General features: G+C 38.5%; 8 protein-coding genes, 1 long non-coding RNA gene and 1 other non-coding gene across 22 annotated transcripts; 6 read left to right on the top strand and 4 right to left on the bottom strand.

Annotated features, from left to right (window-relative positions):
- Positions 1-5004: 5004 nt before the first annotated feature.
- On the top strand, positions 5005-9445 carry LOC116267674 (uncharacterized). The gene is made up of 2 exons (XR_004175649.2): positions 5005-5544; positions 7549-9445. It is a non-coding gene; the product is annotated as an uncharacterized LOC116267674 (long non-coding RNA).
- An 8017-nt stretch (positions 9446-17462) lies between these two features.
- LOC116267384 (protein POST-ILLUMINATION CHLOROPHYLL FLUORESCENCE INCREASE, chloroplastic) lies at positions 17463-24392 on the bottom strand. The gene is made up of 8 exons (XM_031649055.2): positions 24172-24392; positions 23661-23769; positions 22681-22765; positions 22523-22601; positions 22331-22444; positions 22088-22200; positions 17938-18048; positions 17463-17763 (listed from the first exon to the last, which is right to left on the bottom strand). The coding sequence occupies exons 1-8, from the start codon at positions 24254-24256 to the stop codon at positions 17641-17643; spliced, it is 819 nt and encodes a 272-aa protein (XP_031504915.1). The 5' UTR covers positions 24257-24392; the 3' UTR covers positions 17463-17640.
- A 1892-nt stretch (positions 24393-26284) lies between these two features.
- LOC116267459 (actin-related protein 6) lies at positions 26285-44071 on the top strand. Of its 6 annotated transcripts, none has more exons than XR_004175589.2 (8): positions 26286-27109; positions 41279-41501; positions 41577-41640; positions 41988-42072; positions 42157-42207; positions 42285-42347; positions 42428-42619; positions 43560-44071. XR_004175589.2 is itself a non-coding variant. In XM_031649191.2 (7 exons), the coding sequence occupies exons 1-7, from the start codon at positions 26385-26387 to the stop codon at positions 42555-42557; spliced, it is 1341 nt and encodes a 446-aa protein (XP_031505051.1). In that variant the 5' UTR covers positions 26287-26384; the 3' UTR covers positions 42558-42911. The 6 variants fall into 6 exon arrangements, 2 of the variants coding, with proteins under 2 accessions (XP_031505052.1, XP_031505051.1); XR_004175588.2 differs by having other exon boundaries at positions 26287-27109; positions 42428-42624; XM_031649191.2 differs by lacking the exon at positions 43560-44071 and having other exon boundaries at positions 26287-27109; positions 42428-42911.
- A 3491-nt stretch (positions 44072-47562) lies between these two features.
- Positions 47563-86471, bottom strand: LOC116267557 (uncharacterized). Its single transcript, XM_031649356.2, has 20 exons — positions 85175-86471; positions 83862-84339; positions 82812-82899; positions 82527-82708; positions 78177-78313; positions 73799-73865; positions 71597-71765; positions 71378-71492; positions 69210-69285; positions 68908-69090; positions 67208-67368; positions 66174-66279; positions 65685-65895; positions 65299-65594; positions 65022-65143; positions 55046-55190; positions 54845-54937; positions 54260-54333; positions 48586-48639; positions 47563-48513 (listed from the first exon to the last, which is right to left on the bottom strand). The coding sequence occupies exons 1-20, from the start codon at positions 86209-86211 to the stop codon at positions 48204-48206; spliced, it is 4104 nt and encodes a 1367-aa protein (XP_031505216.1). The 5' UTR covers positions 86212-86471; the 3' UTR covers positions 47563-48203.
- LOC126409224 (uncharacterized) lies at positions 49601-54247 on the top strand. Of its 2 annotated transcripts, XM_050075195.1 has the most exons (4): positions 49602-50091; positions 50184-52037; positions 52128-52332; positions 52430-54247. In XM_050075195.1, exons 2-4 carry the CDS (start codon positions 50186-50188, stop codon positions 52716-52718), a joined length of 2346 nt encoding a protein of 781 aa, XP_049931152.1. In that variant the 5' UTR covers positions 49602-50091; positions 50184-50185; the 3' UTR covers positions 52719-54247. The 2 variants fall into 2 exon arrangements, with proteins under 2 accessions (XP_049931153.1, XP_049931152.1); XM_050075196.1 differs by having other exon boundaries at positions 49601-52037.
- Positions 86472-88979: 2508 nt separating the features above from the next.
- Positions 88980-100362, bottom strand: LOC116267573 (probable NOT transcription complex subunit VIP2). Of its 3 annotated transcripts, none has more exons than XM_050075231.1 (13): positions 99905-100362; positions 98827-98938; positions 97625-97766; positions 96994-97158; positions 96044-96253; positions 95873-95974; positions 91348-91436; positions 90755-90958; positions 90111-90518; positions 89981-90033; positions 89853-89894; positions 89330-89474; positions 88980-89226 (listed from the first exon to the last, which is right to left on the bottom strand). In XM_050075231.1, the coding sequence occupies exons 2-13, from the start codon at positions 98926-98928 to the stop codon at positions 89164-89166; spliced, it is 1725 nt and encodes a 574-aa protein (XP_049931188.1). In that variant the 5' UTR covers positions 98929-98938; positions 99905-100362; the 3' UTR covers positions 88980-89163. The 3 variants fall into 3 exon arrangements, with proteins under 3 accessions (XP_049931188.1, XP_031505239.1, XP_031505240.1); XM_031649379.2 differs by having other exon boundaries at positions 96994-97369; positions 97588-97766; XM_031649380.2 differs by lacking the exon at positions 88980-89226 and having other exon boundaries at positions 89334-89474; positions 89981-90029; positions 96994-97369; positions 97588-97766.
- Positions 98827-98904, top strand: LOC116267821 (small nucleolar RNA snoR35). Its single transcript, XR_004175678.1, has one exon. It is a non-coding gene; the product is annotated as a small nucleolar RNA snoR35 (small nucleolar RNA).
- Positions 100363-108887: 8525 nt separating the features above from the next.
- Positions 108888-110537, top strand: LOC116267389 (protein MITOFERRINLIKE 1, chloroplastic). Its single transcript, XM_031649066.2, has one exon. The coding sequence runs from the start codon at positions 109148-109150 to the stop codon at positions 110357-110359; it is 1212 nt and encodes a 403-aa protein (XP_031504926.1). The 5' UTR covers positions 108888-109147; the 3' UTR covers positions 110360-110537.
- A 4556-nt stretch (positions 110538-115093) lies between these two features.
- LOC116267542 (phosphoglycerate kinase, cytosolic-like) lies at positions 115094-123554 on the top strand. 5 transcript variants are annotated; one of them, XM_050075175.1, is made up of 6 exons: positions 115094-115696; positions 115833-115910; positions 115995-116255; positions 116424-116741; positions 121907-122065; positions 122979-123554. In XM_050075175.1, the coding sequence occupies exons 1-6, from the start codon at positions 115502-115504 to the stop codon at positions 123186-123188; spliced, it is 1221 nt and encodes a 406-aa protein (XP_049931132.1). In that variant the 5' UTR covers positions 115094-115501; the 3' UTR covers positions 123189-123554. The 5 variants fall into 5 exon arrangements, with proteins under 5 accessions (XP_049931132.1, XP_049931134.1, XP_049931135.1 ...); XM_050075177.1 differs by lacking the exon at positions 116424-116741 and adding an exon at positions 121491-121808 and having other exon boundaries at positions 115096-115696; XM_050075178.1 differs by lacking the exons at positions 115995-116255; positions 116424-116741 and adding exons at positions 121062-121322; positions 121491-121808 and having other exon boundaries at positions 115096-115696.
- Positions 123555-123654: 100 nt separating this feature from the next.
- Positions 123655-132670, bottom strand: LOC116267540 (pentatricopeptide repeat-containing protein At2g35130). The gene is made up of 8 exons (XM_031649317.2): positions 132432-132670; positions 131355-131551; positions 129818-130053; positions 127736-127985; positions 127422-127567; positions 127120-127325; positions 126907-127031; positions 123655-124368 (listed from the first exon to the last, which is right to left on the bottom strand). Coding segments are annotated over exons 1-8 (1749 nt in total). The 5' UTR covers positions 132434-132670; the 3' UTR covers positions 123655-123781.
- Between the last annotated feature and the right edge of the window lie 11509 nt (positions 132671-144179).

The following is a 144179-nucleotide window of genomic DNA, read 5'->3' on the forward strand; positions in this document are numbered from 1 at the left end:
AGTCCGTTCAAAGTGAGATCTATAATGCGTCCGATTCATTTATATTCCTAACAACGAACCACTGTACTTCTTCCAAAGATTTGGTTTATGGATCCGACCCGTTCTTAAACTCAGTTGGATCTGTTTATCAATCAGATTTTGGGTCCATATACAGCTTCATAACCGACCCGTTTGCCTAAAAGCAAGATGTAAATCTGTCAAGGCTCAGATCTGAGTTTGGATTCGAAGCCAGATCTGATTGAAGTTCAAACCAGGAAAGCCTTATGGCACTCCAACCTGGGTAAAAAAGTTTTTGAGGCGTTTGGATGACATCTTCCTCTGACTCAGTTTTGTAAAAACTTGGTTTTATGAAACCTAAGTAATGAGTTTTTAAAACTTTGTTTTCTTTTAGTTTTTGAATAACTTAAAGAAGACCAAGTTTTTCACTTTGTTTTGCAAAATCCGGTTTATTCAAAATCGGGTTTTCTTCAAACTCAATTTTGATGGCACCCAAACACTTCAAAAATTAGATTTTAAAAGTAAAACTAGTTTTATTTTTGAAAACCTGTTTTTCAAGTCACCCAAATAGCCCTTTAGATTCATAAATATCTTATGCATTGTTTTTGTGATCAATCATTTTCAGTTAAATGCATTTAAAAAATCAAAGATGAATGGATCCCATACAGCCTAATTTGGACCACCTTGAAGTCACAAATCCTTTTTAAAAAAAAAAAATAGTCCTACTTTAACTAACGACCATCTTTTTATGTTTCCATAAAGTTAATCTACTTGTTTCTTAATATATATATATATATATATATATATATATATATATATATATATATATATATATATATATATATTACAACTTTTAAGTTCTAAACTTTTGACGTTCCTGATGTTGCCACGACAAAAATTACAAGTTAAAGAAACTTTGTGAAAAGAATGTGCATGGACACTGGCTTGTAAATACAAGAAAATAATAATAAAATTGAAAAGAAAAATGAAGAGGGAAAGGATGGGCCTAACGGGGTAACCGTAACATGGGATTTGCAGTTTAGAGGACACTAATCTGCAAAATGAGCAATAAATGGAGGGCTTTTGAAAATATTTTGAACCTTGTTGGGCAAAATTGTAATCTCATTTTGAAAACTACTGGTGCTAATAACGGTATGGTGTTGACCCCGTATCGGGACATTCTGTCCGACTTGGATATTAAAATATTAATTAAGCATTTCCGTTGCTGGTTAAATATTATAAAATATCTACTAAGTATTTTAAGAATTGAAAAAACAACTTGGTATCTTTTGAGTTAAATATATCAAAGTATTTTAAATTGTTTAAAAAGTTCAGGATATAAGGTACAGAAATCTGTATCGCCGATACGATCTATTTAAGGCGAGGGAATGACAACTTTTTAGAGAAGAATAAAAAAAAGTTTTCATTCATCTGAAGGCTTTATTTTTCGTTGTGGCCCTCTTGTTTTAAAGTTTCCTAATACAAGCCTGACTCTTGTTTAAATTAAATGAGGGCATAGTGGAAGATGTGAAATTTTTTTTTTTTAGAAAAACGTTTTGGAAGTTTGGGCCTTCCGCAAGACAGTTCCATGTTTAGCTTATTGCAGAAACGTACTTATTTCGTCAGGTTTCACCAAGAAAGCCTTTCCACGCTTGACGTTTTGTAAAAAGATTTTCATAAGAAATTTGTTAGACCAACCATCAACACGTGCTATGCAAGAGGGGAAACCACGTCTCTTTTGCTTCGAGACTTTGATGCATACACATTAGCAATTGAGATTTATTGTACTTAGTAGCCGAGCTAGAAAAATAATTTGCTAGAGGTTTACTTGTTTAAAAATATTCAAATTTAATCGGACACTTATTTATATATATATATATATATATATATATATATATATATATATATATATATAAAGATAAATATTTAAGATTTTTATTTAAAAATAAAAAACTTTTAAAAGACGTGTGGCCAACTGCCCACATTAATCACATCACAATGTTGCTACGCCACTAATAATACCCATAAAAATCAAACATCAAACTAAGTTGCACCCTCAAAACAACTAAGTATCAACAGAAATCAACAATTGAATAGATGCACCGTGAACAGTTATATTCCTTTCATAGTCATTTCAACCATTTTAATAGAAGCAATAAAACCTTTTGGGTTGTACTTCTCCCACCTTATGCTGTACATTTGTACTGCTTTACCATACCCAGCATTTACTCCAACTATGCCAATTTTTTTGGTCTTCAGAAAAGAAAAATAAAGGTCATTTTATAAAGCAAAACCTGTCATTTTCTTTAGATCGATTCAAAGTAAATAGAGGACCGTTAACCATAAGTAAGAATTGAAGTTGCATTCGAGATAGAGAGGGAAAATTTTCAGCCAACTTATGCTTCAATGACCCATTGTTTGCGGCATCAAATTCAGGGATTCAAAGGTCCTAACCATTGATATATATATATATATATATATATATAAAAGCAACATGTTATAATTATTCTTTGAGTTCCTGAGTGTTGTTCTTTGTGATATAAAAAGGAAGAGCAAAGATGTCTTTTCATTTGAATTAATTGTTCTTGTCATTTGATAGTCTTATTATCCACCAACTTGCTTGGCCATGGGAGACCACAAGATGGGTTTGAAGGGACATTTCAGAACTGCGGTAGCGTTAAGTGGTAAAATTTTTTCGGGAAATAAAATCCCAAGTAGTTGCCAAGTTGGTGGTGATGTCAATTATTAAAGGCGAAAGTCACTTTTAGGTGGGGGGAGTTTTGTCTCCTCAACCATCACCCATTGACTTGATTTGGGGCATCCCCCACCACACTTTTGCCTTCAACCTCAACCACATCCCTCTCAGATGAAACCAAGGAAAATTTGAAAATGAAGCCCTTGACTGTACCTTCCTTCTTAGTTTGGATCCAGTTTGTTCTTATGCTTTACCGGATCCGACTTGATTGGATTTGGATTCAAACTCGGATTCTCAACTCCAATCCTTTGAGACCAAATGCTGATCTAGCTAACATAAGATCTGATGGTAATGGGCTCGGATCTTCAATGGGTCTTAGTCAAGTATTGGACTTAAATATGAAACTGCACATTGTATTTGAATCTGGGTAGTAGTTGAATTCAAGTCTCTTTACCAGATCCGACCAAACATGAGTCAGGGTAGAGTAGGATCAATAATCTGATGCATTTAAGTTCTTACTACCACGGACCTCTCCCACCATTACAACCTTTCAAGAGTGTTTTGACTACTTCAAATCTGAGATCCTTGGATTTGATGTGACAAAAGGTCTAGGTAGTGTTTGATTGCGTGGTGCAACTGGTGAAACACTGTAGATGAAGGAAATTTGGTACGGGTTTTCGCTCCTCTATCAAACGCTAGAAATTTTCACCTTCTTTTTTGGGGTCATCCTGGTTGAAACTTACCACTGTAAAAAGTCGGACCTTGGGGTTAGGGAACCGCTCGTATGTGCACCAGTTTTTGTTAAAATTAGCTCTCGAATTGATTCCTCTGGAAAAAGGTTCAGGGAATATGCCGAGTCAAATGAGAATTCAGAGGTGCTTTCGAACCAGATTGAATTGGAGTTCTTGTTTTTAATTAAGAAACCAATGAGCAAACTTTTGGAAATTTAAGAAAAATTTTAGAAACCAAAACATACACTGCATGTCAGAAGTGAGTGAGACAGTGTGTTGAAGTGGTTCTGATTTTATTCATATTATCCGAATCACACACATTTTGACACCATTGATGTTGTGCATCCAAGGTTTTCCTACCATCTCCAGCGCCATAATTTGGATTCTAACAAAGTGTTTGTTGTAGAGAAACTGTCTTTGAAGTACAAAGAGACCATAGAAAAAGAACGAAGTTCATGGTGAACCTCACCTTCACACTTACACACTTATGTAAGTGTCAAAAGGAAAGGAGAATGAGTGACACAGTCAATGCCTTCTTGCAGCCTCTTGCGCCTCTTCCTGCACCTTAAATGAATTCACCAATCAGGGGCAATGATACATGAGGTAAAGTTGTGACAACCCGACTCATTTTTGGGCTCCGAACCCTAGTTCGGCAGATCTCTCACAATCTTCAATACGAGACTAAACTTTTGAGGTGTTACAATCCACCCTCTTAAGGCGCACACATTCGCATGTCTGTGACCTTAGGTTTGAGTGTTGAAATTGTTCTGACACTAAAGTGACAACCCAACCCACTCTTAAGCTTCGGCCTTAGTTCAAGGGATCCTAACCCGCCCACTAACAGTTTCGGCTCTAAAAGGCTAGAAATCAGAACCATCATTTCATTAAGGATCTCCTTTATAAGCTCTTAGATCTCTCACAATGTTTAATACGAGACTAGACTTTTGAGATGTTACAAGCATGTTACTGGTTGAATGAGTTCACGAAGGTGATTGTTAGCCATCATGAAATCCATGGTTTGTTGTACCCATTATTATAACCAACAATTGATTTTCTAACTACAAATTTTAGATTACTTTCATATGTTTAAATCATCAGAGATCTCATATCACCTTTGAGTCACAAACTTGAGGTAAGTAAACAGAAAGTTAAGGATGCATTCATTTTGATTATCTAAAATCACATTTTTTTTCTCAATGCAAAAAGGTAAAATAAGGATTTCAAGTAGGTAAGGTCCTCAACCATGAATTTTACTTTTAATGAAGTTTGTGGATATGAACATGAACGGTAAACCAGCGCGGATGACGCTCTGGCTCGACATTGATTTATCAACAAAAAGTTTTGCCCCAAGATAAGGGCTATGGTAGTCTGGTTGTTTGGACCAGTCCTGGCCAGACGTTTGGAATTTTGCTCTTTACTTTAACGCCCAAAGCTCAACCTTATTCGCCAAGTACCTGCAATCTTGATGGGCACCAGGCACATCAATTATCTTCTTCTTTTTAACAGATAAATATATATCAAATGTTCACGTGCATTCAGCCTAGCGATTTAGCAGTCTATTCAAGAGTGGTACCTTTTATGTTAGCCTGTGGGCGCAAGGAAGTACCACAGTCATGGCAGAAGAAAACTTGTGATGCATGAAGCAACACATGGAAGATAATTCTGGAGATTTTTTTTTTTTTGTGGAACCAGAACTACTGACTTAATTTCACTCATCTGGTCCCTGGGGAAATACTTGTCGTTATTTTGGTTTCATGAACCTTCTTGAAGAGGAAAAGGAATATCTTTTGTTTTGTGTTTTTATTTGGTTTGTGGGCGAACTGCCCTGAATTCCAGAAAAGGCGCCTCACTTTTGAGAAATTTTCTCACACGGGTCTTCGTGGAACTCACTACTCAGCTGGCCAAGGGAAGTTCATTCTGATCATTGAAAAGGCTACGAAGGTGGGTTCTGCTGCAAGAGTCGATCGCTTTAATGCCAATCACTTCCTTCTGCAACAGACAGCATAGCAGAGCCCGTGATTAAGAAGAAAATCTCACAACTAACGAGGATGGCGTGAAGAATGAGGTCCGGTTATCTCGGGGGGAGGCTGCCACAGTTTCAGGTCATGAACAATCACGCAGGTAAATAGAAACAGATTGGTGGCAATGACGGCAAATTGGTAGAAGATAAAATTTTAGTAGCAGATGTCTCTAGATGATAATTTCAGCGATTAATTTGCAAGAAAGCAGATCCCCTTTTGTTGCAACATTTCCTTTTCATGGTATCAGAGCTGAGGGATTCCGTGTATCGCATATCGCGGCTGTAACTCTTACAGGGAAAACCGGTATCATGTTGGCAACAAAATACTCTCTTGACAATGTCTTGGTTGTCTGACATAAAGGAAAAAAAGAACACAACAACTTGATTTCTGTAGGTCAGCTAGTTACCAGTGCGCTATATATGTTTGTCGCCTCTAGCTCTTTTATTATCAAGACAAAAACGACCAAGAATGTGCAAGCAACGACAAGCGGACATCGAGGACCAAATTCGAAGCAGTATTTTGCTAGGATTAGATTTAATTCCGCATGGCCAGCAGTTTGGCATGGTTGTCTGGGGCATCCTCATGCCCACACCATTGAGTTTTTGTCTAAGGAGAAAGCTGATTAGATTTTTTCGATGCCAAGAAGCTGATTACTTTATCAAACAATAAAACCAATGTCTCTGTTTGTCATATGGGAAAGGCCACTCATCGCCATCCTTCCAATAAATGACGATTGTCACCAATCTTTTGCAAAAGGGACTTATGGGGGGACCTGCTCCCATCTCTTCATGTCAAAATATCCATTTCTATGCATTGTTATTGAACAAAACATTCATGATTCCTGGTCTTTTCCTTTCAAAGGCAAGTTTGAATTCTTTATTAGCAAATTTATGGTGTTTCATACCTCAGTTTAGAGTTGCCATGAAAATTTTCCAAACCGATGAAGGATGAGCATTTAATGGCAGTGTTTTAGTCGAATATTAGCAGCATAGAATTCAGTACTTCAAAGTTTGTTCAAAAGCACTCTCGAAATATAGTCGTTGGGCAAAAACATGTCACTGAATTGGGCTTAACCATGATATTTCATAGTGGGCTTCCTATCAGCAATTGCAGTTTCTTTTAATCTTTTGCGCTGGCTTGTGATTGTCTTCTTGGACAATTCGATTTTAAAAATGCTTCTCCAAATAAATATTTGATTGAGATATTCTATAATCAACAACCTCTTGGTTTTAAATATCCGGCATATCTAAATCATATTTGTAAACTATGTCGGGCTTTATATGGTCTCAAGAAGGCATTTGTGCCTATGATTGTTTTGCACAGTTCTCTCTTGACAAAGGATTTCAAACCAGCTCAGAAATCTTGTCATTATTTGTTCATAATCAAGAGGATCTGCTACCCTGCTCCTACTTTATGTGGAGAATAACTTACTTAAGGGGACTTGCCAAATTTCTCTTTTTACCTACAGCAAGTACAGGCTGAATGTGCCATGAATGATATGGGAATCTCCATACTTTCATGGCTTTCAAGTCCATCAGACTCCTTCAGGTTTGTTTTTTTTATTCAACACAAATGTGCTAATGATATCATCGCCAGGGCAACTACATGAAATTGTAAACCCATAACAACTCCTATTGTTGCCATTGTGGGGCAGAAGTCCCATCTTCTCACGTTACTCGATACTGTAGCTTAGTTGGGGCATTACAGTATCCAACGTTTATTTTGCCAGATTTACATTATGCAGTTAATTATATGTGCCACTTCATGCATAGCGCTTCCTGGATATGGTTGATTTGCAGAATGAGTGTTCTGCAAATGAAGCACGCTCTTATGATTTAAGTCTTATGCTTTTATCCTCCTATGAGTCATGATCCATGACCACAATCTTGAATTAACAATTTGAAACCTTAGTGCTGATGTATGAGAACTTTGTATTTTTCTGGAAATTCTTTGACCAACGATTTATCAGGGTAAATAGTCTCTGTTGAAGATGATTAGATGATGTCACACATGTCTTCTCTATGTTACATCTAGTCAATGATATTTTATTCTTTATTTTCCTCTTTCAAGCTTAATTTTTTATGGGCACTATTTTGAAATACAGGATTAATTCTATGTTCTATCAAGAAGCTGTGTCTTTGATCATATTGCAGTAATTGCTGATTCTGCCAAAAAAACTGATCAAAGTCGACCTGTTGGAGAAAAGGCTAAACATGTTTGCTACTTACTGTCAAGAATATCACTTTCAAGACTATGATCTTTCTGCTTAAATTCATTATTATTTGTGGACAGAGATAGACAATGTGATGTGATGTCATGATGGATGCAGTTCAAGTGCTACTCAAATACCTTAGATGAACGTTTTGTGTAATCACATGCATTTATGTAATTTCCAAGAGTAGCATACCAGCAATCACTTGGACATGGATAGCTCCAGTTGGACATTGGTGCAATCTTCTACTGCACCACGACTTTTTAGCTTTGTGCTACTCGTCAGCCTGGTGTCAACTGATCTCAGATTACTGTAGCATCTGATTCTGCCCCTAGTAGTCATAGAGACAGCCTTATCTTTCCTGAGCGGTGATGGTGATGACAGTCTCTTTTGTGTCAAAACACTTTACCAAGCCTTTGGCTGCATTTGGTTGAGCATGAACATCAACTTTACTGCTGTTGAATTGGATAGACTTAGAAAAAAACCAGCTAGTTTCCATGTCAGCTCAGAAAAGATGATGCATATTTGGCTGCTTTATTCCCCCCTACCACCACCAGTGGAAATAAAGCAAGATCCTTCTTTTGGTTGGATACCTTTCACTCAAAATTCTATGCTGTTGGATACCACTATATGAAAAGGGCAGTAGTAGCCGGCCATGACACACCAAACCTAACCTATGATAACTTTACCTAAAGCAAATATTAGAGGGAGCCACATGGTCTTAGTATGATGCATTCCCTTGAAAGCTTTGCTTTTATAAAATAATTTGCAGTCTGACAATTTTGCAGTTCTTTAAGGACTGCACATGGTTATGAACGACAGACTGTGTCATCTTCTAGGAAGAAGGATGCCCACTAGAGCCTCTTGGGCCACCAGACGTGGCAGTCGTTCTTTATGACATGTCATGACCGTGACATGACGTGGAAACTTTTGACTGCAAGATAATATAAGGAGAGGGGCTTCCATGGCAGAGGAGGCAGTGGATGAGAGAAGATGGCGGTGAAGCAAGTAAGCAGCAAGCAAGAGGCAGTTGCTCTTGTGAGTGTCCATGCAAGGAAGACCATCAGTCCATGGCGTCGGCTGATGTGTTGGAGGAAGCTGGTGTGGAGGATAAAGGCACAATGGAGGCAAGCCACGAGGTTGCACAAGCAGAGGAAGAAGTTCAGCTATGACATCTATAGTTACTGTCAAAATTTTGATGATGGCATTCGATATGATCTGTAGACACAGTAGGTAAGATGTCTATAAGACAGGAGAAGGGGAATTCTGCTTCCTTTTCATGGAAACACAGATTTTACTTCAACTTTTTGTTTTTATCTTGTTTCTGTACATATCTTACTGTATAGTTCCTTGGAGGTGATTCAATCATCACTGCACTGAAGTTTGCTTTTGAACTGTGAATATCAGAAAGTCTTTCTTAAAAGTTCTTGTCACCGAGTTCATGACAACTTTCACCTTGGACTGATCCCCAGATAATGGAGATCTCAAAGTCTTTGTATCGTGGTCATCATTGTTTATATCCTTGACGAATGACTTCAGCTTCGGTGCTCAATTCCAACTTAGCGATTTTTTTTCTTCTTTTCTTAGGAGCAAGCACATTGTATCATGTGATAAAACTGGTTCGGTCACTTGTCATATGAGCAGGTCATTATATATGATTTGTAGGTGAGAATATCTTTTAATCAATGGTTTTGGTCTTTTAATCAATGGTTTTTTGTAGAAGGTCAGTGTTCATGTACTTAATCTTCTCCTCCGCAAGAGGTGGCAGCTTAAATTAGACTTGGAGTAATATATAGACGAAGATCTTTGAGACTCTCTTCCTTCTAGGAGACGTTTTGGATGACAACCGGTCCTACATGAGTAGGTGTAAATCAAACCCCAACTATGTAAGTCCAGCCTCGATTATCCATTTCTTCCATTCTCTTACCTGTATTTCCAGAAATGCCGTCTGTTAATGCGCGCGAGAGAGTAGAAGAAATTTCAATTTGGAAGAAAGCCTTTCGTATATAATTCAACAAAATCTTGTTAGAATCCGATACTTTTGGTTGAAATCTGTTGTATTCAAACAATAGTAGTTGAATGCCTAAAAGCTGCAATTTTATACTTGAAAAGCGTTTATTGAGTTTGGTTAATGACCATGTGTTTTTTCACTCAAAAATGACGGTAAAAAGACTTAAGTTGGACGGCAAAATGGAGATGCATTCCAAGACATTAGACCTTTCTCCCCTGAGATGAGGAGATCAGTCTACACATGAAAGAAACAAAAGAACATTTAGATTTAGATTGTGTGAAAGGGCCCATAAAGAAATCAGGTGATTAGACAAGCACAAAGCCTTTTTTTAATTTCAAAAAATCACCACCACCCTTTTATCCACTTTGCATAAGGATGACACAACCACTTAGTGTTTTTCCTAAGGTCTATATATATGTATATAAAGAAAACTGAACCTTCATGGAGATATCAAAACTAAACCGTTCATCAAAAGTGAGGGACGGTTTAGGTAAATCTTTTCTTTTATTATTTTTTTAACTTCCCTACTCTCCATCGTGAGGAAAAGGCAGGGGAGATTCGTCCCCCTGCCAACCGCCGGTGCCGCACATGCGGTCGGCCAGTGCCGCTTGATCGTGCTGCACTGGCCGACAGCACCGGCAGCAGGGGGGACAAACCCCCCCTCCCCTTTCCTCTGCCCATCGGGTGTGAAGGAAAACCTCTCCAAGCAGCTCCCCTCTACTGTTGGCTGTTGCCGGCGAGGCCAATGCGGCTCCCCCTGCTGTCGCCGACGAGGCTGACGCCGCCCCGCCCGGCGGCGTGGGCTTCGCCGCCTCCTGGTCTCTCCCATGCCTCTACCCATTGTGGGTAGAGGATCTCCTCTACCCATAGGAACGGGAGCCACTGGGTGGCTCCCCCCACGGGGTGGCGCCCCCCATCGGGCCATCACCGTCGGGTCCACCGGATGGTGTGGCCTCGACGCCGTACGGGGGACCCCCTTCCTTTCAAGAGGAGACAGAGAAAAAGGGAGAGGAAGGAAGAGGAGAGGGATCAAGGAGAGTGAAGGAAGGGAGAATTGAGACTGAAAATCTAGACCGTTCGATTTTAGATCGACGGTCTAGAGAAAGAGAGAAATTTAGACTTTTGACCTTTAAAATATTTCTTCCATCACAAAATCTGTCCGAAGGTTGAACACCAACATGCCGCCTGCGTTCTACCTGCTTTTGAGGGATTTCTCAAGCCAACTGTAATGTAATTTTATCAATTCAACGACCAGATAGGTGGTTGTCTTTAGTTCTTGATCGAATCTGATAATATGCGCCATATGTGCATGAGTTTTCACATGATTTTTCATGCATCCGTATGGTTAATGATTAAACTACTCTTATAAGAAAATTTTTTTGTATTGACAAAATTGAAAATGAAAAAAAGTAAAAAAGGACATTTCTTTTTAATAAATTACTTAAAGTACTCTCCCCTCCTTTGCTGCGCACGGTGCACCTTGAGCATGTAACTTCTTCTCATTCTTGATGGGTTGAAGACAAACTCTTGGAGCATTACGCGTCGCTGCTTTTCCCTTTACTATCCAACTACTAAAGTCAAAAGAGTAGGTGAAATATTTTGAGAGGTCAAGTAAGGAACCCTACCCATAAGCCCACTTAAATTAGCTTATAATGAAAGTTAAACAACTCAATCAGTTCAAGCTACACATGGGTGTTGCCAATCACATCAATATTTTTTGAGATTCAATGCATCCAAACATGGTTTTTACCAATTTCTTTCTCTCTCTCTCTCTCTCTCTCTCTCTCTCTCTCTCTCTCTATATATATATATATATATATATATATATAAAGTTTCACAAATAATATTCCACAAAAACATTCACAATTTTGACCAAAAAAATCTACAAAAAATATGCAAAAGGTCTGTCGCTGCACTGATATGACGGCTATTTAGTTGTATCCATGTGACTTAGAGAGAAAGTTGTGTGTGCCGTCCATATGGTACGTAGTAAAAGATGAAAGGATATTTTGCTAATTTGTTTAATAAAAAAAATTAATGTGAACTAAAGGTATTTTAATCATTAACAAAAATTCTTGCACCAATATAAACTGCCTTGTGAACCTTAATGCTCAATCAAGAGATTATCTGCTGCACACAGATTCACGAAGGTTGTCTTACAAAATGAAAATGAAGCAGGTGGTGGCTCATGAATGCAAAGCCTTTCAGCAGCAATGCGTATTGGAAAAGCAGGTAGGAAAAGTGTGTTAAAAACAATCAATTATCACTGCTTGGGGAGGATGAAGGAGAATATTTTTACCACATTCGTTGAATATGACACTGCCACACCATAATCTTTCCTCCACTTTATAGAGTTGGAGGGTCATTCGAGGTCCAATTTCCTGAAGTTTGTCCCCCTTTTTTTTATATATATAGATTCTCTGTTTACTCTGTCGAGATCATGCTGCTTCATCTTTTTCATCTTTCGCTTCACTTTCTGATCCATGTTCAGCCTTCACATGTGGGAGAAGGAAATGAGTTTCTGGTCCAAGTGAAGACTCTAGGTTGCATTTGATTCCCCCACAGATCTTAGATCCAAGGGACGATCGCTCAAATCCATAGTTGAATTGTAGATTTCAGCATCCACCCCTCAACGTGGATCTCAAATCCATGCTTCAGATTTAGGTGGGAATCATAGATTATGATTCGAAACCTTTTACGGTTCAGAAATAAAACGCATTGGACGTGACAGTGACCACTCCAAGAGTTCAACCCGAGTTTTTAAAAGAGCCGGACAACCTGGTCATCCACCCCACGAGATATTTTTTTAATGCTACTCAAGCCATCGACATTTAGTATGACATCTTGAATGAGAACTTCTGGCTCCACATCTTGGTGAAATAATGAAGTCAAGACCTTAGATCTAGTTCATTTCTTGGCTGAGATTATTTTATCACCTTCAATTTGTCTGGCGCAACTGAATCTGAATTGGAAATAGCATTCCGTAGAATTAGCAAATAAGCCACCCATGTGGAAGATCAAGAGTATAGTCACGAAAAATGTGTTTTTTTTCTAAAAAATGCATTAAAAACACAAACAAATAAGTCAACCAAATAACCGGCAAAAAAATGCCCCTTACAGGAAAACAAAAAAAAAAATGTGTTTTTCCCTTTATTTCATTTTAGGCTTCTCTTCACAGTTTTTCAATGCCAAACTGTTTGTTTCCATTTTTAAATTTTTATTTGCTGCTTTTTTTTAGTTTTTAAATGCCAAACGGCAAAAGATTATTTATGTTTAAAAAAAATTATAATATTTGCCCCTTTTTTCAAGCTGTCCAAGAAAAAGCTGATCATTTTAAACATGACAATGATATTTGATTCAAGAGTAATTGCCCTCCTCTGCACCACATGCCATAAAAAAGTGAAGGGGGGGCAGGACATGGAGGTAAAGAAAAACATTACCATCTATTTTTCAATGAAAAATTAAAAAAATACAATTTATCGAAAAACAAAACTAATCTGCAAAAAAGTGTAAAAACTACCAAGATGGTTCATTCTTTAATGGAACTAAAATGTGCAAACATTTAAATAACAAAAATGCAAATTGGCAAGGAAAGAAGCTCCTTCCCTTTGGCCTTAGGAACAACTATCCATGTGAGAAGGATAGTAAGTGTAGCATGGATCCACACTGCATAGGTATGAACTAACTACTCCTCAAAACAGGAAGACATGCATGATAACAAAGTCAGTGGCAACCTGAAGATTCCTTATATCAGGCTAGGACCCACATCCCTGTGTGGTCAGTCTGCCCACATGACCTGCAGAGCCCAGTTTCGGTGCCATGGGCAACATCATCCAGTTTCCGTACAAGCATTATTTCTCCATAAACCTAAGTTAGGACCATGCATGCATTTAAACTGAGCCCAATAGGCCCATGCCGAGCCTGAGCCGGCTTAAATTGAATTGAGTCAGCTTGGATGAGCCCGGATGAGCCTGCGCCTAGCCTAAGTCCAGGCCAAGTCCAAAACTGACACAAAAATGATGCCATACCATTCTATGCTACAGCGAGAACCATTCTTACCAATCCCTAATCACATTTTAGCCAACTCATAAGCAAAACAGATCAGTGCAACAGGTGTTGGTATGTGACACTTCAAATAAAACTATATCAAGAAGAAGATGACACCATCAGTATGGGAATTCAATCAACTATCAAAAACACCAATGGTCACAAGATGGCCATCAAAGCCATGAACAGCCAGCACCAAAAGATGAGATCACATACTTGGTTAATAAACAGAGATGAGTTAAGAAATGATTACTTTTGGACTACAGAAAACTGTTTAAAGGTTAACAAAAGCACTACAAGTTATGTGGAGGGTATGCTTATGGGAGGAATTACTGATGGCAATGTTGTCCAAATTCAAGATTGTAAAATTGAAGTCACAAGATATAATATTTAGGTTTCCGATACAACAGGATAAGGAAATTGAAACAGATGTAAAAGAAGATGCAGAAACTGAAGAAGATACCATCAACCAGGATTTCTATTGATAGAATATGTGATAAGACAGTAGTTTTAAGATTAAAGGAATGTATGCATATGTTAAGATGGATGTAAAAATGTAAAGAAGGAAGAGCGAATACTTGAGAACCAATCTACGCATTTTACTAGGGGTGAACAACGAGTCCAGCTCGAGCTTGACTCGTTAAATCTCGACTCGTGAACGAGTTTGAGCCGAGTCATTTGCTTAATGAGTTGAACTCGAGTTCATGAGTCAACTAGTTCAAATAATCGAGTTGAGTTCGAGCTCAACACGTAACTGCCGAGTTGACCTTGAGCCTTAATCGAGTTTGTCGAGCCTTAATTAAGTCGATATATTCAAATGAGTTTACGACTTTGTTGAGCCTTAATCGAGTCGAGCTCAAGTTCAACACAACGATGAATATCAATTGTATTCAAACGAGTTTGTCGAACCTTAATCGAGTCGAGCTCGACCTCAACACGTAACGATGAATGTCAATTCTATTCAAAAGAGTTTGTCGAGCCTTAATCGAGTCAAGCTCAAGCTCAACACGTAACTGCCGAGTCGAGCTCGAGCTATTTCTGTCGAGCTATTATGGAGCTCGAGTCAAGTTGAACTCGAGGTTTCATTAGTCAAACCGAGCTCAAGCTGCCTGAACTCGGGCTTGACTCAGCCCGTGTTCACCCCTACATTTACCAATGAAATGAATATAATAGAAGAGATTATCTATTTCATAAAGAGTGACAGAGCTAGAAATGTAAACTAGGCTGGGGCAGAATCCGCAGTAAAAGTAGCCGCTTGTCCAACCAAAAGTTGGAAGTTGGTTTACGCAAATACTAGTTCCTAAGTCTATCAAGGACAACACAATGAAAAAAGATGCCACAGGTTAATACATGAGATTAGCAAATATAGAACCAAAGTTCCATGCAAAATTGCAACAAAGATATCGATATCACCTCACTTGACATGAACCAACAAGAATGGTTATTATTACTCGAGCATATCACATCACAGGCCTACTTTTACCAAAGACAAAATAAGAAGCAAGTTGAAACCTACAAAACTTGACTTGATGGTTTACATAGAAATGTTAAACACTAGTAGGCTTGGCCACTAGGAAGTACTTTGATGTAGATAGATGCACAAGTGTGGACATATCTATGAAGTACTTTGATGTAGATACACAAATGTGGACATATTACATGGCTGTATGTAATATTGCTTGTTGGCATGACTGTGTATCTAAGTACTATTTTGCTGTAGTGTGTGAGTGGGTCTTGTGGCAGAAACATCTATGTAGAAAGAAGTTTAAAAATATTAAACAATATAAATATTATGAAGATCTAGCTCAGATATTTAGAAGTTCAAGCACCAATGGCAACAAGAAAAACACAACCAACAACTTGTTTGATAATGAAGGAAGTCAAAAATGTTAATTCAAACTTTTAGCCATGGCAGTTTGATGAGAACTAAACATTCATACAAATGTTAAATGCTGAAAGTCCCCAACCATCACCAACGCCTCACTCCCAAGCAGACCAAGTTCATTTCTCATAAAAAAAATATGAACGAATCCAATGACAAAAAAAAAAAAAAAATCTATCTGGATGATGATTTAGGGGAGAGAGAACCTTCTGGTAGGGTTTTTTTTATCGAGGGTTTGATCTCGAAGGGGCGGGTGTTCTCATCGGCGTGTTGGCCACCACCAGCCTTTAGATGGGCGGCCCATCAACCTATCCGAGTGCTAGGGAGTGCTAGGGAAGAAACTGGAGCCGTGCAAGGGCTCTCGTCAGGGTCTTGATGGTTGAATCAACCAGTGGCTAGTGGCGTAACCACATGGTGACTGGTGTGGGCAACTATCCATACCAGTCTCTTAAAAGTTCTTTATTTTTAAATGGGAATCTTAAATATTTATCCTTCTATATATATATATAAGTGTTCTACCAGTTTTGAGTATTTTTAATCAAGTGCCCCTCCAGCCAATTTTTTCTGGCTCTGTCACTGCTAGTGGCGAGCGGCTGGTGCTAGTTTTTTTAACAAAAAATGAATAGCTTTTATAACATCATTTTGATAGTAGAAAAGTTTTTTTTTTTTTTTTTTGCAAAAATGACTTAAACTAATACACAATTTATATTAAATTATTATTTATAAACATATTAGAAGGTTCACATTTTTTTAAAAAACACTTTTTAACAAGAATTTAAGGGGTCTGGTTTCTATCCCTTACCCAAGTAGTCTAGTATCTACCAATCTCTCTCTCTCTCTCTCTCTACATATATATATATATATATATATATATATATATATATATATATATATATATATATATATATATATATATATATATATATATATATATATATATATATATATATAAAGAGATATTAGTAAAAACCAGACACTTAGCTCAGGGATGAAAAACAGACCCACTAATTTTTGCAAAAAATATTTTTAAATAAATATAAACATCCTAATATATTTATAAAAAGTAGTTTGATATAAAACATGCTTTGAATCAAATTGTTTTTATGAAAATTGTTGTTTATTATACCATCAAAATGTTTATGTTATGAGAGCCATTCATTTTTGCTTATTATAAAAACACTATTAAAACCCAAAAAATGATCAACTCAATCTATATTTTGCATTAGCATATCCTTAAGTTAACATTGACAAGGTTAGATTTAAAAAAAAAAAAAACACTTTAAATATCATAATTATAGGATCTGGTTTTTGTCCCTGACCTATTGGTCTGGTTTCTACCAATCTCTCTCTCTCTCACTCACACACACACACACACATAGAAGATCTTGCCCCATTGGTATTGCTATCAATCAGTAGAATAGTCTTCATCCTCAAGAAATACTGTTTAGCACTAAGTATGAGCCACGGAGATGATAAACTGTCTAACTGGGTGGCACAAGGAATTTGGCAGGAATATCTCCTTCTCTATCAGTACCTATGCTTGTATGTCCATGACCAAATGATTTCTTCAAAAATACGTTTCATTTTCCACTACCCATTGTTGACGGGTGGGGATGAACCAAAACAGTGTTGCGCTCGGATAAAGAAAAAAATTATACAATCGTAATTCACCCAAAATAAACTGTTGCATCCACACATGAAATCAAGCTTACAATCAGGTGGGACTGCAGTATTTTATGCGGTTAAAGCAACCTGTCCTTCATCGTTCTCTCCTGTACCTCAATGCTTAAATATTTCTGGGACCTGATGAACAACTCGTACCCAGTCCTCATCCCAAACCTTGTTTTGAAAAGTTCGCAAAAACCATTGTCAATTTCTCCAACTAATATTGACTCATAAAATGATATTGCAAAATCAATTCATGGATATACAGGTGACTTTAATTCAGTTTCCGCTTTTGAAGGTGGGATTGATAAACAGGCAAGCACTATAGCTTTACATGGAAAAGCTTAAGAGCTAATTTTTATGTGCGGTGACTTGAAAGTCACACAGGCGACTCATCTGGCTCGAGTGGGCAAGATCCATCATCGACATCGGCCAATGGATTGTACAGGTGAGAGCTTGGATCTGTGCAGCCTACTACAATATCCAGATTGCAGCGGTCACCCTGTGTACATTGCAAAAATAATAGCAGCATGTCAAAAAAAAAAAGAGGGGGATAGAGAGAGAGAGAGAGAATAAGGAAGAAAAAAAACTACAAACAGAAAATTAGGAGAAAACAAGAAAAAACAGACTGCTTGGAGGAGCCACTATTTTGCTGACCGGTGAATCAGATACATACCCCTTCAATTGACAGGTTACCAATCATGGCACATCTAGTTGCAACAATGTTTGAATCGGGAAATATTGCTCTCTCACATGCACCTTCTTCGCTCAACTCTGCTGCCAGGCCCTGCAAACCATATACCAAACAATATTAATCTTTCACGAGCTCACATCCATTTCTGGTGGCAATTGAAGAGACTTACAAAACAATCACATGATATTAGCAAATGAAGCAATTCAATGCCTTAAGTTCTTAATGTTACAAAACAACCACGTATCATTAACACGTGGTTGCAGATCTCCCATTATGCAAGGAAACAAATGACTCATGGACTAACTATCTGAAACAGAAACAAGAATATAAACTTGTTCCATCAACCAAAACTATATCACAAATGCACGATGAATCGTTAATGGTGTAGCCGGCTGGAAAAATAAATTTATGTCTAGGGCCTAGGCATTCTAGGACTTTAGAAACTGGGTACTTGAAACGAAGTTCAAAACCAAGTAAATCACTTTCTATGATAGAAGCTCAGTTTCCTTTAGATGGATCAGCATCCAGCATGTCTGCCTAATAAGCTGGATAAAGACCAGACAACTTCCAGCTTGGAAAAGTGTCATGGTTTGTCAAATACCCATCTGGAATCTGAGGTCAATGTGGCAGAAGGACACATAAAAGGTGCAAAAATCTATGGGCCAAACAGATTATGCATAGGAGTTGCAGGTTAGCAAGTGATAAATCACCCAAAACAGCACCATATGATATTATAGACTTTAAAAGCAAAATCTAAGTAAAGTTGGTTTGGCTTCATTCATGTGCACGACTTGGTTTACCTAAATATGATGGTCTTAAAAATATTATACTCTTTAAAATGAATAGAAAATGATAAACGACAAGAATCTAAGAGTCAATTGTATCTCGTAAGCTAAGAACACAGTCTGGCACCAATATTTAGACAGCTGGATTCAATTTTGCAGACAACATTGTTTAAGAGATGAACTGCAAAATACTTACTAAATCAAGATGCCTACAAAAGGAATAACAAGCCACAGATACAAACATGATATGTGAAGGGTGATTGCTGAACCACAGGAATCAACTACCACTTCCCAACGGAGCAGCAGTCCTATGGACCAAAGTCTTCTACTGAAGCATGGTGCTTCATTCAAAGACAGTCCACTATCAAAATGCCAGTAATAGGTCTAGTAAAATTGTGAATATGGTGCATCATGAATGGTTAATCCTAACATGTTGATGTAATCATACTCTTGTGCATTTTTAAAAAAATGTATAATGATCTAATACTTCAACTAAATACATGACAAGTACATTTGTGAACTTAAGTAGTAGAAAAAGTTCTTAGTAGTACAATTTCTGTTGAGGCCTGACCAAATGGGGCAGAGACAAATACACAAATACAAATTTACATGTGTATATGTGCACACGTATATCATAGCCACAAATATCACCAACATTCTGGAATGATAATATTATTGCCAATTTGAAGGCAGCTGACAATATTTGCAAAGTATCATAATATTTCCAAAAAAATGACAGAATATGTATTGTGGCATTACCCTTAAAATAGCATTAACCCTTTTGGAAAAGAATCCTTTCTTTATAGTTTATATTTTATACATCTTGTAAGTGTATATATTCTATTTTTTGTTTTCTTTGCAATTCAAATTAACAATAACGAGAAAGCATGTCAATTTTTTTTTGTAAGGAAAGTAGTAAAGATTCATACCATCATAAATTCTTATATAATCCTCTATGTTTTTTTTTTTGGGTTTGTTTCACTGAAAAGCAAAATCTAAAAAAGAACTTCTAAGGAAGTCTTCCTTTTTATGTATATATAATGTCTATATATATATACACACACACACACACACAAAGGGATAGGGGACTTGATATATAGGTATGTGACCTTTATATAATATCTTTCCAAGATAGAGGCTTGAGATAAAATCAAGGAGAAAAAAAAAATATGACATTTTAATCATCTAGCATAAATTAACAACCTTTTCTCCTTGATTTTCTCTCAGCCTTTCATCTTGGAAAGATCAACGGCTAAAATGATTCCTTATGGGTCACGTATGTATATATATATATATATATATATATATATATATATATGACGATTTGGTCCTACCGGATGACTAAATTTTAAAATTTTGTTTTAGTGACAATTTATGGTCTTTTTGGCAACAAAATTTGAACTTCAAGTCTTTAACCATCCAGAAACTATCTGCAATCCACAACATTGACTTCTCCTCTCTCTATATATATAGCTCTTCTCTCTCTCAAAAATTACAATCAAGCATGGGGACAACAAGCAATGACAGGATCCCAATGAATTGAAAAGAACACAAGCATGAGATCTCATGAGATCTTCTAAATGAGAAGGGCAATTGGGTGGAAATGGGCATACGAAATAAAAACCAAAGATGATAGCACAACTGAATGATATAGAGATACAGCATTGCAAAAGAATATAAATAATAGTCTGGAATTGCCTATTGCTCATATAACTACTATAAGGCTTGATCCACACTTGTTGCAAAAAGGTACAATACCTGACTGTCAAGAATGCACCTATGGATACTGAATAACCATACAGGAAACTTCTTAAAGGCATCCATGAGAGTAAGTTTTGCAGATTAAAGGAGCATTATATAGTTTGAAAGCCCATCCTCAAACAGGATTTAGAATGTCTAGCACAACAAACAAAGAGTATTTGAGCAGGGTTAGGATGACCGGTTCTTGCTCTCCTCAGTTTCAGGCTTTCAGCACACAAGAGATGCATACTTCTCCATATTTTAATAATAATAAATCTTTCGTTTGACAGAGGAAGTGATAGTAAGGGAAAAAAAACCATGGCATCTTCCTGCCAATCATCAATTTGATCAAGTTCATGACCATTTAAGTTTCATAATATCTAAGAAACTGACTAGCTAAAGACTTTTGGTTGGGTACCTAAAGTACTTGGGTTGGTAAGACATTTATATCCACATGAGCATGCTACTAATCTTTTACAAAAGCTAGACTTATCAATGATTAAGAGAGTAATGCTCCTTGGAGTCCAACATGAAGTTAAAACTGATGGGGAGATATGAATGACAAGCTGACCTACAAACAACTAATTAGGATCTTGTTATTTTTTACAGTTACCACCGAGACATTGTGTATGCAATTCCTCTCCTTAGTTAATTGATGAATCTACTCCATCTATTCATCTAGCTGTCCTGCTGAAAATTCATCAAATATGTGACAGAGGTACTATGGTATATCCTCCTCGTCCATCCAACCTGAAGTCTGGCCTATCTTCCCAGTTTCACATTGTCAAGAGGTCTACTTTGACCAGAGAGGGATTGATTTTGTATCCATAAGCCTCAATATCTGAGCATCTCAACTGAGGCAATGACACACTTCTGAAGTGAATTGGGCATCTCCTTGCATCATACAATTTCATGCAACAACACACATCCAGTCATGCTGGTTGGTGGTTAACTGACTACTGCAGTAAGAACAGTTCACTAATTAGGTAGTCATTATCTGTAACCTACAACATTTGGATGTCAGTCCTTCCTTTTCATGTTATCTATCAAAACCAACTGAAACTGTTCAATTGAACATATTCCTGGATTGATAAAAAACAAAAAATTCTAGAGAGACTGACTGAGATGGAATATGAACGATCACTTTGATGAAAACTTTATATATAAGTACTTTTGTGAAGAACTTTAGAATATCAAAATAGATAAACCTTCTAAAACAATCATAACAGTTTGGTTGAATACAAATTTGAAGACTACTTGTCTTTTCAAATAGATGTACTTACACAAGCATGTGGAATGTCATACCCTTGCAAGCAGTTGTCTTCAAGGGTTTGGATGCTAATAATAATTCATGACTTAAGCATGTGTATAGTATATACACTACAAGTAACTTTGCAGATCATAGCAAATCTCTTGTTTCCATATAGTGAATAGAAAGAGACACAAGTGAACTGATTCCTTGTTTTGGTTGAATAGATTAGGTCCAATCCAGATGTTCAACCCAGGCAGAAGCCTGAATCCACAGTTTCTGACATCTATCCACTAAAATTTTCCTTGTAATGAGCAACAATAGATAAAATATCTTGCCAAGTGATTGTTGATATTACCTCATTAAAAAAGCTGATGGGCTTATTACGCCATCCTTTGGGAACTTCAAATTGCAGTTTATATGGTCCATCCCAGTCAACCCCATTTGTGAATGAGAATATCAAGCTAACAGCTGTCCAACCCCCAATGAAGTTCATATTTTCATGACAAACATGCCAAAAGGTAGAACAGTGAAGCTTCAGTAAGAAAACGTATATTTATTTATTCACTAAATAAAAACAATCAAACTTTCTGCTTCCTACCATGTTTGGGGATACATATCTTGATGGTGTATAAAGGTGGATCAGCTTTTCCTCGACCTTTCCTTGTCATTGACCTTGGCTCACCGCCACACATAAAAGGTTGATTGAAGCCCCCTATCAGAAAAGCTTATTAAGCATAAAAATTAAAAGCAGAATAAATTAATTAGAGAATAATAATGAGGAAGAATTTACCGTTAAATGCAACCCCAAACTCAGGATTAGGAGCCAGTCTACTTGCTTCAGGATTGTAAAACAGAGTTAGTTTTCCTCCCTGTCAAAAATTGGATTGCACCTTTAAATAAGGTAGAAGAATCATCTTAGCATCACAAAGAGTGTCATTTACAACATACAGCAGAGGGAGGGAGCCCATTCACGGTTTTCCAGTATACAGCAGCCTTTCCTATGTCAAATTCAGCCCAGCTTGGAAGAACACACCTGGAAAAAATTTGATAATTCGTATCAACCCACCATATTCAGGAAAGAAAACTTTAACCATGTGACCAAACATAATTCAATCTGCTACTAAAATTGAAGGAACAAGCACAAGTGGTTAGTGAAAAACAAACAGGAACAGTAATTCTGGATTCTTTATCCAGGTACGTATCAATATGCTGGATTGACAAAGTACAACAGGATTGCTCTAGATTTAGAAATAATTAGCAATAAGGGAACTGGGACAGACAATTTTAAAAGTTTACAAATCTCCAGGCATTTTTGAGCTCACTGCTAACACAATGGTGGGGTGAAACAGGCATATGGACATGCATGCTGTTAGTTAGAGTATTAATAATTCAATAGAATGAATTAGTGAAATATTAAGTGAGGATAAATCTAAAAAAGTAAAAACAGAAGTGCTGTGTACCATGTTGAAGCCTATATCATCTTGTTCCCGAGATTTGGAATCAAATTAATGCACTATTCAAACTTGGGGAACATACAATCCTAGAACAATGGGAAAGAAAATGAATCCAAGCAGCATAAGCTAGACCCAAAGGCACTGCCTTTGCTGCTTATTAGAAAATTCGCGGATCAGATCAGGTGTTCGCACTATGTACCATCCAGGTTGTCTCGGATGCTCAGCATCCAAACCGATGGTTTTCATAAAAACTTTCAGACCCATTCGATCTGGAGGGCCTAGAACGGACAGGACAATGGAGAAAACGCCAGCCCTGAGGGCTTGGTGCTAGATGAGCAGTATTCAAGCAACTTCACAGCTCTAACCCCTTCTCCCCGTGAAATATCCATGAAATGTTCCCATACTGAACACACAACAGATGTTCCGATAAGAAATTTTCCTGACAAGCAGAAGGGAGAAAAAAAGGAACCATACACTTTTGTTTCTTCAGTAACAACAGTGGTTGCAACCGCATAGACTTTTCCAGCCATCCGTCTTGCCCTCGGAAAGCAGCCCACGGGCCGAAATGTCATCGAATCACCAACTGTAATTCGAAAAGGTCGAACTATGATTAGTTTAATCCAAAAAAGAAACAAAATCAAAGCCTAATTCGTGGGGTTCATTCTTCCGACATCGTGATCAATTCATCACATCAAACGGACTATTATTAGTTCATGGAGAATTGGAAGCTAAATACCGGCATGGTAGCAGAACAAAAGTGCATATCTTTGTGAACTCCGACAGGGTGGCTTCTACTCAAACAATTAGTAGTCGATGATGGAATCTCGAGGAAGACGTTTATTATGCAGTTGCAAAGATGTTAAAGCTAAAGCAGCGTGTCCTCCATGTACTACAGTACACACAAGTAGCTGGCCGGCAACACTCTCGGAGAGAACAGACGTCACAAGACAATTAACAGAGAAAGGAACACGACGAAGATACGCACCGCAGGATGGAGAGATCGAAGCACGAGAAGCGAGGTTGCTTAGTCCAAGTGTGGAGGCCGCCATGCCGGAGGCTGCGTACGCCATCGTTCTCACTCTCGCCACTCAAGGACAAGGACTACAACAGCCAGCTAGTCCGCCAGCCGGCGGGGTTTAAGAGAAAGATGCGCCCGCGGTTTGTGGAGGAGGTGTCAAGATAAAGTCCACCGCCATCTCGCCACCTCTCGTTCGCGTTCTTTCAGGCGCGATATTTTTGGTTTCGGGCTGGAGCCGAAAAGATTTTTCTTGGAGAAACTTACGCTTAGGACTAACTTCTTCAAATCGGAGCTTGATATTTCTTTGATGCATGGTTTACTTTACCAACACGACAAGCTGGATTTTGTCATGGAATACTAAGCTAAAATATGTCGCAAGCAACGCAAACATTTAAAAGAGCGTTTGGATTGCATTTTTCTTTAACTCAGTTTATGAAAATCAAGTTTTTTAAATTTTTTTTTTTTTTTGGATGACTGATTTTAAAACCTGGTTTTTGAATAACCTTAAAGGGACTAAGTTTTTCACTTCTTTTTACAAAATCAAGTTTTGACAAACTTTTTTTTTTTTTGTTTGCATGACTATTTTAAAAGCTGGTTTTTGAATAACTTTAAAGGGACCAAGTTTTTTCGTTATCTTTTATAAAATCAAGTTTTGTCAAAACTGAGTTTCTTTAAACCGAGTTTTGATGGCACACAAACACTCCAAAAACTTGGTTGAGGTAAAACCAAGTTTTGTGTCCAAAACCTTATTTAATAAAGCCTCACCCAAACACTCCCTTACGCCATGGTATTGTTTTTTTGTCTGCCCATTTGGTCGTTCATTCATGTTGGAGTTCTAGGTAGTGTTTAGATGGCATCTAAAAAAAGATGAATGTTGTGAAACCTTGGTTTTATAAAAACCATTTTTTTAATGTGTTTATAAAACTTGGTTTGTGTGTTTGGACACCATGTCAAAAACATGGCTTTTACTTCTTGAAACATGGTTTTTGTTTGGATGACCAAAAAAAATGAGTTTTGAAGGTTGTCTTTTAAGAATTGATTTCAATAAATGTTAGTTAATTTATAGTTAGGCAATTATTATCCCTTTCAAACATCCAAACTTTTGATTATTTACATAAAAAAATATAGTTCTCTTACTCTTATAGGGTTCAACACAATGTAATTTTGATTCTAGGGTCAAAATTTTAAAAACAAAAATTTAACACCTCAAACTAGAATTGAAATGAAATTCCAATTGCATATTCCTTATGTGTTTCACACTATAGAATTTTAATTTCAAAATTGAAATGACTTGATTGATGACAACAACATTAAAATTTATAGATTTTTAGTAAATAGATACCTCTATATTTAAAATCTTTTAATATGTTACAAACCGGACGTATCAAACATATGCGTCTGAACACAGAATGTTAATAGATCTCAATAATATTACCATGCTAGCGATATGGATATGGATCTTATTTCGGTTAAAGGAGAAAGTGTTGAATGTAATTCATTTCATGAAGCTTTTAATAATATATTTTTAAAGTTAGCACGTTGCATATCTTATAAATATGATTAATTGCAAATTAGATTAGATTTAAAATGAGAGGCAAACAAATGTAAAAGACATACACACAACAAATATAGGCATATACATGCATAGATCACAAAAAAAATGCCACCCACCCAAAATCTCAAAAGGGCGTTTTGGAAGCAAAAACAAAACGCTTTCTTAGGCGTGCATGCAAGCAGGCCCCTAAAGTTATTTAATGAATTCTATTAACAAACTCATAGGATTCAAAAGAGTTAAGAAAGTTGATATCAAATTCTATAATATTTTCTTAAGTATTCTAATGGCCACATTGTTGATAACTTGATATAGACATCACAGAATCACAATGTTGTTTCTTTCAGTATATATGAACATATTAAAGTTATTTATGAATTAAATCCATACAAAGATAAATATATTAGCGACAAATGAGTATGATAAAAATTTATGACCGCCGGTTATTATAAATTATTTTTAAAATTGTGGGCTTAAAATGAAGATCCCAATTTTTTCACCGCAGTCACGGTTTTTTTTATCGACGCAGCGGCGCTGGGGTGAAAAGGAAGGCGCGCGAGCGGGAAGGGCGGAAAGGAACTGTGAAGAAGAAGTAGAAGAAGAAACTCTCGTCGTTGTTATTTTGATCATGTCGCTGCCATCTTCGGTGGTGGTTCTCGACAATGGCGGCGGACTCTGCAAGGCAGGCATTGGAGGAGACCGGGACCCGATTGCGGTCGTCCCCAACTGTATGGGCCGATCGTCCACCGGCAGCCATCACCATCACGGCTCGAATAAGTCGAAGAAGTGGCTTGTCGCCGATCAGCTCCAGGATTCGGACGACGTCATGTCCATCCGGCGACCGCTGGACAGGGGTTATCTCATCAACCCTGACCTCCAGAAGGAGATATGGGATCGAATCTTCAAGGCCCTCCTCAAGGTCGACCCTTCCGACTCCTCGTTACTCCTGGTTGAGCCCCTCTTCAACCTCCCCTCGATTCAGCGTTCCACCGACGAGCTAGTCTTTGAGGACTTTGGGTTTCAGTCGCTCTACGTAGCTGACTCGCCCTCCCTCGTTCACCTCTACGAGACCAGCCGTTGCCCTCCAGACAGGGTCATGGCAACGAGCCAATGCAGCCTCGTCGTTGACTGCGGCTTCTCCTTCACCCACGCGGCGCCCGTGTTCCAGAACTTCACGCTCAATTACGCCGTCAAGAGGCTGGACCTCGGGGGCAAGGCTCTCACCAACTACCTCAAGGAGCTCGTCTCTTATCGCTCCATCAACGTTATGGACGAGACCTTCATCATGGACGATGTCAAGGAGAAATTGTGCTGCGTGTCGCTCAACGTCCCTCGTGATCTTCAGGTGGCTAGGTACTCTCAATTTGCATTACTTCTGTTTCCCTTTCCACTTGTAGATGTTTCCGTTTTTCCGTCCTTGCTAGCTCCTCATCTTGTCCAGTAGTCGTCCTTCATTAGGCAGTAGAAGTAGCAGTAGCATCTTCTTCTTCTCGTTTTCTGATGGAACGAAGTCTTAAAGTGGAGAATCAGCAGGGTTTCCTAATCTGCGAGCTAAGCATTTTATGGCATCCAGAACAGGGCTTTTAGCATTTTTGGATTGTTAGGCTCCAATTGGGAGTATTATTCCCGGGTTTCCTTTGTGAGGCTGCTTTGGGGTAATCACCAAAGATTAACCCTAAATTGGTGTATTGCTAGGCTTAAATAGACAACCTAACATGATTTCCGGAAGCCCAACTTGCGGTTGGGCGAGTGAGAGATTAGCGGTGTGATAAAACAAGTTACGTTTATCTTTAATTTTATCAAATAAGATGTTTATAAAAAATGTTTTTCAAGTTGATTTCGTAACTGCGAGTGGGCCCCTCTTAGTTATGAGATCCCGAGATAGTGCTCAAGGCTACTATCCAATATTTCTCACTTGGCCATGAGATTGCCAAATTACTTTCACTAAGTGTGGGTTTCATTCATATTTAGTTACGCGGTTTCCGAGTATTGGTTTGTCCATCGTAACTTGAATTTTGTCAAAGGTTTATAGCGAAGTTTTCTGCTCAATGGCTTTCCATCCCAACCTTTCAAATATATCTTAGCCCCACGTGATCTACATGTTTTGAAAACAAGTCTTCAGATATTCTCTTGGTTAAGGGATCAATTACCATATCATTGGTAGACATATAATCAACTCGGATTTCATTTTTCTCAATCATTTCGTGAACATAATGATATTTCACCATTATATGCTTCCTCTTTGATCTAACAACTCTATTTTTTATAAGAGATATCGTTGCCTGATTGTCATAGTATAGTTAAACTGGTTCATAATCAATATCTAATTTCAAGTCTTCTAATAACCGATTTATCCAAACAGCAAAGGTAGGTGCAACATTACATGCTATATACTCTACTTCTTGTGTGTTGCTGAGCAACACATCCCCGTTTCTCACAAGACCAGACTATCGCTCCACCTCCAAAGAGAAATACATATCAAGACATGAACTTACTGTCATCTTTACAACCAGCAAAATCTGCATCGAGATAGCCAACTATTGTTAGCTTATCGGGTTGATAGGATAATTTCAGTCATTTCTTGTGTAAAACATTATATACATTAAACTGCCAACAACTTGTGCATACAGAACATTTAGTTTCTGTTGTCCTTCACCAGGACAATCACGTCTAATGAGATTTGTTCATTTACCTATGAGAGTTTTTATAGGTTTGCAATCTTGCATACGAAATTTCTTCAAAGATGTAGTCAATATATCGTTCTTGAGACTTTGAGTTCTTGACTCTCTATCTCGAGTGATCGTTATCCGTAGTATATAAGATGCTTCACCTACGTCCTTCATTTCAAAGTTCTTGTTCAACCAAGTCTTTGTTTTGAATATCATGTTGTTATCATTCCCAGTCAATAAAATATCATCAACATATAATGACAGAATACAAAAACGACTCCCACTTTTTCAGACATATACACAATGGTCTAGTTGTTTTGCTACGTATCCAAGTTTTGTAATTGCTTTATGAAAAACAAAATACCACTTTCTAGGTAACTGCTTCAAACTTTACAACGATTTATTCAACTTGTACACTTTCCTTTCATTTCCTTTAATGATGTATTCATGTGGTTGAGTCATATATATATTTTCCTTTAACTCACCATTCATAAAAATGGTTTTTACGACAAACGTCCAAGTCGTAGAAAGTTGCGATAGCCAGAATTATTTTGATAGACGCAAACTTAGCAATTGATGAATAGGTTTCTAAGTAATCAATTCATTCCTTTTGGAAAAAACCTTTCGCCACTAGTCTACCTTTAAATTTCTCGACTGATTCATCAACTTTGTACTTCTTCTTATCACTCATTTACATCCAATGGATCTTCTATCATTAGGAAGATATACTAATTCGCAGACTTTATTTTTTTCTATGAATTCAATTTTCTCATGCTTAGCGTTTACCCAATCTGACGATTCATGTGAGTTTATGGTTTCATCATATGTCAGATTGTCGGGTATTTCATCAACATCTGTTAAATAGCATAGCTCATCTGCAAGATATACATAGTAATCGCAAAAATATGAAGGAGAAGCTTTAGGTCTTTGATGACCTAACAAAGTCTGAGATGATGAGGTGCTCGGATCAGTTGGTTCATTACCTAACTGTTCCTTAGTCGATTCATTACCAGACTTTTCCTCAAACAAATCAAGCTTAGTTGGTTCATTACCAAACCGTTCCTCAGTTGGTTCATTACCAGACTGTTCTTTTGAATAAATCAAATCATCCAGTATATCAGTTTGCTATTCAACCATATCATTATCTTTATTATTGAGTTCTTCTAAGAACTCTACATTTCTACTTTCTATAAGTCTTATAGTCGAGTGATATAATATGTAACTTTTGAATCCTTGTGGATGCTCAATAAACACACATCTTACTGATCTGTTATCTAGTTTATCTATCTTTGGATATAGAACTTTCACATGTGCTGCAAATCTCCGTCTCCTGAGATGTCTCACATTTGGTTTCACACCAATCCATCTCTCATAAGGAGTGGTTGGGACAGCTTTGCAGGGCGATTTGTAGTGCGATTTGTAGTGTACATAGCTGTTAACGTGGCGTCACTCCAAAATACTTTGGGTAATTGTGCTCATGCCAACGTGGTCTTACCATGTTCAAGAAGGTTCTGTTACACCTCTCAGCAACACCATTCTGTTGTGGTGTTCTAGGCATTGTTTTCTGCCTATTAATTCCAAGGTCTTTATAGTATTTGAGGAATTCATTTGAGGTATACTCACATCCTCAATCAAACCTTACAACATTAATATATTTTCCAATTTTTCTCTTGACTTCAGTTTTATATTCTTTGAATTTTTGAAGTGCTTCCGACTTATATTTAATCATGTAAATATAACCAAATCTTGAGAAGTCGATGAAGGTTATGAAGTATAACTTACCACTATGTGTTTGGATTCTGAAAGGTCCACAAATATCTGTATAAATTATTTCCAATAGATCTGTGGCCCTAAGTACTTCAGACGGAAAGGGTTTCATTGCCATCTTACCATATAAACACGACTCGCATTTTGCAAAATCATTTATATTTATATTGGGTATTATATTTTGCTGTGTTAGAGTCTTCATCTTGTTGATGCTTACATGGCTTAATCTTTCATGTTATAAGTTTATACTTACATTCATCACACAGTCAGTCAGTGCGGGAACAGACACCAGGTTTTGAACATGCCATGTTATTTTACATATTTTCCATCGAACGTGGTCCTTCCATGTTTTCCTATTGTGACCTTCCCTGAAACAAAACAAACTTCAAAACCTTTCCCACTCAGTGCGGGAACAGACACCAGGTTCCTTCCCATGGAGGGGACATATAAAACCTCGTTAAGAACGACATTGGCCCCCAACATTGAGTCAATATGACCCAACTCCCATGACATTACAGTATGAGTTATTTCCCATGTAGACCTTGTGAACTTCCAGGCTCATATCTTCCATGCGAATCACGTCTTCTTTTGTCTTTGCGATGTGACGAGTAGCCTCCGAATCAACCCACCAACCAGTCATATCTCTAACTGCAAATAAACATTCTTACACTACACAGATGACTTCTCTGTTGGAGCCCCCTTGATACTTCTTCCTGTTGTTGTTGTCCTTCCTATTGTTGTCATTCTTATTCTGGAATTTTGTCATGTAATTCTTTTTGATATGTCCAGTCTTTCCTTATCTGTAGCATTTCACTACAATTCTTTGAGTTTTTTGAGTACATGCAAAATTACCCTTAAACTTGCCATCATTTTGTTTTTTAAATTGTTTCGGTCTTACAAGTACATGACTATTAGCAGGTTTATCCTGGACTTCATTAGTTCTATGTCATTTCTTTTGTCTAGGCATTGTTGCTGAATGGCTAATTGTATGAGATGTTTCTTCAAAGTTAGAGTATCAAATTGGAGACTCAAGGCAGTGACTGCCATATCATAGGAAGGTGGTAGGCTATTCAGGACGGTACTGACCTGCACATTGTCAGATATGACATTTCTTACTACGGTTAGGTATTTAGCCATGACTGACATCTTGTTAACATGGTCAACTACTCTGTCTGACTTTTTCATTTTATATGAATTGTACTGTTTTAATAGCAACTGTACATGCATCGTAGTAGTGGTGTTGTATTTAGAGGAGATAGTGTTAAACATCTTATTGGTAGTTGAGCAGTCTTCAAACACCCTGATCAGATCATCTTCTATGAATGCTAACATGATGCTTTTAGCTACGAAGTCATCAGTTTCAAGGGACTCATATACTCTCCGTTCTTCATGTGTAGGTTTGTCTCCTAAAATGAGAAAAGGCTTGTTGGTTACACAAACCAGCCTCTTTAGAGTCAAGGCCAACGTGATCCTACGTTTCCATGCATGGAAGTTCGTTCCATTGAGTTTTTCGGTCTTGGCTAGTTCTGAGGCTCCCACTCTTGAAGTCATTTCTAAATTAATTTTCATAAAGTACAATAAAGGGAAAGCAACATATAAAATGTCACACCAGGCGATCTCCAATAATATTCTAAAGTATCACTTAGAAGCAAGGAATTTTCAATTTTAAATTTTAGAACGTGAATTTCTCCTTTTATTTTTCAAAATTACTTTTTAAAACCCCTTTTCAGCAATTTTTAATAAAGTTGAGGGTACCTATAAACAATTGTACATAAAATCTTGGTTTTTCGTCGAAATTGCAAAACAAATTTTCAAAATCCACTTTCAGCAATTTATAAGAACTATGAGGGCATCACTACGCAATTTCATATAAAGTCATTAATTTAGAAATGACTTCAAAAGTGGGAGCCTCAGAACTGGCCAAGACTGAAAAACTTAATGGAACGAGCTTCCATGCATAAAAACGTAGGATCATGTTGGCCTTGACTTTGAAGAGGCTGGTTTGTTTAATCAACAAGCATTTTCTCATTTTAGTTGACAAACCTATACATGAAGAAAGGAGAGTATATAAGTCCCTTGAAACTGATGACTTGATGGTTAAAAGTATTATGTTAGCATTAATGGAAGATGATCTGATCAGAGTGTTTGAAGACTGCTTTACTGCCAATGAGATGTTTGACATTATCTCCTCTAAATACAACACCATTACTATGATGCATGTACAGTTACTATTAAAACAGTACAATTCATATAAAATGAAAAAGTCAGATGGAGTAGTAGACCATGTTAACAAGTTGTCGGTCATGGCTAAGTACCTAGCTGTAGTAAGAAATGTCATATCTGACAATGTGCAGATCAGTATCATCCTGAATAGCTTACTTCCTAGGATATGGCAGTCACTGCCTTGGGTCTCCAATTTGATACTCTAACTTTGGAGAAACATTCCACACAGCTAGGCATTCAGCAACAATGCCTAGCCAAAAGAAAGGATGCAGAACTAATGAAGTCCAGGTTAAACATGCTAGTAGTCACGCGCCTATAAGACCCAAACAATTTAAAAAACAAAACGATGGCAAGTTTAAAGGTAATTTTGCAGGTACTCAGAGAACTCGAGAAATTGTAATGAAATGCTACAGATGCGGAAAGCCTAGGCATATCAATAAGAACTGCAAGACAATTCCAGAATAAGAACGTCAACAATGGTCAGGATAACAACAGGAGGAAGTATCAAGAGGACTCCAACAGAGAAGTCATCTGTGTAGTGTAAGAATGTTTATTTGCAGATGGAGATATGACTGGTTGGTGAGTCGATTCGGAGGCTACTCGTCACATCGCAAAGACAAAAGAAGACGTGATTCATATGAAAGATATGAGTCCGGGAGTTCACAAGGTCTACATGGGAAATAACTCATATTGTGAAGTCATGGGAGTTGGGTCATATCGACTGAATGTTGGGGGCCAATGTCGTTCTTAACGAGGTTTTATATGTCCCCTCCATGACGAGGAACCTGGTGTCTGTTCCCGCACTGACTGGGAAAAGTATTGAAGTTTGTTTTGTTCCAGGCAAGGCCACAGTGGGACAACATGGAAGGACCATGTTCGATGGGAAATATGTAAATTAACATGGCATGTTCAAACTCAATGAAATGAATAAAGTTTCTAATTCTACTTATACTGACTATGCAATGAGTGTAAGTACAAACTTACGACATGAAAGATTAAGTCACGTAAGCATCAACAAGATGAAAACTCTAGCACAACAAGGTATAATACCGATATAAATATAAATGATTTTGCGAAATGCGAGTCGTGTTTATATAATAAGATGGCAATGAAACCCTTTTCGTCTGAAGTAATTCGGGCCACTGATCTATTGGAAATAATCGATACAGATATTTGTGGACCTTTCAAAGTCCAAATACATAATAGCAAGTTATAGTTCATAACATTCATTGAAGACCTCTCAAGATTTGGTTTATTTACTTGATTAAATATAAGTCGGAAGCATTTAAAAAATTCAAAAAATAGAAAACTAAAGTCGAGAGAAAAATTGGAAAATATATTAAAGTTGTAAGGTCTAATCGAGGAGGTGAATATACATCAAATGAATTCTTCGAATACTGTAAAGACCTTGAAATTAATAAGTAGAAAACAATGCCTAGAATATCACAAGAGAATGGTGTTGTTGAGAGGTGTAACAGAACCTTCTTGAACATTGTAAGACAATGTTGGTAGGAGCACAATTACCCAAAGTATTTTGAAGTGAAGCTGCATTGACAACTATGTACGCTATAAATCGAGTGCCCCGTCCCAACCACTCCTTATGAGAGATGGATTGATGTGAAACCAAATGTGAGACATCTCAGGAAACGGGGATTTGTAGCACATGTGAAAGTTCTATATCCAAAGATAGATAACAGATCAGTAAGATGTGTGTTTATTGAGTATCCAAAAGGATTCAAAAGCTACATATTATATCACTCAACTATAAGACTTATAGAAAGTAGAGATGTAGAGTTCTTAGGGGCCCGTTTGATGGGCGGGTGAAAATTTAACGCGGTAAATTTACCGTGGTAAATTTTTTTGGAAAAATTTACAGGTTGAAATTTCTCCCTCTTCCAATTTGAAGTCGTGTTTGATGCACAGGAAGAATTTATCGTGGTAAATTTAACCATGTTTGATGCACAAGAAGAATTTAACCTGGTAAATTTAACCCTGTTTGATGCACAAGAAGAATTGAACTTGGTAAATGTTGTTTTTTTTTGTGTCTTCTCCTCGCCAAATATGACTTGCAAAAAAATTGGAAGATGATCTTCCAAAACACAGTTAAAACCATAACATCCTACACAGTTTCAGACTTGGAGCATATTCTAAACCAATTTCCAGAGAATCAAGATCCTTTGTTGAACGTTAATGTAGAATACATATTCATTCATGAATCAAAGTCCAGAAACAGTAATTCTTCAACCTAGACCATCAAAATTAACTGAACATACAATTCACAAACTGGCAAATATAACGAGCTCAGCGGAGGAAAATCTCAAACAAATGGACTCGTTTATTAGGCTAAGAGAGATCAAGAGAGCACGTTTAATTTACACCAAAAAGACAACTAAAAAAGAATGACAACATATATCAAATTTATTACCCAATCAAGCTTTCCTATCATACGAGCACCACTTGCCCACAATCACCTACGAGCACAACACAACTAGCCTAGAATAACAAGCTTCTCAATTCCAGTAACTAAGCAAGCGAGAAAACCATCAAAATGGAGACAAAATCCAGCCAAAAAAAACACCAATACATCTACTAAATTGCACATCTCAGCAATCTAAATGAAGCAAAAAATGAAGACGAAGTAAATCACTACATCCATGAAGAAGCTCCATAAACAGAACCCAAGTTGATCTATTCGACAAGCAATCACAAAAAAAAGTTTACGATTTTGATCGATCTCCATAAACTAAGAACAAAATTCATGCACTAGACAGCCAAACAATAGAGTCAACCAGCAAATTCCGTCCTTAAAAAGACCTAGATCACCATTTTCTAACCAAAAAAGACCGTGGATGTCGAACGATGGTGGACTGTGGTGGCTCGCAGCTACAGGGCATGCACCGTTTTGTGAAGCGATGGCGGTGGTGGTGGCGGACCGACCGTGCAGCGACAGTGGATGTCGGATGGCAAACGGCAAGTCGGCGATGTCGGCAATGTCAACTCGCACAACACTTTTTCTCTCTCTGCTTGACTCAAATGGAATCCTGGGGAGCGGACGATCGAGAAGAAGGAAGAAAAGGCGAGGGAATCGAATGAGATTTTGCCCAATGCCCACTCATACAAAGTGCATGACCCCCAAAGCAAAACAGCAGGAAATGCGGAAGAATAAGAATGAGATGATGTTGGTGAGTAAGAAGGAAAGGGGAAAAGGAAGAAGCTGCACGATGGGGAAAGGAGAATATCGGTCCTCCTCCTCCATTTAGGGCATCAGAAGAAGGGAGAAAGGGAAGGAATCAGAGGGAGAAAGAGAAAAAGTTTACCGGCGGTGGAGGGGAGAGGCAGCGGCGACGGCGGTGCGACCACTCTGTGCGATGTGAGAAGGCTCGAGGGAGGAGGAGCAGAGGTGTGATGTGAGCTGCCGAAGGAGGTCGTGCGTTGAGGAGGGAGGTCGAGCGCCCGAAACAACGAGCGGGTGAAATTTTCACCCGCTCAAAAGTCCGAGTTCCGAGCTCGGACTTTCGAGCAGGTGGAATTCCACCCGCTCCCTTTTGGGTTAAACGGGTGGAATTCCACCCCGTTTGACGGGATTTAAATCGGGCGGGTGAAATTTCACCCGCCCGTACCAATTTCCCTTCCCTTGGTGGATTTCAACCGCCCATCAAACGGACCCTAGAAGAACTCAATAATAAAGATAATGATCTGGTTGAATAGCAAACTGATATACTGGATGATTTGATTTATTCAGGAAAACAGACTGGTAATGAACCAACTGAGGAACAGTTTGGTAATGAACCAACTGAGCTTGATTTGTTTGAGGAAAAGTCTGGTAATGAATCGACTGAGGAACAGTTAGGTAATGAACCAACTGATCCGAGCACCTCATCATCTCAGACTTTGTTAGGTCATCAAAGACCTAAAGCTTCTCCTTCATATTTGAGCGATTACTATGTATATCTTGCAGATGAGCTATGCTATTTAACAAATGTTGATAAAATATCCGACAATCTGACATATGATGAAACCATAAACTCACATGAATCGTCAGATTGGGTAAACACTAAGCATGAAAAAAATGGAATTCATAGAAAAGAATAAAGTCTGAGAATTAGTATATGTTCCTAATGATAAAAGATCCATTGGATGTAAATGAGTGCTAAAGAATAAGTATAAAGCTGACGGTTCAGTCGAGAAATTTAAAGTTGGACTAATGGCGAAAAGTTTTTCTCAAAAGGAAGGAATTGATTACTTAGAAACCTATTCATCAGTTGCTAAGTTTGCGTCTATGACTCTATCATAATAATTCTGGCTACACAGTCTTCTATGACTTGGATGTTTGTTAGATGGATGTAAAAACTGTTTTTCTGAATGGTGAGTTAAAGGAAAACATATATATGACTCAACCACAGAGATACGTCATTAAAGGAAAGTGTACAAGCTGAATAAATTGCTGTAAGGTTTGAAGTAGTCACCTAAACAGTGGTATTTTGTTTTAAAAAGTAATCACAAAACTTGGATACGTAGCAAATCAACTAGACCATTGTGTATATGTCTGAAAAAGTGGGAGTCGTTTTTGTATCCTGTCATTATATGTCGATGACATTTTATTGACTGGGAACGATAACAACATGGTACTCAAAGCAAAGACTTGATTGTACAAGAGGTTCAAAATAAAGACATGGGTGAAACATCCTATATACTAGGGATAAAGATGACTCGAGATAGAGACTCAAGAACATTAAGTCTAAGGCAAGAACTATATATTGACTGCATCTTGAAGAAATTTCGTATGCGAAATTGCAAACCTATAGGAACTCCCATAACTAAAGGAACAAATCTCAACAGAAGTGATTGCCCTGGTGAAGGACAACATAAATTAAATGTTCTGTATGCACAAGCTGTTGGCAGTTTAATGTATGTAATGCTTTGCACAGGACCAGACATAAGCTTTTCTATCGGTCTGGTGAGTCATTATCAAAGTAATCCTGGTTGGCTTAACTGGCAAGCAGTTAAAAGAATTTTTCGATATATTAAAAGGATGAAAGGACTGAAATTGTCCTATCAAGATGAATTGTCCTATCAAGCTGATGAGCTAACTTTAGTTGACTATTTCGATGTAGATTTTGCTTGCTGTAAGGATGACAGTAAGTCCACGTTTGGATATGTATTTCTCTTTGGAGGTAGAGCGATAGTTTGGTCCTGTAAGAAACAGGGATGTGTTGCTCAGCACACACAAGAAGCAGAGTATGTAGCGTGTAATGTTGCAACTACCTTTGCTGTCTGGATAAATCGGTTCTTGAAAGACTTGAAATTAGATCTTGATCATGAACTAGTTCAACTATACTGTGATAATCAAACAACGATATCTCTTATGAAAAATGAAGTTGTTAACTCAAAAAGTATTCATATAATGGTGAAATACCATTATGTTCACGAAATGATTGAAAAATCTCTGTTGATTATATGCTTACCAATGATATGGTAGTTGATATCTTAACTAATGGAATATCTGAAGACTTGTTTTCAAAGCATGTGGCTACATGGGGCTAAGATATATTTGAAAGGTTGCGATGGAAAGCCATTAAGCGGAACACCTCACTATAATCCTTGGACAAAATTCAAGTTACGATGGACAAACTAATACTAGAAAACCACATAACTAAAGATGATTGAAATCCACACTTAGTGAAAGCAATTTGGCGGTCTCATGGCCAAGTGGGAGATGTTGGATAGTGGCATTGAGCCCTATCTCAGGGTCTCATAACTACGAGGGAGCCCGGTCGCAATTACGAGATCAACTTGAAAACCATTTTCTATAAACATATTATTTGATAAAATTAAAGATAAACGTTACCTTGTTTTATCACACCGCTAATCTCTCACTCGCCCAACCGCAAGCGGGGCATCGGGAAATCCTGTGAGGCTGTCTATTTAAGGCTAGCAATACACCAATTTAGGGTTAATCTTTGGTGATTACCCCAAAGCGAGCCTCATAGAAGGAAACCCGGGAACAATACTATCACTGCTTCTGTTCTCTCTTCCTCTATTTCTCTCCTTCTTCTGCTCCTTTCAACAGACATTGTTGCCGCTGCTTCTTCACGTGCAAACTGGAGACTTCGCTGGTGAACCTGCTGTGCAAACGAAGAGTTGATACAGGCCACCGTTCCGCTGCTGCTACAAACTCCTACAGTATGAACTGAGGCAAAACACATTATAGTTTCATGCCCTAACATGGTGGCTCATGCATTGCTTCTATTTGCAGTGTCAATACTTTAAAGTGGGAATATAGCACAAGCAAATGCATGTATTTCTTTATCAAGCATGAAACATTTGGTCTTGCAAATTAATTGCTTCTAGCTTAATATATGCCTCTTAAGGGCCGTCAAAACCTCCTGAATCCAAGTGGCTGCAAAAAGTACGTCATAATTTCCTTAAATGCCTTCGAATAGGCTACAATATCATATCTGCTTCGCTGGGCCATCTACAATCTACTCAATCCCGTTAATAATTCTTACATAAAGTCATAAACATAATCACTATAACATATAACTAATCACATGACATACAATATTAAATGTTAAAGAACAACATTAGCCATGCGTAAATTTGTCATTTATGTTCCTCGTTATGCAGATTGATAAAATGTTTTGCATAGAGGTCATCATATCTATATTTTCTGCTCATTTTGTTTCTCCAATCATAGCAGTGTCTAGTGGTCTGCCATGTGGATGACCCAACTTTGTCTTTGGAATCAAAGGTCTATTAATGTTTCTCCTGCTACTGCAACTTAGATATCTTTGTCTAGAAAGTAGAATTTGTATACTAACATAGTTTATATAGGTACAAATTTTAGCCTTCTCTCCTAGTGGTGTTATTTTCAATTTTCTGCTTCCTTTGTATAGTACTCGATAAAGGGGTCAACTCCCTCGTAGCTGTCTCTCTCATTAACATTCTGGAGATTCACCCTCATATAAAGCTCAAACATTTTCAGCTACAAGGAAGGAGTTATGGATGACAGTTCATGTAGCATAGACGCTTTAAGGAGATTGCAGCATCAAGGATTCAGGATGCGCTAGGTGTAGGATCTTCTCTAGGATCGTGATTCACTCACAACTCAAGGTATACAATTTTCCAAGAGAGAATTATGAAAAGCCTCGGCTGGATATACAACCATGCCTCAAAGAATCTGGATTACAAATTTCCTCGACCCAAATCTGACCATAAAAATACATCAAGAATATTAAAACCTACAATTACAAGCAATCATGCACAAGAAGCAGTCAGCCTTACCAAGATCCAGCAGCACAAACTTGCGTCTCATAAATGTCATAGCATGGTCAAACCATTCTTTTTGTTGCTTCATACTTTTAAATCTGTAAGACCCTGGCAACCAATTGGGTTTTAAGAAGCCTATATGGAAAACAGCCCAAATATCTTGGCCTAACTTGCCTTAGATCCAAAGCCAAAGGTATCCACTAGTCAAGAGGTCTGAGCAGCCTGAGCAGACTGATCTAACACACCCCAGCGTGACCTGGTGCACATTCCAAGACTTTGCACATGCAAACCATCGGATTACAAGCAAACACATCATATGTTGAAGATTGGAGACACAGGTCCAGGTCACAGCACTAGCACAAGTGCACTACCCCTTAGAACTTGAAGGGTGCACTCACACAGCTGACTGATCAGTCGTTTAACCTAGGCTTGACTTCCATGGCTGACTATCTAACTAAGCCAGCTGAAAGAAATTGAGGGTTGCCCTATTTGCTGGGGACTGCTGGAATTGATGTCATTAGGTTTCCGAGGAAATGGTGGATGCCATGCAATGGGTGCGTCAATCTTAGGCTGCTGAGGAAAGGGTACAAAACTTCAGTGCACCTAAATGCTCATGGTATGGATGTGCACCTCACCAGCCATCCACCAAGAAGCTTCTGGCAGGTACTGGGGTTGCCTCTGCTGTGGGTTTCCTCCTCTGAACACTGTTTGTCATGATCAATAGGTGTTTGATGCATCTTCAACTTAGTAAGTTCAATGTTCAACCATGTGATGCTCCCGAATCTGTCCACATTCATGTTGCTGAGTTCAATTCTCACTTCTGTCTACTGTGATCAAACTTTTATTCAATCAACTTGACCTGACATTAATTGCTTTCACTTTTCATATAATTTTTTAAAATAATAAAAATAAAAATGTTTGTAGAATGCAAACTACCCTTTTGAATGCTTCTTCTGCCCTCAAGCTTTCTGAAAGTGTTGCATCCATATTTGCATTCACGTCCTGAGCCATACTAGGCATAACTGGTTGTAGAGTTAATAAGATAGGAATTGGATAAGCAAGCATATAAAGTCAGATACAAAATCAGATTTAGTACAGCCAAAAATTGCAGAACCTCAACAAGTCATCCTAATCCAATCCATTCCCCTTCCTAGATAGCAGTCATAATTGGGTATTCAGGACTGTAATTGTGATAATGCATCATAAAATGGTAGATGGTAGCCTGCAAAAGGGGACAGAGTTAAGTTCATATTGATGTGGTTGTCTGGATCCAGTTAAGCATGGTGGCTTCGCAGTGTGGGATAGCTGAGGGATGGCAACGATAGCAATTCTAGAAGCACAAGGCTAGGGATGGTGGCACATAATGAACCCCTCTTGGTGATGGGAATGCAGAGACAGAAATTTCTCGAACATCTTTCTGTTGGGCTGCTCTTCTCCATTTCATATTTTTTTTGCTAATTGGTTGTATTGTAGGGTTTTTACTTCTGTATTCTCTATGAGTTATTCATGTAACAATAACATCAACCATCCTATCATGGCTACACATATTCCTTCTGCAATGGAAATCCATCAAGTAGGTCCTTTTCTTTTGCAGAAAAACAGGGAAAGATAATCTTTTCAGGTGCTCATATACCCTCCCTGATGGTGTGGCACAGCTTAAAGGCTATGTCAAAGATCCTAAAGAAACACAGAGATACCTAACTTTAGCAGATGATACACCAGCAGATCCACCCCAAGGGAATATTGGGGAATCAGGAGAGCTTCTTGAAGGTGACAGATCTAAAGACTCAAGAAGTATCGACTTGACAAATAATGAAGTATAATCTCTGTTTCAAGTACTCACTAGAGTATGATGGTTTAAGTACTGTCTAATGTGTAAATGGATTATGCAGGAAATTGTCCTCACTAATGAGCGCTTCCTTGTCCCTGAAATGCTCTTTCATCCTGCTGATTTGGGTATGTATCTTCGTGATGAATTTAGAGGAGATTGTGTTATTTGAAGAACCTTTAATCTTCATTTGAGATTTGCTGCATCTTTCATCTCACAGATGGCTGCCTACATCATATCTTTGATCTTTGATTGAAATTTAGTAGTTTCATAAATTGCTGCCTGTAGTTTTAATATTCGTTTGAGATTGCTGCATCTTTCTTTTTTATTTGAGGTTCAATAGTTTCATAGATGGCCGCCTACGTGATTCTTTTGTCTTTATTTGAGATATAGTAGTTTAATGGTTCCTGTTTACATGAACGGTTATGGTCCTATTTCCATTTTCACCTCTTTGGTATTGTATTGTCTCTACAAGGGATGAATGAAGCTGGACTTGCCGAGTGCATCGTCCGAGCTATTGAGGCCTGTCATCCTTACCTCCATCCAGTGCTTTTTAATAGGTAATGTTGTTAGTATTCATGTTAGTGACATGTAGGTCGTGGTTGTTACTTTACCAGTCACTACACTTTGTATTCAAATTGCAGCATTATTTTGACGGGTGGGAGCACACAGTTCCCTCGATTTGCTGAAAGACTGTGAGTGCTTATTTATTTATGTTTTTTGGCTGAAAGATCATTTGTAACATCTAAGTAATACCCTTTTCTGCCTATAGAAAAAGAGAGCTTCGGCCACTTGTCTGTGATGAATACCAAGTAACTATAACAACTCAAGAAGAGTATGTAATTTCCTTTTGCATCACAAGTCACAGCATGCTTTGCAATTTGTAGATCTCATTTTTAATTTGCTTCTCTGCAGTCCAACTTTGGGTGTTTGGAGAGGTGGATCACTTTTGGCATCTAGCCCAGATTTTGAAGCAATGTGTGTGACAAAATCCGAGTATGAGGAGCTTGGATCTGCTCGCTGCCGACGCAGGTTTTTGCACTGACGATCACAAAATGTCATATATGCAAAGGCGGATATAGATGCTGAAAGATGGAATTGAATAACGTGAGGTATCTCCTTGGACATCATTAAACATGAAAATACCAACGTGATGCTTTTCTTGTGATACTTAAACTATGACCCTTTTTACCTCTATTGATATGTGATGAACATTGATTTGAATAAAGAAAAAATGACAAACTCAATATATAACTAGATTAGGCTGGTCCAATCAGTGTCTACCAGCATTAACATTTTTGCTATTGTTTTACTAAATCTTCTGTAAGGATGTGATCTTTAAATGATACAAAAAATGATGTATTTTCAATGCATATATGAGTCAATGTCTGGAAAACCATATTCACTGGATGTAAAGTAAGGTTTTGGAGTCTTGCATATTAAAAAGAACATGTAAAGTAAGGTTTTGGAGTCTTGCATATTAAAAAGAACAAAAAATTTTGCAAGTTTTTTTAAGGGTTTACCATGTTGTGATCAGATGATCCAATACTTGATTCCTAGTGCTAAACATCTGTTAAGTTAGATGACTAAGATAGTTTAAGGACTTCAGACATTCTGAGTTCGTCCGGCAGCATGTTGGGTTTCAGTACTTGAGATTGAACAATTATAGATGCATATTCTTGTTCATGAGTTTGTGGTCCATCCGATCCTTCATAAGGTAGTCACTGTTTAGCCAACTTATGCTTGAAACTTTTTGTTCAAAATTACTGAAAATTATCTGATGGGCACCTTGACGGATATCAGAAATGTATTTGAAGGAAATGTGAAGAATGATCCAAATTATAAATATCCTGAATCTTCATTCATACCTGCGAAACTTTGTATAATAAATCTTGAATCATGCTGTGAATTGTAAACTATAAAAAATAAAATTGTGATATTTTTTCAAGTTACATGGTGTTATTGCTGATATTGCTTGTATTCGGCTGTTGTTCGTGATCCTGGAACCCTGCTGCATCTCATGGTCAATGGTGCTTCTGTTACTAAGTCAAGAGATGTTCGATGTCTTATCTTTAGCTACATTGGATAACAGCATCATCCACTGCATCAACAGCCAATCAGCTAAATGAAAATGGCTGCCATAGAGGTTATCATTTTCATGTGGGAATCGCAAGAACAGAGCGCTAAACTATTTACATGAGCAGGCATTCAGAAAAATGGGCTTCCTGTCCTTTTCTCGTCAGCCACGGTTGGCCGGGCATTTTTGCCAGGTTGTACAGCGATGATTATCATACTCTTTGCCTTTGAACTCAATGGTCGATAATTCAGTCTGAAAACATGAAGAAGTACTGGAAAAGGCACTGGCATATGAAAATAATTGTGTATTTATAACGCTGGTCGTTCATTGATAAAACTATGATTTTGGTAGGCATATTTACATAGCCGCCGACGGCCGGCGCCGGAGCAGCTTCCATTGAATTATATATATCCATGTTAGAAAATGTGCACCTAATACTAAAACAATAAATTCGGCTGGTAAGATGGCTGTTTGATTTTGGATCTGCATGGTCTCTCTCTCTCTGTCTCTCTCCCCCTCTGAATTGATGAGCCCCAACCACCAACACTGACGAGCAAGGTTGCACAGATGCCGAGTAAGACCGAGCCTGACATGTTCGAACTTGGCTTAATGCCAAAAGATAACCCTTTGTTCAACCCAGGCTCGAGCTGGGTCTATCAGACAAGCACCAGACCTGAACCGTCCGTTTGATTTGCTCATACCTCTTTCCTGCAATGCCAGTGCATGGTGTTTCATTAGATTCATTTACGAAGATGTTCATTTCCTCGTTTGCTATTCGTCATGTCCTTTCTCCTGTTCAAAGTTGATTCTGCCCATGTTCGCAGAGTTTTAATCTCTCCACTAAGGTCGGTACATGAAATCGTAGTCTGATTTGTCAATGCCCAGGGGCCTTTGATCGCCTTTAAATGCCAAATTCACGAATCATTAGACAATATCTAATCTCAGATAAAAAAAAATAGTGTTTGATCTTAATTCCATGGATTTCAGTTCTTAAAGTCCTAAAATTAAACTAGAAAGTGATGGGCTATGATTTTCCTTATTTGGTATCACATATTTGAACAAAGGTAATGGCTGAAGGCCACAATGCGAAGACTCAAGAAGACAATGACTTGTGTGATGCACTTGTTCTCTTGGCATTCATCGGAATCCATGCTCCGTCTTACCCAGCTTCTTACTCCGTTTTGCTTTCCATGTTCTATTGACATCCCTTCGTGCAGCTTGCTATTATTCAACTCTTCCGCCCTCGGCTCCATTGTCCTAGCTTGATTCCCTTACACCATACGAACTCTGTCTACGATTCTTGCATCTGCCATAGACAATAATTCTTGTCCGACCACTCTTTCAAACCCATGATTGACATCTCTCCTTGCTTCTTTCTTTCCCACGTCATTCAATCCATTGAACTTCAACACATTTTACATGTAAATTTGAAAATTTTCATTTGGCATGTACAAAAATTCTGAAAAAATCTATTTCAGCTCCTGTTAAAACTTTGAAACTATGATTCCACTTCTCTAGTGGAAAATTTCTAGCTCCACGGCTGCTAGTGCCCATCTTTAATGGCAACATCCGCGTCAAATAATCTTTTAGTTTAGGTAAGAGACTGGATTTTCTGTCCAGTTAAGGTCGGCAGCTGCAGCCGGTGTCTTCAATTGCTCAACTAAGAAACCCTATCAAAACTTACCAGAAGCTGAAGGAAGTTAAATACATGTAAGGTCAGAATCGAAAACTGAATCCATCTCATTAGCCCATGTTGGGTCAAACCAAGAAAATTGGGCTCCGTTTCCTATAAGATGCGAGCCAAACTCAGGTTGCCGGTCTCAGTATCAAGCCATGCAACAAAGTATCTTCAATTTAATACCTTTCTCATTCCCTTTTTCACCACCTGCTTATCATCTATAGTGGTTTAGAATTTGTTGTTGGTCATAGTCCATATCCACGTCCATGTCCATGTATACATGAAAATTTTTCATCAATGCGATTTTATAGTGTTGCTAACATTGCCTGATCGTTAGTACTTGGGGGACATCTTGATGAGGCTGAAGCCCCTCCCCCTTTTTCACTGTTACCAGGGTCCAGGGATATTTCGTGATTTTGGTGGGGAGTAGGACACCTGTCAACTAGATGTTGTACATCCACCGTCTGCACCCCAAAAGAATAGTACCCATACCCATACGAATCGGCTTAAGCAATCGCTCTCCATGTAGCTAGATTTCAAGATCGATGTTTAGGCAGGCCTTTCTAAACAAACCGGAATCTCTTTGTGAAAAGTTGAGGAAGTTGATCCATAGATTTCCATACACAGCTTTTGTGATCACATACGAAGACATTTCATTTTCCTTTTGTAATAACAAGCTTTGATGGCTAAAAGAATGTTTCAGTTCAACTCAGACTGATACATCAAGATTTATAGCAATTTTCGACTCAAATGTATCACCTGAGAGAATGGCTCTTGAATCTAGTGCACATAGAGAACCTTCCAATCCCGCTCTAGATGCAGCATAATTTCCTATAGCATTTAAGCCTTCTAATACAGAAAAATTATGACCAAGGGCATCAGATTTTTTTTTTTTAATGTTTGGACCATCGGCTGACACTCCCTTTGTCACTCCAAATTTTTTTTGGCTATGTTTTCGACTCATCGAGCTACATATTTGACCACATCCATAGGCTGTTCTAGTCCGTATATTTAAACAACACATCCTTCATAATGGACATCAAAATCATTTTTCAAGATGCACCAAACAAAAATGATTCAAAATTTACACATCAAAAAGGTGTATCCCAAAGCAATGATTTTCTTCATCCAAGTCATACAGTCAAACCTACCTCTCTCTCCCTCTCGCTCTCTCTCTCTCTCTCCCCCCCTATATATATATATATATGAAGAAGGCTAGATGTTGCCGGATGAATATTTCCATTTCACGGCAGCTACTTTTCAACTTAAAAGTAAATATTTTTAAGCTTATAATCTTCATTTCTTGCACTGATTTGATTGTTAACGTGTCTAGATTGGGACCCGAACATTTTAAGAGAGAAAAAATACATCTAAATGCGTTTTTAATGGACCAAAAATAGTTTTTCCTTTTTTTTTTCGTGTGCTGCTACATTCTTTGAACACCAGGTGATTTCTCTTGGATTTTCACGGGACTTGAGGTTTTTAAGTGCATACTAGTTTAGAAGTTTTGTTAGTATTCCCAGCATTCAATGGAACCAAAAACTGACAGAAATAATTGATTTTTGGCCGGAAAAAGCAATATGAACCCTTGAATCCGCCAGCAACAACTTGGATTTTCCGAGGGTCTGGGTGCCAATTTTTGGTCAAAATTTTAGGCTTTTTTTTTTGTTGGATCTTATTTAGTGCCATGAGATCTATAGTTCCTCTTGAAAAATCTGCAAGAAAATAAAGTCAAATGGGCATTGATCAGTTGCAATTCTAGGTAAAGAAAAAAGAAACAGCAATTGGGCGGCGTTCTGCAGCGAGTATCATCTTTTACAGGAGGCAGAATAGGTAATTACATCAACAGAAAAAGGCACTCTTAGCCTTAATCAAAGCCGCCCATTCAACCCAAATCTAACCGCCCAATGATTGCATAAAAGTTTGGAAAAGGTCTCCCAAATATCCCTCTCTCTCTCTCTCTTTATATATATATATATATATATATATATATATATAACAATCACACTGTAAATCATCATTAATGTCAGTCACGCTTTAGTCAAGGATAGAATTTTAAATTTTAACCATCCAACAATGAACTTGCAAAACATTGACTGTCATATTTGATGAAAAATAACTTCTGAATCATATGATTCTTTTGTGAGAGAATAATCAACAGCTTATTTCAAGAAAATATAATTAAAAGCATGTTTTTTAGCAAAAGCACTTGAACCTATGACATGAATTTGAACAGTTGTTTTTTAACCTATGACAAACCAGAACTTGGGGCAGATCATACTTTGAAAGAAAATGTAACCATGAAAAGGATCTCACACTAATGCAGTTCAAATTGTCATGGTTCATATAGGCACGTACCGTACACATCTTTTTATTCTGGAACCAAGCCAGGTCGTACATTCGACTACTTTTCTGCATATATCACAACAGTTTTTACAAAAAAATGCCGTTAAACTGAATACACAGTAATTTGATCACAAGGTGCAGCAAACCAACATCCGCCAAGATTGACCGGCATCCAGCCTACTTGTGAACAAAAAATAATGTCTTCGTTCTAGCTAAAGAACAGAGATCCTCATCATGCACGCAAGGGAGGTCCTACGCCGCTGCAAAGGCCGCCTTCCGACTTCCAAATAGATAGTCTGGAATCGACCTTCATGGAGGCACTCGCATCTTCAAAATGTCCTTAAACAAGAAACTCTTGCAGCCTGATCTTACAAGAAAGAGAACCACAACATCACTGTATTATTCGAAGCAATGTCCTGGCATGTTGCTGCTTTCTCCACGTCTTATCACCACCCTCAACATATGCAAAAAGGTCCAGATTTTGACCAGGCTTGATATACAGCAGTTCATAATAACTTGCAGGCAGACCATCTTAGATCCATTTCTCACAGAAACAGATCGACACATGCATTCTCAAGATTCCCTATTACTCAGTCAAGATAATATGCTGTGTCCATGCATAGATGAATTATTTTCCGTTGGTAATGCCCATAATATTCACCTACAGCAGCAACATCTTCATGGTCCTGACTTATGATAGGAAGCAGCAACTTGGGTTTTCGTTCATTACCACCATTCGTTTTTGAATGTACTCCAGAATTTCCAGATGGAGAATCAAGTTTTGAATTGATCTCGTGGCAAGCTAACAGGAACATTGCAGGTGCATCAGGTAGCTGTGAAGCACGAAGAGCAGACAATGCCTCATACATTGCACCCGATGCAACATATAACATTAAAGCCCTGCTCAGTTTGTTACAGGAGAATCAGAAAAAAATAGAAGCTACAAGAAATAACATAGCAAACACTTATTACCTCCACATATTGTGTTCATTATGCAATGTATGATCAGCCCATCTTTGTAATACCCTGCAGGATAGATACAGGTGAGAGAGGTGTGGAAAAGTAATGATATATCCAAAACCTTTACCTCTTGGAACTTGAAGGCATAACAATTTATGCACTTTAGCTTCAATCTTGTATATAAAGTTGGGACTTGTAGGTGAAACTAGTTTTTGCCTTTTTGGTGGTCAGCTGTACGCCAAGCCTAGCCTTCACAGCTGAAGTTTACTTCGATAAACTAAGAAACTAAAGCTTCTGGCCGAATACAGCTGTCACCTCTCCTTGCTGGGTTTTCATTTGGCTAATATTTAGGTTTGTTAATATCATATTCCAATTAAAAATATAGAAGCAATAACATGATTATGCATGTCATTATCAACATATTTAAACATATGATTCTTTAAACATATTAAAACTATGCTTCTGCAATTTTTTAATGTTTTATTACATTATATGATATTATGTTTATTAATTTAAAAATTTTCACTATAACTTCTAGTAGATTGAATGAATCACACACACACATACATAATATGAAAAATTGAATGATAACTGTGGCTTTTCAAAGTCATCCAGCCATCTAATCAGCATTATTCGATCTAACATGATGGACAATTAAGAGAAAAATAAAGACAAAAAGGTGATGAACATTTTCGTCAACTAGTATTAGTTCACACCTTTTCTCCTTGTTTTTCTCTCAACTATCCATTTGCTTCAGATGGATGACCTTGATCAGATAGCTAGGTGACTTTGGATAACCAGAGTCATTATTTACTCTCTATCTCTCGTTATATATATATATATACATATATATATATATATATATATATATATATATATATATATATATATATATATATTACACAAGGAAAGTAGATCCTAACAACTACTATGCTGGACAATTCAAACAACTCTCTTTATCTTTCTCCTCATAAATGGTCACTGCATTTGATGAGGAAAGTGACATAAAGAAATTGTTTAAGTTGCTCCAATATTAGTTGTCAAGATTTAATTACCATATACATAAAAAGAGAGAGGAGCAACAATAAGCAATGTTGTACGTATCGTACGATACGACCCCGTATCGTACGATACGTATCGTATCGTTTGAAGAAAACGATACGATACACCCCTCGTATCGTAAAAAGGGGGTGTATCGGCCCTGTATCGCACGTATCGTACGATACAGGGCCCGTATCGTACGATACGGGGCGATACACCCCGTATCGTACGATACGGCCTAAAAACGCAAAAGGGGGCCGAGACCTACTTATTCGGCTTCTTTTTCAAATTTTTCTTCCGTTCTTCATTTTTAACGCTTGGATAGTGCCGTGAGGGAGGGCGATCGTTCATTTTGACCGTGAAGAACTTGATTTTCATCGTCAAATCGAAGATTAAGTGGTCGATTTGTGCGTGGGTGCTTGATTTTCGTGGGAAGGAAAGGGGTTTTCTTCATTTCAGACATTTCTTCTTCGTAAGGTATGAAATCTCATGTTCTTATAATCGTAGATTTGAAGACTTTGAGTGTTTTTCATTAAGTTTACCATAGGATTTCGTTTTTTTTTTTGAAGATATGGATCCTACATGGCAATGGTGCGAAAGGGTGAAGGAGAATAACCGTTTGAAACTCAAATGTGGCTTCTGTGGGAATACACTTTCAGGAGGGATTATTAGAATGAAACACCATTTGGCAGGGACCTCCAAAGATGCGTCTCCTTGTGTTGGAGGACCAAACAAACCTTTGCCTCCATTTGTGCGTCAACAATGTTTAGATATGCTTCATGCTTTACGTCAAAAGAGAATACAAAAAGAAATTGAAGATGCAGATGTAGGCTATAATGTGCCTTTGGAAGATGAAGAAGAAGAGGATGAAGCTTATGAATGTGATGATGAAGACGATAGCAGTCTAAGAACAGATTTGGAGACCTCAAGAGGTAGAGATCGTAGAGGAAAAGGGATTATGTATGAAGGAGGTCGATCTGGCATAACGGGAAGGAAGAGGAGAGGCACAACAGATGTTAGGGCCAGGCGTGGTATGCGACCACCTAGTGGTAGAGTTCCTACTGGTAGGTCTAGTGTTGGCTCTATTAAGAGTTTTTTCCCTTCATATACCAGCCCAGGTGGTCAGCCGCAGATTCGTGCTGCTATGACATCTAAAGATATGCTATATCATGCACAAAAGCAGGTAGGGAAATGGTTTTATGATGCCTGTATTCCATTCAATGCAGCTAATTCTTTTCAATTCCAAGCCATGGCAGATGCAATTGCTTCTATAGGCCCCGGATTCAAAATGCCATCATATCATCAGTTGAGAGGCAAAATTCTTCAGGATACAGTCAAAGAAGTGTCTGAGCATTGCGATGAGTTGAAATTATGTTGGAAGGAAACAGGTTGCTCCATTATGTCAGATGGTTGGACTGATACAAGGTCAAGAACACTTGTAAATTTTCTTGTGTATTGCCCTAAAGGTACAATGTTCTTGAAATCTCTTGACTTGTCTGATGTTTCTAAGACTGCTGAGATTTTATTCAATGTTTTTGATAATGTTGTACAAGAAGTTGGACCTGCAAACATTGTACAGTTTATTACAGATAATGCTGTAAATTATAGAGCTGCAGGAGATTTGTTATTTCAAAAGTATAGAACATTTTATTGGAGTCCATGTGCCACTCATTGTGTTAATCTAATGCTTCAAGATCTTAATGAGATGCATGATATGAAATCAGCCATTGACCAATGTCAAGAGGTAACAAAATTTATCTATAATCATGCATATGTATTGAGTTTGATGAGAAAATTTACAAAAGGTGTTGAATTAATACGACCTGCACAAACTAGATTTGCCACAAATGTATTGACTGTGCAGAGTGTGGTGAAACAAAGAACTCCTTTGAGACAGATGTTTGCTAGTGAAGAATGGGCTGCATATCCACATGCTCATAAAAGAAATGCTTCTTTAGTTGTGGATATTATATTCAATAACGTATTTTGGGAATCATGTGTGAAGCTATTGAAGGTTTGTGTTCCATTAGTTAAGGTTCTCAGGTTGGCTGACAGCGAGGACAGACCTTCTATAGGGTACTTATATGAGGCTATGGACAAAGCAAAAGAGGCAATTCGAGACAACTTAAAGGAAAAGAAAAAGTTATATATGCCCATATGGAAGATTATAGATAAAAGGTGGACTGGACAGCTTCATCAACCTCTTCATGCAGCAGCTTATTATCTAAATCCTGCAATTAGATTTTCTCCTACATTTAAGAAGGACAGAGAAGTCATGCATGGTTTGTTAGATTGTATTAATGTGTTAGTGGAAGATTCTACAGAACAAGATGCTGTGCACAATGAGTTGGATCTATATGATAGTTGTTTTCGGAACATGGGACTACCTGCCGCCGTTCGAGCCAGGACAACGATGCGTCCAGGTAAATACATAGAAATTTTTAATTTACTTTGCATTTGTTACATTTGATTCTTTTAAAACTTTCACATTGATTTGTTATATTTTTGTTTAGATTTGTGGTGGAATAGGTATGGGTTTGATTGTCCAAACCTAGCACGTTTTGCAGTCAAAGTCCTCAGCCAGACATGCAGTGCTAGTGGATGCGAAAGGAACTGGAGTGTGTTCCAACATATCCATAGCAAAAAAAGGAATAGGCTCGAACATAAAAGGTTGAATGACCTTGTCTTTGTTCGATATAATATGAGGTTGAAACAAAGGTAATATAGGCATATACCTTAATTAATGTTTACATTTTTATGTACAATATATTTATATGAAATTATATACTAACAAATTTTCTCTTATTTAATGTAGAGAATTAGAAAAATCATTAGCAAGGAAGCACACATCTCAGTTCGATCCTATCAGCTTGGAAAATTTTGACGATCTAGAGCCATGGATTGAAGAAGAACCAACTACAATATTTGATGATGAAGATCTTGAATGCTTCAACCTTGAAGTTGAAGCAACAGAAGGCTTTGTTGATGAAGGAGAGTCTGCTACTGCTGGTGCTGGTGCTGAATATGTTGGTGAAGATCTTCCAATTCTTGACGATGAAGAAGAAGAAGAAGATGAAGATGAAGATGATGAAGATTATGAATGATGAATCATGAATGAGAGTCAAGTCAAGAGTGCTTTCATTTTATATGTATCAAAAACTTAAGAGTTATGAATCTATGGTTGTTGAACACTTGATTGAATGTTTTATCATTTATGACTTTATCACTTTATGGCTTATGGCCTTATGCTTTGTTGAATGATATTGTATTATTGTTATGAATTTTGATGTTTATGAATGATGAACGCGTAAGTTTATAGCAATAATAAGTCTATCATTATCTCAAACATGTTTTCTATGAACAATTTATTATTTTTAATTTTTTCTGATTTTTTTTATGAATTTTCCGAATTTTTTTAAATTTTTTCTGATTTATTAATAATTTTTAAAAAAAATTTACGATACGGTTACGATACGTTACGATACGTTACGATACGGCGTATCTTAAAGCCCGACCGATACGGCTTACGATACGCGTTTTACAACATTGACAATAAGGCATAAACCATTGGTTTTCATGATTTTAAATAGCATAAAATTTTAATTTAATGTGCTAATTTATTAATCATGCCGGTTTTTAGTGGTTGAGTAAAATTCTCAAATTTCAAAATCCAATGGCTTCATGTTTCCCAAATATTGTGTTTGTGTGTGGGGAGGGAGAGAGATGCATCACACCAATCCCATTTGGAACTGGTGTTACCACACATTTTACTGGTTTTTGAAAAAAAAAATTATGCAAAAGCAATGTGCATTTTTAAAAACACCAATCTCATTTGTGGGACTGGTTTGGCCACAAGCTTTCAGGATTAACAGAAAATATGAGTGTCCCATCATATCCTTATTTATTATTATAACCAAAACTTTAGGTCTGTAATTGACATTTTCCCTATGTCACATGGGTGTGAGTGTGGATGTGGGTGCAAGATGCAGCAAGTTCCAAAAAAAATTGGGTGTGAGTGCAGCAAGGGCATATGTATACATATACAATATGTTATATAAGTAATTAAAGCTTTAATGGTTTTATATGTTTGCATGTTTAATTTTTTTTAGGAAAGTTAATTTAATCTCACCCAAAATTTTATTAAATAAAATAACAAAACGATGAAAACAGCCTGTTTGTCCTCCTTAAAGGAGGACAGTCAATAGTTTTAGATGTCCTTTAATGAAGGCCTATAACCTTCATTAAAAAAATGTAAAATGTAGACCAATAAAACTTGATGTCTTTAAAAAGGAGATCAGGTTTCTAGTCATTTGAAAAGGACTTTCCCCCTAACAAAAGAGAGAGAAAGAGGGGAAAAAGAGAGAAATAAGTGGGAAAAAGGAAGGAAAGAGAGAGTGAAGAGGGAAAAGATGAGAGAAGAAAATAAAGGAAAAAAATAAGACAAAAAAGAAAGTGGGCATGGTCAGCAGATCCGGACTCAGTTTGACCAATTCAGATGCTGTGTCGGGGCAAACCCACACTCGCATTGATGCAGGTGACATGTTTTTGGTGCATCTGTGTGACTTTTAGCATTTTCATATAAAAAATGAAAAACAGCTTGTATAGAAACTCAAACTTATCCAATAACGAAGAGAAACAAGCCAACCTTGCGTAATCAGACCCCTGTAAATGTGTTGCTGCTAACGTTGCAGCATCAGTCCAGTACCCAGCATCCTGCAACTGCAAGACCATCAAATATTACAAATTGGTGAGAGAGAGAGAGAATTACATCCACCAACATCAAACGAAATAAGAAGGGACTATTCTTTATATTTATCTTCTATCGTATGTAATTAATCTTTATGTCGATGTTTGCACATCGTGTAAACTATTGTCACAAATATCGTCTCAGGTTTGAGGTTTTCCTCAGGTATTAATTGAGAATTTCATTCTTCTGGGATAAATCTTGGTAAAACTTACAAAAACATCAATCAAAATTCAAAATATATAATAATATGTAAAAGAAATCCGATAAAAATTAAACTATATCAAAAATCATTTTTGCTGAAAAGGGAAAATGCAAAAACATGATAAATGTGTTTTCTTCATTTTGGCATCTTTTTTCAAAAGCACAATTTTTTCTTTTATTCCCCCCCTTTTTGTGCTTGACAAACTTTATATCAATTAAAATTTCCAAGAACTTTTTTCATTTTTTCTTTTGAGATGTACTCCTAATAGAAAAGAAGCCAACCTGTGAACAAGCTTCTTGATATCTTCCAACAGCACAGAGAAGATGAGTCCCATATAGTGATTTCTCTGTCCTAACCATATTTGCAGCAACCACCTAAATTGAAAGAAAAATGTGAAATTCAGTAATAGAGCTCACATACAAATGCACAAAATGCTGAAAGGAATCTCAACTGCCCAAAGCAAAGGTTGTCAGCATACACACCTTGACTGCAAGCTCATGTAACGACATTGAAACAGCAGAGGAAAGTGCCACTGCACGTAAAGCGTTGACATAAAAATATGATCCCTCAGGTGGAGTAGAAAGTAGCAGTGTCACAGCAGCTTCTAAATTTCCAACTGAGACAAGCCTGATGTCCAAAAGCCATGAAATTAGAAACCAGTACACACCATTTTCTCATAATAAACACTTCCAGGGAAAAGTGGCAGAACAGACTTTACAACTACATAGCATCAGACCGTAACCATTCCTTTTTAAGAAGACGTGTGCATTATTAGAAACAATGTTGTATACTGGGAATATCCGGTACATTAGTTCAACAAATATAGATCAATAACTGTTATTTGAGGGTTCATCATAAAACCATCTTTTTGTTTATGTTAGTACTAACGCAGTCCAGTTTTGCTTCCTAGATCAAACTAAGCTGCACAATCAACTTGTCAGGGCTAAAGCTACTGCTATCAGGAAGAGCCCATATGGCCTTAAATGAGCTTTAGGGGCTTTAAGTTCCTCACATTCAGTCAGCATAACAGCAATTATCCCCCAGACCATAAAAAGTCATGTAGCTGACTTGTTCGTGCCAGGTTAGCCGGCAGTTAGATTCAGCGTCCTCTTCATCGACAGGCAGCCAGTACGTCCACAATATGGATTCGTATGTTCTTTAACTAGCTTGCGCCTATTTTGCTTTATATGGCCTTCAACCAGAGGAATTAAAAGTATAAATATAATTATTGCATATTTTGCTATTATACATTACCACAAAATGTTTAGCAGAATACCTTTTAGGACGCATTTCACAGTGTGGGGAAATACTGTAGACAGGGTGAAACGGTATGGCTTTTTCCACACCATCAAATTGTTAGAACTATTGCAAGTCCTTCATTTTCATATGCAATTAAACATGTATTTGTATTATATACATGTTTGTAGGGATTTATATATTTAAATTTTATACATGTAAATAAAACATAATAAATCTGGTTCAAGATATATATATATATATATATAGATATATATATATATATATATAAAATATCAGACCTAGTGAAACCTGTCATTAAGTCATAACGAGGAGGTTATGGAGAAGTAAGTGATATGCACTAAAAGGGCTTATTACTTTTCGATGGATAAAGAAGTTAATAGAAAATAAGAATGGAGGTTTGTATACTTATAAATATAATCAAAGGTACAAGAATTACATGCAGCACCTAGGTCTGAAAATTTCCATTGATAAATACAATCAAAGGTACAAGAATTACATGCAGCACCTAGGTCTGAAAATTTCCATACCCTCTGAATCAGAAATATGTCTAATTCAATATGTCTGCATGCTGTCAATTCCACTTTCATCCACCAGAATCCCCTCAATTTAACTAGACCGATTCAAATTGTCTTGTGCCCTTCCAGTGTATGTACACTTCCTATTATAACATATCCTTATAGACAAGATATGCGTACTATATATATATATATATATATATATATATATATATATATATAGGCATGACACTTACCAGATTCAGCCTGAATAAGGAACAGCTTGCCTCTACCAGCACCTCCATTTAGTCATGTCCAGGTTTTCAGCTTGACCCTTAATGCAGCAGAATAGGGGTGTATTTCCCTCCTTTTCCCCAATTTTCTGTTTCGGGTATGTATATGTGTGTGTGTGTTTATGTTAACGAATATATGTGTTTATGTATTGGCAGATTTAAGAATAGTTGCAATGCTAGAGTTAAGAATCTGTATTATGAGATCATTATGTTGAGAATGATAAAATGCATCAAATCATGATGATAATAAGGTAGGCAGCTTGCAAGTTTTTTGAAATAGAACATGTGATCAAATTGCAAAGTTCCTTAGGGCCTATTTGAATAGGTGGAACTAAATACCCAGGCATCAAAATGCTGGGTATTTAGTACCAGGTACATTTTTATGGAAATTTTGTACCACCTTCCATATGTCTCATTTTGTTTGATGGACTGGAACTTTTGTTGCATGTTTGTTTATGATGGAACTAAAATACCACTTCAATTGAGAAGAAACGTCAGAAAGGGAAAGGAAATGGAGCCAACGGTCAAAAAATTTGTTCCAGCATTAAAGTTCCATATCTCCCCCTAAACTCCTAGAACTAAATTTCCACGTTTGTTTTATATGAAACTTGTCAGAAAATTTGAACTAAAGTTTCATATCTACAGTGTAGTTTCACCTATCCACACAGGCCCTTAGGGGCCCGATTGAATTGCTGGAACTCCATTGTAGCAGTGGAACTTTAATTCAAATTTCCAGAAACCAGCACCAATCAAACATGGAACAATAGTCCTGAGACTTTTGCTGTAGATGTGGAACTTTAATACTGGCATAGTGGAACTCAAATGCCAGGTAAATCTTTTTGCCCATTAACATTTCACCCATTAGGGCAGTCATTCTCTCCCTTCTAATTTCCTCTTCCTAGCTGCTCGTTACTTCTTCCCAGCAGCAGCAGCATCAGATCCTTACTGCAATAGTGGAACGATTCCTCACCGAACGAGCTCTGGTAGAAGACAAAGTTTATCTCTTCCTACATCTTACCTTCCTTTGGTAGAAGACGAGGAGACAAAGCACCCAACATTAGCTTTGCGCTCCCTTTGTCTTCCTCCTTTCCATGACTTTATTCTTCCCATGTCTCTGTTTTTTTGGATTGGCAAACTGATAATCATACAAACCACTAGAACCATCCTGTGTTGTGACTAATATAGGGTAAATCAAACATTCCTATTTGTTACTGCAGAAGGGCACTATGTGATGAATTTCATTTAGGCATCTTAACATCTAATGGGTATTCAAAAGAATCAAAACAACTATGCTTGGAACCGTGACTAAACCATGGCCACTGGTCCCCGTTATGCCTTCTGAAATAGCAACAACATCCTTTAACAGTTCTTGAAAATCTTCAGTATTGCGGGAAAAAACTACAAGACTCAGTGTATTGAGAATCTTCAGTATTGGTGGTTTGGAATCCCTCATTGGGGCCTTCTACTGGTATGGGTGTTGCTGGTTGAGCCATTTGATTTTCCAGAGAAATGAACGCCGTGTGAACTTCCATCTATCTCTCATAGGTTCTTTTACCCCCAACATGTACAATCATGTCACATTGCAATCAGAGTGAATTTCCATCTATTTCACAATAGAAGAATGCCGTGTGCAGTTTTTGTCATGTGTAACAAGAAGCATACCTGACTTGTTTTGGAGTTTATAGTTGAAACACTGTGGCTGAGGCTGGAACGATTGGTCAAAAAAAGAGAGGCATATGGATCATTCATTTTAGTTGCTTTTTCAAATAGCACATATATTTTATGTGCTGGTTTGTGATGTACACTAATTACATGATTTTATTGTATAACACGTATGATTTTTTTTTTAATTGTTTTTTTACGCAATGCAGAAACAACCTATCTCAATGGACGTTATAAACAGTTTAGTTTAAATGGTTGCCTTCAAACAGGTGGAATTTTAGTTCCATCCACAAACAAACATGGAACGGCAACTAAAAGTTCCAGACATTCAAACAGCGTGGTGTATACGGAAGGTGGAACTTTTGTTCTACATGAAAGGTACCCAGTACTAAATACCCATCATTCTGATGCCCGGGTATTTAATACCAGGTAGTCAAACGCTACCAAGATTTCCTGAAAGTGTATGAGAACCCGTGTAAAATTCAGAATTTTTAGAGTTTTGAGAAAGGATTTAAAAGACTATATATGATGATATGAGAACTTGAAAAGAGCTTATAGAGAACTCTTGGTGATCAGTTTTACTGAAAGTAAAATCTGCAGAAAAGCAATCATGTAAACAGAACCAGTAGCTTCAGCATTGAAGGAATACTTGTTTATGTTAATCATATATCGTTCTTATTTCAATTGCAGAGCATCATTAAAATTTAGCGGTCTGTGTGTACATAATTATGTATATATAAATATACCTATGTAACACAGGTACTGCTCTTAAACCATGCCGGTATGATACCAGCACGGGTACTGGTATGTACTCGAGTACGTGTCTGATCATATAGGGTATGTTCAATATACCTGAGTACGTATCCAGTATTTTTTGGACTCAGCCAAAGTTGACCGCATGCAAAATTGTCCTTAGATTAGGGTTTTGTTTTTATGTTTTTTTTTTACGTTCAAAGAGAGCATTAGGAAAAAAATATTTACAATTGTACGAACAAAATACAGTTACTCTTCGTACGAGTATCAGCCTAACATGGATGAAATAAGCAGCAACAAGATTCAATTAGAAAACTAGAACAACTCCAGATTAAGTCCCACTTCTTCTCCTCCTCTATCCTTCCTTTCTCTCCTCTCTACTGATCGAAAGATGGTGAAGCAGCGTGGAAGGGAAACCTAATCACATGTGAGAGGTATGTGTGATTAGGTCCCCAACGTGGATGTAGTGGAGCGTGAGCAACTGCGTGGGAGTTGCAGGTCTAGCCTCGTGGGTGAATAGCAGCACGTGGACTCCATTATTGTTCAAATCTGGGCTCGTGGAAGATTAGCTGCATGTGGACCATATTCTTATCATTTTTTTTTGCTGACTATGGAAAAGTGGCTGCAAGTGGAGTAGTTGCACGTGGACCAGACTCTTATGAGATTCTTTTTGCTGACTGTGGAAAAGTAGCTGCAAGTTGGGTATATTTTTTTTTATCAGATTGAATGTCTGTTTTATAATCTGGTGGACTGATTTGAACAACAAAGTTTTTTTTTATATGCATACGTGGATACGTAGAAGCCTAGTGGACTGTTTTGAACAACAAGTTCATAGATATTTTTTTTAAGGACTGCTTTTGGTGCGATATATATATATTATATATATATATATCTGCTGCCTAAATTTTCTCAAGTTGATTGCTGCGCACTATACTCTTGATTGTATCATAGTACAACCAGATTAAGATGACATTGTCAAGTCGTGCACTATGGCCGTTCAAGGCAAGACAGAGATGCAGTATGAGCATAAGAACACAGGCAATATCTTTTCGTATGGCTCTACTGTAAAGTTAGATGAATCTAACTATGAGATTTGATCACGTGTATTTATGATGTCTATGATTGGACATCGAAAGGAACATGTTATAGAAGAAGATGAGTTTGTGGTGAATAGTGGAAGATATAGTTCATGGAAGGAAGATAACAATATTGTCATGTCATGGATCATGAAAAGTGTACAACCACAAATTACCTCTATTATTGCATATTATACCTCTGCCAAACAAATGTGGGATTTTTTGAAGCAAACATACTCAAATGAAAAGAATGTTAGCAATATCTTGCAAGTGGAGGAGGAATTACTTAATTTGCGACAGGGAGGCCAAAGTCTTGCTTAGTACTTCGTTTCCATCAAGTCAATCTATGAAAGACTTAAAGTTTTGCGTCCTCCATGTCCCATATGCCACAAGACTCATGGTGAACAGTCTATGGTGGCAAAGTTTCTACATGGTCTTTCTCCTGAGCATGCAGTAGCAAAGACACAGATGTTGACTGGAATAGAAATTCCTGACCAAGCTGAGGTTTACAGCAGACTCAACCATCTTGCTTGACTCTTTCTCCGCCTTCCACCGATGCTACTGCCTCTGCTTTGGTAGCTTCAGGAGGCCGTGGACGTAATTTCTTCGGGGGGGAGGGGCATAGGTCGAGGGTCCAGAGGAGGTCGAGAGAGATTTCAGTGCACCTTCTGTGGAAAAATAGGACATTAGGAAGACAGATGTTGGGATAAGCATGGTCATACTTCCGCTATACCCCTAGGAAGAGGTATTGCATCTAAGCATCGCAAGAATTCATTACAATCTCCTATTAGATCTGTCCAGACAACTTCATCAGTAGTATAGGGGTCTTTATCTTCTTCAAATCCTGAGACTGTGACTGTGAATATAAACAAGTCAGAGTATGAGGAATTCTTAGCACATAGATCTACCGAACTATCGACAAGAATTCATTACAATCTCCTATTAGATCTGTCCAGACAGCTTCATCAGTAGTAGAGGGGTCTTTATCTTCTTCAAATCTTGAGACGGTGACTGTGAATATCAACAAGTAAGAGTATGAGGAATTCTTAGCACATAGATCTACTCAACTATCGGCCTCTATAGTTATGATAGATAATGTTATGTCCGTTGATACTGCTCCACATGATACATGTACTACTTGGATTATTGATTCAGGAGCATCGAGGCACTTTTGTAGTAGACCCTCTATGTTTACCGTGTTACACTCATTACCTCAGACATGTCATGTGAAACTTGCAGATGGTAGATGGTCTCCTATTATGGGTTATGGGACCCGATCCATTGTGTCCTAGTTTGGGCATACTTATACCATTGTAAACCCTAATCTTGAATGTTAATTAAGTTTCTAAGAGAGAGAGAGTTAGGCAGCTAGTGGGCACCAGACCTCCTTACCCGTGGTTTTTCCCCTCTAGTTGAGGGTTTTTCCACTTTACATCTGTGTTCGATCTTTGGTTCTTGTGCATCTATTATTTCTACAAAGACATTAAGATTTCTCGGTCTATGACAATTCCTAATGTGTTATATGCTCCTATGTTTTCCACTAATCTTTTATCAGTTGGACAATTGATTAATGATTTACATTGTCGTGTTACATTTGACTCTAGTGTATGTTCATTTCAGGACTTGCAAACTGGGAAGACGATTGGTGGAGACTATGAGAAAGGGGGCATCTACTTCCTGTCTGATTCTGTGGGTATTGCAACCGTCTCGACTTCTTCATTGTCCTCCTCCTTCCAATGGCATTTCAGACTTGGTCATCCATCTGTCTCTAAGCTCCGTCACCTACTTCCTCATCTATCAGTATCAGAGTCGTTCCAGTGTGAAGCCTGTCAACTTGGCAAGCACATCTGTAGCAATTATGCATCAAGTCTTAGTCCGTCCAGTTGTGGACTATTTGATCTTCTTCATGTTGATGTGTGAGGTCCTAGCAGAGTTGATAGTAGGTCTAAATTTCGTTATTTCCTTGTCATTGTTGATGATTATTCTGAGTCACTTGGGTTTTCCTTTTGAAAGAAATGTCTCAAATCATATGTACTCTCAACTCTTAAGAACCTTATTATTGAAATAAAGACTCAGTTTGGTATTCTTGTTAAAAGCATTCGCACGGATAACGCTCATGAGTTTAAATCATCTACCTTAATGAAATTTTACTCTAATAATGACATTTCTCCTCAGTTTACTTGTCCCCATACCTCTCAGCAAAATAGAGTAGTTGAGCGAAAACATCGCCAACTTTTAAATGTGGCATGCTCCCTAATGTTCATACTAATCTACCTGCATATTTTTTGAAAGATGCCATCCTCATTGCCTGTTACTTGACCAACTGTTTACCCTCATCCTCCATTGACAACAAGGTTCCCATTAAACTTGTGCACCCACAACGACCCTTGTTTCCAGTAGCTCCCAAAGTATTTGGTTGCACATGCTTCATTCACATACTTGGACCCACACGTGACAAATTGGGTACCCAAGCCATTAAGTGTATCTTTATTGACTACTCCAGGAATCATAAAGGTTACAAATGCTTTGACCCCTTGACTCAAATTTGGTACCCAAACCATTAAGTGTATCTTTATTGACTACTCCAGGAATTATAAAGTTTACAAATGCTTTGACCCCTTGACTCAAAAGGAGTATATCAGTGCAGATATCACGTTCTTTGAGTCTCAGCCTTATTATAGTTCCTCACCTATCTCTATTGAGATGCCACCGTTATCTGACCCACTACCTATTTCTCCTATTCCTTTGGAGTCATTCCCTTACGAGTTTCCTTATGGGGATTCTCCCGCTGTAGTGTTCAAGTTTTGTGATCCTCCGCTGGTCTACACACGTCGACAGGACCCTTCTCATGATACTTCCCCAACCGCTTCTCAGGAGGTAAGTACATCTGAAGTGCGTATACCTAGTCCATCTGATCTCTGTCAGAACTTCTGCATCATATATCTCATTTTGTTTCTACTGGCGGTGTTGGTAAAAGTATGCAACAGTTTATTCAAGCTCTGGCCACCCATGCAGTTCCTACTTGTTACCAACAGGCCGTATTAGATACCCAATGGAGACAGGCTATGCAAGATGAGATAGATGCATTAGTTTAGCGAGGCACTTGGGAACTTGTTGATCCTCCTCCTGATTGTGACATTGTTGGCTCCAAGTGAGTATTCACAGTGAAATATAATTCTGATGGTTCTATGGAAAGATACAAAGCTCGGTTGGTTGCTAAGGGCTACACGCAGACTTACAGGGTTGATTTCTTTGAGACTTTCTCTCCTGTTGCTCAGTTGGGGACCATTCGTCTTATCATCTCTGTGGCTGTACACTATGACTGACACATGTATCAACTTGATGTCAAAAATGCATTTTTGTACGGTGATCTCGATGAGACTGTCTATATGCAACAACCACCAGGGTTTGAACGACAGGAAGAGAGTGGAAAAGTGTGCAAACTGAAGAAAGCTATTCATGGATTCAAGCACGACAGGAAGAGAGTGGAAAAGTGTGCAAACTGAAGAAAGCTATTCATGGATTCAAGCAGAGTCATCGTGCGTGGTTTCACAATTTCTCTGAGGTAGTCTCAAAGTGTGGCTTTGCGAGATCCCCTCTTGATCATTCTCTGTTTATCAAGAAGAGTTCCAAGGGTATGACCATTCTAGTGGTTTATGTTGATGATATTATCCTGACTAGTGACTCCGATTAAGAAATTTTTGATACAAAGTTGTTTCTTCAAAAACACTTTGTGACGAAAGATCTTGGTCAACTACGATATTTCTTGAGAATAGAGGTTGCTCGCAACAGGGAAGGTGTAGTTCTCTGTCAACGGAAGTATGTTCTTGATTTATTTTAGGACACTGGGATGCTAGGAGCTAAACCGGCCAATGTACCTATGAATCCACACATACATCTTCATGATGACCAATCAGAATTAGTGGATTCTTGATCATATACAGATATCTTATTGAGAAGCTCCTTTATGTTACTGTGACCAGACCAAACATTAGCTTTGCAGTGGGGAAATTAAGTCAATTTATGGAAAGACCCAGGAAAGTTCATTGGGATGCTGCTTTAATGGTGGTCAAATATCTGAAATCATCTCTTGGCAAAGGACTTTTGTTTACAAAAGGCAATACCCTAGAAGTGGAAGCATATAGTAATGCTGACTATGCTGGCTCAATCGAAGATAGGAAATCTACCACAGAATTCTATGTATTTGTGGAAGACAACCTTATATCTTGAAGAAGCAAAAAGCAAGGTGTGGTGTCAAGATCTAGTATAGAATCCAAATACAGAGCTATGGCTCAAACTGCCGTTGAAATGACTTGGGCTAAATCCATGCTATCTAGTCTAAGTGTGTCGATTCCACTTTCCATGAAGATGTATTGTGACAATCGAGCAACCACATACAATGCAAACAATCCAGTTTTCCATGAGAGAACTAAACATATTGAAGTGGACTGTCATTACATTCGAGATCTCGTTCAAGGAGGTCTCTTTAAACATTCCTCTATTTTTGGTTGATGTAATTTGTAAATCTCTCTTCTACCCTAATCTCTTTATTATGGAGATTAGGGTTAGTGAATGAATAAACGTTCTCTCTCTAAGGCTGCCGGCTGCAACATCGACAATTTACAATTTTAAGTGTCAGGATTCGAATTTATTTAAACTATGGGCTCCAGTTTACCTTGGACTTGTATTGATTACAAAATCACATATTTAGTCCAATCTTGATTATTAACTGAATACAATTTCTTTGCAAATCCAAAGTATAAATCTCCCCTTGAGCCAGTAAAGGGAAAAGTCAAATGAAAATCCATTGACATCACTAGGTCTAACGTGCTTCACATATTCACTGCTTTGAACATCAAGCCCCTCATGACTTTTCAAATTCATCAGTAAAAAAATGAAAGAAAAGCAAATCAAGCTTACTCATGAACACGTTTTTGAATTGCATCCTCCCCATCAAATTTTTCATGCCAAGGAATCCTCTCATTAGCACGTGCATGTATATCTCCTTGCTCAAAAGCCATCGTTCCAAATCTAGCAGAACCCTAACAAAAAAAATTGCCAACTTAGAAATAAAGAAAGGAGACTCAATGAGACTAAAAAACATAGTAATAAGCATCAACAGGATACATGAAGTGATAAAGATTTGACAATTCACATAACTAACAAACAACTACCAACACATCTATGACATGCTCACCGTTTTGAGTTTCATCAAGTTCTGTGACAATGGATTTTCTGAGTGTGCTTCCAGATTAGTGGTGGTTGTTTCTCTATGGTCTAAAACAGATGATGATGATGATGATAATGCAGTCATGTGAGGCAACTTATCAAGTGATTTCTTTGTCAGAAGGTAAAGAAAATGTGGCAATTGCAACCAGAAAAGTGCTTCAGAAGGGTCTCCAAAAAGCAATGCAGCAAATGCGAATCTTACTGCATATCCTTTATCTACTAACTTAGCATAAAGCCTCACCCTCTCATTGTCAAGTAGACAACCTTGCAGCAAAGAACACAAAAATAGAATCAATACACAGAACATACAAACACAAGGAAAAGGATTCCATGTGAGAAACAATCAAAGGACACCTTCTTTGCGATATGGTTCCAAAACTTTAAGAAGCATTTCTGGGACAGCTGAATCACCAATTTGAGCATTAGCAGATTCAATCATGAACCTGCGAAGGTCACTTTCAGAGGTTGAAGCAATCTCAGGAACTTTTGTTAGAGACTTGCTGATAGTAGTTCCTGCCTCAAACCAAGAAGGCTTTACACCCAACTGCAAGATCATTTTCAGTGCCTGTTGACATCATTCCAAGAAAGCATGTATAAGTGAAGAAAACTACTGAAATATTGTCATATGCATTTGTCTATGTTTTAAAAACAAAAATCCAAATAAAGAAAAGCTAAAACTAAACAAAGTATATACAGCATAGCTATTATGATATTGAACTCTTAGCCCATTATAGCTTAAAAAGCTAAAACTAAACTCAAAAACAAAAGAAAAGGTTATCTAAATAGCTAAGAATTTCATATGGAACACAAATGATAATAACCTGCAAAAAGAAAACCTCTTACCAATGCATGGGGTGTAGGAAGCAACACTGGAGAGCATAACGGCATTGGCCTGAATCTCTCTTTAGTAGGTTTCAGATTGTATCCCAAGTTAAATTTTCCATCATGACTGCATTCATCACTTAAAAATGAGAAGGTGTAGCAAACAAACTACAACATGAATATTTCACTCTAAGAAAATAGTTTGCCTTCAGCTTCTTCCCGAAAGAGATGACACCTGAACGGCTGAACCCTCTCTATGAATTCGCAGATAAGATTAATTAACAGTTTTGAACTAAACGGTGAGAAGCTTCAAGAGAAAAAGAGGCATTTGGGTCCTTCAGCTTCTCTAAATTAACAAAGAAGTTCAGATCTAACAATCTCAACATCCTTGAACTAGAAGGAGTGCAGAGGGATTGAGCCTGGTTGGCACCAGGCATTACAAGCGCAAGTTAAGTGCAACAACCAACCATACTATCAGTTCATGAGAAACTCAAAATTTTGTAGCATAATACATGAACCCCGGTGCACTATTTAATTGATTAACCAACTATGCTGCCTTTAAGCAGTCAATATTGAACCTCACTCACAAAGAAAACAGCAAGAGAAAGATGTGTTATGAACTTATGTGGCACAAGTTGCCAATGAACAGAAGTCAGAATGTTTAAGCCTTAAGGTGCCTGCTGCAGATGCTTTTTTATCTCCTTTTAGATTTATTTTGCAAGTCTACTCTCATGGGGAAAAGGGCATAGAAATAGCTGAAACTTTAGATGTTGAACACAAAATGCACATTTATATGTTTGTCTTCTTACTTAGGCCTAAAACATATATCCATTGAACAGGGAAAAAAGATTCAAGCTAGAGTCCAGATGGCACGTGACATGAAATTGCTAAACATCCAATTATCAGAATCAATGGCTGCAGCATAGCCCACGAGCATTGAACGAACATTCATCACATCTTGAATATAAAACATTGCAAACCAGCTAACAACCATTACACCAAATTGTGCTGCTTGACTTGTAATTCATTAATACAAAATAGGTTAGTAAACATACATGCAAACTTCAATAAGGCGAAAGCTGCTGTCAGCTCCAGCTATACATAGAGCCAATGATTCTTCGCTATCTGTTCGTAGCAACAACCAATCAAGTTCCAGAACAAGTGTACCAAGAAATTGTGGTTGAAGAAGCGCATTGGCTAGCGGATCTTGAGTATCCTGCCAAGGAAAAGATGACACCATGAGAACTAAGAACTTGTATCAACAAGTTGAAAAGACATTTGATAAACAAACTATGCAGGAAAAAATACATAAACAGGGAAACACCGTAACAAATAAATGCCCTGGGTAGAGAATTATAAGGTAGTCTACCTTCTGTAGGTTTATGCTTATACACATTCAATGATATTTCATTTGAATTGTGTACATGCCTAGATACCAGTACTACTAATTCCAAACAAATCGGATACAAAGTGAACTTTGATCCAGAGATAGACCAGGTTTCAATCTGAAAATTGCTATCAAGTCAAATTAGTATTGAAAACAAAATAATTTTCCAAGAACAATCTGTTGGACTACTCATCTCCCATCTAAGTTGAGTCCATGCACAATTTGATGTCCTTAGAACTGTAGCAATACATACAAATCTCCGCATGCTTCCAGCCTGTGGTTATTCAGGCCAAGCTTTCTTATGGTCATGTCAGTTGCATATAATTAAAATTTAAAGTACTTGAGTCCTTGATAAAACTGTATTAGGGACCAAAGCAAGCTGAATCTACTTATGTCACAGTACCTTACTAAAACTAGCCACCAAGTAACTGAACCAGGAATTAGTTTATCAAACCTTGCAAACTGGTGGTCTCCAAAGTGGATACCCAAATACCCCTAATAATCGTAGTCAGAAATCTCTAGAAACTTAATATACTGACCAACTCTTTCCTTGTTAGGATATCCTAGTGGATTGATGACCCTAACTGATTACATCTCTAGCATGCTAGCTTGGCCCAGTTTGAACATGCATCTGTAATACCAAAATATTTATTAGTTTTGATGCATTTTGATAACACCATTGTCAAAGAACTAACATTTTTTCTCTTTGAGTGTTAAAGATAATTCTATAAGCGTGGCCATAATTAAGTTTTGTCCTTGATTTAAAATTAGTACCAGATCAGTGATACAGAATATTGCTGCTGAGAGTGGATGCCTAATATGAGTGTTAGTTCACCTCTGATAACCTCTGATAATTATGCTTAAACTCTGTTTCCACTTTAAGTGCCACATGGACCTGTAACATCAAATACTTTCAGTGTGGATTCCCACATTTCTATTGCTTAATAAGCCGTAAGACTTGTTGTGCCACTGAGCTTACCACTCAAGCTTTTCTCCTGAATCATCTTGTGGTCCGATGCGCAAGGTTTCGGCCCAATATTGAACAAGTCAGTGCCTAAAATGTTGATTAGGCCCAGACCATGCAGTGCAGTTGATTTCATCAGCATGACTGCTTTATTAGTTGTCAACCCTTTGTTTAATGTAGAGAACATGAAAGGATGCATAACCACTAAATGAGAATTCAGATCCTTGTATGATTAAAACTGCAGCTTAACATTTGCCTTGTCAGGAGTGACTTTGTATGCCAATGCAAAGCATCATCAGTGCATACTTCTGTTTAACCTCTTCGAACATGCATGCAGCAAAATTAATGGAGCATTCACAAAATTACAGGAAGCTACAGAATAGATAAATTTGCTCAATACATACAAGATCAAAGATGGAAAAGGTATTGTCATGGAACAGGACAGCGATACGGCCTCGGCTATGATCTCCGCTAACAACCGGTGAAAACTTGATTCTTCTAATGCCATCCCTATGAGTGTTGAATGATGAAGAAAGCCCAGTAGTTACATCCCACCAACGTATGCTCCCTGACCTGTCTCCCATAACCTTCAAAGATTTATCAATAAAAGAAGCTAGCATGTAAAAGCCCTACAACCACATAGAAACATGCATCCAAATTTACATTTACTAAGGAAGCATGAAATAATATTCGATAGAATACATACTACATGTGGAAGCCGGTAAGCCATAGCAGTCACCAGCCCATCTGATGAAACAAATGAAGAGGAGGGCCACTTTGGTCTGAAACAATAAAAACAAATAACCTGGTCATCAGAAGAATCGTCAGTGAATCAGAGGCCACATCTTATAAGTTTATAACCAGTAACGAGATTACAATTGTATGACTACTTTTTGTTTTCAAGCAGCAACATAATAAGATTTCCCTTTAAATGTAGTACATCTATTTGGTGAAGAAAATCATAGAGTGTGTCTGTGTATCATTTACAGGTAATATACAGAGAGGTATTTCGTGGGTATAATATGGAAAATTGTATTTCTCATGAAAATATCGAGAAAAATCTCAGCAACTTTAAAAAAGTTTTAAAAGAATCCTAAAGGTTAGGTAAAAATAAAATAAATAAAGAATTAATAAGACGACATTGAAAAATGACTAGATAAACATGATAGGATGTGGGTGAAAAATAGTTGGTTAAAAGTAAAGAATAGCCATGAGTAAGGTTGTAACAATAGTCACAGAATACGCTTTTTTTTCGAAAAAAAACTCGAAAAAAACCCAATAAAATTAAATGGCCGTTTAAAGCTTAAAAAAAGCATTTTGTTGAAAAAAAATGTTGAAAACGAAAAAAACATGTTTTTAACCGGTTTTTAATGCTTTTTTTACGCTTTTTTCACTTTTTTCATTTTTTCCAGTTTTTTAATGACAAATAGTTCTTTTTCATTTTTTATTTTTTTATTTGTTGCAAATCTACTTATCTTTTGATGTTTGTGTTATTAATTTCTCACTTATTTTATTTTTCCCCCATTTTTAGTTTTTTTAAATTTTAAAAAATTTACCATATTTTTCCTGTTTTTCCCGTTTTTTTCAAGCTCGCCGTATTATACCCAAGAAAAAAACTCGCCGTTTAAAACTCCAAGACGTTTGTCCCGATGCTAGACCCACTTTACTCAGCCACATAATACATTATATAAAGGCTGAGTTAGTGAGGGAGTTAATGCAATGGGATTAGGGTGTCATTAATTGAAAAGAAACTGGACTCTCTCTCCCTCGCTCTCTTCTTTATTGCTCCTAATTTTCTTGTTAACTATCTCTCACTTTCTCCTCTTTATTACATCTCTTGCTGATTAATCTCCATTATTACACGCAGCTTTGATAGCAGATGCTATCAAAACAACAAATAAAATTAGAAAATAGAAACTAATGGGCTGGCTGAATACTTTTAAAAAATTCTCATGTGCAGTTAAAAAAAAAATACTTTTTTTCTCATTTTTATTTTTTGGCGTCTCTCAAGAAGACGTGTTTATTGATGTTTTTTTCTCACTGAGTCATATTTAACGTATTTATCACCTTTTTTTTTATAAACGTGATTGTAAAAATACACACACACACACATATGTATATATATATAGAGAGAGAGAGACTTGGACTAACCCAGACCAACTACTCCTAACTAGTCATTTTAGGGCCTTGACTGACCCATGTTCAACTCCTGTTTTTGACAACTTAGAGATTGATTAGCCAAGTTTTGGAAAAGTTGGTGGTTTCTTATTAACTTCACCCAAATCTCTGTTAACCTGCTGCACTAGAATGGACTTGCCCAAGACCCGCATCATTGTCATGGTTATGTAGCCAATATGCTTGAACTTCAAGCATGAATGGACATATACGTGCACATGCATGTTTTCTGAAAGCATGCCTTGCTATACATACCAGCCACTGATATTGTTCTCAGCCATTTCTTGGAGAAAGACTAGGGAATTTAAAAAAAAAATACAAAATAAAAAGAAATTGCGAAGTTATAAATTTCCTTATAATACTAACAAATATACATAAAAGATCTTTGAGTTACAAGGAAATGAAATAGAAAATATATACTTAAAATTATTTATTTATTTTTCAAAACAAAAGGAACATGTTATAATAAGCAGTAATATTGCAATATTGATTTGAAGATTTTTTTAGAAGAGTGCAAGATTATTCTTTACATCTATTTTGGCGATAAAAACATGATATTCTCAAAAGAGCATTTGTACTGGTGACTATGATATATACTTTCAAAAATTGTTGGAAAACTATGCACACACAATAAAGTGAATGATACCAAAAACGTGACAGTTACTAGATAGATGGCAGTGTGGAGTGAAATAAAAGAACCTGAAATCACGAATTCTTCGACCTTGAACTTCAAAGACGCCGACAGCACCATTCACTAATGCAAATGCAAAACTTTCAGATGTTTCATCATTAGATGTATCTGAACCTCCTTCCTCTGTGAAACTGAGGGTTAATATGTTGTTGTACAATAAATTAACGGCATTGTTCAAGAATATTAAATAGGAAACTTGACACACTACATGCAAATTAAATGCTTACTAGAATCAGTTGAAGATACATTTGTATTGGCAGAAGAAACAGACGATGCAATAGTTGTCTGCTCTTTAGATAACTGCGAACTTTGTCCAGAAGGCCCTTTTTGAGAAGGCCTAGGTGCTGTAGGAAGTGTCCATTCCATTATAGTGAATGGAAGAGCCAATGATCTAAGCTACACAAAAGAAGAACATATCATAAAATGTAAATGTCTGAAAGGAAAACACCTGAGGAAATCTAACCTATCCATGAAGCAGAATTGAAATTATTGATGGTTTATCTGTGTTACCAACCACCTAATAATGGAGCATGGTCAGTCACCCAAAAGAGAAGGCATGATCCTACTCCAATAGTATGCACTTCAGTACTTGTAATGCACATATTTACAAAGCAACACATAATGTTGTTGAATGTACATATTAATTAAACAAGGTGATACAAATCCCTAATGAGAAGTACATAGCCATGTACTTACAAACAGCGGGTGCTTCCAAGCACAGGTACCATTTCTACATAATTATGAGCTACATCACAGAACAACTTAAAGCTCCAATATTATGAAGATTGACATGTTTGGTTTCCTTTTGTTACATGAGAAAGTTTGTTTGAACCAGATCTTGAAGTAAAACTATAATAACAGCTTCACATGTAACAGATGGTTCTCCTCAAAAGTAGGAAAAGAGGCAAACCAATTGCCTTTGCTCAGAGACAAAATTCTGCTGGCAAGCAGTGAACTGACACAAAGAATAAAATCCCAATTGTCATTGAAATTTTACCAGTGAGGTTTTGCCAGGAGATTCCTATAAATTTTTGCTTTTCTCAGGAAAATCTTGAGATTCAGAAAGATGTACAAAGAATATGATTTATCAAACTATGATGTTAGAGCCTTGAAAGATTGAAACTTTTTGAAGCATGAACCTTGGAACTTGTTTAGGCACAGTGTAATTTTGATTTTATATGTTTTGTTGGTAAGTTGGTATGCCATGAATTGTAAGGATAACGTATGATGCTTGTGGTTGTTTACTTGTTACTTGTTAGTGGTTTAGATCATGTGCTTTTCAGTTTCTTTCATCTACACTATTTAGTTTTTTTAATGGGATGCTATTTAGTTATTAATTCTTATGTTATTTATTACTTGTTAGTGATCTGTCAATTGTTATCAAAGGGACATATTAGTTGTTCAGCTAACTTGCTCATTTAATCGTGAACATTTTCATGTCTTCTTTTTGGGTTTTCAGTTATTTTATTTCTACCTAACTTTTAGGATTGTTTTCAATTTCTGTCGACATTCCCAATATTCTCCTGAGGAGGACAACTGTGCCAGGAAATAACCGAGAAAAAAAGTTTCCTATAAGAACCCAACAAATTGTGTTTGTGATTATAAATGACAATCACCTTCGTTGTATTTTTGGTTGATATTCCATCAATCTAGAGGGTTGATGGCTTGACCATTTCGTGCATAGCCTGACTTTTATTTCCAACCATGATAGCAAACGTCTTTTGCTTTCATTCCACTGGTAAATATCTCATTAATGGAGTCTTTTGTCAGACAAATTCTTAAAAGCCTAGTTGGTCGAATCACATTCCCTTCCTCTATCTCTAGTGATCAGTCATTATGTTGATCCATCATTTCTTAAGTTTGCAAGCAAGCTTATTTTGGTATCTAACTTCATGATTACAAAAGTAAAGTGCTGAATATATTCTGGTTGCCCAGTAAGGAAAGAACAGAAAGGAAGGACCAGATGTGTATTTCTGGGTTGGATTCCCAAGTTGAGAAGATTCTATGAGAAAGAGGAACTTTGTAGCACATACAATTGAATTATCCCATGACTGCAAATCCAGTACATTTCTATCAATAGCATGATAGCCCATACTTGACTGCAATAAGCATGTTAAGATCTTCTAAAGTTGTAACTAACCTCATTGTTGAAATGTGTCAGCCAATCTCGGCCTATCAAAAAGATTTCGCCAAATAGTGTGACACCCAATCTACTTGCTGCTCAAGTTATTAGTAGTGAACTACGAGGAAAAGGCTCAATCATATTCCCCATTTATCCAACTAATAACTGTACCAACCCTACATCTGATGCTAGAGAATGTAGCATTTTAACTAGATCCGGTGGTACGATCATAAAAAAGCTGTACTAAACATAAAATGTTGATCCTGAATATGTACATGACAAGAAAAAAGAAGAAAAATATACATACCATCATGGGATTCTTTGTCATTGCCCATACCTCAACAGGAGCATCTCGGAACAAAAGAAGAAGGTACCTAAAAGAAATTTCAAATACGTATACATAAGCAAGCGATTTCCTAAAAACGATGAGCAGCGACTAGTAAGATATCAATATTCAAATGAAAATGTTAGGAAATGGCTTCTATATACATATACAGTATATATAAGAGAAGCGAACAAAAGAGTAATGCAAGGTTCTTCTGAAGGCTCAATGCAAGGCATAAATGAAAATGAGAGGGAGATACATTCATTCCATTAAAGAAGAAAAAGAAAAAAAGGGAATATCCTAGCCATCCTAGCAAGACGTGTGAGAAACATACATCCATTTACTTAGTTTAAGGGACATAAGAAATCATCCTGTCATGGAGACACGGCCATGTTCTGGTGGTAGAGTAGGTGATGGTGTTGAAAGAGTGATAGTGGTGGACATAGTAGAGTTAAGGCCACGGTGAGATGATAGTATGGTAAAGAAAGTTGTCATAGTGGCATCAAAAGTGAGATGAACCTTCACAACGATGGTGAACATGGAGCCATCATGCAGGTAGACAGAGTAAGTAGATTGCAAGGAAGAACTTAAGAGATATATCACATGAGTGCGGGGTGCGGGTGCCGGTACAACGTATCCCCAAAAATTAAATTTGGGAGCAAGGGTGCGGCGAGGGCGTACACACACACACACACACACACACACACACACACATATATATATATATATATATATATATATATATATATATATATATATATATATATATATATATATATATATATATTCATAATAGATAATTCATAACTTGTTTCTTAGCATAAGAAAGGATGCGGTTGGGGTGCGTGTCGGAGCAGCACCAGCACCAACGTCGTGTCGACATGGGTGCAGCCCCTTTTTTGAAGAGTCCGTGACATAGTCATACCTTAAGAGACATTTCTAATTTGAGTGAGCAAAAGCCGCTCGAAGAAGGGCCAAACTCTTCCCCCTGTCCCTAGGGTCTAGAGCTGCTTTGAGACTTGGGTGGACCCATGGTACACATGTCAACTATAGTGTCGCACTACCATTGTTTGCAACCCAAAGGAGCAGCTCCAACAAGAATCAAACTGACGACTCACGACTGTGCTCTCACAAGCCCGACCAGCTACACTTAGCCCTTTGGGGTGAGACATTTCTAAGTAAATCCATTTTCTACTCCAAGGAAATTTCAAAGTCACATGCAAAGATCTAGTGATAATATTAATATTGTTAAAATTTATGGTTAATTAAAAAGGTATGTGAGCATCTTTTCCATCAATTCAATTGCTAAATTAGTGAAAATTTTACAATTTCACCATTGAAAAAAAATTAAGGGACATACATAAGCTTTTGAATTATTCTCACAACCTCACCTAAATTTTGAAAAAACACCTGCTTGGAAACACTTTAAGAGGAAGAACTAGAGTTTTTCTAACAATTGGAAATTACATTACTTATTTTCAATAGATAAATAAGCATCAAAAGTATTTGGTAATTGGTATGGTTAAAAGAGGTCATGAAAGAGACGAACAACAGAACATAATTTACCTAGAGGCTATTCCAGATCAGTTTGACTCACTAGTCACTACCATGTCTTTGTTTAATGATACCCCAGGATCCATGGACGGTAGGGTGTTCTTGATGAACAATACAAAAAGTTGAGTGAGTTTTGACAATATTAAAAGCCTAGGCACGTTCTCTATTAGGGTGTTTGGTTGAAGGCAAAGTATTGTTTTTGACAATGCCAAAAGATTAGAAAATCAAATTATTTTGCCTAAAATTGACAACCATGTCAAACTTTTTGCCATGGAAAAACTCTAGCCAAATACTTGATTTTGCCTAAAATATGAAAGAAATTTTGCATAGGAACAATTTTTGCCGGATGCAGAACTTTTACCCTCAAACAAACAGCACCTTATTACCAAAACCTCATGCCTATTTTTATGAAAACTATTCCCTACTGTTGGATTAGTAACTTTCAATTTGAAGGACAAATAGGTAGTACAAGAGGCAAGGAGATACTGCGCCTTTTCCCTTAAAGAAAAACCCCGATAGAGCATCCACCCATTGCCCCAAGTAGAGAGAGAAAGAGGGGGGTTGTTGGGAAAACGAGCTGATTCATTGTAGTGCATGGATGAGTTTTGCAGATGAAAGAAGTGGGAAGCAAATAAAGCAATAAAGGTTTGCAAAAGTAGGGTCAAGTGCAGCATATATTGTATTGGTTCTCTATACAGGTGTTATGCAGCTAATCTGATGTTTCTCCCGTAACAATATGTGAAATGGGAGGAGGTAATCAGCTATGTCACATAGGTGCAGGGTGCGGGTGCCGGAGCGGCACATCTCAACTTAGGTGCGGCGGTGAGGCGAGGGTATTTATTATTATTATTAATTTATTATAATATATATATATATATATATATATAATATATGACAAAAATTGTCTATAAACCACAAAATTATCAAATAACAAAATCAAAATTGCAATTTGCAAATCATGATATCATTATCAATCATCAATTCAATAAGAAATATACTCTAGTTTTGGGTTCACAGTTCAAACTTCATCCATCAAGTTTGCTTGGCTCTTTATGCACGTACAGATATTTATGCAAATAAATGTGGCTGACCATGGGGTTGGATAGAAGACAAGCTAGTCTGTGATTGTAACTTTAACATCATATATAGATCATGCATATCTAAGTATCTAACACAAAAGAGTTCAGCATAAAGTATCAACTATGCCACTCAAGGGGACAGTATTAAAATGAAACTTTGCATTCACCTGATTAATCTAATAGACAATCAGGCATATGCACATGGACAACCAACTTACAATTTATAAATACATGCAACATTTACCCCGAAGTCCGAATCCATTTTGTTTGATTCTAATAGTTAGTGTAACTTTTTACTAGGGATTCCTGTCATCAAACGGATGACACTAAAGAATAAGCATTCAATATTAAGATATAAATAAGCACAATAGACGAGAACTAGAAAACAAAGGTTACGGCGTTAGCGTTATACCCCGGTTATGTATTTGGCAACCTAGCACTACTTGCAAGAAAGGACATTTGAGCATAACTGGAGTTCAGACATGAGTCGAGATTTTTGTCCATCTTTCGACTAGAAGAACACAAAGCACAACTGCAAATGCTGAATGAAATGGTAACCAAGCAATAAATGACTGGAGATACCTGAAATTCCTGTCCTAAGCAGAAAGAACGAGTGGAAAATCAGTTCAAGAATGCTGTAGCAAAAAAGGGGGTGCTCAAAATCTGATCGAGTTTGAACCAGGAGAAAGTTGGATCAACTGAAACAAGCCCAGATGTCTGAGCTGAGCTCCTTAATGAGCTCCATTAAGAAAAAATGCTTATTCAACTCGGATTTTCACTGTTTATTTTTCCGTTCGTGCTCTTTGCATCAGAACGCACGAATGCACAAAAGAAGTACTCGTGATTTGCCAGAGGAAAAGCTCTGCCACTGGCGGTCGAAAAAACTCTGCTGCCAGAGAAGATGGAGGTGCTTCGGTGCTTCGAGAGGGAGAAGACGGAGGAAGGAGCTGCCACCAGTGGAGGGAGAAGATGGAGAGAGAGGAGCGGATGCAGCCGGTGGAGAGAGAAGACGGAGAGAGAGGAGTGGATGCCACTGGTAGAGGGAGAAGATGGAGAGAGAGGAGCGGGAAGGGCACGATCGATCGTGCCCTAAATCATGTTTTACGTAAATAAAAAAAAAACACAAAAAATGGACCAAAATGTCCATGACACGGTTTGACCACACTTGACTGGCGTTAGACGCGAGTCAGGTGCGTGTCCAGATATGACGAAAATGGTCGGGTGTGGCTGACCGCACCCGACTCACCTTGATTTTGTATGGGTCCAAATCCGGGTCGCACCTGCATCGCCTCAACGCAGGTGCGTTACCAAAAACAGAGAGTCTGTGTGACTTAGGTAATCAGTTGTTGTTGAAGTGCTCCTAGATCCAAGCTAGTGAAATTCACTTCAATAAATGTACAATCACAAGAAGTACCGACTAGTTTCTAGATATCAAAAAGGAATTTACAAAACAAGCTTGAGGGGCCTCATATTAAACATAAGATAGAGAGCACAGCCGATTGTTAACGCCGGTTGGCATTTCAAACTCAATTAATGCATTTTCTATTTTAAAGGAAACAATCATCTTTTAGTAGAAAAGGAAACATATGAAACAAGCTCCAGGAATAAAGATCAAGTATGAGATAGATAGGAAGATAAGAAAACAAGGGATCGCGGAACCGAAGAAATGAAACTATAGGCTTGGAGGTAGACAAGTTAGAAATATAAAATTTTAGCATACAATATACCTTCCAGAGGAAGAAGCTCTCAAAGCTCTGACAGGTGCACGTTCAGGCTTCTGCAGGACCCTAAATGGACGATGAAGACCACTCCTCAAACAAGAGACAACAAGCCTGTTGATATAGCCACCACCTTTGTCATTAACCTGGATTAGTTTTGTCATGCCAAAGAATTACTTGCCATTAGAAAAACAAACATAAAGTTAAAAAGAGGAATTATATAGTTGAGCAAAGTATCTTCTAATAAAAACAAGAGGAACTTGAAGGCAATTTCTACCTAAGACAAACAACTTCTCCAGCAACTACCTAGTTGTTTCAAATAATTGGCATCTAAAATAGTTTGGCAGACACTTCAAACCAAAATGGTCTGTAAATGTTAACTGTTTGATGTACATCCCATGTTGAATGATTGATGGTGTAAACAGAAAAGGTTGAGACTTGAGAGGGATGGTGAGTATGGCCTACCTCCATCGCCGCTTCACCAACTCTCTGTGTGATACACTCTATACCCTGTTTCTAAATTTGTGTCCACAGAGAGACATGAAGAAGGTATGCAGCAATTCACCATTGCTCTGTCGGTCTGTCCATAGTTCCCATTCCTATGAACCATCTTGAGGCTCTATTGGACCCCAAATGGAGAAAAAACACAGGATGAGATGGATGCATTGATTTCATAGGTACTTGGAAGTTGGTGCCCCCCCCCCACCTTAGGTGTGACGTCGTTGGTTCCAAGTAGGTGTACAATTAATTTTGATATCATTTTGGTGGCTCAATGGAACAGTACAAAGCCTGTCTGGTGACAAAATGGCAAACCCAAACTTATGAGGTGGAATTCTTTAAGACTCCTTCCTCAATTTCTTATCTTGGTACCATCAGACTTGTTATTTCAGTTGTTGTGGTTATGGATGGAGCATGTTTCAACTTGAAGTCAAGATTGCATGTTTATATGGAGATCTTTCAAGTACTATTTATGTGCAGCAGCCACCCGGATTTGAGTCACAGGTGAAACGAGGAAAAGGGTGCAAGTCAGAAAAGCAATATATGGTCTCAAACAAAGTCCATGAGCTTTGTTTGATAAGTTGTTCAAAAAGATGTCTGAGTTTGGTTTTTAAATATCTCCATTGGATTGTTCTTTATTTATAATCAGGACTCCAAAGATATAGTAATTATCGTTGTTTATGTAGATGATGTAATGTTGACTGGTGATAATGAGCAGGAGATTGCAAGCACAAAGACATATCTGCAGAAGCATTGTTACTAAAGATCTTGGCCCGCTGACATATTTATTGGAGATTGAAGTAGCTAGAAATAAAGAAGGTCTTGTCCTTTCACAAAGAAAATATGTGTTTGATTTGCTAAAAGGGATTGGTATGCTTGGTGCTAAGCCAACTATCATTGATATGAACCTGGGAGTACATTTATGGCGATGATCGGTCTGAATGTGGACAGTAAGTCGTACAGATCCTTGATTGGGAAGCTCCTTTATGGCCATTACATAGTCTGACATATATTTTGTTGTTCACAATTTGAATCAGTTTATGGATAAGCCGAATAAAGCGCATTGGGATCCAGCCATGATGGTTATTAGATATTTAAAATTCTCTCCAGGAAAAGCTATGTCACACAGGTACGGGTACGATAAGGGTACAGGTACGTGGACACAACAATTTTCAAAATTTTTGGATACGCGGACACGGTGAATTTTATATTCTAAAAAATTTAAAAAGATAATAAAATAAAAAAAACATTAAATTAATAATTCACTCTTACAATCTCATAACTCGTAAGAAAGAAAGTCTCAGATTCTCAAACAAAACATTGCTCATCACCAATCTCATAAGTCATAAGAAAGAAAGTCTCAAACAAAACAAAGAATGTCGGGTTAGTAAAGTGGTTCGGATTGGGTCTGACCCAGACCCGATCCAAAACGTATCCTACCGTGTCCAAGTGTCGGAGTGTTGACACCGGTACGTGGCCCATTTTGCCATGTCCGTGTGACATAGAGGAAAAGGCTTATTCTTCAAGAAGGGGACATCTTTGGATGTAGAGGCTTTCACAAATGCTGAATATGCAAAGTTCAATTGATGAACGGAAGTCTACAACTAGATTCTACATGTTCATTGAGGAAACATGATATCATGGAGGAGCAAGTAACAAGTAGTTGTTGTCAGGTCAAGTGCAGAGTCGGAGTACAGGGCTGTGACTCATACAACAGTTGAAATGTTATCGATAAAGTCTATGCTTACTGGCCTCGAAGTTCAGGTTAAATTGTCCATAATCATGAAATGTGATAACAAGCCAGCCACCTATATTGCAAATAACTTGGTGTTTCATGAGAGGACTAAGCACATAAAAGTGGATTGTCACTCACATTTGGGATATGGTGCAAGTTGGAACTATACTCACTCTTCTAAAAATCAAGTAGCTGATACTTTCACTAAGCATCTTCCAATTGCTGATTCACAAGATGTTATGACAAACTGAGCATGATTGATATCTACATTCCAACTTGAGGGGGGATTGTTGAGAATTAGGTCATGAGGGATACTTTTAGTAAATATCTAAAAGTTGTGGTTATTTTATATATTTAGGAGTTGTGGATGGTTCTTTAGCAATTTTTTGTTTTATTCAAGGACTTTTGTGTAATTTCTTTTGTTGACCCTAATCCCTTATTAACATGGGATTAGGGCTAACGAATTGATTGATTCTGTTTCTTATCTACTACTCATCTAACAAACTCATTATCATTTTATACAATTCCAAATATTACCTACTGAACAGTTCTGATGTTGTTTCCTACTTGCATACCATGTAAAAATTTGAAGTGATCACTTGTCATATGATCTCTGTACAATTTTCTAAAATGGCCCAAAAAATTAGACACGAACATGTCAAAAATTGCAAAATTACATTTTTAATATTAGAAAAACATAAAAAAGGGAGAAAATGCTCTTTTCATAAGTTGCATATATGCCACCTACAACATGCAGTTTGCATTAGAAATAATTAAAATTAAAAATTGCCTGCATAAATTACTTTCAGTACTTAAATGGATGTCAAATAGACAAGCTTTACTGTGTCTGACTTACTCCTTGGAGTCTTCAACTAACTTGATGGTCATAAAACTTGAAATTTTTTATTTTGGAGGATGGACATAGGCTCTTATGTGGAAAACCATAAACAGCCTAATTTGTTTTGGGTAAGCAGCTCTATCTTTTAGTTTTTACATTAAAATGTATATGAACGCCTTCCATAACAAACTTCGCATTCAGATAGAAGGAATTTATCAAATTTCAAGCTCAAAAGAAATTGTCACTTTTCTGCAATTTGAAGGTAGAATATGCAAGATACACCCTGATAATGCCATGAGATACTAGTGCATATAGTTATGACTGATACATTATAGTTACACCCCTTGAAGCTAATCGAGGGGTGCAATCCATCAGTTTTCTTAAAAGTTAAAAGCAGTATCACAAATATCATTCTCTAGTTTTTAATGGCGAGAATTTTCTCAGGTTTTTAACGGCAAAGTTGCTTTTTTTTTTTTGGGAAAAACTCAGAAAATTTTAAAAAATAAAAAAAAAGGTGTAAATGAAATAAATGAGAAACTAATAGGAAAACATAAAGAAAACTATATAAAAGTGAGAAAAGGAATGTTTTAGTGATAATAAAAATGATGAAAATAATTCAGTCTAAGTTTCTATTTAAATCCATGATGATATCAATGCTAAAAAATAGAAAAATAAAAAATTGGGGAAAAATGTGAAAAAAAATGTGATAATAACGAGATAAATATTTTTTCCATTTTTTTAAATATCATGATTTTTTCTTTTTTTCCGTTTTTCTTATTTTTGACCTTAATATCGCGATATTTTTGAAAATATCGTGAAATCTGTGACACTAGTTAAAAGCTACATCACGTATCATAATATCTTGCATAATACACTGTTTTGCTTTACTTGCAACATTGGCTTCCTTTGTCAATTCTCACTCTGACAACTACAATAACTGTCATACAATGGTTTCTTGTGTGTGCAGAAATTTTCATAAAAACATAGGTGCAGGCGTGGGTGCAGAGAGTATATATATATATACGGACTTCGCTGCCTGAAAACAACAAAATTAATAATTAACAAGCTGTGATGGCATTAATGCAACAGAAAGGAAAGCAATTGTCCATTGACGCACACAAGCTGACCCTCAACTCACAACAATTCGGGTGCAACAACTTTTTTGAAGAGTCCATGTCACTTAGATAATATGTGTACGTATATGTTGTGTGTATAAGCGCATGATTTTGTACATGCAGGAGGCAGGAGCATGTTAGATACCAAGACAAAATCAATTTGTACTACATACCTGTGAGTAAGAAAATGACACAAGCCTGGAATTCCCAAGCCATCTCAATCCTTTAATAGCAGTGCCATGAACAGACAGGCTTGTTGCAACTGCATTGGCAGCTACATCAACAACATCGATCATTCCACCTTGGGTCCCCAAAGCAACCAATGGAACACATGCTGCTGGACTGTTCCCACCACCTTCACATGAGAAAAGGAACAGGTCAAACACTAAAGAAATGATAAGCCTTTCTAATTACCTAGGGTACATAAAAACATTTTTCAAATGCGAGAAGAGAATTACGAGCTAGAGTGGCAGTTAAAGAAGGGCAAGGAGCAGCTAGGACAGTCAGGGTTGAAGATAGAAGATGAAGGTGCCCAACTAAGCATACCTGCATATACAAGAAAATATAGATTGAGATTCTAATATCATCATACCAAGACATACTGAAAGTAATATAATAACAAAATAGTAATGCAACTATAAACCAGAAACATGTTATTGACGTAAAATAATCATTTATCATAAAGCCTGAAGACAACCAAGCAGCCTATGAAGAACCTTCCTGCATCTCCAGTAGCTTTGAGTTCTAGTTGAAGAGACTGGCAAGAGCATCACTAAATAAGGAAAGGAATGCTAGAAGCTTGAGAATACTACTGAAAATAGAAATGAGTGTAAGAACTGATGTTTTTATTAATGTACCATAATGAACTCCAAAGTCTAACCATCCTTGCACTTCAACACTTTATATTCTCTGTGTATGGGCAGCTAAACTTTTTTCTCGTCATCATCACCAATATCAGCAATGTTTTGGAAATATTGTGTTTCTATTGGCACTATTATATAGTTTCAGGAAGCAGGCAAAAAATAAACACAACAATCACAATATTTTCCTCTTCCAGAAAATTCCATTTATTATACATATTTTAAGTCTACATTTTGCAGTTCTTCCTTCTTTTATAATTTAGAACAGCTTTTACAAATATTTAACAGTTCCATAAGAAAGATAGTCGAAAACTCAAAAATTCGAGAACTTTTACTAATTAGTATTATAATCTTTTTTTAATTCCTAAGATTTCTCCTATGAGAAACTATATTTGTGTAAAAATGAGAAAAGGCTTCACAAGAAATAAACAAAAGTTCTGACCATGCTTCTGTATAAGAAAGAACAACTTAAGCATGGCAGCGTGCCTATATAAACCAAGTGTCACAGAAGAATAACCAGAATTTAGTTATTCACCAAGTGGACTGCCCATCTCACAAATAAAGCACTTACATTTCAAAATTAGAATATAATAAGCCAACTGCACACATGTTTAATATAAAAAATAAGAGATATCATTATTATATGACCTTGAACACAAGTTCATGTTTGACAGCAGTAAAAGCTGATGAAGCAATATGATCGCAACTTCCTGTTTCTGACTCTTTCACACTGTCGCATATGTGTCCAAAACCAGAAGCGTCCAGTTGTTCAGTATTTACAGTTGAGTCTACGTTACGAGTAATATCAAAAACAGCCTTCATATTCGATGAATTTCTGTTGACACCTTCAGCAGTCAGAAGCCATTTCCAGATCTTCCCATCATCAGATATGGAGATCAAAAATGTGTCAGATGCAAGAAGCAATTCCCTGTCAAGACTTTTTGCACCATCTTCGACAGCATGCAAAGGTGACTTAAGTAACAGATCCGAGCATAATTCTCCAACATTTTCAAGAACAGATTCTGCAGGATAGAGTGTGACAGCAAGAATATTTGGCGAAGGTACAGTATTTCCAAGTGAAGGCATTAATTCTTCCATGAAACACATTAAGTGAACCTGCTCTCCTCTGCAAGAAGCACAATTTTCCATTTGAAGGGAGCACACAAAATAATACCATAACAAACTACATAATTTTCCACTTGAAGGAAGCATACAAGTAATAACATAACAAATTACAAGAACTTCCTGCATAACTTCAACATAGCATGATCAAGATAATATCATCAAATATTAGGACTCTAGGGATAGAACTTAGTTGACAAAGACAATCCAATTTACAAGAGCGAAGCAATCAAATTATCAGAATCATTAGCGATCAACACACCCAGATGTCTATGAGAATATCGACTATAATAAATTCATTACGCCACATGCACTCAGAATTCTAATTTCTAACTTGGAGGAATAGTGTCAACTGTCAACCATTGCGTCGATTCATTGTACCACATACAATTTGAGCATTTAGGATAAAATAGGCCAAAAGTTGCTGCCAACCGACTGAAGAACGATTTGTCTATTTTGAACGTTAATGTAAGAAAATTCTTATTTCAGCAAAAAGATGGAAAAAATGTCCCTGCACAACCATCGTCGTGAATTATTATTGCCTGCTCCAGCTGTTCGTAGACCTCTTAGGCCCATGGGCAATGAAAACGCACTTTAAACTGTTCCACTCCCAATGGTAAGGCACGTACTGGGGAGACTGTCCGACCTTAAAGGAAAAAGATGAAGTGCAGGCAAGACTAAAAGATAAGAATCAAATAGCCCCAAAGGACATTCAGATGAAACTGGTGTTCGTCACGAGAAACTGACAGCAATCTAGTAATATACAATTTTCTTTTTCCTTTTTTCTTATATTCAGATAAAATAGATTATTGCCACGCCACATTCAGCCATCAACTTACTCGTTCCTTCTCCAAACGCTGATTTTGCCGTCAATATGAGCACAGTAAAGACGATCATTATGGTCCACGTCCGCCATAACATCGAGAAACTTGCTGCACCCCCTCGGCAATCCAGTGGAGAAGAGAGCCGTTTCATACTGCATATCGAAGATGAGCAGCTCTCGCGGAAAAACGGCATAGAGAATGTGCTTCCAATGTGGGGAAAAGCAGAACTTGACGAACACGAGGGGAAATGCGGCAAAGGCGGGAGTAATCGAAGAGATCTGAGTGTTGGAAGCAGCAGCATCCTTTTCTATCTTCTGGATCTCGGAGGAGTCGGAGACGGAGATCTGGCGCTCCTTGATGATCACATCGTCTTCCCTCTCGCCCAGGACCTTGATGGAGAGAAGGAAGCCCTTGAGACCCAAAGCGCAGAGGTGGCGAGAGTCAAAAGGGTCGACATGCATGCAGGAGAAGAACTCCGGGGAGGCGTCGTACTTCCAGAAGCACCGGCCGGTAGAAGGGTTCCAGAGGGAGAGAACGGAGGATCCGTTGAGGGATGCCAAGACCTTCGTGTCAGAGTCAGGTCTGACGAAGCAGAGATCCTGAATTCCCGGTTTTGAAGAAGAAGAAGGCGAAGACGCCGAAGAAGCAGTAGCGGCAAATGAAGAAGAGGAAGAGGAAGCGGATTCGGTCTCCATCCACAATAGAGGAAGCCGGGAACGGGCGTCGAAGATGCCGATGCGGCCCTGGCGGTCCCCGACGGCGAGACGCAGGTGGTGGGGGGCATTGGAGGGGTCGTCGGAGAGATGGTCGCCGTGGAGAGGGTTGGGGATCCAACGGACTGAGGTGACGAAGGGGGCGAGGGCGAGAGGGGAAGAGGAAGGAGGAGGCATGGGGATGACGCAGACAAGCTGCATGGAGCGGGTATCAACGACGACGACGCTGCTGCCGGCTCCATAAGCGAGTAGCCCCGTGGAGCTGCAGTCACAGCAACCGCCATTGTTCCGACTGGCAGGGCCTGCAATCATACAGCCGGCTGCTGCTCCTGCCGCCATCCCTCACTCCTTGATCTTTCGCCCCTGCTACCGCCGGCTTCTTGTAGAGAGAGACGGAGGGAGATGCAGTTGACGTGCAACTGCGTGCGGACAGGACCTCCCCATTGAATGCAGAAATGAAATATAATCCTCCGCGCCGATGGGCAGTTAAGAACTCCGTCGCCGTTGCCTTGCCGACGGGAACTCCGATCGTCGGGGGCTTTAAGAGTTCAATCAATGCCTGCAACGACCTTTGCCATATAGGCCTGGACCCTGGTGAACCGGGAACCTCATTGTGCAATGTAACTTCACCGATCTTGTTCGATTACATTTTAAAACTTAAATTTATACACTTCAAGAAAATACATTACCAAAGCAATAAAATCTTTGGAAAACTTTTTAGACCTTTGATTTTTGATTTTATAATGGCTCAGTTTGTAGAGATGGAAAACGAAAAGGATAAAAAGATAAACGAGAGTGTAAAAAATATATGTGCAGTCAGTTTATATTAAACGGATGAACAATGGCATTCATTTCTTACACATTGAGGATGTATAGGGTAAAGATTTGCAAGCCTATGGCTACCTCAATAGGCTCAAATGCTGAAGATTCATGCGGCATCTTGTATAGGCGATTGCCCACACAAACCAACACAAATTGCGTATCATATATTTATCCTTCATAGTCGTTTTCTCATTTACATAATGGTTCCACTTAAAAATTTTATATTCGCAGTAGTGTCTCTCAGTCAGAAATTTCCGGCTTCACCATTGCGTGTTTCTAAGTTGTATCAAAATTGGGTACGTTTAAGAGTTTTACCTAACATTTCTTATTGACACAAATATCTAAAGTACTGCTCCAATAAGCTATTGATGAGCTATAATTGCCCATCCGTGCTCGAATGTTTGCTTGATGAAAAGAGCAAATAAGAGACATGTAATTGAAGCACTTCAAGCCAAAATTTGTTCATGAAGTGAGTATTCATTACCATTGTTCTTTTTGTGGGTCTATGGAAAGTAGTAGTTGCATTCAAGGATTAAGGTTCACTCTTAACCTAGGTGGTATTCCAAAACATTGGTTATGAAGACACACCTTCTTCTGTTATGAGGATGTCATCTCTTAACAAGGATAACTGAGTCTTCTTTACCTCACCAGTTAGACAGGGTGTTGTGTTGTGGAATCCTATTTCATTCCTTCATGAGCTTGGTCAAACAAAGCATACTCTGTGAGGTAGCGTTTGGATGACACATTGAAAATGGTATTTCAGAAAACCTGGTTTTGTAAAAATGAGTTTTGAAGAACATCGGTTTTATGTTTTGGGGTGGGTAGGAGAAATTTGGTTTTGGGTGAATAATCTGAGAAGGGTAGTTTTCTCAGTCTCTTACGAAAACAGCATTTTGCCTCCAAATCGCCTTTTTAAGCATCTATCCAAACATGTCCTAAGTGAGATTATGCTTTCTGGCTTAAAACATCAAGCAAAACATTGGACCTTGCACCTTGTACTCCAAAGTGAAGCCGAACTGGAGAGTTCTTTCGATTGAGCTTGCTTTGATGTCGTCAACTTCTTCTGCATCTTGAAGTAGCTTGTGGTTGTATTGTTTGCTACACTTGATAAGCAGTGTTGCCAATGAGGTATAAGGACTGGTTTGTTAGATTATAGAAACACCAAGCCTGTAATCACCTTAAACTTATCCATCGATGCCCTTAAGAAGTTGGTCCAGTACCTTTTTCTTGTTGTTTGTATGAACCGAAATATCTTGAGCTACTCTAAAGATGGGTTGTATTGGGGAGTTCAGTGCTTCATGCACTGCTCATTCGTAGCCCACCAATTCAAATTGACTCACGAATATGAGCTTGTTAGAGGGAGGCTTCATAGCCATCAACTTCACAGAACTAAGCACTCCCATTTGACCACCATCATTAGCGGATGTCTCATCTTTCACCTAGACAATGTTATTGGCCCTACTTCCACTAGAGCTTCAGTTTGGATGTTTTGATTTTAGTTGGGCACTCAACTTGCCAATAGCCCTCTTGGAACTCATAAGAATCTTGTAATAGGTTGTCATTTCCTTGATAGGGTAATAATCTTTACTTAATAGTTCATATTTTAAGCATTGCTTGTTTCCTTGGGTTTGCCAAGATTCCTTGCTCAACCTACTGAAGTTTCCCTTGGATTGGCCCTGGCTGTGAGTATTTTTGTCTTAGTTAACATTGTTCTTATGAACCCTGTGGCAGCCTAGCTTCGCACCAAATAGGAATGTTTTCTCATTATGACCAAATTCTTAGGTATGTTCCTCAAAAAAGAAATATTAAATATAAATCCCCAACCACTTTAAAATATTTAACCTAGAATACCCTTAATTTTCTGTAAACACTGAGTTTATCTTTAATATTAATCGTGACGAACTGACTCTGGTCTTTATTATGACACACCCCTATGCATTTTATAGCTGGCTTGCATTCACACCGACGAAAGTTTTGAATGGAACATGAGAAGTATATGAATCCCTTCAAAAGCTTCCACAAAGCACTACAACCAAATCCTTCCCGGCAAGAGACATCGCAATTTTTGGCTTGTCAATGGCTGGAGAAACACGATTTTCTCCACATTTTATGAAAGCCATGCCAGTATGTAAATCTGCTGTAACCGGCGCTTTTTAATACTCGGACAGTGGCACAATGAATGCAACATTCTTCATCAAGGATCTTACCACTTAAAGATTTGCAGGGTTCAACATCGTGTGGCACCTACAGCCGACTGTATCTGATGATTAGCAAAATAGCCCAAATATCAACAGGCAAATTCCATGCAAGGTTCTTACTCGAGATCATGTTGCTGCAAAACTGGAACAGAGCGAAAGCAGCTGAACAGATAAAGCTGGGATTCCTTTTGCTGGGAATGTAACTATTGAAATACTACTTGCAGAAAATCAATTGATGAACAAAAATACAACTGGAATTACAAAGATTCATCTAATGTTGTTGAGGAACTGTTGGCCTGTTTTCAATCATGTCATAATGTAGGATGAAATTTTCCTGCAGTCCACCACAAAGGTTTGCTCCATCAGATAGATGAGAGAGAGAAAGAGAGAGAGATGAACACAAAGATGTAATAATATACGATGGAAAATTTTCAAACCTTCCGAACAGTTTCCCATATGTTGGGATCAAAAGCAAGGTAGGTTCCTCTCTCGTATGTATGTGTCCTAACAAGTGGATCAACATTCGGAGCCTTAAAGAGCCACAACCGCAGTTCTTTGTGGTAGATCCAACCCAGATTCACCCTGCATGACAAACCAACATATGGATTGAAAGTCAAGAACGAAAAGAAACAATAATGAAATTCACACAATTACATTACTAGAAGTTCAGTTTAGACAACTGGAGAAGTTAAGAACATAGAGATAATCATGGTGTGCGAAAGAGTGAAGAGCAGGAAGGGAAGATGTCTGAGCTAGAAAAGCTTTGACTAGGTGCAGTTACTATGTCAGACCAAGTAAAATTATAGGATGCAATATAAAATTCAAATATCTATCTCCACCGAGCCATGCAGTTGTATGCAACCATGAGATGAATGCATGTGCTCATCTGCTTCTGTGTGTGTGTGTGTGTGTGTGAGAGAGAGAGAGAGAGAGAGAGAGAGAGAGAGAGAGAGAGCATACAGTTCATTGGCTGCATATAACTGAGCTTCATCCTTTGGCATACTGCCAACCAAAAAACACAAAGTCAAGCCTTAACTCGTGACAACATGAAGGATAGACTCTCAGAAGAGGCAAGTTAGGAATTTAACCTATAAAAAATATAAAATAGTGTCTCCGGCCGGAATCTTGAAAAATAACCTGGCTATATTCATTGAAGACAAGTCAGAAAACAAGATGTGAAAAAGACAAGCCACTGTTGAAATATGTACAAAGTCTTACTTGTAGTTTCAGGGTAGGTTGAAGATAGCACTGAGGAAATGAGTACTCAGGATCACCCTTTACAGGTCCATCAGACCAAGGGGAGGCAAAAGTCTTGTAAAGATTGTCTCTAGAGTTCAAATTCAACCCCAATGTTGTCAGGTCAATCCCCAATGCAAGTGATGTGAGATCAGGGTCACTCATCTTTATCACATTTAGTAGACCTAACAGGCCAAAACGATCTGGAGCAGCTTGAATGCTTTGCAAGGGTTTGACGCTTTGATCCCCATATGATTGTTGGGCGGACATCGTTTGTAGATGAAAATGTGATTGGTTTGGATGGTGATACTGCTGAAGAAGCTGCTCATAAGTTAAATTAGTGGTAGAAACAGGCCTTAACCCAAGATTAGGTACACCACTGGTCCGAACCTAATAAAGTTAAAGCACACAGTCAGGAGGCTTAATATCTGAGAAATTATAAAATTTAGACCGTAGATGAACATGAACAAATCCCTGATGAGGGTCAAAACATGAGCAGCTCATGAACGCAGACTGTGTAGGATCAACAAAAAGAATCCAACTAAAAGCTTCCATTGAGAAGAGAGACTTGAAGATTGACCTCAAAAGAACCAAAAACAATCAACATGGAGTCAATGAGAAAATACCTGCGAGTGATAGGGTGCAGACAAGCCACGTGAAGATGGAAATAGATCAGAACCATGAACCTGCAGAAGCTCCGGAGTGCTGGCAGTTGGATAAGATACTCCAGCATTACTTGCTGATGAAGAATGCTGTTGTTGTTGTTGCAGCTGCTGCTGACGATGAGCTATGTAAGTGCCAGCTAAATTGAATCCTACTGGCCTGCTCATCTATGTTTTATATACATAAACCCATTAAAAAGTTAGACATGGATCCAGACAAAAAGAAGTTCAGAACTTGAAGGTATATCTTACTGGAAACTAATGGCATTGCAGTGTAATCAATATCATATAAGGCACACATGCAAGTTTTATGAGTTCATGGACCTGACTCAAGCACGTTATTCTTGAAAGGAAAGTGTTTTATTTTGTCGTATGGGTCTGTATCTCAACCAGTATTAACATCCAATCCAGCCATCCAATGTGGTATTGTGTTTTGATTGTTGTTTAAGCATATTCTTGGTACCCGCATGGGTTGTTAAGTCAGGTCCATGATTCCCAATGTCATAAAAAAAACAAACTGGCTGAAATCTAACCACAACAAAAAAATGAAAACCTACAGGGAAATGCTGTGGCTGCATTATTGACATTGCATTTTCATGATGTGCGTCTTTCTGATGCAGATCGATTGCATAATCAGCACTATTACCTGTTTCCATTCAGCAGATGCGTGTCTACATTAAGTGCAAAGCCAAACAAAAAATAGCCAAAAATTTCTGGGAAACAATATTTCCTACATAACATAGCAACTATAAGCTGATTAGTTGTAATAAACTGCACAACAAACCAGGGACAATGACACAGTTATTAGGGGACTGCATTACAAGCGAGCTGCAAACCAAAACCTAAGCTAAGCCATAAAGGATGTCACCAAATTTTGAAGTAAATGAAATGGCAAAAGTAGAACTTGTGAAAGGACAGCCAATTGTAAGAATCAACAGAGAGCAGATGTGAGAAGTCATTGTTGACAGACAGATGGCATCACGGTTGTGAATATGACTGCCAACAACCCCCAAAAAGAATCATAGGTAGGAAGGGACATCAGGTTCGCCTGCCAATCAAAACGGTGTAGAAACTTCAACAGATACAATAGACATAGAAGTTAGCAACTCATAAGATGGTCGATAAGCATTAACAGCAGCAACATTTTACAAGAAACTCCTAGTCCTGCCTCGGTTGTAGATCCTCCTTCCAGGTCTCATTGGGAAGGTACAATAAGCAGCTAGATTACTTCTTGATCTTTGATAAGTTGTGCGCTCTATGACTATAAATGCAGTATATTTGATTTAATTTTACATAGAAATTGATTTTTCTTATTAAGAATAGTAGTGAGAAAATTAATGTTGCCTTTAACGCTAGGAACAAGATATGAAGGATGGAAAGTAAACCTCTCTAGCATCTACGTGGAAACTTTAAAAAACAAGGAAAAAAAAAAGGCTCTTTGTGCAATTAAAGGCTGGAAGAACCTGGGTGTCTAGTGTAGGCAAGAGTCCTAGAACTGCTAAAAGGATTCTAATTGGAGAAAGCATTCAGAGGGACTGGCCATTCACTTGGAGATTAACCATCAAACAGTCTTAAGGGAAAGGGTAACCTGCATTTGCATCTGAAAAGAGATTTATGTCAACTTCAAACTCGAGCATCAGATCTAGTTAGGTTCAAACGCAGCAATGTTCTACATCAGGAATTGAGTGCATGAGGAGAGTCCAGTCTGCAAGCCTACAGTCTGCAAGCCTACAAGATATGCAACTCACAAGTTCACAGTCCATTGGTCAATTCTTCGCACCATCTCCAGGGTGCTAGACCAAACACAAGGGGATGGTACAATCAGACTTAAGGTCAATAGACCTACAAGGAAACAAGTTCACCACTTCCATTGTTCTCATAGAAACCATATGTTTCAGCCCCTCATAAAAGAAACTCTAAATGACTACGTACTTCTTGCTCTGAAGTCACTTTCCATCACTTCAACAACCTCAATTTCAAAAAAGAAATGGAAAATGAACTCCATGAGGCCTAGTGGTCACTCCTGAAGCAGGACTAGAATGGTAAAAACTAAAAGCACCAAAACTGCAATGAGCATCCAGAGTGCATTCATTGACCTGCAAACTCTCTCTCTCTGTCTCTCTCTCTACCTTCTGCCCTTACCCTAACTATATATAACCCTACTAGTACTGCTCCTTCCCTGATGGCAATGGATTAAAATATTTGAGCATATGGACCTTGTGATACTCTGAAACTCAACTTTAAAACTGGCCATAGGTACCTCGAAGGTGCCAAACAATTGTTGAAAGACTATATGAGTATAAACAGTAGTCAAAAATCAAACTATTCTATTGAATCAATCATCAACTGACTGTTGCATATAAATACTAGTCAAAACTCCTGCCATTCCATTGAATTGATCACCATCTGACTGTTGTTACAGAACTAGCACCTAGTTGGTCAGACTAGGCAACTAGTCCGCATAGTTATTGATCGGCTGACTAATCCTTAACACACATACACACACACACATATAAGAGGATTCCAACATGCCAGATAATTAAAAATAAAAAATCCATCATTGAGAGCACCATAAACAGTTGCTAAAAGCACCATGAATCATTGCTGCACCATAAACTGTCAATAATGCTGCTGTAGCAACTGTTTTTTATATATGTACATACATACATACATACATACATGCATTGTTTAGATAGATATATAAACTTCTGTATTTCCAATAGGAAATTGTAGGGAGATATGCTCCCGCCTTTATTGACAACAATATATGCTATGTTTCTGTAGATATTTCTGCATAAATACATGCACATATTTCTTTATAGTTTATTTTTACTCAATCAACTTGTACTGTCTCGGACCAACTAATCTACAAGTGGGTTGTTCTATGGTCTTGTATTAATCGTGTCTGATCTCCTATGTCACATGGGTAGCTCTATTTAAGTGAGGTACCCACGTCAACACACGTACAACATGCGCACAAGTACACGCCTGGACATGGCCCAGACACAGTCAGACCTGTGTTGAGTGTGGCCAATGCATCCAGGGCCGTATTTGTCTTTTTTAGGCTCCGTGAAAGTTAACCGAGTCCATTTTGTCCACTAATTAGGTTTTTCTTTAAAGCATTGTGTATATAAGATGAAAATGAAGAGCCCTCAACAGAAACTGAAGGGCCCTTCATGTTCTCTGCAGTCTGACTGCACTTGTTCAGCAAGACTTTCTAGCGACTAGCAATTTTGTCAACTAATTAGGTTTTTTCTTTAAACCATTGTGTATATAGGATAAAAATGAAGAGCCCTCAACAGAAACTGAAGGGCTCTTTATGTTCTCTGCAGTCTGACTGCACTTGTTCAGCAAGACTTTCTAGCGACTAGCAATTTTTCCAGTGACTATAGTTTTCTTTAATAGAATGTTTTATATTGTTTTGTCTGTTTAAAACCTTATTTTTTGTTATATATATCTATGTCTTATATTGCATCCATGGCTGTGTGCTCGTGCCCAAATTTTTTGAAAGTGCTATGCATCCATATTCACACCGAAACACCGGCACCTGTAGCGGTAACTGCATCGGGACCCATTCCCATACCTACGTGACATAGCTGACCTCTGATTTTGATAACTATGTGCATATGTGTATACATGCATGTGACGTTAGGGTTTCATTTCAATGTTCACGTAAAGGCAAACCTTAATGATTTTTACAATGACATTTTTATATTACTACCACCTTAGCAATTACAAAGTCACTACTGCTTAAAATAAAAGACATACCATGACCATCTCCTTTGGAAATAACTGAGGATATAATTCTAAAGTTTATATTGCATTAGTTAGGGTCAAAATTATGAATCTAAAAAACAGTCTAATTAGAATCAACAAATCAAGATATCTAACCAAATGGACAAGTTAAGAAAAATGTAGAACATTGACATAATTCAATTCGTATATGCAGAAAATAAAACAAATGCAGCAAAACCAATCAATTAAGTTCGGCAGAATAAAAACATTCACATACAACAAATAACTTATGGTGGAGTACCCGTACCGGTCGGGTGCGACACAGGTACGGGTACACTGTCGGGTACGGCTCAGGCATGGGTCAACAGGAACAGGTACCAAGTACGATCAATGTTCCCAGGGCCGTATCTGTCCAAAAACAGAGTCGGTCAATGTTGATCAAGTTCATTTTCGTCCAAAAATTAGTTTTTTTTTTCTTATTTCCTTTCAAAAGCCTTTCAAAAGCACAGAGCCTCAACAAAACTGGCTTCGTTTTGCTCTTCTCCACTGTTGTTTGTTGAGGAAGAATGACCTCCAGCGACCTCCGACAACCTGCGATGAGCTCCGGCGGAAACAATTTGGGCCAACGTTGGCTGATTTGGGTGATATTTCTTCTGTCGACCTCCGGTGACTTTCCTTCATCAACTATTTTTATTTTTATTGTTGTTCTTAGTAGTATTTTTGTTTTTCTTCTTTTACTGGTTTGTCCTTTTTAATCTTTTTCTTCTTCGAAAATCACATTGTCTGCCCTTTCTTTTTTACATTTATATGCAACTATGCTCCACAATGCTGAGCCGTTCCAATATTTCTGTATTTGGTGCCTAAATCCTGCATTTTCTATAACTGACACATTCCAGTTCAGCATTTAGCGCTTACATTCTAGTTCCACAAAGTTGAACTATGTTTTGGATGTGAAAATTCGATTGATGTTCATATTTGACTGTCTAGGGGGCTGCTCGGTTGTCCATATGTTTAAAGTTTTTCACAAGTTTCTTAAACATACTGCTGCAAGAGTCGTTGATATTTGTTTAGGTTGATGTATATTCTTTATTTTGATACATATTTTCTAAGTATTTATTCTCGTTTATATATATATATATATATATATATATATATATATATATATATATATACCCTTGCACCCAAGTTTTTTGAAAATGGTCAGTACCCGTACCCGTACCTAAGTGACATAGGTTATAACAAAACACAAAAGCTAAGAGATTCTTGATAAGCAAGCGACAGAAAATTTTAAAAAGGAAAATTTGATAAAAAGGTTCACAAAGTTAGTATCAGAAACAGACAAGGGACCTTTAAATCCTGGCAAGGCAGGGAAGTCTTCATTCTGGATGCTAAATTCTTGGCTTGGTTGGACCATAGAGCTTATGCCAACACCTTGCTTTCGTAATGAACCTGCAAAACATTATACCGATTAACAAGTTTATGACAACATGAGAGAATTTAAAGAACACTACAACTCACCTGATTGCCCTTGAGGCCCACCAGCAGAACTGGGCCGACCAGTTAACTGAGGAAAATCATTGATGTCAAATGGTGAACTGTCATTAGAATTTACACCATTAGCCACTCCCAAAGAGGTAAATGAACTATTGCCTCCTCGAGCTTGGTTTTGAGCCAAAGGACCACCTGATGTAGAGTATGATCTACCTAACATGGGAAACATCTGGGGAGCTGCATAAGACAAGGACGAACTAAATATAAGTACACAATTTATTTCAAGTACATCTATCTAACCTCTTTCCAGTGACCAGACATCTGTGTGATCAATTATAGTGCAAGTTGAAAGACATGTTTATGTATATGCAAGCAGGTGTAGCTTCACTTTGGCAAGATTTAGGATATTGTAATTTGGTAGTTTGACATCCAATGTACTAATAAAAAGTCTTTGATTGCACAGGAAGATATATTGGTCAGTCATACAAAACACATCAGACATCACATGATACTTAAATATGAATCAGATGAATCCAAGGCTACAGACCTTCAAGCAGGACCAATATTTCCACCCAGCACTATGCTGGTCTGGTATACTAGAGGCTAATTTAACTGTGAACCAACCTATTACCACATACATTTGACAATACTGATACCTTGTGCAGAACCTTACTTGTCCTGCCCTTTTTAGATAGATCCAGGACACCTGAAATTTCGTTTTTGACCTCTTCATAAAACATTAGAGAGAGAGAGAGAGAGAGAGAGAGAGAGCTTGTGAGTGTCTTGACTTATTGTCTACCTGATCTTAATTTGTTAAGAAAAAAATGTGGCTGCGCTGCTACATTTAACAACAAGGACAACTTGAATCACAGTTAAACATCCTAAATGAGCAAAAGGAAGAAAAACTCCTCTAAAATGAAGGGAATATTCAAATGATTGAGACAAATAGAGAAGATAACAAAAGATGAGACAAAAACCTTGCTGAAGCACACCACCCGTAAGCCTGCTTGATCCTTGCATGTTAAGACTGCCATTGTTAGCAGTTAGATTCCCGCGTGATGCTAACCCAGGCACATTCAATCCAGCACCAGAGTTAATATTCTGGGCAATGTTATTTGCACCAACAATGGTCCCGCCAGAACCTGGAAGTCGAGAGCCGATGTTATCCAAAAAAGGAGACACTCCCAGTCCAGGAACAGCATTCCGATTGCCGAAAGAAGCAGAGGCTGGGGTTATGCCAGGAACAGGACCACCAACTCCATTCATATTACTAGTAAATGAAGGGCTTCCTACAACACTAATGCTTCCTCTATTTGAAACCCCTGAATGCCCATGCAGGCTTCCTTGGGAAAGCTGTATAATGTGAACCATTTTGACAGATCAAAATTCAAAATCTCCAAGACAAGAAATTACAGTAGAAAAACTGTGGAAAAGTTACCAAATCCTCTCTAATGCTGTAGAGGAAAAAGCACATACATGCATAAATCACAGTAGGAAAAGATACCGAATCCTGTCTAATGCTGTAAGAAAAAATCACATGTCCACATGTGCAGATGAAGTAAAGAACACACCTGAGAAAGTGAAACAGATAAGTTGTTTGATGCAAACCTTCCAGAAGAAAGACTTCCTGAAGGCTGCTGACCACCAGGAGAAGACACACCACCCAATGCTGAATTGCGAGATGTAAGGGACCCAGGAATATTAGCCACATTGAAGCTTCCATGGACATTATGAAGAGCTTGTATGGCACCTGAAAATAAGACTTTTTGTTGAACACCTTTCATCACCAGCATGTAAGAGGTTCACCTTAACATTCTACACCTAAGCTATGTTGTTAAAGGTGCCAAATGCAGCCTTGGCAGTGAGTTGAGCCTAAAGATAGGTGTGGCTAGATGCATTAAGCGGTCCCAAAAAGAAAATGCTAACCAATAAAATGTAATTTAATTATCAAAATTAAAAACAAAAGCATTTCTCAATGAAAAACCTGTTATTACCAACTTACAACAATAAGACAAATAAAATGCACAGTAACACTCACACTCAAAATTCCATAGGACCATAACATGATAATAAACACAAATAAATGTTTGAAATAGCAAATTCAATGAATTTCAACAATCAAAGTTTAAATTTCATATGGCATATGCGGTGCAAGTTTACAATTCAACATCACTGCTTTGCAATATTTAAACATGCAAAATCTTCTAATTTCCTAAGTCTCAACTGAAAGATCATTAATTCTCTAAAATATAAAAGCTTAAAGCCTTAAACTAATGCCTGCAGTTAGTAATTTTTCTTTTTCTTAAAGAGGGAACATAAATCCTCAACATAATCCAAGGTTCCATGTTAAGCTTGCCTTTTGTAAAAGTATTAGGAAAATCAACACACATTGACACACATATGCAAATCAGTTAGAAACCCAGAAAACAAACAGATATTCAAAGTACAATGGTCTATGGACTATATAACTCTATAATTATAAGTATACATATATGTGTGTGTGTGATGTGTATCTGTGTGCCATCAAAATGAATGAGCAAAAGAAAGTCTGTATGAAAGAAGAAGAAGAAAAGACTGCTGCAGATGGGAGAAGAAGAAAAATTGTGCCTCAAATAACCAAACAAGAAAAAAAAAAAGAAAGGAAACTTAGGTCGTTAAACAAAATAAAAACCTAGACTGTCAACGCAGGCCTAGGAGCCCTAAGAAATGGCTTAGGCATTTTTAACGGCAAGTTGTCTAGAACCCAGCATAGCAGCCCCCAAGCCCAAGGGGCCTAGGGAAGCTTAGGCATATTTTTAACAGCATCGAACCTGAGTGATGAAAAACAGGGGTTGATCCTGATTGGCTTGCAAATGAAGTTCCAAAAGACCGCCCCAAATTTGCAGGATCTGGAAGACTTGAATTTGAACCATTTAGTGTAGACTGCAAAACAAATTCCAAGGAAAAAAATGATTGGGTTTATCAATATATCTAGCAACATAGAACAATAAGAAACCACTAAGAGTAAATGCAGCTCATTAACCATGCTAAACAAGATCAACAAACAAGATAAACTGAATCAAAGGTCAGGATGTATCAGGTTCTTGATAGGCATACACAAATCATGCAGGTTTACGGTCAAGTGTTACTATAGAAGCTTTGGCACTTATCAAATACAATTGGGGGAGAGAAAAAAGGATGATCACGATTCACGACCATCAGCTGGAAATGCTAAAAAATGAAGTGAAACCAAAGCTTGATAAACAATTTGAGACAGCAAAAGAAGAAATAGCAATTTATACGACTAGAGCAAATGATCCTAGATAAGCACCACTAGAAAAGGAATAAAATAATTGAAGAAATATTAATCAAAATGACCAATCAAATTCGGTCCATTGTACAGATAAAAAGGAAACGCAGTAGCTATCAAGCAAGGAACACACGGGCAGATTGGGAAACATTTCGAATCCTGGCCAAATACACCGTATCACAAAGTGCAGGACTAGCACGGACAGCGAATTGCTCATACAGCAGGGCTGCAGGGCCAACGAAACATAATTTCAAGCTAAGATATGGAACAGTGGACAGTTTAGAGGACATTTTACATGGTTCCCTTGGATTCGCATCATTTGTACAAATGAATGAAGATATTCAGTACCAAAAGTCCAAAATAGCGGGACATGCACACCAAAGATTATATAGGAAAAAATTGCATCTTCCCTTCATGTCCCTCCTTTTGCTGAACTCCTCAGTTACGAAAACTATAAAACAGGAACTCTTCAACTACACGGCATCTTCATAAATATCTACTCTAATAAAAAGGAGAGAGGACGAAAGGAAGTTGTGGTTACCCGATTCTTCGTTCCCCTGAAATGGAAAAATATCATAATAAAAGAGAGAAAATGATACCTGGAACAAAGAGGTCGCCATGACGGCCAAATCCACCACCAATCAAGCGGCAGACGAATAGCCCCAATCTAAAAAGGGCACTGGATTATCTCCAATCTAAATGACCTGCTTCCCCTCTGAAATTGAACTGCCTGCAACTGCAAAGGGGTGAACAAAGCATTCTCGCCTCAACAGATACTGAATAACTTCAACCTGAAGCCCCAGACCAATCGGGAGAGCGAGGAGGATGAGTCCGGACCGGTAGGCCCCGTGAGCAGAAAGAAACGGGAGCCCCGAAACCGTCACGCAGGAGAAGACCTCCAAAGACGACGATGACGAGGAACCGATGAACGCCGAATAAGGAAACAGCAGCGTAGCCCAAGGAAAGGGGATATAGGGAAATGGGGAAAAACGAACAGCCGGGAAGACGGAAAACGGCAACGTCTGTGTCTGAGGTTTGAGGCCGCAGGTGCGCCTGCCTGCATGCAACCTGTGTTGGAGGGAGTTAGGGAGATATTTCCTAGTAGATGTCCACTAGTCTTGAAAAAGACATTTAGCTGCTTAAAAGTATATATTTTTTAGATGAGCTGCTAAACTTTCTCACCTTCAATTAAAATCAAGAAGATTAACTTAAACAATTAGGTTTCAAAGGGCTATAGCATAATTGATCAAGAAAAATGCATAAAAGACATGTCGCTATATTCGATTCTCATGAATGTTATTCTTTTAGATTGTAAAAATTAGAATCGTGACACTCTTGAGATAAGCCACATCTTGTCTATTGTTCTTTTGGGCATAAGGTCATTTGACCTCTTGGGATGAGCCACAACATTAGTGTCACGCCCAATCCTGGGTTTAGTCCTAGACTCAAGAAGCATAAGAGAAAAAAAGGTAGAAGGGTCTCTTATTTTAGGTGGTGAATTGTATCTTCTTTTCTCACCCGTAACAAGAGCGAAGCTAGGAATTGTTCATGAAGGGTCAAATTATAGTTTTAAAATTTTAATAGGTGTCAAAAAATAGTTTTTTCAAAACTTTTGTATGAAATAAAAAAAATAAAATCGAGACAAAAAAAATTTAATAGCCCTTAAATGATGACACATCAATGTATGCTTATGGCCTGTCTCAATCGAAAACAGAAGAGGCATAGGAGAAAGGAGGCTTGGAGTTTGACTCCTGGAAACCGAAAATGATATAATTAAAACATACCATAGGAGTAGAAACAAAAAAATCTTCAAACTACACCAAACGTACATGTCTTTTTTGAAATTGAAGGCTAAAGTATGGCTGTAGAAGGCAATTTTTTGTGGGATGCCGATACTTTTCGCTGTTACAAGGCCATTTTTTGTTAAAGTTGGCGAAGATTTTATAATATAGGTAGTGGAAGCTAACAATTTTCAAATATGATGTGCACATATGAGCTACCATTTGAGTTAGGGGCATATTCAAAAACTTGTTTTTAATTTGATTTTCATGAACATTATGCTTCTGTAACTAAAGGTAAGGTGTCTCATTGTCATGCTGAAAGTCTTTAAAGGCAAAAGGAATTTGGGGTTTTGGAGTGGGGAGGAAGGGTGGAAGGGCCTTAGGGCTTTTTTTTTTTCTTTTAAGTGACGGGTCTTAACTTTTTGCTCACCAAAAAAAAATTTCTTCTTGGTGTCCAAAAATTAGATTTTTATTCTAAATGCATGTGAAATAGTTGAAATGACATTTGCACAAGATGAAAAGCACTAAATCATGTGTACTTTCTCATTGTCGCTTGAAAACTTTATCTCATGTTTGTGACTCCACTAAGATGAATGTTATTGAATGGCAAAACTTGTCTGTTGGCCAAGTTTGCTGGCCTTTTAAGGTTGTGCATGTTAATATATTGGGAGGCTATTTTTGCCATCGCTCTGGTACACCCAACAGTCTCTCACCATGCGGATCATTATGGTAAGGCAATGTTACATATGACTCTCAAACTCAAGAAATCTTAAAATCCCATGCCAAGATTACTGGAATTTTTGGAAAATATGTTAACAAAACTCAATCCAATAACATGTTCCATTTTGTTTTTCATGTGAAAGTCATAATTCTCTATGAACAAATTGGTGGATTTATTGATGATCTTGTGAGGCAATTGCCACTAGATATTTTACATGTGTAGAACCATAGACAAATATAATCATTTTAAGATATTGTGGGGGTGTTTGGGTGACACTTCGAAACGTGGTTTTTGCCTCCATAACTAGATTTTTAAGGTGTTTGGGTGCCATTATGGGTTTGAAGAAAACTCAGTTTTGACAAAACCTGTTTTTTTAAAAGGAAGTGAAAACCCTGGTCTCCTTTAGGCTATTCAAAACCAAGCTTTGGATGTGTTACCAAAAGCTCACTAAAAAGCTTTGATTTTCAGTTTTACTAAACTGAGTTAGAGAAGGCGTCATCCAAAGACTCCCTTGATTTTTTTTTTGTTGGTTGCTCAAACGACCCAAACCCAAACCTAAAGATGAGCATTATAGGCTGAAAGGGTAGCATTTGGTTTGTGATTAAAAAATTGGGCAAACATTTGTTGGTTGCCATGTATATAGTTTTCTTATGAAAAGGATCCTGTGCTCTTCAACTTTGCAAGTAATTTTTTTTTAAATGATGTGCCTTAAAATTTCTAAAAAATGGATGCCCATATTTAAAAATTTAAGAATATATGAATGGGGCCACCTTAAAAAGGGATTTTCGTTGTACTCTGTTGTGCAACTTTAGAGATTGGATCGGCTCTGCTTCAAACCTACTTGCTTGTTTGATCATTAATCTCACAAAGCTATGCTCTATCACCACCAAACCACTCGCTTGGATGTTGCCATTTATTAATTTATGATTCAGTCTGCTGATTTTTCTCGCTTTTCTCCTTATTAACAAGCATTCTTGACCTTGACTTTTGCTCATGAAGAGTCTACATAGGACTACCTATTTCAAACAACAACATTCCCTCAAGCAAACTTCATGTTGAAGGTTCGAAGCCAGTTTAAAAGTCAGATTCAACTAAGAAACATGGCATATACAACAAAGGGTGTTTGATTATGATGACACATGAACTATGTAGCTAAGAATGTAGCCATGCATTGCTTATTATCAGCCAATCTCTTTCTTGTGATTCACCTCTTCAAAGGGATGTAAATAATGCAAATTTGCCTTGTAAACTTCTCTGTTTTTAGAGAAATCTATAGTCTAGTTACTACTGATCAGTTATCACTCAAGCAAGCATCTAGGCAATGCTTTGGTAAACTTTGCATAATCTGACTAAAGCGGGCCTCAGCCAACCTCGAGAAAATTGTTCTCTCCTTTCTAAAGAACATTGTTCACTCAAATTTCGAGCAAATTGTTCTCTTTTCTTCCATTTTTTCTTAAGAAGAAGGTTAGAAATGGAACTTCGACCTAGTTTATGTTATATTATGTCATTATTACAAACTGATCAAAAAAGACTTTTATTAAATATATTAGACAAATTAAAATATTTGCCAGGGAAGAAGGCGACTTACTCCAAGAAGGGCATATTTCTTGATCAAAGGAAATGTACTATACATATATTAAAGGATGTAAGGTTTTGTACGTGGGTTTTAAACCTAGACCCATGGAACCACTATTGTTCACAAGAGGTGGCACTGCCATGGTTATTGCCCACAAGAATATCCGTGGCAGATAGATGTATACATGTGATCATATTTTATCATGTGTATTTTCATCATAGCTTAAAAATTCCCACAAAACTCTTGTTTTGAACTAATATTTAATAGCTGAGAGAGTGTTCTGCAAGAATATTCCATAGCATAGTATTTTCATATGAATATTTCATAACAAGTGTTAGACAAAGAGTGTTCTTTTTCCTTCCACGTCTCCTCTCTTTTACTTTCAGTTGTTGGTATTTTTTTTCTCAGCTCTTTCACTTCTTCTCCCATTTCTTTATCTTGATGATTATTTTATACTTTCCTCTTAATTAGACATAGTTAGGTGATTTTTCTCCACCTTCCCCAACCTCACTAAAATAATTAAAGCTAGCCTTATGTTTTTATAGTGTATTTAGTAGCATTGCTTGTCATCTTCTTTGTCAGTTCTTATGAGAATCATTCCTCACAAGTTGATTGTCATCCAAGTCATCGACCTCAAGTCAATCAAATGGGCAACACCCCATTGACACATGTCTCTCTCTTTCTCCCCCCACAAGACAACAATATAACAAGGAATGAGGAAAGAAAAATGACTAAAAGATAAGGACGAGAAGAGTAGAATCTCATGTCTTGAAGAGTAATAGGGAAATTACCTCCAAGTTTTGCTATTTTTTGTGTTCATTTGATTGGTTTACTATGTTTTCACTTTTTTGTTTTTTTCTTGAACCATTTTTAATTGCATTTGAGTTTTGTTAGATCTTCTTCAATGCCTTTGTCACAGCTGTTGAGAATCGATTGGCAAGCACCATGAAAGAACAATGAATGCTATATAAATTATGTTTTAGGCATTGTGTTCTTTATTTATGATGTGAAACTTACAGTATTTGATGCTCTATTGAACATATTGTTTTCCATATGCTTGACATGGTGATTGTTCATTCCATTATAATTTTATATGAACAAATATTCTTTTTTAATTGTTGGTTTTATTAAAAGAATATAGTTGTAGATAGTTCAAATAAACTTTCTTTCATTTTTTAATTTTTTTTTTTGTTGGGGAGCAATTTAGACAATTATTTGTAGTTCTTCATCTTGCTTTTGTAGTTCTTGAGCTAACAACAACTTAGGCCACTCTATTCAGGTGGTTGAACTTATAATGTCTAGTAATTTCACTGAGTATGTCCTCCCTAGTTATTATATATATATTTCATGTTTATAATGATTTTATTTGATGACAAAAATGGTCATTGCCTTTTATTCTTAATGATGGCAATAAAGTATGGACAATCTAATTATTAAGGAGATCATTGTTTTATGGTATAAAAAGGTTACCATTAGAGAAAGTAACCTCGTTGGGGGTTGGCTTTCTATGTTTATTACAAAAAATGTGTACAACAAAAACTCTACAACAAAATTACAATTGTGTTGTATAGAGTATTGCAACAAAAATAAAATTAACAAAAGAAAAGAACAGAAAACCAACATAACATAACCTTTGTAAAACCACTGTAAACTATATGTTTCAACATTACAACGATCACTATCATGGGGTTCACATTTGAAATGTAAATCTTATGGCTAACCTGAGCCAGTCTTGAGTACCTATTTTGTTGAGCAACTTTGCCCTCTACACATCTTAGTCATTTCAGCCAACTTTGTTGATTGAAGATCAGAACTATACCTGATGAAAAACTATGATCAATACTTCCTAGCTTGGTCTATAGCAAGGTTGTCTTAGGCATAAGCTCAAGCTCATCCATGTTTATATTCTCCACCCTTTGTCAATCCCTTTAATGTGCTCTCTAATGTCTTAGGCTGCCCAACAAACCTCCTTTAAGTTAGTGGAGATGGTTTGATTACATATGCCTTTTTAAACAAAATAGAGGGCCAATCACCTACAAAAATTTCAAAACATAATTAACTTTATTTTTTCTCCACTTCAAACTTTTAGCCAAAACTAAGAATGAGTTCTCGCATTTGCACCAAATCTTCTTAGCCTCCATGTAGATGGCCCAAATTTCTCTATCAAATGCCCAAGTGATAGTACTAAAACATATTCTTCAGCACTTTCATTGTCATCATCTCTTGAAGCTGGTTGCAAACCAGTGCTAGGTTCTTGATTAATATTTTATTGGGGCAATCATGCATGCTTGAACTTGGAGACAACAACAGATCAACTGCAGGTAGCAAGACTGCATCCAAACAACAAGTAACTTGTTGTTTGTTTCATTGTGTGACATATTAAATAGTGGGTAGCAAGTGAGGCATCTCTAAGATATTTTCTGTCCAAGGTCAGGAGGCACCCTTTGTAGGAAATATAGGTGGACAACTGGGCTCTAGGTTTGCTGCAAGGAACCATATCAATTCCCTCTACTTCTCATAATTTCTTTTGGCTCAAACATGAGTCCAAAGATCCTGTGAGGAGAGATTAAAGCATAATTTATTAAAAAGCAAGCTGTAAGGAGGCCAATCAATATCCAGCCGGTTTAAGAGGGACGTAAATGTTGGTAGGGATGCCAATATATCCGATTTGAATTGAATATATGATCGAATTGTTTCAAAAAATCAAATAAGAAAAAAAAATATCTGATTTTGAATCAAATCATATTCAGATATAAGAAATGACACCTATTGATTTGGATTCAGATTGGATTTAGATTTAAACAAATATCCTATATCCAACACTACTATATTTTGAACATAGGCCAGATTTGGTTCAAGATTCGGTTGAACATGAATATAAACATCAAATTCAGATTAGATTGGGATTGTGGAATCATATTTCAAATTTGGATTTATATATGACTTTTTTTCCGTTTGTATTCAAATTCAATTTTAAATCCGAACATGTGAATATCCAAAAAAAATTGGACATAGTTGAGAGTATATCCGATTTGAATATGATTCGTTGACATCTCTAAATGTTGTTTCAAGAATGACTCTCTCCTAAGAGATTGAAGCTCCCTAGTAGACGAGTTTCTTCTATTCCCACGTGCTGGAATAAGCATATGTTGGATCATTTGTCATGATCAATCCCTCTCCCATGACCCATCTAGTGTCCTTTGCTATACAACTATAACCCCTCACTACAAGAACAACAGAGCAAGGGGATGGGAAGGAATGGTCCATAAGCTTCTTCACTTAACATATATGTGAAATATTATTTGGCAAAATATTTTCTTAGGCAAAATCTTATTCTTCTGACATACACGAAGAGCCAAACTTACCAAATCGCTCGCGTTGTTGACCTCCACAATATCGTTCATGTTGGTACTTCCTTCCAACTAGGTTTGCAAGTTTGACATAGTGAGACCTTCTAGACTCTTGAAATCATCCCAAAGGAACTTTGTCATTTGAACATTCAAATGTCCATTGGAGCTTGGGGGAGAAAGAAGACACAACCCCAAAACTCAATAATTAGGTAGATTCCACTGGCAAGGGAGAGGCATATGGCTTTTCATGATGCCAATTTTATTTATACTTTTACTACTAGAGGCTCACATAATGAATTTATAAGATTTCTTATGAAGAGAGGGAGACTGAGGTAGGTGGTAGGCGACATCAAAATTAGTTGCATCATTTTCAATTGAGTTGATAAGAATGTTGTTTGTTTATCAAGTATAAACCAGCAGACAACAATCTTCACTATTAAAGTCGAACTTTCAACCTTCTTTCTAAATTATATAGAAGAATGTTTCATGCACTCTTGTATGTTATAAGGAGATTATTACGTTCAGTGCAATTTTGACTAACATATTAGTTGCTCAATATCTCTTGCTTCTACCAAAAAACTCACATGTTACTCCCAGTTGTTTCTTGCGTGGTCTTTGAGGATATCTTTTTTCTTGACAAATATTTTGCAATAAAATTGAGTTTTAGCCATGTACCAATGCAAAATGATAAATTTATAAACCAGCTTCTTGGAAGTAGTGAAACCTGGTAGGACTCACCGAGCAAAATTATGAAGAGAAGATAAAAAAAATGTTTTATTAATTAAAAAATGACAACATCTAATGTCTACAAAAAGTTTAAAAGACAAGAGTTGCACAATAAACACAATTAAGTGCAATGGGATTCATTTTTTGGTTAAGGGCTTTCAGTTCTTCAATTCCCATGAATCCATGTGATTTCATGAGTCCCTCGAAAAGTTTCTTACATGCACCAATAGTAAAAATGAACAAGGGAAACAAACCTAAACCTATGTATGATGCCAGTAGTAAATGAAATAGCACAATGCTTAAAGAGAAACCCTAATTGATCAGACTAAGTTAACCTACTCTAGACAACTTTTAACACTGAATAACACAAAGAAAAACAATGAATTGACCTCACACTATACAAAGAATCACCTCAAAGACGATACCTAAGTAGCTGTCAAGGCCTTGAGAAACAATATGAACTTAAACACCTAATTTCTAGATGAATACGGATGAAATGATCATGAAATTCTAACAAAACCCTCATTAATACTCTAAATTAGCTAATGCAAGAGAGAACAACAAGGACCCCTAGAAAACTGCACATGAAATAACATGCATGTAAACCTGGTAAGAATCCTGCCAATAAAGAAAACTATATATCTGTTATTCTACGCTTAATCCTGTTCTGAAATCTCTAATAAAAATATACTTAAAACCTAAATTTAACACTAATCCAAGCAACAACACTATAAAAAACACCCAATGAAAATCAATTGAAAAAAAGTCGTCATAAACTAAACAAGAAACAAACTAACAGTATAATAATGTGTATAGACAACTTGATGTGTTGTTGAAACTCCAGCGTTCTTTCACCAATGCAAGTCCGAAATCTACTCCTCCACCAACGAAATCGATCGATTTCTCCACTAATATAGAAACGAGTGTGTTGAGCGATAATGATCGACTCTTTGCAAACCCACTTGCAGGAAATGAATGTGTTGGGAAATGATGATTTGACTCTTTGCAATCCACTCCTCCCAGCATAATAATGTATTGAGGAATGCCGGTCACACTCTGCTTGTTATGCAATCTCTCAAAAGTACCATAAACAGATTGAAGTAAAAGCGCATGTATTTACAATCATCTACTTCCAGGAGAGTGAGGTTATCCACCACTAGACGAGGCCGAAAACTCCTCCATTCCCCTTGCTTTGGGGGTTTTGAACCTGTGTCGAGGTCTAGGTGGGCAGCCGGCCACCATCAGCTTAAGAGAGTGCACCCTACCCTTCCACGACCTAGAATAGTACATATGAAATTCAAAATGAGAATTATAATCATCTAATTCATACCTAATCATATGAAAGAAAATCTTCCCTCGCCCCTAGAGTAGTCCTCCCTTCCCCTCCGGCGAGCCTCGGACAAAGCCAACATAAATCCTATCCAAACGCAGTAAATAGAGGGTAGTCTCATTGTGGTGGTGTTCCCTTGGTAAACTTCCGCTTCCAATCGGAGCCTATGGATCTGTACGTATAATAGCTACTCCGACCGCGCTCGCCGCTTCGGAAGCACACGAGATTGCGTTCGGGACCGAAACAAGCAGGCTGGTCTCAAATCTCTACCAGGTCTCTTGCCTGTTCCCCTGCCAGGGACTCTCTCTCTCTCTCTCTCTGCACCCCACAGAAATTGGAGTGCCCCTTGGTATCATCAATGGAGCAGAACCTTCTGTGTGCTTTAGCCCTTCCTCACCACCACCTTCATCATTGCGTGGAAGATGTGAAGAACATAGTGAAGGATTTCAATACCAGGTTGACAAGAGACACCCAACAAGAGAATTTGAGCACCAACGTCCAATTTGCCGCCATTTCCATCAATTCCCACCTTCCAAATGCCCCGCAGGGGCAGGAACCGAAACCCCATAAATGGCTAAAGCCTGCAGTCAGAGGCAATCAGTCTGTCCAGTCAATGATGAAGAGCATCTCAACCGCTGAGAAGGCAGTCATTGGAGCCATGGCCGGTGGCATAGCTGGTGCTTTCACCTATTTCTGCCTTCATCCGCTCGATACAGTCAAGACCAAGCTGCAGACAAGGGGCGCGGCAGAGATTTACAGTGGTTCACTGGATGTCATTGCTAAAGTATTCAAGTCTCAGGGGATTCTGGGGTTCTACAGCGGCATATCGGCCGTCATCGTTGGCTCCGCTGCCTCATCGGCCATCTACTTTGGCACCTGTGAATTTGGCAAGTCGGTGCTGTCAAAATTGCCGCATTTTCCCGCGCTTCTGATTCCTCCCACTGCCGGCGCAATGGGTAATATTGTCTCTTCTGCAATTATGGTGCCCAAAGAATTGATCACTCAAAGGATGCAGGCGGGTGCAGCCGGGAGATCCTGGGAAGTGTTCCTGAGGATCATACAGAACGATGGTATATTGGGTCTTTATACTGGTTATTCTGCAACTTTACTTAGGAACCTGCCTGCTGGAGTTTTGAGTTATTCATCTTTTGAGTATCTGAAATCTGCTGTGATGAGTAGAACAGGGAAGGACCATTTGGAGCCAGTTCAGAGCGTGGTTTGTGGGGCATTGGCTGGAGCGGTTTCTGCATGTCTTACTACTCCTTTGGATGTAGTCAAGACAAGGTTGATGACCCAAGTTGTCACTGGCGGTGGGGTTGTTGATGCTGAGGCAAAGGCTAGGATAGCCATTTCTGTTTACACTGGGATTTCATCAACTATTAGGCAGATTGTAAAGGATGAAGGATGGGTCGGTCTAACTAGGGGAATGGGACCTAGGGTGCTACATAGTGCTTGCTTTGCTGCATTGGGTTACTTTGCATTTGAGACTGCTAGGCTCTCCTTATTGCACCACTACGTTCAGAGGAAGAACAAGATCATCTTGGCCGTTGAACAACCTGTATCTGTATGAGTTTATTGGTGTCAGATGCACAATTTTTTCCTTTCATTGTCTAATTGATGGTAAAACAGAAGCTTGAATGCAATTCAGCTGATCGAAATAAGAAAATGTTAATGCATTCTTTCTGTGCTGAATATCTTAAACTTGTTTACACGGAGAGAACATGGCAAGTTGCCTCCGGATCAGTTGCAGTCTTCAGATCTTGTAAGGAAAAGTTTCCTATGCAGTTTTGGGATTCCATCGGAGTTGAGAAGGAAACTAACTGTTTAAGAGAGAGTCCAACTTCCAAGATCTGTAGTGTTAGTGGTGGTTCACTTGTTTGACCTTTGTGTTGCACAACTTGTTTCATAGCCTATCTACTTAAGCTTGAATATCTAGTCTATATTTTTTTTGCAGAAAGCATGTCAGCTTGCAATTTTTGTCCAAATAATCTTGGTTGTTCTTTTGCTTTTGCTTTGTTAGTGTCTATGATGGTACAATGCAAGGTTTGAATGTCTTACAGCAATATATTACTGGTAACATCTGAAAACCTTGAAGTTCAGATTGTACCTTGAAGTTCAGATTGTAGTTTTTAACACTCCAAAATAACTTCTTTTCAGTTTATGTTCTTCAATAAGTCATTTTAAATATTCTATTTCTGGATGATGGTAGTAGTGTTTTGGTCTGGTGGTGGAAGCACTTGCTAGTTCATGGTGCAGAATCTGTAAAGACTCTGCCTCTTATTTAGAGTGCGCCTGGTGCCAAATTCATCTTATTAACTGGTAGGCACGCATTCCTTTCTAATGACAGGATGCTGGACAAGCCATTCATTTATAATGTCAAACAATTACTCTGACTAAGTCAGGAAAACTGAGATAAAGTTCATTGGAAGAAGGTATGGAATAGTCGCTGAAACCTCCTTACTACCTCCTGGAGTGGAAGCAATTAACTTTTGAATTGGGTGTAATTAATACATTCATTCTTAAGACCAGGGTGGCTGTTGAGGTCTTTTCTTTTAGAGCTGCTCATGAGTTGACGTCTCAATTCATAATCTCAGATGTACCTATCCAATCATTTCGAACAACTGATTTTTTCATCAACTTTGTAAAGCTTTCTTATTTACTTCAATTTGCTGAAGCTAGACCAAATTGATCTGACCTTAGCTAGAGACCCAAGGCAAAGACAAAAAACTTTGGGTCAGTTGCAGAGGCAAGTTGGTGTTCTTGAGGTCGCATCACAGAATCTGCAGTGTACACCAGTCTGCTGCCATGTTCAGCTATGATCCCGAGCTCTATACCACGGAGTGGGATTGAACTAATGACTATACCTCTACTCCATGGATTGGGCTCAAATTTGGTGGGAGGGTGTCAAAGTATTTGGGAAAGCGCCTCTATTTTCAATTTTGTTTTAGATTTGGCCTAGAGACGCAGCTAGGTGTGGCACACATACCATCCACTTCATTGTTGCAGCGCTTATGGTCAGAATTTGTGCGAAAACCATGCCAGACCTCCATAGTTACATGCAGGAAATGAAGAAGATGATGAGGAAGAGGGAGAAAGCAATAATTTTGGAGAAATTAGGCAAGAAAGAGAGGTTTAGGAAAGAGAGAGAGTGGGAGTATTCAGAAAAGGGACGATTTAGTCGATACATCAAATCCCACTCATGGTGGCAAGCAGGAACATGCTAATCATGAACATGGAAGTTTCATCCATGCTACGGAAGGTTCTTGCTACAGTGATGAAGCTGCAACCGAGCTCGCTAAAATGCAGAAACGAGGATGAAACTATTATCAAAGATAACATCCTTCTGTGTAACTGAACCCCATGTAATTGTAGGCAATGTTGAATGGAACGTCTATCTCGTATACGGAAAAATACAAATTAAGGAGAGAATACTGCTGTGTGGGTACGCTCCATTGTGTGTAACCACATAAATCCTGTGTTTACAATTGTTAGTTTCTCAAGTTTATTTCTCTGCTATGGTATCAGAATCATCTTTGTTTTCCTTCTGCTGTGATCGTATTGATCTACGCTGGTTTCTGCTATTGGCAGTTTAATTTGATCTCACCGTGAGAAGTTTGTTCTCTTTTGCAATCTCTTTTTTATACAAAATAAGGAGAAGATACTGCTGCGGGCGTATGCTCCATTCGGTGTAACCACATAAATCCTGTGTTTACAATTGTTACTTTCTCAAGTTTATTTCTTTGCTATGATATCAGAGTGATCTTCCTTTTCCTTCTGGTGTGTCGTGTTGATATGTGCTGGTTTCTGCTATTGGCAGTTTGGTTTGATCTCGCCGTGAGAAGTTTGTTCTCTATCATGCAGCCTCTTTTTCCTTTTTCTGGCTGCTGCACTGAGTGTCTTCTGTTATTCAAACCGTAACCATAAATATCGTTTTGTGGTTTACTAATTATGAGATCTTGTTTCAACGAATTTCAACAACTTTAAAGAAGAAAAGTAAGAAAAAATTACAACAGCCTCAACAAAACGGCGAATAATAATGTATGATTCGTAGTTTCAATGCTGACTATTTTTTGTGTGAAGGACCAGAAAACAGGCATAAGTTGGTATGTGGCGTCATCGTCGATGGCATGTACCGACTTCAATTAAATGACGCTGAGGCGGAGGTCTACGTTGGTGAGAGAGTACCAATCGAGCAGTGGCATCAGCACTTTGGCCATCCGGCGTTTAGGGTCGTCGATCAGATAGTTAGATGATTAGATTTACCATTTTCTTAAAAGACTTGATTTGAATAAAGTGCATGTGGATTGTCAGCATGGCAAAAACCATAAAGTGCCCTTTTATGCTTCACAAGCGAATCTTTCTCATTCACTACTTGATTTGATTTTGTTTGGGGATGTGTGCCTACCATTTGCTTCGATTAATATCGTCGAAAAGAAAATATTGATTATTTTGACACTTTTTAGTCATATTGTAAAATCCACTACTATATGTGCAATGTTGTCTATAGCTATTAGTCATTGATGGAGGATTCGCCAGTTGGACATCAGCAATGCATTTTTACATGGGCTATCTTTTGGAAACCATTTACATTTACATGCACCAGCTACTCGAATAAGATAATAATGATCATCCCAACTATGTTTGTCATATAGCTGGCAAACCCATAATTCTGACTTGGATCAGCAGATGACTAGTGGCGTCAGAGAGTGGACTAGTCAACTCGTCGACTCGGTTGAGTATTCAAATAGTCATAATATAAATCATTGCAGCTGAATTGGCCGAGTCGGGCTGAGTCAAGGGCAAGCTAGGCCAATCTTGGCTCATGGTTGGATTTGTTGGCAATCGGTGCTGACTCAGGTGATTCTCTGACTCAGGTGATTCTCAAGTCAGCTCAGGGAGTTGACCAACTATGGTTTGCTGTATGCAAAAGCGTTTTATGGTTTAAAATAGCGTTTTATGGTTTAAAATAAGGTCCTTAAGCTTGTGCCCCCACCAATATCATGCCCTGTAGCTCTCAAGTTTGTCGTGGATAACGACACCTTTTATGATGCCACTACATATCAACGAATAGTCGGATCCCTTTAGTATGCTGGCCGGGCTTTTCCCTTGTCGTTCACAAATGCAGTTAGTTTATGCAACGACCAACTATAGATCATTAGCAAGTTGTTAAACATGTATTCTGGTATCTTAAAAACACTCTCTATTGTGGTCTTCTTATTCAAGCATTATTCAAGCATCCAATGACTTTTGCCTTCAAGCTTATAGAGCTGTCAACCATCGTCTGTTCCAGCTCCAAAGAATATTATGCTGTCTCTACTGCAGCTGTTAAGTTTGTTTGGGTACAATATCCGCTCGAAGAGCTAAAGTTTCATTTGAAACACCTCCTCTTTTTTGGTGCGGCTATAGTAGAGCAGTGTACATGACCATGCATCTAGTTTTTCATCAACATAACAAGCATGTGGAGATCAATATACATTTTTGTGCGTGACCATACTGCTAAAGGTCACCTCCAGTGTCCCACACATTGCATCTTTGCATCAGTTGGCCGACATATTCACTAAACTGCTTCTATTCAAGTGCTTTGAGTCCAGAACAAATTGCTGTTCCTCCCTAGACCAGAAGATCTGGATCTGGAATCCAGAATCATAAATTGGAGTTGATGGTGATTGGCGTGAATAGGCGAGCTGGCCTCAACGGCTTAAGATTCTTTCACATCGTCATCTGCTTTCAAGAAGGAAATCTCTCAAGCAGCTAAGGAAGATAACTACAACAATAATGCTTGCTATCTAAACAAAATACAGAGAACATTACATAACATTACATTCTAGGGGGTTGGCATAACGATTGGAGCGGGGTTGGTAAGCAGGTAGTCTTTATTTCAAATCGTTGAGTTATAACTCTTTATATTGTAAGAAAGAAACCACTGACATCTAAAACACAGTAAAACATGGTGACAACGATACTCCAACTCCAAAACACCGAAGGTCCTATACCTTAGGATTAGGAAATAAAAGGTTTGGTAAGAGCTTCAAACCTTCTGACGATTAAAAAACCTCCGTTCACATAACATCCCCTAATGTAAATAGAAAGACCATAAAATTATCGCCCCAGGCCATGGTTAATAGAAAATAGTGCTGCATCCTTTCCCGTAGACAAAGGCAGAACCTACTGCATGCCGAACCACATCACTTTGTGCGCTCGTCTCTTTCTCTTTGATGCTTGTCTAAAAAGTATAAACTATCATTCTAGTAATTACTACTACAAGCTGTTGGAACTATATATTTTACTGGCAGCTTGAAGCCACTAGATTTTAGTTTCAATGTAATATTTGCTTGGAACACAAAAGATTAAGACATTCTCTGTTTCGTGATAGTGGATGTTGTTGGAATTCAGTCAAGTATTCCTTCCGTTACTGAATATCAGAAAGCTCTTCACACCTCGAATGCGTTGTCACCTGAGGGAAGAAGCTCTGAGGCCACTCAGCAGGCACACATCCACTGCAGCTGGTCACAAGACAGGTGGGGAAGAGCTCCACACTCATTTTTGATGTCTTCTCCAGAGCAGAGGGAGTAAAACAAGGGGACAAGGAGCAAACAGCATTTTACCAGTTAAAAGCAGCAGGAAAGAAGACGGTGGTGTTTGGCGCTTTCCGTTTGCTTGGGCTTTCTGCAAGGAAGAGGAAGAGAAGGGTGTCTTCACAGAGAGAGCATTAATGGCGACGAAGGGGAGCGTGAGAGATCTGAGAAGGGAGGAGCTCAGGGGAAAGAGGGTGTTTTTGAGGGTCGATCTCAATGTGCCCCTGGGCGAGAACCATAGGATCACCGATGACACGAGGATTAGGGCCTCCATCCCCACCATCAAGTATCTCATGGATGGTGGTGCCAAAGTCATCCTCGCCAGCCACCTGGTAGCTCATGTCCCCTCCTTGCGTTCATCGACGTGCCTCTGGCTGTGGCTCGCCGCTTCTTCTTCTTTCTTTCCTTCTTTGTAACTCTAAAGAGATAGCAGTGCAGAAGAAAATCTGAAGCTTTTTGCTTTTACAGGGACGTCCAAAGGGTGTTACACCCAAGTACAGTTTGAGCCCTCTTGTTCCAAGGCTATCTGAACTTCTTGGTATCAATGTATGCCGGCTCTCTACTTCTTAACTCTTAAATCTTTCTATTATACTACGATCGGCGTTGATTTAGGTGCTGCCTGCATAACAGGTCGAGAAAGCCGACGACTGCATCGGCGATGAGGTCGCAAAGAAGGTGCTGTCCCTCCCTGATGGAGGCGTTCTGCTTCTTGAAAACGTGAGGTTCTACCAGGAAGAGGAGAAGAACGACCCTGGTTTTGCCAAGAAGCTGGCTTCACTTGCAGACCTTTATGTAAATGACGCGTTTGGTACAGCACACAGAGCACATGCTTCTACTGAAGGGGTCGCCAAGCTTCTGAAACCTGCTGTTGCAGGATTTCTCATGCAGAAGGCATATATTTATCTCTTTCTTTCCTCAACTTACTTCTAAAAGATTTCTTCCGATGTGATAAACGTTTTATATCATTTAGCGTAATTATTATTCTATTTCTTGGTTGAGATTGTCGTAGTTGTTACTCTGCATGTAATTATATGGAATATGTGTCATATCATTGTGCAGGAATTGGACTATCTCGTTGGTGCTGTTTCAAATCCAAGGAGGCCGTTTGCTGCTGTAGTTGGTGGATCGAAGGTGTCGACCAAAATAGGAGTAATCGAGTCTTTGCTTGAGAAGGTCGATATCCTCATCCTTGGTGGAGGAATGATCTTCACCTTCTTCAAGGCTCAGGGTTACTCTGTGGGTTCTTCTCTTGTGGAGGAAGACAAACTCAATCTTGCAACATCACTCATTGAGAAAGCGACGGCGAAAGGCGTGGCCCTTCTGCTGCCTACTGATGTCATTGTGGCTGACAAATTTGCTCCTGATGCAGAGAGCAAGGTTGGTTTCTTCTCATGGCTGGTACTTCAATAGAATACTACTTGAGAACTTGCAAACAAAGGACATGTCTCTGATCATTACTGAGTTTTGGGTTGCAGGTTGTTCCAGGGGACTGATTAGTGATTACATGGATGACCAAATTGGAGTCCCACCGCCATTATTGAAAAAAACAAAGGAGAAACCATAACCATAGAGCACGTAGTTGGCACACCCTCTCTCTATCTACCACGTACTGATATATTTATGGGGCGAGCAATCAGTGACGTACCAAACAGAACCAGCTGCATCTGTACACTCTCGGCCATGGTTCCGTCTCCTTCGATACGAACCCAGCTCCACGCGCTATGCCGTTTGGCCATCACAGCCTTCATCTTCCAATCAAGCCTGTCTGCCCAGGTTCCCCTGAACAATATTACAGACCACACGGCGTTGCTTTCCTTCAAGTTGTCCACCAACGACCCCATCAATGCACTGGCTAATTGGAACAGCAGTACTTCTTTCTGCAACTGGAATGGAGTGCTATGCAGTCGTCGGAGACAGAGAGTTGTAGCTCTAGATCTTGCTGCCATGTCCCTCGAAGGTACTGTTTCTCCATACCTTGCCAACCTCTCCTTCCTCCAGGCCCTCAACCTCAGCTCCAATCTTTTTCATGGCACTCCTCCCATCGAGCTTGCTCAGCTTCCTCGGTTAAGAATCCTCCACCTGTCTGCAAATAATTTGGATGGCGCAATTCCACAAAGCTTGTGTCTCTGCCGTAGCCTTCAACAACTGTCTTTGTCGCGTAATCAATTCGAGGGTGCCATAGACGCGTGCTTCGGGAGCTTGCCAGATCTTGAGTACCTCTCCCTTCGTTCTAATAACTTGGTTGGTAGCACGATTCCACCTTCCTTGGCAAATCTGTCAAAGCTCGACACCTTAGATCTTTCCGGAAATGGACTGGTCGGGAACAGACCAGGCGAATTTGGCAGCATGCCTCGCTTGCGTAGAATCAATTTATCTTTCAACAACCTCACCGGCATGCTTCCGCCGTCCATGTTCAACATCTCCACCCTCCAAATCTTGAACGTAAGCCTCCATCAACGAATTTCAACAACTTTAAAGAAGAAAAGTAAGAAAAAATTACAACAGCCTCAACAAAACGGCGAATAATAATGTATGATTCGTAGTTTCAATGCTGACTATTTTTTGTGTGAAGGACCAGAAAACAGGCATAAGTTGGTATGTGGCGTCATCGTCGATGGCATGTACCGACTTCAATTAAATGACGCTGAGGCGGAGGTCTACGTTGGTGAGAGAGTACCAATCGAGCAGTGGCATCAGCACTTTGGCCATCCGGCGTTTAGGGTCGTCGATCAGATAGTTAGATGATTAGATTTACCATTTTCTTAAAAGACTTGATTTGAATAAAGTGCATGTGGATTGTCAGCATGGCAAAAACCATAAAGTGCCCTTTTATGCTTCACAAGCGAATCTTTCTCATTCACTACTTGATTTGATTTTGTTTGGGGATGTGTGCCTACCATTTGCTTCGATTAATATCGTCGAAAAGAAAATATTGATTATTTTGACACTTTTTAGTCATATTGTAAAATCCACTACTATATGTGCAATGTTGTCTATAGCTATTAGTCATTGATGGAGGATTCGCCAGTTGGACATCAGCAATGCATTTTTACATGGGCTATCTTTTGGAAACCATTTACATTTACATGCACCAGCTACTCGAATAAGATAATAATGATCATCCCAACTATGTTTGTCATATAGCTGGCAAACCCATAATTCTGACTTGGATCAGCAGATGACTAGTGGCGTCAGAGAGTGGACTAGTCAACTCGTCGACTCGGTTGAGTATTCAAATAGTCATAATATAAATCATTGCAGCTGAATTGGCCGAGTCGGGCTGAGTCAAGGGCAAGCTAGGCCAATCTTGGCTCATGGTTGGATTTGTTGGCAATCGGTGCTGACTCAGGTGATTCTCTGACTCAGGTGATTCTCAAGTCAGCTCAGGGAGTTGACCAACTATGGTTTGCTGTATGCAAAAGCGTTTTATGGTTTAAAATAGCGTTTTATGGTTTAAAATAAGGTCCTTAAGCTTGTGCCCCCACCAATATCATGCCCTGTAGCTCTCAAGTTTGTCGTGGATAACGACACCTTTTATGATGCCACTACATATCAACGAATAGTCGGATCCCTTTAGTATGCTGGCCGGGCTTTTCCCTTGTCGTTCACAAATGCAGTTAGTTTATGCAACGACCAACTATAGATCATTAGCAAGTTGTTAAACATGTATTCTGGTATCTTAAAAACACTCTCTATTGTGGTCTTCTTATTCAAGCATTATTCAAGCATCCAATGACTTTTGCCTTCAAGCTTATAGAGCTGTCAACCATCGTCTGTTCCAGCTCCAAAGAATATTATGCTGTCTCTACTGCAGCTGTTAAGTTTGTTTGGGTACAATATCCGCTCGAAGAGCTAAAGTTTCATTTGAAACACCTCCTCTTTTTTGGTGCGGCTATAGTAGAGCAGTGTACATGACCATGCATCTAGTTTTTCATCAACATAACAAGCATGTGGAGATCAATATACATTTTTGTGCGTGACCATACTGCTAAAGGTCACCTCCAGTGTCCCACACATTGCATCTTTGCATCAGTTGGCCGACATATTCACTAAACTGCTTCTATTCAAGTGCTTTGAGTCCAGAACAAATTGCTGTTCCTCCCTAGACCAGAAGATCTGGATCTGGAATCCAGAATCATAAATTGGAGTTGATGGTGATTGGCGTGAATAGGCGAGCTGGCCTCAACGGCTTAAGATTCTTTCACATCGTCATCTGCTTTCAAGAAGGAAATCTCTCAAGCAGCTAAGGAAGATAACTACAACAATAATGCTTGCTATCTAAACAAAATACAGAGAACATTACATAACATTACATTCTAGGGGGTTGGCATAACGATTGGAGCGGGGTTGGTAAGCAGGTAGTCTTTATTTCAAATCGTTGAGTTATAACTCTTTATATTGTAAGAAAGAAACCACTGACATCTAAAACACAGTAAAACATGGTGACAACGATACTCCAACTCCAAAACACCGAAGGTCCTATACCTTAGGATTAGGAAATAAAAGGTTTGGTAAGAGCTTCAAACCTTCTGACGATTAAAAAACCTCCGTTCACATAACATCCCCTAATGTAAATAGAAAGACCATAAAATTATCGCCCCAGGCCATGGTTAATAGAAAATAGTGCTGCATCCTTTCCCGTAGACAAAGGCAGAACCTACTGCATGCCGAACCACATCACTTTGTGCGCTCGTCTCTTTCTCTTTGATGCTTGTCTAAAAAGTATAAACTATCATTCTAGTAATTACTACTACAAGCTGTTGGAACTATATATTTTACTGGCAGCTTGAAGCCACTAGATTTTAGTTTCAATGTAATATTTGCTTGGAACACAAAAGATTAAGACATTCTCTGTTTCGTGATAGTGGATGTTGTTGGAATTCAGTCAAGTATTCCTTCCGTTACTGAATATCAGAAAGCTCTTCACACCTCGAATGCGTTGTCACCTGAGGGAAGAAGCTCTGAGGCCACTCAGCAGGCACACATCCACTGCAGCTGGTCACAAGACAGGTGGGGAAGAGCTCCACACTCATTTTTGATGTCTTCTCCAGAGCAGAGGGAGTAAAACAAGGGGACAAGGAGCAAACAGCATTTTACCAGTTAAAAGCAGCAGGAAAGAAGACGGTGGTGTTTGGCGCTTTCCGTTTGCTTGGGCTTTCTGCAAGGAAGAGGAAGAGAAGGGTGTCTTCACAGAGAGAGCATTAATGGCGACGAAGGGGAGCGTGAGAGATCTGAGAAGGGAGGAGCTCAGGGGAAAGAGGGTGTTTTTGAGGGTCGATCTCAATGTGCCCCTGGGCGAGAACCATAGGATCACCGATGACACGAGGATTAGGGCCTCCATCCCCACCATCAAGTATCTCATGGATGGTGGTGCCAAAGTCATCCTCGCCAGCCACCTGGTAGCTCATGTCCCCTCCTTGCGTTCATCGACGTGCCTCTGGCTGTGGCTCGCCGCTTCTTCTTCTTTCTTTCCTTCTTTGTAACTCTAAAGAGATAGCAGTGCAGAAGAAAATCTGAAGCTTTTTGCTTTTACAGGGACGTCCAAAGGGTGTTACACCCAAGTACAGTTTGAGCCCTCTTGTTCCAAGGCTATCTGAACTTCTTGGTATCAATGTATGCCGGCTCTCTACTTCTTAACTCTTAAATCTTTCTATTATACTACGATCGGCGTTGATTTAGGTGCTGCCTGCATAACAGGTCGAGAAAGCCGACGACTGCATCGGCGATGAGGTCGCAAAGAAGGTGCTGTCCCTCCCTGATGGAGGCGTTCTGCTTCTTGAAAACGTGAGGTTCTACCAGGAAGAGGAGAAGAACGACCCTGGTTTTGCCAAGAAGCTGGCTTCACTTGCAGACCTTTATGTAAATGACGCGTTTGGTACAGCACACAGAGCACATGCTTCTACTGAAGGGGTCGCCAAGCTTCTGAAACCTGCTGTTGCAGGATTTCTCATGCAGAAGGCATATATTTATCTCTTTCTTTCCTCAACTTACTTCTAAAAGATTTCTTCCGATGTGATAAACGTTTTATATCATTTAGCGTAATTATTATTCTATTTCTTGGTTGAGATTGTCGTAGTTGTTACTCTGCATGTAATTATATGGAATATGTGTCATATCATTGTGCAGGAATTGGACTATCTCGTTGGTGCTGTTTCAAATCCAAGGAGGCCGTTTGCTGCTGTAGTTGGTGGATCGAAGGTGTCTACCAAAATAGGAGTAATCGAGTCTTTGCTTGAGAAGGTCGATATCCTCATCCTTGGTGGAGGAATGATCTTCACCTTCTTCAAGGCTCAGGGTTACTCTGTGGGTTCTTCTCTTGTGGAGGAAGACAAACTCAATCTTGCAACATCACTCATTGAGAAAGCGACGGCGAAAGGCGTGGCCCTTCTGCTGCCTACTGATGTCATTGTGGCTGACAAATTTGCTCCTGATGCAGAGAGCAAGGTTGGTTTCTTCTCATGGCTGGTACTTCAATAGAATACTACTTGAGAACTTGCAAACAAAGGACATGTCTCTGATCATTACTGAGTTTTGGGTTGCAGGTTGTTCCAGCTAAAGCAATACCTGAGGGTTGGATGGGGCTTGATATTGGGCCAGATTCAACCCAGGCATTCTGCGACGCATTGGAGTCTGCCAAGACTGTGATATGGAATGGTCCCATGGGAGTCTTTGAATTCGAGAAATTTGCCGTTGGTACACAGGTAGCTGTGCAATATAATCTTTTTCTTATCAATCTTGAACATGCCTTGTATTTTGACTATATTTTGGAACTGGGAGTTGCGACGGGATAAGAGCTTGATCTTCAATAAGAGGATTGTCTTTTTGTACTATTTATTCCTTCCTATTCCAAAAATAATCATCTTAGGTTAATAGTTTGAAAAAGTTGCTTCGTTTTGACACTAATAAATTAGTGTAGCGGATTTTAGCAGTTGCAACACCGAACTAGCTATTTAATTCGTTCGGAATGATCTGCAACCATGTGTTTCAGAAAAAGGAATTACTTAATGGATGGATTCCAATTGATCAATAAAGTAGTAAAAACTAAAAAACAATAACGAAGTAGCAAAATAATTCATCTGCACACTTGTGTCTACTCTCATCTCCATTTGTACCCCGCGTAAACTCACACCTGTTTGTCCTTGCATCTCCATTTGTATCTGTGTAAGTTTGCATTTGTTTCTATTCCCATCTCCCTTTGTATCTCACTAATTCGTGTTAGTAACGAGGCCCTCTCGCTCACGACACCACAACACCAAGATCAGAAACGAAAACGAGAAAGAAAAAGGAAGACAAGAATTTTAAGTAGGTCAGAAACAAAGTTTTCCTATGTCCACGATCACACAGAATTTTTCACTGTCACATAAAAGATCAATAACCGTCCCTTTTTAAACATGGGGATTAGGCCAAATTAAAGAAGTGGGTCAGACACTAATGTGACCAACTGGCCAGAAAGTGTGCGGTCTTAGTGGTACTGCACACTGGTCGATTGAACGTAAACCCCATCAACTACAGGTTTTCAGGCAGTTTCGAGTAAATTTTGCATGTTCTGTAGTTGGCTCTTCTTTCTTGTTAGGTTTGTTTTACAAGGAGTTCTCATTGCCATACTTGTTTCAGGCCATTGCCAAGAAGCTTGGGGAGCTTACGGGGAATGGTGTGACGACGATCATCGGTGGCGGAGACACGGTTGCTGCGGTGGAGAAGGCAGGCCTCGGAGAGAAGATGAGTCACATCTCCACGGGAGGGGGCGCGAGCCTGGAGTTGTTGGAAGGCAAAATGCTTCCGGGGGTTCTTGCCCTCGATGATGCAGCTCCTGCAACTCACTGAGCCGCGAACGTTATAAAATGCGCTATCGTGTGTGACGAACAATGCTTGTCCGTTTTCCAGCCGGTGGCTTTATAGCTTCAGCTTACGTTTGGTTACTGTTCTCCAAGTGCACCTGTTCCTTTTCTTTCTGTAAATACAAAATAATAAAATCCTCGTCCAATTCCTTTTCTTTATGTAAATACAACTCGGAAATACAACTCGATAATATACTCAGTTTTCTTTCTTGGCAATTTTTCGAAACCAACCTTTAACCCTGTTTTAAGATAAAGGCATTTGTTTGGCCACCGTGTCATGTTTCAGATTTTTTGACAGCATACATATGTTATTGAACACTTTTTATCCTCAATTGGAGTTTGATCGAGTGGATGAAATCCTTGGGGGCTACTGCGTTGTGTTGGAGTGCTGCTGGTGTTTTCTCTCCGTGTAAACAAAACTGCGAAAAAGCAGAGGTATAAACATCAAATCATAAGCAGATGTAATCCATGGAAGCTCTTCATTGCTAATTTCAGCATGCAATCATTCTGAGCGCCAATTACATGTGCGACGTGTGGAGTTGCGTTAAATACAATCATGAACTTCATTCATGGAAAACATCAGGTTACGGGAAACAGGGTCGGCATCTCCTTATGCATTGTCCTTATCACAGCCATCACTTGCTCAGTCTGTTCCTGGTTTGTGCATGCTGAGATGAGCACTTTAGCAGTGCCACCATCTGGATAACAACCATTATCAACCATTTCTTCAAAAATTTCTATGCATTTCTTATACTGTTTCTTTCTAGCATATGCCCCAAGCCTGGATGTCCATGTCACAACGTCAGGTTTCAAATTCTTCCCACTAAGAGAAGCAAAAACTTGTTCAACTTTCTCGCAGAAGCCCGCTCGAGCGTATAGATTTATCAGGATATTATAGGTGCTTATATCTGCTGGGTATGCACCATTTTCCACAGTATCCAAAGCCCTTTCCATTTTCTCGAAGTAACCCGCCCGACCATACATGTTAATTAGGCTGTTTACAACAAAGGTGTCTGGTTGGATCCCTGATTTAACCATCTGAGTAACAATTTCCTCGCATTTTGTAACGTTTCCTGCTCTTGAGTATGCAGACAACAGTAACATATGTGATTTCATGGTGGGCTTGAATCCTCTGAGCTTTAACTCATCGAAAACTGCTCTTGCATCTGCAGTTAGGAGATATTAGCACACAAGTGAGATCCTTACACACCCCTCAGGGCTTTTGTTTTTTCAAATCAATATGAAAGTTCAGAAAATAAATTAACCAGTCTTCTAGACAATTGTCGCAACACTTGATGTTTGGATCATGCTGAACCACCATAGGAACATATATATTATATATCGTAAAAAAATGGGAGAACAAAATTGCTAATATTTAAGGTTGGCACTGGGTTTTTCATGTAGATGCATTACATACAAAGCATTTCATGATGATGCAATAGAAACTAAATTGCTATACCACGAGAAAATGCAGATATAGAATCTCCACATTTCCTTCAAGTACATGAGAAAAACAAAGTCTGGACTCTGGAGGCCTGCTCCTTTCCTGTTGGAGAATGTGTAGCTAAAACATGGAAGTTAAAAAACGTGTTTGCACATGCGTGAGGAGAACAGAGATTCAAGGGCGAGCTGCCTCCTCAGGCCAGTGACAAATCCCCAATTTTATTCAGCCTCGGCACTAATTAAGATGCCAATTTCAATTCTGCAATGACAAAGCAAGGAATTTAATGTTCTTCTACCCACTCTCACAACCATGGAGTGGTGCTCCTGAAACCAACCCAACCTATGTGCAGCCCAAGCTGCAAGCCGTTTTGAGTCTAACATCTATTCCTATAAGATCTTACAAGCTTTTGTTTCATCCTTTCATTTGGAGCATTAGAAATTTTATAGATCAGCAACAATTTTACCACATTCATATGATTGATGACCAGTTCACCTTGTCCAAAAATTGATATTTGTATCTTACGTATGTTTGAGCATTTTTTTCCTATTCAACAAGCCTATAGGGGACCCTTCAATTCACTCAGTTATCTTTGGTTGTATGAGCTTTGAACACAAATTCATTTTTTCACAGCTTGGCCATAGTTATGTTTCAACTTGAGTCTTTCACCTTGACCATTGTTGCTTTCAATATGCTTTCTTCCATGCACATGGTTCAACTTAGAGCATGAGTTTGGCTAAAACAAAGTCCTACTGACATATATTTTAGGTTCTATGAAGACATGAAAATTAATGACAATGATGGTTTAGAATAGTGAAATTTTTCATAGGGCTTTTACGATATTCATCTTTACATAATTAAATTTCTCATCAGTTATTTAATGAAAAATAGTAAATTGGACTCTTCAACTGAATGTTACTAGAGAAAGAACTAGAGAATAAGGAGTACCAACAAAAGGTGAATATGTTTACCGGAGCAACTATGAATGGTCTCAAATGAATAGTTTTAGAATCACTTGTTCAATTTTTTACAAATGCATCCCTTCCTTATGTTACTGATGAATTTGTCCCTAATATTTGTACTTTAAGACAAACTCATATTTGTTATTTAATCATGATTAACAGCTAACTGTAGTCATACTTGAAAAAAATGGGCTAGGCATTTGAAAACCACTAGTATGCTATTTATTATTTCATTCCTTTCTTTGCTTTTAAAGAATATGTTTTTCAATTGGAAGGAGAACAGTTTTAGTAAAAAAAATTAATCTCAAAGCCTATTTTGGAATACTTAAGTAAAAAGTAGTGATAAAATAGCAATTAAGGCAGGGAAGGAAAACAATTGTTGTTGAAAATTTTAACCTCAAGGGCTAATTTGGAATACTTAAGTAAAAGGCAGTGACAACATAGCAAAGAAGGCAGGCGATAAATTTGTCAATTAGTCACAGACGAATATGGGAAAAGACCATGATTTCTACATCCTTTTTGAATGTGAAATTTCCAATGACCTTATGTTCATTGCATATACAACCTAATGTTGAAGCCACTACTTATTGAGCATTCAAACTCAAATGAAAGAAAAAATCACCAAAAAGCACAAAGGTTTTGAGAAAGAAGCTTGCAAAACACAAAGGACTAGCCTCAACATGGGAAACTAAGCATCTTAGCCTCCAAGGAATAGATCTTTTGTTAGTTGGGCATTTTGGAAGGGTTTAGTTAACCCTTTGGAAGGTAAAGCTAAGCAAGAACAGAGGTTGTACAGTTGATGTAGTTAAGATACATGTCATGCTTTGATATGTTTATATTTCTTGTTTGTGTATTAATATTTCCATTGAGTAATCCTTTGAATCACTCATGCATCAGGAGGAGCTAGCAACAAGAAAATAGATGTCCATGTAATTGCCAAAAAGCTTCACCCTAGGAACTGAGTGTTAACACTGAAACCAACTTGATTTTCTCATCCTTGAGTTCGCAAATTGCAATTGCGTTTGATTCTTTTACGAATTCCCACCATGTAAACTAATCCTTATAGGCTTATATCATATTTTTCTTGAAAAATAAAAGTTTATTCTTTTGAATTGTCAAGCAAATATCAGAAAAATAGAAGAATATTACAGTGATATGGAATTGTTTCATAAATTCAAAAGTTAACAGCCGATAAGAAATAAAAGCACACAGGAACCAGCTAAATCTAATTAACAGTTTTATCATTCCAAAGCATGATTGTAAGTTATGGGCCTATTAATAATAGAACTAATAACTCTTACTGTCATAAAGACCAGCTCTTCCAAATGCATCAACCATTATGTTGTATGAAGCTTGATCTGGTTCACAACCCTCCAGTTGCATGAGAGAAAATATTTCGGCACATGCTTGTGCAAAACCTGCACGACTGTTGTGTTGGAAAAAATCAGAAAGTGTGGCAAAATTAGATGTTCCCCTCATGTCATCTTCTGCTTAGTAAGAAATCTATATGTAACCTGTAAGATTCCATCAAGGCATTGTAAGCATACACATCAGGCTCATGTCCAGCATCTTGCAAAATTTCAAATACTTCCTCAGCTTTCTGAAAAAGCCCTTCCCTTGCATATGCATTTATTAGTGCTGTGTAAGTGCAGATATTAGGCTTGCACTTCTCTGATCCCATTTCTTGGAAAATTTTAAGGGCCATCTGAGGCTGCTTGAACTTCAAGTAGGGACAAGGAAATATGGTTAGCCACATTAAACAAAATTCAACAGATTTGACCTAAAATCAACGAGGGTGCAGATAAAAACGATCTACCCTCCCATACAGATTGATTATCATTGTGTACGTCTCGTCAGATGGTTGGCAGTGATCTTTCTTCATCTTCTGGAAAACCTCTTCTGCTTTATGCAATTCTTTCTGTTTCATCAACCCATCAATATAAGCATTGTACACAATGGCACCTGCAACCCACGTCCCTTTCTCAGCAACTCTTAATTGGGTCTTGAAAAGAATTAGAAAATACAGAAAATCTAATATGCATAATCCAACAAACTGTCAAATTTCAAAAGATTTAGAATAAGGCATTACTTGAGCTCGACAGATTTTGGAAGATCTCAGAAATAACTCACTTGAAGGAGATCTCTTTCTTCTCATTGTAGTAAAGATAGCTTCAGCTTTCTCAAGTAGCCCAGATGCACAGTATGAACGTATCAGAAGAGCATATGTATCATCTGTAGCAACAACATTGTTCTCCAATAGTTTTAGGTATATGAGTTCTGCTTTCATATGTTGTGAATTCTGGCCATAAGCATCTATTAGCAAATTATAGCAGATGACATCAGGCCGGAAGCAGCTGCTGTTCAGTATCCACTCACATACCTAAATAGTGTTCAGATTACAGATTTAGAGTTCCAGACTGATGAAGTTAAAGGGAGGTGTATTACAAAACTGATTACAGAAAACGACATCCATGTTTTACCTGTTGTAATCACACTAAAACTGTGCATTTATCTAGGTCACTAAGAGCGGATAAAAGGAAATGGCAATTCAAGAATGATGTTTAATTGTCTTGCCAATAGATTTGCCTCAACTTATCTTTTCCATGCAGGAAAGAAGTGGCTGTTGTTCTTGTTCTCCTAAATCAGGAACTGCTACAGGAACCTTGTTAAAGATACTAATGTAAAGCTTGATTATGAATATATCAAACAGAAGATGCACCTAACCTCGGCGCAGTCAGATACTTCATTGCACCTATATAAAGCGAATAAAATGTGGATGTGGATGTGGATGTGATGTGACCCTGTCCCCCAACCCAACCCCCACCACAAAATATCCCTTATCCAGAATGTATGGAGATCTTTTAAATAATTTCTTAACTTTCCATAATGCAAAAACAAAAACTACGTACGCTACAGAATATCACAAACAAACAAACAAACCATGAACTGCGTAAAACAGAGCATCCAGCAATTAATGACAGCTGCATACATACCCACAAAGATTCAGGCAAACAAGTTACAAGTTTCATGTTTTTGCATGTTTAGGAAAGAAGTACAGTACAGAACACTGCTTTGTAGTGCTCTAAATTTTATGTAGATCAGTGTTTGTAGATTTTAAGCAAAAGCCTAATTCATTATAGAAAAATGTTGAATTCTCCAGGGGCCTTTTTATATAGAACTCCTAAGAGTGTGTCTGACATAGCCTCAAGGGGGTTCAAAAGCATGTAAGTAGTGCTTTATTAATGTACTACCCAATAGATTCAGTGTCTTCGAGCTTTCTGTGGAGGGGCAAATTATATCTGATAGAAGTAATGGAAACCCCTAGAACCCAAATTGCTGGTCTGTCATGCCATCTTCCCCACATAATAGAACACTGCTTTGTAGTGCTCTCAATTTTATGTAGATGAGTCTTTGTAGATTTTAAGCAAAAGCCTAATTCATTATAGAAAAATGTTGAACTCTCCAGGGGATTTTTTACATAGGTGTTTTCCATGGAACTCCTAAGAGTGTGTGTGACATAGCCTCAAGGGGGTTCAAAAAGCATGTAAGTAGTGCTTCATTAATGTACTACCCAATAGATTCAGTGTCTTCGAGCTTACTGTATTAGGGCAAATTTATATCCGATAGAAGTAATCAAAGACCCCTAGAACCCACGTTGGTCGTGTGTCATGCCATCTTCCCCACATATATGATATGTACCAAAGTATATAATTGCAATGAATAGCACTAGTGCTTTTATCTTTTAATCTCTCGGTCTGTTAGGATGCCTCAGCTTGTAAACTATTCGAACTTGAAAGTAACATACTATCCAAAAGATGATTGTTAATGCTGAATTGCACAACAACTTCAAAATTGTAGGATCTCTCACTTTTGACAGAACACTAACTTGCCTACAAAGGCTGCATCAACCCTGAAGACTAGGATAAACCAAAATCTTGAGGAAACACACCGATTTGAAGAATACTTTAGTGAAAGTTGAAACCATATGAAGCAGTAGTAGCACATAGAATTTATAGCTCATATCGAAAGCAATGTTGGCAAGCAATCTAATGGTTGATAACGGGTAAATTAATGTAAACAAAAAACTAAGGATGGTAAGATCAATTACAAGAAAATGAATGCAGAATCTTTCAGAATGTCTCTTACAAGTATAAGAGCATCCGACATGGTAAGATCAATTACAAGAAAATGAAAGCAGAATCTTTCCCTTACAAGAATAAGAGCATCCCACTGTTTACTGAGACGAAGTTGAACAGCAACATTGATAAGGTCATCCCAGGTATCATGTGATGGAACAAGGCCATCAAGAAAACCAAAAATGTCACCATCATCAATGCCATTTTGAACAATAAATTTCAGGAGTTCCTGAGCAGATTGACTGAGAATAGGGAAGACTCCATCAACAAATCCGGACCCATATTTCCATCCTCTCCCTCTCAAAGATCCACCTATTTTAAATTAAAAGTTCTCAGGCATTAGCTACACCTGGAATCAGCAAAATTGGTTCATCATTTCTTGTTTAAGTGAACCTTAAAGAAAAGAATTACTGTGCATGATGTGACTTTTTATTTGAATATGCAATAATGTCATTCATCGTTCATACCATTGTCATCACATGAGCCAAAATATTTATACTGAACAAAAGTTTCATTTTTCCAAAATCCTTTTTGAGGCATTCATGAAGTTTTCAAGGAAAGACAACCTTTTTTGTTCATTTGTAATGGTTCAATTCGTCTCATTGTCAGAACTTTTCTACTAAACACAGGAGCCTGCGTTCGCATTTCAGGCTTCAGAGTTCAGGCACTTTATCCTTTTTTTTTTCTTTTTTGTTGGTATACTCCTTCTAAGCTAATACTATATTTCTATCATTTTATTATCTCCTAATAAGAAGTAAAATTTGACAAGAGTGTGGGGATAGTCTTCTAGGTGGAAAAGACAAGAAATCTCTCCCTTGCACACAAAACCACCTCCAGAACTCTCCAAGACCTTTAGTGTGTTTTGGTCAAAATGTTCCAAAGTAGTGTTCGACTCAATTAAAACGCATGATATCTAGTGGTGAACTATTTATATAATAGGTCACCTATGTTTTGGACAATATAAACATTCTTAAGATTCTACTAAATGCAAGCTTCTTTTACCCTGCCTAATTTGCTTTATTATCAGATTGGATAGTGGATATTGTTACTGCATAATGTAAGTCTGAAAGACATGTTCAGATGCTCAGTCAGTACCCATCTCATTGAAATTATGATCAGAATTTAATATCAAAGAAATGGTCAATAATAATCTCAGAGCAGGCTCACAGCCAGCAGCAGCAGCAGCAACCTTCAATTAAAAATGATGTATGCATTGGAAAGCGAAAACAAACTGAGTGGAAGTACTCACAATATTAAATGCCTTTTTTCTTTCTTGGAGCAGTATCAACCATGTAGAAAGAAATTCAGAGAGGATTTACTAAGCAGGTAACTGGAAGAAATAGCTCTAATGTTTATGTACTACCTAAGGTGCGCTTTTGTGATTAATTGCTCCCTCTTCATGAAAATGATGAAGAGGTTTAAACAACATAAATGTAACAGTATCGGTTCAAGTAGCTGCTGCATACAAAGGATGATAAGGAGAACTAACGGAAAAACAATGGCCCAAAACTGATGGGAAGAGGCATCAATTCCAAGGACTACAATCAAGTTAGTTTCTCCACATTTGGAGCATCTTAGTTTAAACCATTGAAACAAATAAATAATTGAATTACCCTTTTTCCTCGACAGCTCTTTTGGATTAATACTTCTCCAAGTGCCATGTTTCTTGAACAACAAACTCTCATATTTGGTTCTCTCTGTGCTCGCTTGATGATTTCTGTTTCTCCCTTTAGATCTATTTGAAGCATAAACTGTCGTGCTGCCTTTAGACCACAGGAAAACAGCATGTCCTGCAAGCTCAACCAATATCCTGAACAGTAACAAAAGTTAGACCTTAAAATATTTTAGGTACTGCTATTCCTCGATAAATGCAAAAAAAAAGTGGATCTTCTGTAACTCCAAGATGGACTTCTACGAAATTCCATGATGAATAGGACAGTGATATCACTGAATTCGTCACAGATCATTGGTGCCGTTATTCCAAACTTAAGTGACCGACTTCAATTAAAGAATTTGCAGCAAGAGGAGTTGTATTGTAGGACAAAAGGAGAAACCTGAAACAGAGGCACGTCCAGAAAAGGCACACAGAACGATCCTTTTACCGTAAACATTCATTTGTGCTGCACTTTCAGAATTTCCAAGAGTGCCATGTATGCGTTCGCCAAAGCAGGAAGCAAACCGGTGAAGCAAATAATAAATGAAAACCAACTGCCAAGTGCCGAGCATAGTCACCAAAGTAGGAAGTGGGTCGAAAACAACTTGTGAAGCACAACATTTTAAGAAGCATGAAAGGCAGCCAATATGACGACGTATTCAAATAACTACAAAGTAGTCTGCGAAATTTCAATCAAACAAATATGAGCGTCACCACTTCTCCAGTATTCGTCTACATTTCCAACACATATCTAACCTTCTGACTACTTTTGATTTTCTACATCCAATATTCCCATCAGCGTCGAGTCTGAGGAAGCGCATAGTTACTCCTAATAACTTTTCACCAATTGAAGCAATGTTACTAACACGCATGTCGTTCGGAACATATCGTCCTCGAATAAAATACAAGAAGAAGAACAAGACGACGACGACGACGAAAAGACGGGGAGGAGGAGGAGGAAGGCAATAGCAGAAGCAGTGAGAGGAGAAGATTTTTGTTGCAGCAAACGCGTTGAGTTTCTGTAAAGGAGACTCACATGGGGAGCTAAGCGAAAGGACACAAGGCTCAAGCAGACGACGACGGCAACTTCTCAGGGACGAACAGAATGGAGGTCGTCCGAGGTGGCAGCGAGGCTTCCGCTTGAATCAATCCCTCTCCCTCTCTCTCCTTCACACACAGAACGGTGGTGGGGACGGCCAGAGAGCAGTGGATTGAGGATACTGTGGAGATCTTTTTCTTGAGTTCCGACCATCAAGCGCCCTTGTTTAATTGTGACGGGAAGCAAATCTACATGAAAGTTAACCGCCTCTTCGCTGACTCCCAAATCAAACGCGGACAACTTTTAGAAGAGAAAAAAAACATGGTTTCCAAAGTACCATACGCAACGTGCCTAATTTTGGCACTGTCGAGAAGGCATGGCCGAGAGTGATAGAGCAGAACGGTGTAGTTGGGTACGCCGATTACACCTGACCGGCCTACACCCTCTCATGTGAGGTTAACCTTAGCAGGGATTGCCGAGAGCAGCAGAATTACGTGCGGCCAAGGATGGGCGCAAGCCCAAGAAACGACCCAGAGGGTCAGGATTCGTAGAAAGAGCGGGCGCAACTAGATCCAATACAGGTGCCCATTTTGCCTATGTTTATTTATTCTTTTGTACTGTTTCGGTTTGAGACGTGTTAGAATCGTTTTACTTTAAGTTCTTTGTACCGTCTCAGGTTAGGAGCTAAGTGAACCGAGTATATAAGCTTTGTAATTAGGGCTTTTTGGGATTAGGCTTGAATGAAGAATGAATTGATTTTCACTTTGGGCGTCACTTTCTCTTTCATCCCATCTTCCTCTCAACCAAGTCTACTCGTCTTCCCGGCGGCGGCCGGACTGATTTCTTCTCACCATTGACCAGCGATGGCTGGTGTCTTTCTTCGATCCGACGGCATCAATCCTCCTCCCGTCCTCAATACTCTTTTCTTTTTCTCCCCAAATCGGTCGAAGGAACATCTGCCTCCCCTAATTCTACGATAGAAGGAAAAGCTGTGGCAGATCACAAAGCTGAGACCAATTCATCCTGCTCAGTGTGATCTTGGGTAGCGATAGCACCTCAGCAGCGAGGTCCTATCAATTTGGTATCAGAGCCAACTTGGGGCGTAGCCGGAAGTTTTCTGTTTATAGTTGTTGCAGTTTTCAGTTTGTAGTTAGTCAGATTTTTGTGGTGCAGCCACCTTGGACCGACTGACTAACAATTGGTATCAGAGTGAGATCGGAGTACAGCCGTGAAGTGTGGGACAGTTTTCAGATTTTGGTAATTCAGTGTCAATAGGAGTTGCAGATTTTTGTTTTGGAGCAGTTTTCAGTTTCTGGACTATCACAGCCAGCAGGAGTGCACGGGCGATATCAGGGGTCAAACGACCTTGGATTTGGCTGAAATTTGGTGTAGAGCTTCATAATTATATGTGCTTTAAAAGTCTTATAGGGAACCATACAAGATTCTTCCGAAATCTTGGATATTTTGGCCCTACACTGGACTGATAGCCTGAGCGGACAGAACTTGTTCGGGTGATAGTCTGCCAGGAAGATTGCAATGGTCCAAAGGCTTCCCGTGCTCAAAATGTACTGAAATTTTGTGGGTAGTCAGATTGCTGACCAATTTTGAAGGCAAAATTCCACCATTTGGAATTTCTGTGTGTCAGTTTTTGACTGCCTGAAAAACAGTCTAGACTGTGGTTGTGCACACCGCACAACACTAAGGTGCTTGAGCTCGAGGTGCGCTGTTGAGGCGTCAGGCGGACGCGACAGTTTAGGCCCCACTTTTGGGCCCGGCTGAGAGCGAGAGTTAGCCACCGAGGCGCCAGGCAGGCGCGGTGACAGGCGGACTAGTTCTGTCTTCCTTAAACGCGCACGAAGCAGATAGTGGCAGCTATCGTGGCAGTGTTGAGCAGCAGCAGATTTAATAGTGTTTGATCCAGCATTCGTAGTTGAGTGGAAGTGTTAGTCGTGTGTTAGCAACAGTTTTTGGTCTTCGTAGGAGTAGACATCTTGTGTGCCAAGGAGTTCGCCACACGGAGGATTAAGTGGACTCAACAGATAAAATTCTGTTGAGAATTTGCTGATTTTTGGAAGTTACATCAGTCTGCAAAAGAGTCAACAGTCCGACCTGATCAAACAGTCGATTCTGTTGATTCCCTAGCAATCTGAAGGCAGATCATACGCCAATGCATTTATAATTATCAGAGACTTATTCTGTCCAAATTTGGCGATCGGAGTTCGTTTGGTCGGTCAAATCAGAGCAGGAACAGAACACATTCCGTGACTGCGATTCTGTTGTTTTCAGAATCAGGTTGATGTTCTTTGATATGGATCTGACGATTCCCTTTGAGTTTTAATGCATACAATACGCCGTTAGAATCGTTTTGAAGTGAGCTAGCATCTGTTCAAATTTCATTAAGAGCAGAGTTCATTTGGGCATCGAAATCTGCGGCGAAACAGATCTATGTCGCCGCCATCGTTCAGCCGCGGCCAGCAGCATACTGATATGATCAACGGCCATTTTCCAGCGATCCATCAGGAGTTTGAAGGAGTTCTTGGTACCGTTGGATTTGTCTCGATCCCAGCTACAAGATATCCAAAAATCACATTGATCAGATGTCATTTGTCTGGTGAAATGTTGATGGAAACAGGACCATCTGCAGACCAACTTGGGAGAACTAGGGCCAATTGATTGGGATTTTCGGCGATGAATTGGGATTTTCGGCGATCTGGTGAAGTTTCCAAAATTGCCCTTGCATATATTGGATATTACTTTGTTAAAGGCCTTAATTTATTTGCCCTTGTGGTAATTTGGTATTGAGGGCGCACAGGAGAAAGAAGCAAACCTTAGCAGCCGTCACTCATGCTCCATCTTTTCTGTCGCTAATTTTGGAAGGCATCAAGCTTGCCTTAGCCAATTCCTCACGCCCTTCATTTGAGCCTTACACATGTCAAGCATCCAAGGACGAGCTAAAAAAGGAAGAAAACCAATATTGATTCTGGACGCGTGGGTGTCCAAGTAGATGGAGCTGAATTAGGCAACATCCTAGCGACAATCTAGGAAGAATCGGGTGGAAGGATTAGCCAAGTCACAAAGGCAATCCCACCCGGAGGCAATCTTGGAAATGAGCGAGCACGCCACCTCCTCCCTTGCCACCTCATCCACAATCCAAAAAGGCAAGTCTACCCGCCTTTCCTTCTCCAATCCCTTCCTATATTCTAGCCAATCCATTAGTGCCAACATAGGAAACCCTTCTTGCCACTTCTTACCATATCTTCCATCAATCAATCACGTGCATCCACCTTTCCTTATCCATCACACGCCTTACCCACTTGCAACCTTCCTTAATTGCTTGACCTCCATGCACTAACCATCTTCCTCGCATGAACCTAACCCCGCTAGACCCACTTGACCTAGCCCACCTAAGGTCAACTTGACCTAGACCTAGCCCCCCTCTTAGACCTTGACCGAACCCACCAACCTAGTCTCACCCGAACCTATTTCACCCGAGTCCATTCCAATCCAATCCGACCTAGCCTACCCTCCACCCAAGGCAGACCACCTCCTCTACGAGGCCGAGCAAGGAGTGCATCTAAGTGGGCGCCTTCTTCACAAGGAGCCAACTTCACCTCCTCTTTAGCGGCAAGGCGTGCCGCTTATCAAGGTAGATCTCAGCCCCCGAGCAACAGCCATCTTCGGTGGGAGTCTACCTCTTCCTCCGCCAAGAGGGTCGAGCCTCCCATTGCCCGTTGCTGCAATACCCGATGTATGGTTTTCACCTTCGGGTCATCTTGCGGACTTAGCCAAGCTTAGCCTTGGCCGGTGATCTTCTCACCCCCCTATAACTACATGGATTGGGTGTTTTATTACATGCTTTGTTTTTAGCCTGGCTACGGCCATTGCCTTGACCAGCAATACCTCTAAGGCTCAAGAGCCGAGGACACGACCGCGGGGGCAGCAGCCTACCTATTGGGATTGGGTGTGGTTTGCACGTTCATTAGGCATGTATGACAGGATGGTTTGGTTGTATGGTTTGTGAGTGAGGATTGGGAGCTTCATTTGTATCACTCGCACTTTGTACAACCTTCAAACCCATTTTTTGTAGTAGGGATTAAGCCTCATGGGTTGGGATACACCAGACCTGTACCGCTACCTAGGGGATTTTGCGCCGGGGTCCTGTTTGGCTGGGTTTTGAAATTGTAAATAATTTGTTTTTGGTTTTGTCTGACGGCTCCTCCGAGAGATCTTGGGAGAGGATCGACATCTGGTAGAGGTCTTGGACGACGCCGGGTCTTGGTCTGGCAGAGGTCCGACATCTGGTAGAGGTCTTGGACGACGCCGGGTCTTGGTCTGGCAGAGGTCCGACATCTGGCAGAGGTCTTGGACGACGCCGGGTCTTGGTCCTAACAATTGGTATCAGAGCGAACGCTCACCGGCGGCGATTCATGAAATTGCAAGCGAAGTAAGGCCACTACAAAAAAACATACAAAAAACCGGCAACTCAGAACACTGGCACTCTTTCTCTGAGTGGAATCACTGGTGGAGCAGTAGACCATTAGAATCGTCTACGTCTCAAGAAGATTCAGACAAAATTTCAGGATTTTTGGGGTAACGGTTGACGAGAAATCAAATTTTGAAGAGGCGCAGCTTCTCAGGCGGTGTTTTCCTCAATTCCAGCGACCACCAAGCATTCTGGCATTGATTCCTGCAGATCGCTGATTCAAAACGTGTGGATGATCATCTGGAAAGATTCTTAACAAATTTTCAAGCAAATTGAGCCCAAAAACACCAGATTTGGCCCAAAAACGAAGTCAGAATCGAATTTTGAAGTTCACAGGGCGTTTTCCTGCGTTTTCCGGCGTTCGAAGAAGAAATCCGGCGAACCCGATAAATTTCGGTGCCGTGTTCTTCAGTCCCCGGTGGTGTCGCGTGTTTCCGTGTCCATAGCAGCCGCGAATCACTGGGATACGTGAGTCCCGTCGAGTCTCACGCAATAGCGTCCTGCGTCGTCGTCGTGTCCCGCAACGTATCCCGCACTGCAACGTTCCCGTCGAACACCGAGTCTCGCTTCACACGAGTCTAGCAGCTTACCAATGTGGGCGACATCGTGTCAGCGTGTCCCCCAATCCTGAGACCGTGTCCAAGCCCGATTCTTTCCCGAAATCCTTATTCTCAGACGGCGAAGAGGCCTGAATCTGCATCAACTTCAAATCACTGGCGTTTTCAGCTCCGACCTCCGTTCGAGACAAGCAAATTTGCGTTGGAATCGTCTTCGTCTTGGCTATCTGCTCATAGATTTTCAGATTTTTTGATGAAGACAATCGGGCGCAGTGCATTTTTTTATTGAAGACTATTTTGAAGGGCGTCCTACGACTGTGCTGAAGTTGATTTTCAACATAATCAGGCGGCACTTCGGATCCTCGGCGCAGTTAACTTCGGCCACGGATTTGGTCGAGAAGATATCCGTTAGAATCATTTACATCTCTTCTATCTACCCACAAAATTTCAAATTTTTTGGAGCTAACATCAGGGCGCAGTGAATTTTTGAGTGTCGACTACTCTGAGCTGATTCCTGGAACTGAATACAAGTTGCGGTCGAACAGAAAAGACGTGATTTTGGGGCTCAACGAATTTTGATAGGAGACAACGCTGACAATGATCTTGGAGGCGTTGGATTCCTATATATGTCTTCTATTTTTTTGTTCAAGTTTCGTGAATTTGGACCATCTTGTGAGAAGATATCGATTTTTTAAGAAGCAAAGGTCCTTGGAACGGCTAACAGAGAATAAGAGTGCAATGGACTTAGTTCTTGGTGTCTACGCGAGGGACAAGCACCTAGAAGATATAGTGTTGATTCTGGGTTCAAAAATCAACCAAGAACCGAAGATGAAGGTCTGGACGGCAGGAAGAAACCTTAATTGCGACTTAGTGTTCCAACACCCTAGCATCCATGGGTTTCACTTTGAACTCGAGGTCGACAAGGTGAGCTGGCGAGCTTGGGTAACAAACGTGATGCTAACGGGAAAGCTGAGTATGTAATAAGACCCTCGCACACCCAGCCGTTCTACCCGGGCGAGATCCTCAAAGTCGGAGACTCAAACTGGTGCTACAAGCTGGAGGTGATACCCTCGATCTCAGACCAAGAAGAAGAAGGTCATGGCTGGGAGCAAAAAGAGTCTTACGAGGAAAGCCAAAAAGCACAAGCAATGCAGCAGCTTTGTGAGAAAATCATTGAGGCCATCTACCGGCTGCAAGCAACATGGAAGCCAACTGAGATTGTCATGAGTTCGATGGTTGAGAATGACACCACAGCCTTGAGAGGACCATTGTTACCACAGTCATTCACTCCTCAGTGTATGGTCGGGCCTAAGGAGGGTGGTAGTGGTACTTCAGAAAGCTTGTTCAACAGTCTACAAAGGGCAGCAACACGGAAGATAGTCACAAGTTCAGTAAGAAACCAAGGAAAGCGGGTCGAAGATATTCCAAGCTGTATAAAGAAGGAACTTGTCTCAACGCCTTGGAAGAGATCCAAAACCTTGGGTCTAGAGGACAGACCAACAGAGCTGAAACATAGCAGCATGGGAACACAGGGAGGGCATGGTTAGATCATACAAGAAGATAGCCTCATACGAGCTTGGGGTCAAGCTCGATCTAAGGAGGGTGGATCTGATACATGCCTAATTTTGGCACGGTCGAGGACTGCCGAAGGCATGGCTGAGAGTCATAGAGCAGAACGGATGAGCGGAGTAGGGTGTAGCTGGGCATGCCGATTACCACCTGACCAGCCTACACCCTCTCTTTCTAGTGAGGTTAACCTTGGCAAGAATTGCCAAGAGCAGCAGGCCGCAGCACTACGCGCGGCTAAGGATGGGCGCAAGCCCAAGAAACGACCCACAGGGTCCGAATTTGTAGAAAGAGCGGGCGCAACTAGATCCAATCCAGGCGCCCTTTTTGCCTATGTTTATTTACTCTTTTGTATTGTCTCGGTTTGAGACGTGTTAGAATCATTTTACTTTAAGTTCTTTGTACCGTCTCGGGTTAGGAGCTAAGTGAACCGAGACACTTCTCATGTATATAAGCTTTGCAATTAGGGTTTTTTGGGATTACACTTGAATGAAGAATGAATTGATTTTCACTTTGGGCATCAAACTTTCTCAATCATCCCATCTTCCTCTCAACCAAGTCTACTCGTCTTGCCGGTGGCGGCCGGACTGATTTCTTCTCACCATTAACCAGCGACGGCTGGTGTATTTCTTCGATCCGACGGCATCAATCCTCCTCCCGTCCTCAATACTCTTTTCTTTTTCTTCCCAATCGGCCGAAGGAACATCTGCCTCTCCTGATTCTGTGATAGAAGGAGAAGTTGTGGCAGATCACAAAGCTGAGCCCAATTCGCCCTGCTGAGCGTGATCTTGGGTAGCAATAGCACCTCAGCAGCGAGGCCCTATCACGCTGCTACGCATAGCGGATCAATCGTTTAATTTTAAGGCGCCTTTGAACGAAAGGAAGAAAAAAAATTTGATGAAAACGTATTCAGGAAAATTTTCAAAAGTTTGAAAACAACTTTTCTTGCAATCAACGGAGAGTTTAGAAAATGGAGAGTGGGAACAAGATAAACAATTGATTTGGACTTTGGAGAAAATGTTTTGGCTGTTTGGATGATTTAACAATGAAGGAAAAACAATCAATGTAATGGAAGACTTGTTTAGTACTTAATGTGAGGCGTGTTTGGTAGCATCCAGAATTTTGAAGAGAAATAGTCGGACCTCTAAAAAAAAATACTATTCTAGGTACAAAACTTTTGAAGTAGTAAATTGGTGAAATTTCAGCAATATTTGATTTGAGGACACATTGGTGAGGGCAGTTGGTGGGCCTCCCCTTCTCTAGGGCGACCGTCGGCGGCGGTGAGTAGGGCTGCCGCCAGTGGTGGAGACAAATGAAAAAAAAAACATTTAAATATGAGCCACCATGTTTTGTTAGATGGATGGTTTTAATTTTATATATATATATATACATATATATATATATATGAGAGAGAGAGAGTAATTTGTTATATAAAAATTCAAATACAATTGATAGAATCTATGAAACTTAAAGCAATTCTTTTCTCAGAATCTGGGATGATTGATGGGTTTGTCATGATTAATTAATTCAGCAAAAACAAATATGTTCTTAAGATGATTGTTTTGAGGCTGAACTTTAGAGAACGATATGTAATACATCTAATGGGATTAACATATGGTCTTCATATTTAAAGCAAAGCCTTTGATACTTGGTATACTATTTCCAAGTCACATTACTTTGTGGGTAAAGAGAGGCTTCACCATTCTTCTTCTTCTTCTTCCGCTTCTTCATTTCTGGCTTCCTTTCAATTTAACATTGCCAATCAAATAGATACTCTAAAACAGTTCGTAAAAAGATCAATTTACGCTTTTTTCATGACAACATGTACTTAGAATAAACCATCTTAACTGGGTCACATTTGGATTTTAAAAAAGTTCTGACATAATTTGTTTCATACATAGTAGTAAGGCACTTTTACATCCTATATCAGATTGGATTTTAGTAGGGGAAAAATTATTGGATTGGAATCTCTATTCCTGCTCAAGTACTTGACCCCAAAACAAGAGGACTCACAAACATGACTACCATGTTAAAGCACGATGAGAGTTCACATTAGAGGCCATTTGATTGCTATCCTATAAGACAAAACAGACATGACATCCTATCTACTACATACTATATTGTCCCTATAAATAACAGTGTTCTTTGTCCACTGTTTGATGGTTTTCGAAACAAAATAATATAGATTTCATAGGAAGTAAAGTAATAGCTATGTATACTAGACATGAGAAGTTGAACTTGTTTCACCGCAACACATGCCATGCTCCCAAGTGACTGGTTCTTGTGAGTGGGTTATGAAGTTGTCGTGTTCTCTAATTTCTGTGCAGGCGAAATGAAAAGTTCAGACTGGCCGGATCTAGACCTACCTGACGCTGAAGTCCTCATCCTCAACTTCTCAGCAACTTCCTACTGCTTGCCACCATTCTTGCAAAGTATGAAGAATCTCAAAGTTCTGGTTGTTGCCAATCATGGTTCCAACCGCGCAGAACTAGACAGACTCTCTGTCAAGAGTCATCACCGACTCTCACGAAGCATCTTGAGCTTCCTCTCTTAAGTTGGTGCTTATGTAATCATTAAAGGAAAACAAAAAATAATTAAAAAAAAAAACAAAAACAAAAATGTGGAAATCGGTGGAAGCATCCACCACTAACTTCCTCTCCCTTTAAATAGGGACGTTGGGCCATAGTAAGATGTGTGTGAAAAACATCGTGGGTTGAGCATTGTGAGTTGGGTTGAGTCTTAGTGTATGCTCACTTTGTGAGCTGGTGAGGTGTGTGAGAGTTGTTAATGTGTGCTTAGTGCAAGAGCATCGGGCTTGGAGGTGCTAGGGTGTGGAAGTTCACTACATGAGCTGAGGTGAGTTTTCTTGAGCCTCCTTTTGTAATGTTTATTTTGATGAATAAATAGTTTACATCTTAAAGTATACTTTGCCAAAGTTATTATCCAAAATTATTTTGGACATCGAGACTCGGCCGGATTTTCTCCGCATAAATTCGAGTTTGTAGCTCAGTTATATTTAGGGCCCGCATTACGTTTTCCCAACAAGTGGTATCAGAGCGAGGTTCAGTTTAAGGGTCGATTTACTAGTGAGATTAATTGGGCCAATTATATTTTGAAATTATGGCGGCATTAGCAGTTGCATTAAATAATATTGAGAAGCTTAACAATAGCAATTATGGCTATTGGAAATCTTGTATGGAGTCTATTTTCTAGGACAAGAATTATGGGATATAGTATTGGGATCAAATGCTAATATTCCTGTCAATGAGGAAGCTAAAAAGAAATGGATGACCAAAGCAGGGAAAACTCTCTTTGCAATTAAAGTATCAATTGAGAATGATTTATTAGAGCATATACGTGATGTTAAGACTCATAAAGAAGCATGGGATGCTTTTGCAACCCTTTTTTCTCGAGCTAATGATGCCCGCCTACAATTGTTAGAAAATGAATTAGCTACATTAACTCAGGGAAATATGTCGATAGCAGAGTACTTTATGAAAGTTAAAAATATTTGTAGGTAGATATCTCAAATTGACCCTGAGTCTAAGATTAGTGAAGCCCGTATGCGAAGAATCCTTGTTCGTGGACTTCATCCAAAATTTGGTAGTTTTATAATTGATGTTCAAGGCTGACCAGTTCAACCAACTTTGTTGGAGTTAGATAATCTCTTGATCAATCAAGAAACATTAGCAAAGCAAATAGCTGGACTTTCTCTCAAATGAAATAATGAGAAAGCTTTGTTTAGTAAGGGTCAAAGATCACACTGGCCAACCAAACTAGTCATTAGGACTCCAAGTAGGAATAGTGAAGACGAGAAAGAGAAAAACGCAGAAAAGAAAACAAGAGAAACTACACCGTAGTGGAAACCAAAGAAGAAATGTTTTAGATGTAGAAAATTGGATCATATTGCTCGTGACTGCAGAGTCAGAATAAATGAAGGAAATGCAGTCATGACAAGTAAGCAATATGGGGGAGTTGAGACACTTCCTTGGATTGGAAATTGATTACAAAACTCAAGGAAGTATGTTCATGACTTACTACATAAGTATGGTATGCTCAGTTGTAAACTTATATCAACACCAATTGAGGTAAATGCAAAACTTAGAATTGATGAAGGAGACAAGCTGGACAATGTTAATGTATCGACAACTGGTTGGAAGCCTAATCTACTTAACATTATCAAGACCAGACATTGTCTATGCAGTTGGTATAGTGAGCAGGTTCATGCAAACTCCAAGGAAGCCACATTTAGAAACACTAAAAAGAATAGTAAGGTATATCAAAGGAACTCTTGACTTTGGTATACTTTATGAAAAGGGACCAACTTGTCAAGTTGTTGGTCATTGTGATGCGGATTATACTGGAAACTTATCAACTCGAAGATCAACCACTGGATATACGTTTAGTCTTGGAAGTGGTGCAATTTCATGGTGCAGCAAGAGACAGCCGACAGTTTCACTGTCTACAATAAAAGCAGAATATAGAGCAGCATCTCAAGCAGCACAAGAATGTGTGTGGTTGATGCGACTGCTGAAAGACATTAAACAAGATGTGGATTATGAGTAAAAAGTCTCTACTGCGATAATCAAAGTGCAATCAGACTTGCAGAGAATCGTGTTTTCCATGATTGAACGAAACACATAAAGGTGGAACATCATTTTATGAGAGAAAAGGTACTCAAAAGAGAAATTTAGTTACAGTCAATCGCTTCAGAAAATCAAGTTGTTGACATCTTTACCAAAGGCTTACCCGTGCAAACATTTACCAAGTTTTGAAGAATGTTAAGAGTTATGAGTAAAGAGCCGGTAATGAGGGAGAGATTGTCAAGAGTCATCATGGACTCAAGAGTCATCACCGACTCTCACGAAGCATCTTGAGCCTCCTCTCTTAAGTCGGTGCTTATGTAATCATTAAAGGAAAAACAAAAAAAACAAAAGAATAGAAATGTGGAAATAGGTGGAAGCATCCACCACCGACTTCCTCTCCCTTTAAATAGGGACGTTGGGCCATAGTAAGATGTGTGTGAAAAAAATCGTGGGTTGAGCATTGTGAGTTGGGTTGAGTCTTAGTGTATGCTCACTTTGTGAGCTGGTGAGGTGTGTGAGAGTTTTTAATGTGTGCTCAATGCAAGAGCGTCGG

Source organism: Nymphaea colorata, chromosome 14 (assembly GCF_008831285.2).
Source record: "Nymphaea colorata isolate Beijing-Zhang1983 chromosome 14, ASM883128v2, whole genome shotgun sequence".
Classification (NCBI taxonomy): domain Eukaryota; kingdom Viridiplantae; phylum Streptophyta; class Magnoliopsida; order Nymphaeales; family Nymphaeaceae; genus Nymphaea; species Nymphaea colorata.

Coding starts and splice junctions, on each gene's coding strand:
- LOC116267459 (XM_031649191.2), top strand. CDS start 26,385: ATGTCGCTGCCATCTTCGGTGGTGGTTCTCGACAATGGCGGCGGACTC. Junction 41,641..41,987: donor CTTTCATCCTGCTGATTTGG/GTATGTATCTTC, acceptor TGTCTCTACAAG/GGATGAATGAAGCTGGACTT. Junction 42,073..42,156: donor CATCCAGTGCTTTTTAATAG/GTAATGTTGTTA, acceptor TTCAAATTGCAG/CATTATTTTGACGGGTGGGA.
- LOC116267389 (XM_031649066.2), top strand. CDS start 109,148: ATGGAGCAGAACCTTCTGTGTGCTTTAGCCCTTCCTCACCACCACCTT.
- LOC126409224 (XM_050075196.1), top strand. CDS start 50,186: ATGGATCCTACATGGCAATGGTGCGAAAGGGTGAAGGAGAATAACCGT. Junction 52,038..52,127: donor CAGGACAACGATGCGTCCAG/GTAAATACATAG, acceptor ATTTTTGTTTAG/ATTTGTGGTGGAATAGGTAT. Junction 52,333..52,429: donor AATATGAGGTTGAAACAAAG/GTAATATAGGCA, acceptor TATTTAATGTAG/AGAATTAGAAAAATCATTAG.
- LOC116267542 (XM_050075175.1), top strand. CDS start 115,502: ATGGCGACGAAGGGGAGCGTGAGAGATCTGAGAAGGGAGGAGCTCAGG. Junction 115,697..115,832: donor TCATCCTCGCCAGCCACCTG/GTAGCTCATGTC, acceptor TTGCTTTTACAG/GGACGTCCAAAGGGTGTTAC. Junction 116,742..121,906: donor CTCCTGATGCAGAGAGCAAG/GTTGGTTTCTTC, acceptor TTTGGGTTGCAG/GTTGTTCCAGCTAAAGCAAT.
- LOC116267540 (XM_031649317.2), bottom strand. Junction 130,054..131,354: donor AGAGCTGTCGAGGAAAAAGG/GTAATTCAATTA, acceptor AATTTAAAATAG/GTGGATCTTTGAGAGGGAGA. Junction 127,032..127,119: donor GCCTTGATGGAATCTTACAG/GTTACATATAGA, acceptor CCAACACAACAG/TCGTGCAGGTTTTGCACAAG.
- LOC116267573 (XM_031649379.2), bottom strand. CDS start 99,925: ATGGCGACCTCTTTGTTCCAG. Junction 96,254..96,993: donor GGGTGGTGTGCTTCAGCAAG/GTTTTTGTCTCA, acceptor TGTCTTATGCAG/CTCCCCAGATGTTTCCCATG. Junction 89,895..89,980: donor CTATTTTATATTTTTTATAG/GTTAAATTCCTA, acceptor TTTGGTTGGCAG/TATGCCAAAGGATGAAGCTC.
- LOC116267384 (XM_031649055.2), bottom strand. CDS start 24,256: ATGGCGTACGCAGCCTCCGGCATGGCGGCCTCCACACTTGGACTAAGC. Junction 22,201..22,330: donor GATATGTATCCCCAAACATG/GTAGGAAGCAGA, acceptor GGGGTTGGACAG/CTGTTAGCTTGATATTCTCA. Junction 17,764..17,937: donor GTAACCTGTCAATTGAAGGG/GTATGTATCTGA, acceptor CAATGTACACAG/GGTGACCGCTGCAATCTGGA.
- LOC116267557 (XM_031649356.2), bottom strand. CDS start 86,211: ATGGCGGCAGGAGCAGCAGCCGGCTGTATGATTGCAGGCCCTGCCAGT. Junction 73,866..78,176: donor AGAGCTTCTTCCTCTGGAAG/GTATATTGTATG, acceptor AATTTCTTTTAG/GTACCTTCTTCTTTTGTTCC. Junction 54,334..54,844: donor ATCAAGAAGCTTGTTCACAG/GTTGGCTTCTTT, acceptor ATGGTCTTGCAG/TTGCAGGATGCTGGGTACTG.